Here is a 144179-nt window from a genome sequence, read left to right as displayed (position 1 = left end):
CATTTTAACTGTAAAAGCACGTCTGAAACGAGTCTTCAACAAAGTATTGTGGTATGCACTTTTCAGAGTGGGAAAACACACTTTGTGTCACCGAGTGCATGAAAACAGCTTTCCTAGCGCAGGAGCGCCTTCAGCCTGTTTCTAACGCCTTTTCAGAGCATAAAGCAAAGGCTTGACAAGGAACATTGATTTTCAGTGAAATGAGCGCATTCGAGCATATGTGACATGTCACAACTTTCTAAGCATGCATTTTCATGTTTTCGAGCTTTAACACATTTTCATCCTATTTGTCATTTTAACTGTAAAAGCACGTCTGAAACGAGTTTTCAACAAAGTATTGTGATATGCACTTGTTCAGAGTGGGAAAACACACTTTCTATCAACGAGTGCATGAAAACAGCTTTCCTAGCGCAGGAGCGCCTTCAGCCTGTTTCTAACGCCTTTTCAGAGCATAAAGCAAACGTTTGACAAGGAACATTGATTTTCAGTGAAATGAGCGCATTCGAGCATATGTGACATGGAACAACTTTCTAAGCATGCATTTTCATGTTTTCGAGCATTTAACACATTTTCATCCTGGTTGTCATTTTCCCACACTTGTTCAGAGTGGGAAAACACACTTTGTGTCACCGAGTGCATGAAAACTGCTTTCCTAGCGCAGGAGCGCCTTCAAACTGGTTCTAACGCCTTTTCAGAGCATAAAGGAAACGTTTTACAAGGAACATTGATTTTGAGTGAAATGAGTGCATTCGAGCATATGTGACATGTAACAACTTTCTAAACATGGATTTTCATGTTTTCGAGCTTTTAGCACATTTTCATCCTATTTGACATTTTAACTGTAAAAGCACGTCCGAAACGAGTTTTCAACAAAGTATTGTGATATGCACTTGTTCCGAGTGGGAAAACACACGTTGTTTCGACGCGTGTATGAAAACAGCTTTCCGAGCGCAGGAGCGCCTTCAAACTGTTTCTAACGCCTTTTCAGAGCATAAAGCACACGTTTGACACGGAACATTGATTTTGAGTGAAATGATTGTATTCGATCATATGTGACATGGAACAACTTTCTAAACATGGATTTTCATGTTTTCGAGCATTTAACACATTTTCATCTTGGTTGTCATTTTCCCACACTTGTTCAGAGTGGGCAAACACACTTTGTGTCACCGAGTGCATGAAAACTGCTTTCCTAGCGCAGGAGCGCCTTCAAACTGGTTCTAACGCCTTTTCAGAGCATAAAGGAAACGTTTTACAAGGAACATTGATTTTGAGTGAAATGAGTGCATTCGAGCATATGTGACATGTAACAACTTTCTAAGCATGGGTTTTCATGTTTTCGAGCTTTTAACACATTTTCATCCTATTTGTCATTTTAACTGTAAAAGCACGTCCGAAACGAGTTTTCAACAAAGTATTGTGATATGCACTTGTTCCGAGTGGGAAAACACACTTTGTTTCAACGAGTGTATGAAAACAGCTTTCCGAGCGCAGGAGCGCCTTCAAACTGTTTCTAACGCCTTTTCAGAGCATAAAGCACACGTTTGACACGGAACATTGATTTTGATTGTATTCGATCATATGTGACATGAAACAACTTGCTAAGCATGGATTTTCATGTTTTCGAGCATTTAACACATTTTCATCCTGGTTGTCATTTTAACTGTAAAAGCACTTCTGAAACGAGTTTTCAACAAAGTACACTCTAAAAAATAAAGGTGCTTCAGTGGTTCTTCAAATCTCTGGATGGTTCCATGGAGAGTCAAAACTCTGTGATGAACCATTACATTATGCGAAAGGTTCTTCACATTGGAAATGGTTCTTCAGAGCCTGGCATTCTCTTACCATTTGCTGGTCAATGCACATAGGCTATGTTTACACAAATCTGTCTTCACTGCTCAAACAAATGGTTTAAATGGTTCTTTAAAGAACTGTTGCATGAACAGTTCTTTGAAGCCCTGAAAAAGGTTCTTCTATGGCATCACCCTGAAGAACCAGTACTGGCCCCATTATTTTTTAGAGTGTATTGTGATTTGCACTTGTTCAGAGTGGGAAAACACACTTTGTGACAGCGAGTGCATGAAAACAGCTTTCCTGGCGCAGGCGCGCCTTCAGCCTGGTTCTAACGCCTTTTCAAAGCATAAAGCAAACGTTTGACAAGGAACATTGATTTTAAGTGAAATGAGTGCATTCGACCATATGTGACATGTAACAACTTGCTAAGCATGGATTTTCATGTTTTCGAGCTTTCAACACATTTTCATCCGATTTGTCATTTTAACTGTAAAAGCACGTCTGAAACGAGTCTTCAACAAAGTATTGTGGTATGCACTTTTCAGAGTGGGAAAACACACTTTGTGTCACCGAGTGCATGAAAACAGCTTTCCTAGCGCAGGAGCGCCTTCAGCCTGTTTCTAACGCCTTTTCAGAGCATAAAGCAAAGGCTTGACAAGGAACATTGATTTTCAGTGAAATGAGCGCATTCGAGCATATGTGACATGTCACAACTTTCTAAGCATGCATTTTCATGTTTTCGAGCTTTAACACATTTTCATCCTATTTGTCATTTTAACTGTAAAAGCACGTCTGAAACGAGTTTTCAACAAAGTATTGTGATATGCACTTGTTCAGAGTGGGAAAACACACTTTCTATCAACGAGTGCATGAAAACAGCTTTCCTAGCGCAGGAGCGCCTTCAGTCTGTTTCTAACGCCTTTTCAGAGCATAAAGCAAACGTTTGACAAGGAACATTGATTTTCAGTGAAATGAGCGCATTCGAGCATATGTGACATGGAACAACTTTCTAAGCATGCATTTTCATGTTTTCGAGCATTTAACACATTTTCATCCTGGTTGTCATTTTCCCACACTTGTTCAGAGTGGGAAAACACACTTTGTGTCACCGAGTGCATGAAAACTGCTTTCCTAGCGCAGGAGCGCCTTCAAACTGGTTCTAACGCCTTTTCAGAGCATAAAGGAAACGTTTTACAAGGAACATTGATTTTGAGTGAAATGAGTGCATTCGAGCATATGTGACATGTAACAACTTTCTAAACATGGATTTTCATGTTTTCGAGCTTTTAGCACATTTTCATCCTATTTGACATTTTAACTGTAAAAGCACGTCCGAAACGAGTTTTCAACAAAGTATTGTGATATGCACTTGTTCCGAGTGGGAAAACACACGTTGTTTCGACGCGTGTATGAAAACAGCTTTCCGAGCGCAGGAGCGCCTTCAAACTGTTTCTAACGCCTTTTCAGAGCATAAAGCACACGTTTGACACGGAACATTGATTTTGAGTGAAATGATTGTATTCGATCATATGTGACATGGAACAACTTTCTAAACATGGATTTTCATGTTTTCGAGCATTTAACACATTTTCATCTTGGTTGTCATTTTCCCACACTTGTTCAGAGTGGGCAAACACACTTTGTGTCACCGAGTGCATGAAAACTGCTTTCCTAGCGCAGGAGCGCCTTCAAACTGGTTCTAACGCCTTTTCAGAGCATAAAGGAAACGTTTTACAAGGAACATTGATTTTGAGTGAAATGAGTGCATTCGAGCATATGTGACATGTAACAACTTTCTAAGCATGGGTTTTCATGTTTTCGAGCTTTTAACACATTTTCATCCTATTTGTCATTTTAACTGTAAAAGCACGTCCGAAACGAGTTTTCAACAAAGTATTGTGATATGCACTTGTTCCGAGTGGGAAAACACACTTTGTTTCAACGAGTGTATGAAAACAGCTTTCCGAGCGCAGGAGCGCCTTCAAACTGTTTCTAACGCCTTTTCAGAGCATAAAGCACACGTTTGACACGGAACATTGATTTTGAGTGAAATGATTGTATTCGATCATATGTGACATGGAACAACTTGCTAAGCATGGATTTTCATGTTTTCGAGCATTTAACACATTTTCATCCTGGTTGTCATTTTAACTGTAAAAGCACTTCTGAAACGAGTTTTCAACAAAGTACACTCTAAAAAATAAAGGTGCTTCAGTGGTTCTTCAAATCTCTGGATGGTTCCATGGAGAGTCAAAACTCTGTGATGAACCATTACATTATGCGAAAGGTTCTTCACATTGGAAATGGTTCTTCAGAGCCTGGCATTCTCTTACCATTTGCTGGTCAATGCACATAGGCTATGTTTACACAAATCTGTCTTCACTGCTCAAACAAATGGTTTAAATGGTTCTTTAAAGAACTGTTGCATGAACAGTTCTTTGAAGCCCTGAAAAAGGTTCTTCTATGGCATCACCCTGAAGAACCAGTACTGGCCCCATTATTTTTTAGAGTGTATTGTGATTTGCACTTGTTCAGAGTGGGAAAACACACTTTGTGACAGCGAGTGCATGAAAACAGCTTTCCTGGCGCAGGCGCGCCTTCAGCCTGTTTCTAACGCCTTTTCAGAGCATAGAGCACACGTTTTACAAGGAACATTGATTTTGAGTGAAATGATTGTAGATTCGATCATATGTGACATGGAACAACTTGCTAAGCATGGATTTTCATGTTTTCGAGCATTTAACACATTTGCATCATGATTGTCACTTTACCACACTTGTTCAGAATGGGAAAACACACTTTCTTTCAACGAGTGTATGAAAACAGCTTTCCTAGCGCAGGAGCGCCTTCAGCCTGTTTCTAACGCCTTTTCAAAGCATAAAGCAAACGTTTGACAAGGAACATTGATTTTAAGTGAAATGAGCGCATTCGACCATATGTGACATGGAACAACTTGCTAAGCATGGATTTTCATGTTTTCGAGCATTTAACACATTTTCATCCTGGTTGTCATTTTCCCACACTTGTTCAGAGTGGGCAAACACACTTTGTGTCACCGAGTCCATGAAAACTGCTTTCCTAGCGCAGGAGCGCCTTCAAACTGTTTCTAACGCCTTTTCAGAGCATAAAGGAAACGTTTTACAAGGAACATTGATTATGAGTGCATTCGAGCATATGTGACATGTAACAACTTTCTAAGCATGGGTTTTCATGTTTTCGAGCTTTTAACACATTTTCATCCTATTTGTCATTTTAACTGTAAAAGCACGTCCGAAACGAGTTTTCAACAAAGTATTGTGATATGCACTTGTTCCGAGTGGGAAAACACACTTTGTTTCAACGAGTGTATGAAAACAGCTTTCCGAGCGCAGGAGCGCCTTCAAACTGTTTCTAACGCCTTTTCAGAGCATAAAGCACACGTTTGACACGGAACATTGATTTTGATTGTATTCGATCATATGTGACATGGAACAACTTGCTAAGCATGGATTTTCATGTTTTCGAGCATTTAACACATTTTCATCCTGGTTGTCATTTTAACTGTAAAAGCACTTCTGAAACGAGTTTTCAACAAAGTACACTCTAAAAAATAAAGGTGCTTCAGTGGTTCTTCAAATCTCTGGATGGTTCCATGGAGAGTCAAAACTCTGTGATGAACCATTACATTATGCGAAAGGTTCTTCACATTGGAAATGGTTCTTCAGAGCCTGGCATTCTCTTACCATTTGCTGGTCAATGCACATAGGCTATGTTTACACAAATCTGTCTTCACTGCTCAAACAAATGGTTTAAATGGTTCTTTAAAGAACTGTTGCATGAACAGTTCTTTGAAGCCCTGAAAAAGGTTCTTCTATGGCATCACCCTGAAGAACCAGTACTGGCCCCATTATTTTTTAGAGTGTATTGTGATTTGCACTTGTTCAGAGTGGGAAAACACACTTTGTGACAGCGAGTGCATGAAAACAGCTTTCCTGGCGCAGGCGCGCCTTCAGCCTGTTTCTAACGCTTTTTCAAAGCATAAAGCAAACGTTTGACAAGGAACATTGATTTTAAGTGAAATGAGTGCATTCGACCATATGTGACATGTAACAACTTGCTAAGCATGGATTTTCATGTTTTCGAGCTTTCAACACATTTTCATCCGATTTGTCATTTTAACTGTAAAAGCACGTCTGAAACGAGTCTTCAACAAAGTATTGTGGTATGCACTTTTCAGAGTGGGAAAACACACTTTGTGTCACCGAGTGCATGAAAACAGCTTTCCTAGCGCAGGAGCGCCTTCAGCCTGTTTCTAACGCCTTTTCAGAGCATAAAGCAAAGGCTTGACAAGGAACATTGATTTTCAGTGAAATGAGCGCATTCGAGCATATGTGACATGTCACAACTTTCTAAGCATGCATTTTCATGTTTTCGAGCTTTAACACATTTTCATCCTATTTGTCATTTTAACTGTAAAAGCACGTCTGAAACGAGTTTTCAACAAAGTATTGTGATATGCACTTGTTCAGAGTGGGAAAACACACTTTCTATCAACGAGTGCATGAAAACAGCTTTCCTAGCGCAGGAGCGCCTTCAGCCTGTTTCTAACGCCTTTTCAGAGCATAAAGCAAACGTTTGACAAGGAACATTGATTTTCAGTGAAATGAGCGCATTCGAGCATATGTGACATGGAACAACTTTCTAAGCATGCATTTTCATGTTTTCGAGCATTTAACACATTTTCATCCTGGTTGTCATTTTCCCACACTTGTTCAGAGTGGGAAAACACACTTTGTGTCACCGAGTGCATGAAAACTGCTTTACTAGCGCAGGAGCGCCTTCAAACTGGTTCTAACGCCTTTTCAGAGCATAAAGGAAACGTTTTACAAGGAACATTGATTTTGAGTGAAATGAGTGCATTCGAGCATATGTGACATGTAACAACTTTCTAAACATGGATTTTCATGTTTTCGAGCTTTTAGCACATTTTCATCCTATTTGACATTTTAACTGTAAAAGCACGTCCGAAACGAGTTTTCAACAAAGTATTGTGATATGCACTTGTTCCGAGTGGGAAAACACACGTTGTTTCGACGCGTGTATGAAAACAGCTTTCCGAGCGCAGGAGCGCCTTCAAACTGTTTCTAACGCCTTTTCAGAGCATAAAGCACACGTTTGACACGGAACATTGATTTTGAGTGAAATGATTGTATTCGATCATATGTGACATGGAACAACTTTCTAAACATGGATTTTCATGTTTTCGAGCATTTAACACATTTTCATCTTGGTTGTCATTTTCCCACACTTGTTCAGAGTGGGCAAACACACTTTGTGTCACCGAGTCCATGAAAACTGCTTTCCTAGCGCAGGAGCGCCTTCAAACTGGTTCTAACGCCTTTTCAGAGCATAAAGGAAACGTTTTACAAGGAACATTGATTTTGAGTGAAATGAGTGCATTCGAGCATATGTGACATGTAACAACTTTCTAAGCATGGGTTTTCATGTTTTCGAGCTTTTAACACATTTTCATCCTATTTGTCATTTTAACTGTAAAAGCACGTCCGAAACGAGTTTTCAACAAAGTATTGTGATATGCACTTGTTCCGAGTGGGAAAACACACTTTGTTTCAACGAGTGTATGAAAACAGCTTTCCGAGCGCAGGAGCGCCTTCAAACTGTTTCTAACGCCTTTTCAGAGCATAAAGCACACGTTTGACACGGAACATTGATTTTGAGTGAAATGATTGTATTCGATCATATGTGACATGGAACAACTTGCTAAGCATGGATTTTCATGTTTTCGAGCATTTAACACATTTTCATCCTGGTTGTCATTTTAACTGTAAAAGCACTTCTGAAACGAGTTTTCAACAAAGTACACTCTAAAAAATAAAGGTGCTTCAGTGGTTCTTCAAATCTCTGGATGGTTCCATGGAGAGTCAAAACTCTGTGATGAACCATTACATTATGCGAAAGGTTCTTCACATTGGAAATGGTTCTTCAGAGCCTGGCATTCTCTTACCATTTGCTGGTCAATGCACATAGGCTATGTTTACACAAATCTGTCTTCACTGCTCAAACAAATGGTTTAAATGGTTCTTTAAAGAACTGTTGCATGAACAGTTCTTTGAAGCCCTGAAAAAGGTTCTTCTATGGCATCACCCTGAAGAACCAGTACTGGCCCCATTATTTTTTAGAGTGTATTGTGATTTGCACTTGTTCAGAGTGGGAAAACACACTTTGTGACAGCGAGTGCATGAAAACAGCTTTCCTGGCGCAGGCGCGCCTTCAGCCTGTTTCTAACGCCTTTTCAGAGCATAGAGCACACGTTTTACAAGGAACATTGATTTTGAGTGAAATGATTGTAGATTCGATCATATGTGACATGGAACAACTTGCTAAGCATGGATTTTCATGTTTTCGAGCATTTAACACATTTGCATCATGATTGTCACTTTACCACACTTGTTCAGATTGGGAAAACACACTTTCTTTCAACGAGTGTATGAAAACAGCTTTCCTAGCGCAGGAGCGCCTTCAGCCTGTTTCTAACGCCTTTTCAGAGCATAAAGCAAACGTTTGACAAGGAACATTGATTTTAAGTGAAATGAGCGCATTCGACCATATGTGACATGGAACAACTTGCTAAGCATGGATTTTCATGTTTTCGAGCATTTAACACATTTTCATCCTGGTTGTCATTTTCCCACACTTGTTCAGAGTGGGCAAACACACTTTGTGTCACCGAGTCCATGAAAACTGCTTTCCTAGCGCAGGAGCGCCTTCAAACTGGTTCTAACGCCTTTTCAGAGCATAAAGGAAACGTTTTACAAGGAACATTGATTATGAGTGCATTCGAGCATATGTGACATGTAACAACTTTCTAAGCATGGGTTTTCATGTTTTCGAGCTTTTAACACATTTTCATCCTATTTGTCATTTTAACTGTAAAAGCACGTCCGAAACGAGTTTTCAACAAAGTATTGTGATATGCACTTGTTCCGAGTGGGAAAACACACTTTGTTTCAACGAGTGTATGAAAACAGCTTTCCGAGCGCAGGAGCGCCTTCAAACTGTTTCTAACGCCTTTTCAGAGCATAAAGCACACGTTTGACACGGAACATTGATTTTGATTGTATTCGATCATATGTGACATGGAACAACTTGCTAAGCATGGATTTTCATGTTTTCGAGCATTTAACACATTTTCATCCTGGTTGTCATTTTAACTGTAAAAGCACTTCTGAAACGAGTTTTCAACAAAGTACACTCTAAAAAATAAAGGTGCTTCAGTGGTTCTTCAAATCTCTGGATGGTTCCATGGAGAGTCAAAACTCTGTGATGAACCATTACATTATGCGAAAGGTTCTTCACATTGGAAATGGTTCTTCAGAGCCTGGCATTCTCTTACCATTTGCTGGTCAATGCACATAGGCTATGTTTACACAAATCTGTCTTCACTGCTCAAACAAATGGTTTAAATGGTTCTTTAAAGAACTGTTGCATGAACAGTTCTTTGAAGCCCTGAAAAAGGTTCTTCTATGGCATCACCCTGAAGAACCAGTACTGGCCCCATTATTTTTTAGAGTGTATTGTGATTTGCACTTGTTCAGAGTGGGAAAACACACTTTGTGACAGCGAGTGCATGAAAACAGCTTTCCTGGCGCAGGCGCGCCTTCAGCCTGTTTCTAACGCCTTTTCAAAGCATAAAGCAAACGTTTGACAAGGAACATTGATTTTAAGTGAAATGAGTGCATTCGACCATATGTGACATGTAACAACTTGCTAAGCATGGATTTTCATGTTTTCGAGCTTTCAACACATTTTCATCCGATTTGTCATTTTAACTGTAAAAGCACGTCTGAAACGAGTCTTCAACAAAGTATTGTGGTATGCACTTTTCAGAGTGGGAAAACACACTTTGTGTCACCGAGTGCATGAAAACAGCTTTCCTAGCGCAGGAGCGCCTTCAGCCTGTTTCTAACGCCTTTTCAGAGCATAAAGCAAAGGCTTGACAAGGAACATTGATTTTCAGTGAAATGAGCGCATTCGAGCATATGTGACATGTCACAACTTTCTAAGCATGCATTTTCATGTTTTCGAGCTTTAACACATTTTCATCGTATTTGTCATTTTAACTGTAAAAGCACGTCTGAAACGAGTTTTCAACAAAGTATTGTGATATGCACTTGTTCAGAGTGGGAAAACACACTTTCTATCAACGAGTGCATGAAAACAGCTTTCCTAGCGCAGGAGCGCCTTCAGCCTGTTTCTAACGCCTTTTCAGAGCATAAAGCAAACGTTTGACAAGGAACATTGATTTTCAGTGAAATGAGCGCATTCGAGCATATGTGACATGGAACAACTTTCTAAGCATGCATTTTCATGTTTTCGAGCATTTAACACATTTTCATCCTGGTTGTCATTTTCCCACACTTGTTCAGAGTGGGAAAACACACTTTGTGTCACCGAGTGCATGAAAACTGCTTTCCTAGCGCAGGAGCGCCTTCAAACTGGTTCTAACGCCTTTTCAGAGCATAAAGGAAACGTTTTACAAGGAACATTGATTTTGAGTGAAATGAGTGCATTCGAGCATATGTGACATGTAACAACTTTCTAAACATGGATTTTCATGTTTTCGAGCTTTTAGCACATTTTCATCCTATTTGACATTTTAACTGTAAAAGCACGTCCGAAACGAGTTTTCAACAAAGTATTGTGATATGCACTTGTTCCGAGTGGGAAAACACACGTTGTTTCGACGCGTGTATGAAAACAGCTTTCCGAGCGCAGGAGCGCCTTCAAACTGTTTCTAACGTCTTTTCAGAGCATAAAGCACACGTTTGACACGGAACATTGATTTTGAGTGAAATGATTGCATTCGATCATATGTGACATGGAACAACTTTCTAAACATGGATTTTCATGTTTTCGAGCATTTAACACATTTTCATCTTGGTTGTCATTTTCCCACACTTGTTCAGAGTGGGCAAACACACTTTGTGTCACCGAGTGCATGAAAACTGCTTTCCTAGCGCAGGAGCGCCTTCAAACTGGTTCTAACGCCTTTTCAGAGCATAAAGGAAACGTTTTACAAGGAACATTGATTTTGAGTGAAATGAGTGCATTCGAGCATATGTGACATGTAACAACTTTCTAAGCATGGGTTTTCATGTTTTCGAGCTTTTAACACATTTTCATCCTATTTGTCATTTTAACTGTAAAAGCACGTCCGAAACGAGTTTTCAACAAAGTATTGTGATATTCACTTGTTCCGAGTGGGAAAACACACTTTGTTTCAACGCGTGTATGAAAACAGCTTTCCGAGCGCAGGAGCGCCTTCAAACTGTTTCTAACGCCTTTTCAGAGCATAAAGCACACGTTTGACACGGAACATTGATTTTGAGTGAAATGATTGTATTCGATCATATGTGACATGGAACAACTTGCTAAGCATGGATTTTCATGTTTTCGAGCATTTAACACATTTTCATCCTGGTTGTCATTTTAACTGTAAAAGCACTTCTGAAACGAGTTTTCAACAAAGTACACTCTAAAAAATAAAGGTGCTTCAGTGGTTCTTCAAATCTCTGGATGGTTCCATGGAGAGTCAAAACTCTGTGATGAACCATTACATTATGCGAAAGGTTCTTCACATTGGAAATGGTTCTTCAGAGCCTGGCATTCTCTTACCATTTGCTGGTCAATGCACATAGGCTATGTTTACACAAATCTGTCTTCACTGCTCAAACAAATGGTTTAAATGGTTCTTTAAAGAACTGTTGCATGAACAGTTCTTTGAAGCCCTGAAAAAGGTTCTTCTATGGCATCACCCTGAAGAACCAGTACTGGCCCCATTATTTTTTAGAGTGTATTGTGATTTGCACTTGTTCAGAGTGGGAAAACACACTTTGTGACAGCGAGTGCATGAAAACAGCTTTCCTGGCGCAGGCGCGCCTTCAGCCTGTTTCTAACGCCTTTTCAAAGCATAAAGCAAACGTTTGACAAGGAACATTTATTTTCAGTGAAATGAGCGCATTCGAGCATATGTGACATGGAACAACTTTCTAAGCATGCATTTTCATGTTTTCGAGCATTTAACACATTTTCATCCTGGTTGTCATTTTCCCACACTTGTTCAGAGTGGGAAAACACACTTTGTGTCACCGAGTGCATGAAAACTGCTTTCCTAGCGCAGGAGCGCCTTCAAACTGGTTCTAACGCCTTTTCAGAGCATAAAGGAAACGTTTTACAAGGAACATTGATTTTGAGTGAAATGAGTGCATTCGAGCATATGTGACATGTAACAACTTTCTAAACATGGATTTTCATGTTTTCGAGCTTTTAGCACATTTTCATCCTATTTGACATTTTAACTGTAAAAGCACGTCCGAAACGAGTTTTCAACAAAGTATTGTGATATGCACTTGTTCCGAGTGGGAAAACACACTTTGTTTCAACGAGTGTATGAAATCAGCTTTCCGAGCGCAGGAGCGCCTTCAAACTGTTTCTAACGCCTTTTCAGAGCATAAAGCACACGTTTGACACGGAACATTGATTTTGAGTGAAATGATTGTATTCGATCATATGTGACATGGAACAACTTGCTAAGCATGGATTTTCATGTTTTCGAGCATTTAACACATTTTCATCCTGGTTGTCATTTTAACTGTAAAAGCACTTCTGAAACGAGTTTTCAACAAAGTACACTCTAAAAAATAAAGGTGCTTCAGTGGTTCTTCAAATCTCTGGATGGTTCCATGGAGAGTCAAAACTCTGTGATGAACCATTACATTATGCGAAAGGTTCTTCACATTGGAAATGGTTCTTCAGAGCCTGGCATTCTCTTACCATTTGCTGGTCAATGCACATAGGCTATGTTTACACAAATCTGTCTTCACTGCTCAAACAAATGGTTTAAATGGTTCTTTAAAGAACTGTTGCATGAACAGTTCTTTGAAGCCCTGAAAAAGGTTCTTCTATGGCATCACCCTGAAGAACCAGTACTGGCCCCATTATTTTTTAGAGTGTATTGTGATTTGCACTTGTTCAGAGTGGGAAAACACACTTTGTGACAGCGAGTGCATGAAAACAGCTTTCCTGGCGCAGGCGCGCCTTCAGCCTGTTTCTAACGCCTTTTCAGAGCATAGAGCACACGTTTTACAAGGAACATTGATTTTGAGTGAAATGATTGTAGATTCGATCATATGTGACATGGAACAACTTGCTAAGCATGGATTTTCATGTTTTCGAGCATTTAACACATTTGCATCATGATTGTCACTTTACCACACTTGTTCAGAATGGGAAAACACACTTTCTTTCAACGAGTGTATGAAAACAGCTTTCCTAGCGCAGGAGCGCCTTCAGCCTGTTTCTAACGCCTTTTCAAAGCATAAAGCAAACGTTTGACAAGGAACATTGATTTTAAGTGAAATGAGCGCATTCGACCATATGTGACATGGAACAACTTGCTAAGCATGGATTTTCATGTTTTCGAGCATTTAACACATTTTCATCCTGGTTGTCATTTTCCCACACTTGTTCAGAGTGGGCAAACACACTTTGTGTCACCGAGTCCATGAAAACTGCTTTCCTAGCGCAGGAGCGCCTTCAAACTGGTTCTAACGCCTTTTCAGAGCATAAAGGAAACGTTTTACAAGGAACATTGATTATGAGTGCATTCGAGCATATGTGACATGTAACAACTTTCTAAGCATGGGTTTTCATGTTTTCGAGCTTTTAACACATTTTCATCCTATTTGTCATTTTAACTGTAAAAGCACGTCCGAAACGAGTTTTCAACAAAGTATTGTGATATGCACTTGTTCCGAGTGGGAAAACACACTTTGTTTCAACGAGTGTATGAAAACAGCTTTCCGAGCGCAGGAGCGCCTTCAAACTGTTTCTAACGCCTTTTCAGAGCATAAAGCACACGTTTGACACGGAACATTGATTTTGATTGTATTCGATCATATGTGACATGGAACAACTTGCTAAGCATGGATTTTCATGTTTTCGAGCATTTAACACATTTTCATCCTGGTTGTCATTTTAACTGTAAAAGCACTTCTGAAACGAGTTTTCAACAAAGTACACTCTAAAAAATAAAGGTGCTTCAGTGGTTCTTCAAATCTCTGGATGGTTCCATGGAGAGTCAAAACTCTGTGATGAACCATTACATTATGCGAAAGGTTCTTCACATTGGAAATGGTTCTTCAGAGCCTGGCATTCTCTTACCATTTGCTGGTCAATGCACATAGGCTATGTTTACACAAATCTGTCTTCACTGCTCAAACAAATGGTTTAAATGGTTCTTTAAAGAACTGTTGCATGAACAGTTCTTTGAAGCCCTGAAAAAGGTTCTTCTATGGCATCACCCTGAAGAACCAGTACTGGCCCCATTATTTTTTAGAGTGTATTGTGATTTGCACTTGTTCAGAGTGGGAAAACACACTTTGTGACAGCGAGTGCATGAAAACAGCTTTCCTGGCGCAGGCGCGCCTTCAGCCTGTTTCTAACGCCTTTTCAAAGCATAAAGCAAACGTTTGACAAGGAACATTGATTTTCAGTGAAATGAGCGCATTCGAGCATATGTGACATGGAACAACTTTCTAAGCATGCATTTTCATGTTTTCGAGCATTTAACACATTTTCATCCTGGTTGTCATTTTCCCACACTTGTTCAGAGTGGGAAAACACACTTTGTGTCACCGAGTGCATGAAAACTGCTTTCCTAGCGCAGGAGCGCCTTCAAACTGGTTCTAACGCCTTTTCAGAGCATAAAGGAAACGTTTTACAAGGAACATTGATTTTGAGTGAAATGAGTGCATTCGAGCATATGTGACATGTAACAACTTTCTAAACATGGATTTTCATGTTTTCGAGCTTTTAGCACATTTTCATCCTATTTGACATTTTAACTGTAAAAGCACGTCCGAAACGAGTTTTCAACAAAGTATTGTGATATGCACTTGTTCCGAGTGGGAAAACACACGTTGTTTCGACGCGTGTATGAAAACAGCTTTCCGAGCGCAGGAGCGCCTTCAAACTGTTTCTAACGCCTTTTCAGAGCATAAAGCACACGTTTGACACGGAACATTGATTTTGAGTGAAATGATTGTATTCGATCATATGTGACATGGAACAACTTTCTAAACATGGATTTTCATGTTTTCGAGCATTTAACACATTTTCATCTTGGTTGTCATTTTCCCACACTTGTTCAGAGTGGGCAAACACACTTTGTGTCACCGAGTGCATGAAAACTGCTTTCCTAGCGCAGGAGCGCCTTCAAACTGGTTCTAACGCCTTTTCAGAGCATAAAGGAAACGTTTTACAAGGAACATTGATTTTGAGTGAAATGAGTGCATTCGAGCATATGTGACATGTAACAACTTTCTAAGCATGGGTTTTCATGTTTTCGAGCTTTTAACACATTTTCATCCTATTTGTCATTTTAACTGTAAAAGCACGTCCGAAACGAGTTTTCAACAAAGTATTGTGATATGCACTTGTTCCGAGTGGGAAAACACACTTTGTTTCAACGAGTGTATGAAAACAGCTTTCCGAGCGCAGGAGCGCCTTCAAACTGTTTCTAACGCCTTTTCAGAGCATAAAGCACACGTTTGACACGGAACATTGATTTTGAGTGAAATGATTGTATTCGATCATATGTGACATGGAACAACTTGCTAAGCATGGATTTTCATGTTTTCGAGCATTTAACACATTTTCATCCTGGTTGTCATTTTAACTGTAAAAGCACTTCTGAAACGAGTTTTCAACAAAGTACACTCTAAAAAATAAAGGTGCTTCAGTGGTTCTTCAAATCTCTGGATGGTTCCATGGAGAGTCAAAACTCTGTGATGAACCATTACATTATGCGAAAGGTTCTTCACATTGGAAATGGTTCTTCAGAGCCTGGCATTCTCTTACCATTTGCTGGTCAATGCACATAGGCTATGTTTACACAAATCTGTCTTCACTGCTCAAACAAATGGTTTAAATGGTTCTTTAAAGAACTGTTGCATGAACAGTTCTTTGAAGCCCTGAAAAAGGTTCTTCTATGGCATCACCCTGAAGAACCAGTACTGGCCCCATTATTTTTTAGAGTGTATTGTGATTTGCACTTGTTCAGAGTGGGAAAACACACTTTGTGACAGCGAGTGCATGAAAACAGCTTTCCTGGCGCAGGCGCGCCTTCAGCCTGTTTCTAACGCCTTTTCAGAGCATAGAGCACACGTTTTACAAGGAACATTGATTTTGAGTGAAATGATTGTAGATTCGATCATATGTGACATGGAACAACTTGCTAAGCATGGATTTTCATGTTTTCGAGCATTTAACACATTTGCATCATGATTGTCACTTTACCACACTTGTTCAGAATGGGAAAACACACTTTCTTTCAACGAGTGTATGAAAACAGCTTTCCTAGCGCAGGAGCGCCTTCAGCCTGTTTCTAACGCCTTTTCAAAGCATAAAGCAAACGTTTGACAAGGAACATTGATTTTAAGTGAAATGAGCGCATTCGACCATATGTGACATGGAACAACTTGCTAAGCATGGATTTTCATGTTTTCGAGCATTTAACACATTTTCATCCTGGTTGTCATTTTCCCACACTTGTTCAGAGTGGGCAAACACACTTTGTGTCACCGAGTCCATGAAAACTGCTTTCCTAGCGCAGGAGCGCCTTCAAACTGTTTCTAACGCCTTTTCAGAGCATAAAGGAAACGTTTTACAAGGAACATTGATTATGAGTGCATTCGAGCATATGTGACATGTAACAACTTTCTAAGCATGGGTTTTCATGTTTTCGAGCTTTTAACACATTTTCATCCTATTTGTCATTTTAACTGTAAAAGCACGTCCGAAACGAGTTTTCAACAAAGTATTGTGATATGCACTTGTTCCGAGTGGGAAAACACACTTTGTTTCAACGAGTGTATGAAAACAGCTTTCCGAGCGCAGGAGCGCCTTCAAACTGTTTCTAACGCCTTTTCAGAGCATAAAGCACACGTTTGACACGGAACATTGATTTTGATTGTATTCGATCATATGTGACATGGAACAACTTGCTAAGCATGGATTTTCATGTTTTCGAGCATTTAACACATTTTCATCCTGGTTGTCATTTTAACTGTAAAAGCACTTCTGAAACGAGTTTTCAACAAAGTACACTCTAAAAAATAAAGGTGCTTCAGTGGTTCTTCAAATCTCTGGATGGTTCCATGGAGAGTCAAAACTCTGTGATGAACCATTACATTATGCGAAAGGTTCTTCACATTGGAAATGGTTCTTCAGAGCCTGGCATTCTCTTACCATTTGCTGGTCAATGCACATAGGCTATGTTTACACAAATCTGTCTTCACTGCTCAAACAAATGGTTTAAATGGTTCTTTAAAGAACTGTTGCATGAACAGTTCTTTGAAGCCCTGAAAAAGGTTCTTCTATGGCATCACCCTGAAGAACCAGTACTGGCCCCATTATTTTTTAGAGTGTATTGTGATTTGCACTTGTTCAGAGTGGAAAAACACACTTTGTGACAGCGAGTGCATGAAAACAGCTTTCCTGGCGCAGGCGCGCCTTCAGCCTGTTTCTAACGCCTTTTCAAAGCATAAAGCAAACGTTTGACAAGGAACATTGATTTTCAGTGAAATGAGCGCATTCGAGCATATGTGACATGGAACAACTTTCTAAGCATGCATTTTCATGTTTTCGAGCATTTAACACATTTTCATCCTGGTTGTCATTTTCCCACACTTGTTCAGAGTGGGAAAACACACTTTGTGTCACCGAGTGCATGAAAACTGCTTTCCTAGCGCAGGAGCGCCTTCAAACTGGTTCTAACGCCTTTTCAGAGCATAAAGGAAACGTTTTACAAGGAACATTGATTTTGAGTGAAATGAGTGCATTCGAGCATATGTGACATGTAACAACTTTCTAAACATGGATTTTCATGTTTTCGAGCTTTTAGCACATTTTCATCCTATTTGACATTTTAACTGTAAAAGCACGTCCGAAACGAGTTTTCAACAAAGTATTGTGATATGCACTTGTTCCGAGTGGGAAAACACACGTTGTTTCGACGCGTGTATGAAAACAGCTTTCCGAGCGCAGGAGCGCCTTCAAACTGTTTCTAACGCCTTTTCAGAGCATAAAGCACACGTTTGACACGGAACATTGATTTTGAGTGAAATGATTGTATTCGATCATATGTGACATGGAACAACTTTCTAAACATGGATTTTCATGTTTTCGAGCATTTAACACATTTTCATCTTGGTTGTCATTTTCCCACACTTGTTCAGAGTGGGCAAACACACTTTGTGTCACCGAGTGCATGAAAACTGCTTTCCTAGCGCAGGAGCGCCTTCAAACTGGTTCTAACGCCTTTTCAGAGCATAAAGGAAACGTTTTACAAGGAACATTGATTTTGAGTGAAATGAGTGCATTCGAGCATATGTGACATGTAACAACTTTCTAAGCATGGGTTTTCATGTTTTCGAGCTTTTAACACATTTTCATCCTATTTGTCATTTTAACTGTAAAAGCACGTCCGAAACGAGTTTTCAACAAAGTATTGTGATATGCACTTGTTCCGAGTGGGAAAACACACTTTGTTTCAACGAGTGTATGAAAACAGCTTTCCGAGCGCAGGAGCGCCTTCAAACTGTTTCTAACGCCTTTTCAGAGCATAAAGCACACGTTTGACACGGAACATTGATTTTGAGTGAAATGATTGTATTCGATCATATGTGACATGGAACAACTTGCTAAGCATGGATTTTCATGTTTTCGAGCATTTAACACATTTTCATCCTGGTTGTCATTTTAACTGTAAAAGCACTTCTGAAACGAGTTTTCAACAAAGTACACTCTAAAAAATAAAGGTGCTTCAGTGGTTCTTCAAATCTCTGGATGGTTCCATGGAGAGTCAAAACTCTGTGATGAACCATTACATTATGCGAAAGGTTCTTCACATTGGAAATGGTTCTTCAGAGCCTGGCATTCTCTTACCATTTGCTGGTCAATGCACATAGGCTATGTTTACACAAATCTGTCTTCACTGCTCAAACAAATGGTTTAAATGGTTCTTTAAAGAACTGTTGCATGAACAGTTCTTTGAAGCCCTGAAAAAGGTTCTTCTATGGCATCACCCTGAAGAACCAGTACTGGCCCCATTATTTTTTAGAGTGTATTGTGATTTGCACTTGTTCAGAGTGGGAAAACACACTTTGTGACAGCGAGTGCATGAAAACAGCTTTCCTGGCGCAGGCGCGCCTTCAGCCTGTTTCTAACGCCTTTTCAGAGCATAGAGCACACGTTTTACAAGGAACATTGATTTTGAGTGAAATGATTGTAGATTCGATCATATGTGACATGGAACAACTTGCTAAGCATGGATTTTCATGTTTTCGAGCATTTAACACATTTGCATCATGATTGTCACTTTACCACACTTGTTCAGAATGGGAAAACACACTTTCTTTCAACGAGTGTATGAAAACAGCTTTCCTAGCGCAGGAGCGCCTTCAGCCTGTTTCTAACGCCTTTTCAAAGCATAAAGCAAACGTTTGACAAGGAACATTGATTTTAAGTGAAATGAGCGCATTCGACCATATGTGACATGGAACAACTTGCTAAGCATGGATTTTCATGTTTTCGAGCATTTAACACATTTTCATCCTGGTTGTCATTTTCCCACACTTGTTCAGAGTGGGCAAACACACTTAGTGTCACCGAGTCCATGAAAACTGCTTTCCTAGCGCAGGAGCGCCTTCAAACTGGTTCTAACGCCTTTTCAGAGCATAAAGGAAACGTTTTACAAGGAACATTGATTATGAGTGCATTCGAGCATATGTGACATGTAACAACTTTCTAAGCATGGGTTTTCATGTTTTCGAGCTTTTAACACATTTTCATCCTATTTGTCATTTTAACTGTAAAAGCACGTCCGAAACGAGTTTTCAACAAAGTATTGTGATATGCACTTGTTCCGAGTGGGAAAACACACTTTGTTTCAACGAGTGTATGAAAACAGCTTTCCGAGCGCAGGAGCGCCTTCAAACTGTTTCTAACGCCTTTTCAGAGCATAAAGCACACGTTTGACACGGAACATTGATTTTGATTGTATTCGATCATATGTGACATGGAACAACTTGCTAAGCATGGATTTTCATGTTTTCGAGCATTTAACACATTTTCATCCTGGTTGTCATTTTAACTGTAAAAGCACTTCTGAAACGAGTTTTCAACAAAGTACACTCTAAAAAATAAAGGTGCTTCAGTGGTTCTTCAAATCTCTGGATGGTTCCATGGAGAGTCAAAACTCTGTGATGAACCATTACATTATGCGAAAGGTTCTTCACATTGGAAATGGTTCTTCAGAGCCTGGCATTCTCTTACCATTTGCTGGTCAATGCACATAGGCTATGTTTACACAAATCTGTCTTCACTGCTCAAACAAATGGTTTAAATGGTTCTTTAAAGAACTGTTGCATGAACAGTTCTTTGAAGCCCTGAAAAAGGTTCTTCTATGGCATCACCCTGAAGAACCAGTACTGGCCCCATTATTTTTTAGAGTGTATTGTGATTTGCACTTGTTCAGAGTGGGAAAACACACTTTGTGACAGCGAGTGCATGAAAACAGCTTTCCTGGCGCAGGCGCGCCTTCAGCCTGTTTCTAACGCCTTTTCAAAGCATAAAGCAAACGTTTGACAAGGAACATTGATTTTAAGTGAAATGAGTGCATTCGACCATATGTGACATGTAACAACTTGCTAAGCATGGATTTTCATGTTTTCGAGCTTTCAACACATTTTCATCCGATTTGTCATTTTAACTGTAAAAGCACGTCTGAAACGAGTCTTCAACAAAGTATTGTGGTATGCACTTTTCAGAGTGGGAAAACACACTTTGTGTCACCGAGTGCATGAAAACAGCTTTCCTAGCGCAGGAGCGCCTTCAGCCTGTTTCTAACGCCTTTTCAGAGCATAAAGCAAAGGCTTGACAAGGAACATTGATTTTCAGTGAAATGAGCGCATTCGAGCATATGTGACATGTCACAACTTTCTAAGCATGCATTTTCATGTTTTCGAGCTTTAACACATTTTCATCCTATTTGTCATTTTAACTGTAAAAGCACGTCTGAAACGAGTTTTCAACAAAGTATTGTGATATGCACTTGTTCAGAGTGGGAAAACACACTTTCTATCAACGAGTGCATGAAAACAGCTTTCCTAGCGCAGGAGCGCCTTCAGCCTGTTTCTAACGCCTTTTCAGAGCATAAAGCAAACGTTTGACAAGGAACATTGATTTTCAGTGAAATGAGCGCATTCGAGCATATGTGACATGGAACAACTTTCTAAGCATGCATTTTCATGTTTTCGAGCATTTAACACATTTTCATCCTGGTTGTCATTTTCCCACACTTGTTCAGAGTGGGAAAACACACTTTGTGTCACCGAGTGCATGAAAACTGCTTTCCTAGCGCAGGAGCGCCTTCAAACTGGTTCTAACGCCTTTTCAGAGCATAAAGGAAACGTTTTACAAGGAACATTGATTTTGAGTGAAATGAGTGCATTCGAGCATATGTGACATGTAACAACTTTCTAAACATGGATTTTCATGTTTTCGAGCTTTTAGCACATTTTCATCCTATTTGACATTTTAACTGTAAAAGCACGTCCGAAACGAGTTTTCAACAAAGTATTGTGATATGCACTTGTTCCGAGTGGGAAAACACACGTTGTTTCGACGCGTGTATGAAAACAGCTTTCCGAGCGCAGGAGCGCCTTCAAACTGTTTCTAACGCCTTTTCAGAGCATAAAGCACACGTTTGACACGGAACATTGATTTTGAGTGAAATGATTGTATTCGATCATATGTGACATGGAACAACTTTCTAAACATGGATTTTCATGTTTTCGAGCATTTAACACATTTTCATCTTGGTTGTCATTTTCCCACACTTGTTCAGAGTGGGCAAACACACTTTGTGTCACCGAGTGCATGAAAACTGCTTTCCTAGCGCAGGAGCGCCTTCAAACTGGTTCTAACGCCTTTTCAGAGCATAAAGGAAACGTTTTACAAGGAACATTGATTATGAGTGCATTCGAGCATATGTGACATGTAACAACTTTCTAAGCATGGGTTTTCATGTTTTCGAGCTTTTAACACATTTTCATCCTATTTGTCATTTTAACTGTAAAAGCACGTCCGAAACGAGTTTTCAACAAAGTATTGTGATATGCACTTGTTCCGAGTGGGAAAACACACTTTGTTTCAACGAGTGTATGAAAACAGCTTTCCGAGCGCAGGAGCGCCTTCAAACTGTTTCTAACGCCTTTTCAGAGCATAAAGCACACGTTTGACACGGAACATTGATTTTGATTGTATTCGATCATATGTGACATGGAACAACTTGCTAAGCATGGATTTTCATGTTTTCGAGCATTTAACACATTTTCATCCTGGTTGTCATTTTAACTGTAAAAGCACTTCTGAAACGAGTTTTCAACAAAGTACACTCTAAAAAATAAAGGTGCTTCAGTGGTTCTTCAAATCTCTGGATGGTTCCATGGAGAGTCAAAACTCTGTGATGAACCATTACATTATGCGAAAGGTTCTTCACATTGGAAATGGTTCTTCAGAGCCTGGCATTCTCTTACCATTTGCTGGTCAATGCACATAGGCTATGTTTACACAAATCTGTCTTCACTGCTCAAACAAATGGTTTAAATGGTTCTTTAAAGAACTGTTGCATGAACAGTTCTTTGAAGCCCTGAAAAAGGTTCTTCTATGGCATCACCCTGAAGAACCAGTACTGGCCCCATTATTTTTTAGAGTGTATTGTGATTTGCACTTGTTCAGAGTGGGAAAACACACTTTGTGACAGCGAGTGCATGAAAACAGCTTTCCTGGCGCAGGCGCGCCTTCAGCCTGTTTCTAACGCCTTTTCAAAGCATAAAGCAAACGTTTGACAAGGAACATTGATTTTCAGTGAAATGAGCGCATTCGAGCATATGTGACATGGAACAACTTTCTAAGCATGCATTTTCATGTTTTCGAGCATTTAACACATTTTCATCCTGGTTGTCATTTTCCCACACTTGTTCAGAGTGGGAAAACACACTTTGTGTCACCGAGTGCATGAAAACTGCTTTCCTAGCGCAGGAGCGCCTTCAAACTGGTTCTAACGCCTTTTCAGAGCATAAAGGAAACGTTTTACAAGGAACATTGATTTTGAGTGAAATGAGTGCATTCGAGCATATGTGACATGTAACAACTTTCTAAACATGGATTTTCATGTTTTCGAGCTTTTAGCACATTTTCATCCTATTTGACATTTTAACTGTAAAAGCACGTCCGAAACGAGTTTTCAACAAAGTATTGTGATATGCACTTGTTCCGAGTGGGAAAACACACGTTGTTTCGACGCGTGTATGAAAACAGCTTTCCGAGCGCAGGAGCGCCTTCAAACTGTTTCTAACGCCTTTTCAGAGCATAAAGCACACGTTTGACACGGAACATTGATTTTGAGTGAAATGATTGTATTCGATCATATGTGACATGGAACAACTTTCTAAACATGGATTTTCATGTTTTCGAGCATTTAACACATTTTCATCTTGGTTGTCATTTTCCCACACTTGTTCAGAGTGGGCAAACACACTTTGTGTCACCGAGTGCATGAAAACTGCTTTCCTAGCGCAGGAGCGCCTTCAAACTGGTTCTAACGCCTTTTCAGAGCATAAAGGAAACGTTTTACAAGGAACATTGATTTTGAGTGAAATGAGTGCATTCGAGCATATGTGACATGTAACAACTTTCTAAGCATGGGTTTTCATGTTTTCGAGCTTTTAACACATTTTCATCCTATTTGTCATTTTAACTGTAAAAGCACGTCCGAAACGAGTTTTCAACAAAGTATTGTGATATGCACTTGTTCCGAGTGGGAAAACACACTTTGTTTCAACGAGTGTATGAAAACAGCTTTCCGAGCGCAGGAGCGCCTTCAAACTGTTTCTAACGCCTTTTCAGAGCATAAAGCACACGTTTGACACGGAACATTGATTTTGAGTGAAATGATTGTATTCGATCATATGTGACATGGAACAACTTGCTAAGCATGGATTTTCATGTTTTCGAGCATTTAACACATTTTCATCCTGGTTGTCATTTTAACTGTAAAAGCACTTCTGAAACGAGTTTTCAACAAAGTACACTCTAAAAAATAAAGGTGCTTCAGTGGTTCTTCAAATCTCTGGATGGTTCCATGGAGAGTCAAAACTCTGTGATGAACCATTACATTATGCGAAAGGTTCTTCACATTGGAAATGGTTCTTCAGAGCCTGGCATTCTCTTACCATTTGCTGGTCAATGCACATAGGCTATGTTTACACAAATCTGTCTTCACTGCTCAAACAAATGGTTTAAATGGTTCTTTAAAGAACTGTTGCATGAACAGTTCTTTGAAGCCCTGAAAAAGGTTCTTCTATGGCATCACCCTGAAGAACCAGTACTGGCCCCATTATTTTTTAGAGTGTATTGTGATTTGCACTTGTTCAGAGTGGGAAAACACACTTTGTGACAGCGAGTGCATGAAAACAGCTTTCCTGGCGCAGGCGCGCCTTCAGCCTGTTTCTAACGCCTTTTCAAAGCATAAAGCAAACGTTTGACAAGGAACATTGATTTTCAGTGAAATGAGCGCATTCGAGCATATGTGACATGGAACAACTTTCTAAGCATGCATTTTCATGTTTTCGAGCATTTAACACATTTTCATCCTGGTTGTCATTTTCCCACACTTGTTCAGAGTGGGAAAACACACTTTGTGTCACCGAGTGCATGAAAACTGCTTTCCTAGCGCAGGAGCGCCTTCAAACTGGTTCTAACGCCTTTTCAGAGCATAAAGGAAACGTTTTACAAGGAACATTGATTTTGAGTGAAATGAGTGCATTCGAGCATATGTGACATGTAACAACTTTCTAAACATGGATTTTCATGTTTTCGAGCTTTTAGCACATTTTCATCCTATTTGACATTTTAACTGTAAAAGCACGTCCGAAACGAGTTTTCAACAAAGTATTGTGATATGCACTTGTTCCGAGTGGGAAAACACACGTTGTTTCGACGCGTGTATGAAAACAGCTTTCCGAGCGCAGGAGCGCCTTCAAACTGTTTCTAACGCCTTTTCAGAGCATAAAGCACACGTTTGACACGGAACATTGATTTTGAGTGAAATGATTGTATTCGATCATATGTGACATGGAACAACTTTCTAAACATGGATTTTCATGTTTTCGAGCATTTAACACATTTTCATCTTGGTTGTCATTTTCCCACACTTGTTCAGAGTGGGCAAACACACTTTGTGTCACCGAGTGCATGAAAACTGCTTTCCTAGCGCAGGAGCGCCTTCAAACTGGTTCTAACGCCTTTTCAGAGCATAAAGGAAACGTTTTACAAGGAACATTGATTTTGAGTGAAATGAGTGCATTCGAGCATATGTGACATGTAACAACTTTCTAAGCATGGGTTTTCATGTTTTCGAGCTTTTAACACATTTTCATCCTATTTGTCATTTTAACTGTAAAAGCACGTCCGAAACGAGTTTTCAACAAAGTATTGTGATATGCACTTGTTCCGAGTGGGAAAACACACTTTGTTTCAACGAGTGTATGAAAACAGCTTTCCGAGCGCAGGAGCGCCTTCAAACTGTTTCTAACGCCTTTTCAGAGCATAAAGCACACGTTTGACACGGAACATTGATTTTGAGTGAAATGATTGTATTCGATCATATGTGACATGGAACAACTTGCTAAGCATGGATTTTCATGTTTTCGAGCATTTAACACATTTTCATCCTGGTTGTCATTTTAACTGTAAAAGCACTTCTGAAACGAGTTTTCAACAAAGTACACTCTAAAAAATAAAGGTGCTTCAGTGGTTCTTCAAATCTCTGGATGGTTCCATGGAGAGTCAAAACTCTGTGATGAACCATTACATTATGCGAAAGGTTCTTCACATTGGAAATGGTTCTTCAGAGCCTGGCATTCTCTTACCATTTGCTGGTCAATGCACATAGGCTATGTTTACACAAATCTGTCTTCACTGCTCAAACAAATGGTTTAAATGGTTCTTTAAAGAACTGTTGCATGAACAGTTCTTTGAAGCCCTGAAAAAGGTTCTTCTATGGCATCACCCTGAAGAACCAGTACTGGCCCCATTATTTTTTAGAGTGTATTGTGATTTGCACTTGTTCAGAGTGGGAAAACACACTTTGTGACAGCGAGTGCATGAAAACAGCTTTCCTGGCGCAGGCGCGCCTTCAGCCTGTTTCTAACGCCTTTTCAGAGCATAGAGCACACGTTTTACAAGGAACATTGATTTTGAGTGAAATGATTGTAGATTCGATCATATGTGACATGGAACAACTTGCTAAGCATGGATTTTCATGTTTTCGAGCATTTAACACATTTGCATCATGATTGTCACTTTACCACACTTGTTCAGAATGGGAAAACACACTTTCTTTCAACGAGTGTATGAAAACAGCTTTCCTAGCGCAGGAGCGCCTTCAGCCTGTTTCTAACGCCTTTTCAAAGCATAAAGCAAACGTTTGACAAGGAACATTGATTTTAAGTGAAATGAGCGCATTCGACCATATGTGACATGGAACAACTTGCTAAGCATGGATTTTCATGTTTTCGAGCATTTAACACATTTTCATCCTGGTTGTCATTTTCCCACACTTGTTCAGAGTGGGCAAACACACTTTGTGTCACCGAGTCCATGAAAACTGCTTTCCTAGCGCAGGAGCGCCTTCAAACTGGTTCTAACGCCTTTTCAGAGCATAAAGGAAACGTTTTACAAGGAACATTGATTATGAGTGCATTCGAGCATATGTGACATGTAACAACTTTCTAAGCATGGGTTTTCATGTTTTCGAGCTTTTAACACATTTTCATCCTATTTGTCATTTTAACTGTAAAAGCACGTCCGAAACGAGTTTTCAACAAAGTATTGTGATATGCACTTGTTCCGAGTGGGAAAACACACTTTGTTTCAACGAGTGTATGAAAACAGCTTTCCGAGCGCAGGAGCGCCTTCAAACTGTTTCTAACGCCTTTTCAGAGCATAAAGCACACGTTTGACACGGAACATTGATTTTGATTGTATTCGATCATATGTGACATGGAACAACTTGCTAAGCATGGATTTTCATGTTTTCGAGCTTTCAACACATTTTCATCCGATTTGTCATTTTAACTGTAAAAGCACGTCTGAAACGAGTCTTCAACAAAGTATTGTGGTATGCACTTTTCAGAGTGGGAAAACACACTTTGTGTCACCGAGTGCATGAAAACAGCTTTCCTAGCGCAGGAGCGCCTTCAGCCTGTTTCTAACGCCTTTTCAGAGCATAAAGCAAAGGCTTGACAAGGAACATTGATTTTCAGTGAAATGAGCGCATTCGAGCATATGTGACATGTCAGAACTTTCTAAGCATGCATTTTCATGTTTTCGAGCTTTAACACATTTTCATCCTATTTGTCATTTTAACTGTAAAAGCACGTCTGAAACGAGTTTTCAACAAAGTATTGTGATATGCACTTGTTCAGAGTGGGAAAACACACTTTCTATCAACGAGTGCATGAAAACAGCTTTCCTAGCGCAGGAGCGCCTTCAGCCTGTTTCTAACGCCTTTTCAGAGCATAAAGCAAACGTTTGACAAGGAACATTGATTTTAAGTGAAATGAGCGCATTCGACCATATGTGACATGGAACAACTTGCTAAGCATGGATTTTCATGTTTTCGAGCATTTAACACATTTTCATCCTGGTTGTCATTTTCCCACACTTGTTCAGAGTGGGCAAACACACTTTGTGTCACCGAGTCCATGAAAACTGCTTTCCTAGCGCAGGAGCGCCTTCAAACTGGTTCTAACGCCTTTTCAGAGCATAAAGGAAACGTTTTACAAGGAACATTGATTATGAGTGCATTCGAGCATATGTGACATGTAACAACTTTCTAAGCATGGTTTTTCATGTTTTCGAGCTTTTAACACATTTTCATCCTATTTGTCATTTTAACTGTAAAAGCACGTCCGAAACGAGTTTTCAACAAAGTATTGTGATATGCACTTGTTCCGAGTGGGAAAACACACTTTGTTTCAACGAGTGTATGAAAACAGCTTTCCGAGCGCAGGAGCGCCTTCAAACTGTTTCTAACGCCTTTTCAGAGCATAAAGCACACGTTTGACACGGAACATTGATTTTGATTGTATTCGATCATATGTGACATGGAACAACTTGCTAAGCATGGATTTTCATGTTTTCGAGCATTTAACACATTTTCATCCTGGTTGTCATTTTAACTGTAAAAGCACTTCTGAAACGAGTTTTCAACAAAGTACACTCTAAAAAATAAAGGTGCTTCAGTGGTTCTTCAAATCTCTGGATGGTTCCATGGAGAGTCAAAACTCTGTGATGAACCATTACATTATGCGAAAGGTTCTTCACATTGGAAATGGTTCTTCAGAGCCTGGCATTCTCTTACCATTTGCTGGTCAATGCACATAGGCTATGTTTACACAAATCTGTCTTCACTGCTCAAACAAATGGTTTAAATGGTTCTTTAAAGAACTGTTGCATGAACAGTTCTTTGAAGCCCTGAAAAAGGTTCTTCTATGGCATCACCCTGAAGAACCAGTACTGGCCCCATTATTTTTTAGAGTGTATTGTGATTTGCACTTGTTCAGAGTGGGAAAACACACTTTGTGACAGCGAGTGCATGAAAACAGCTTTCCTGGCGCAGGCGCGCCTTCAGCCTGTTTCTAACGCCTTTTCAAAGCATAAAGCAAACGTTTGACAAGGAACATTGATTTTAAGTGAAATGAGTGCATTCGACCATATGTGACATGTAACAACTTGCTAAGCATGGATTTTCATGTTTTCGAGCTTTCAACACATTTTCATCCGATTTGTCATTTTAACTGTAAAAGCACGTCTGAAACGAGTCTTCAACAAAGTATTGTGGTATGCACTTTTCAGAGTGGGAAAACACACTTTGTGTCACCGAGTGCATGAAAACAGCTTTCCTAGCGCAGGAGCGCCTTCAGCCTGTTTCTAACGCCTTTTCAGAGCATAAAGCAAAGGCTTGACAAGGAACATTGATTTTCAGTGAAATGAGCGCATTCGAGCATATGTGACATGTCACAACTTTCTAAGCATGCATTTTCATGTTTTCGAGCTTTAACACATTTTCATCCTATTTGTCATTTTAACTGTAAAAGCACGTCTGAAACGAGTTTTCAACAAAGTATTGTGATATGCACTTGTTCAGAGTGGGAAAACACACTTTCTATCAACGAGTGCATGAAAACAGCTTTCCTAGCGCAGGAGCGCCTTCAGCCTGTTTCTAACGCCTTTTCAGAGCATAAAGCAAACGTTTGACAAGGAACATTGATTTTCAGTGAAATGAGCGCATTCGAGCATATGTGACATGGAACAACTTTCTAAGCATGCATTTTCATGTTTTCGAGCATTTAACACATTTTCATCCTGGTTGTCATTTTCCCACACTTGTTCAGAGTGGGAAAACACACTTTGTGTCACCGAGTGCATGAAAACTGCTTTCCTAGCGCAGGAGCGCCTTCAAACTGGTTCTAACGCCTTTTCAGAGCATAAAGGAAACGTTTTACAAGGAACATTGATTATGAGTGCATTCGAGCATATGTGACATGTAACAACTTTCTAAGCATGGGTTTTCATGTTTTCGAGCTTTTAACACATTTTCATCCTATTTGTCATTTTAACTGTAAAAGCACGTCCGAAACGAGTTTTCAACAAAGTATTGTGATATGCACTTGTTCCGAGTGGGAAAACACACTTTGTTTCAACGAGTGTATGAAAACAGCTTTCCGAGCGCAGGAGCGCCTTCAAACTGTTTCTAACGCCTTTTCAGAGCATAAAGCACACGTTTGACACGGAACATTGATTTTGATTGTATTCGATCATATGTGACATGGAACAACTTGCTAAGCATGGATTTTCATGTTTTCGAGCATTTAACACATTTTCATCCTGGTTGTCATTTTAACTGTAAAAGCACTTCTGAAACGAGTTTTCAACAAAGTACACTCTAAAAAATAAAGGTGCTTCAGTGGTTCTTCAAATCTCTGGATGGTTCCATGGAGAGTCAAAACTCTGTGATGAACCATTACATTATGCGAAAGGTTCTTCACATTGGAAATGGTTCTTCAGAGCCTGGCATTCTCTTACCATTTGCTGGTCAATGCACATAGGCTATGTTTACACAAATCTGTCTTCACTGCTCAAACAAATGGTTTAAATGGTTCTTTAAAGAACTGTTGCATGAACAGTTCTTTGAAGCCCTGAAAAAGGTTCTTCTATGGCATCACCCTGAAGAACCAGTACTGGCCCCATTATTTTTTAGAGTGTATTGTGATTTGCACTTGTTCAGAGTGGGAAAACACACTTTGTGACAGCGAGTGCATGAAAACAGCTTTCCTGGCGCAGGCGCGCCTTCAGCCTGTTTCTAACGCCTTTTCAAAGCATAAAGCAAACGTTTGACAAGGAACATTGATTTTAAGTGAAATGAGTGCATTCGACCATATGTGACATGGAACAACTTGCTAAGCATGGATTTTCATGTTTTCGAGCATTTAACACATTTTCATCCTGGTTGTCATTTTCCCACACTTGTTCAGAGTGGGAAAACACACTTTGTGTCACCGAGTGCATGAAAACTGCTTTCCTAGCGCAGGAGCGCCTTCAAACTGGTTCTAACGCCTTTTCAGAGCATAAAGGAAACGTTTTACAAGGAACATTGATTTTGAGTGAAATGAGTGCATTCGAGCATATGTGACATGTAACAACTTTCTAAACATGGATTTTCATGTTTTCGAGCTTTTAGCACATTTTCATCCTATTTGACATTTTAACTGTAAAAGCACGTCCGAAACGAGTTTTCAACAAAGTATTGTGATATGCACTTGTTCCGAGTGGGAAAACACACGTTGTTTCGACGCGTGTATGAAAACAGCTTTCCGAGCGCAGGAGCGCCTTCAAACTGTTTCTAACGCCTTTTCAGAGCATAAAGCACACGTTTGACACGGAACATTGATTTTGAGTGAAATGATTGTATTCGATCATATGTGACATGGAACAACTTTCTAAACATGGATTTTCATGTTTTCGAGCATTTAACACATTTTCATCTTGGTTGTCATTTTCCCACACTTGTTCAGAGTGGGCAAACACACTTTGTGTCACCGAGTGCATGAAAACTGCTTTCCTAGCGCAGGAGCGCCTTCAAACTGGTTCTAACGCCTTTTCAGAGCATAAAGGAAACGTTTTACAAGGAACATTGATTTTGAGTGAAATGAGTGCATTCGAGCATATGTGACATGTAACAACTTTCTAAGCATGGGTTTTCATGTTTTCGAGCTTTTAACACATTTTCATCCTATTTGTCATTTTAACTGTAAAAGCACGTCCGAAACGAGTTTTCAACAAAGTATTGTGATATGCACTTGTTCCGAGTGGGAAAACACACTTTGTTTCAACGAGTGTATGAAAACAGCTTTCCGAGCGCAGGAGCGCCTTCAAACTGTTTCTAACGCCTTTTCAGAGCATAAAGCACACGTTTGACACGGAACATTGATTTTGAGTGAAATGATTGTATTCGATCATATGTGACATGGAACAACTTGCTAAGCATGGATTTTCATGTTTTCGAGCATTTAACACATTTTCATCCTATTTGACATTTTAACTGTAAAAGCACGTCCGAAACGAGTTTTCAACAAAGTATTGTGATATGCACTTGTTCCGAGTGGGAAAACACACGTTGTTTCGACGCGTGTATGAAAACAGCTTTCCGAGCGCAGGAGCGCCTTCAAACTGTTTCTAACGCCTTTTCAGAGCATAAAGCACACGTTTGACACGGAACATTGATTTTGAGTGAAATGATTGTATTCGATCATATGTGACATGGAACAACTTTCTAAACATGGATTTTCATGTTTTCGAGCATTTAACACATTTTCATCTTGGTTGTCATTTTCCCACACTTGTTCAGAGTGGGCAAACACACTTTGTGTCACCGAGTGCATGAAAACTGCTTTCCTAGCGCAGGAGCGCCTTCAAACTGGTTCTAACGCCTTTTCAGAGCATAAAGGAAACGTTTTACAAGGAACATTGATTTTGAGTGAAATGAGTGCATTCGAGCATATGTGACATGTAACAACTTTCTAAGCATGGGTTTTCATGTTTTCGAGCTTTTAACACATTTTCATCCTATTTGTCATTTTAACTGTAAAAGCACGTCCGAAACGAGTTTTCAACAAAGTATTGTGATATGCACTTGTTCCGAGTGGGAAAACACACTTTGTTTCAACGAGTGTATGAAAACAGCTTTCCGAGCGCAGGAGCGCCTTCAAACTGTTTCTAACGCCTTTTCAGAGCATAAAGCACACGTTTGACACGGAACATTGATTTTGAGTGAAATGATTGTATTCTGATCGAATACAATCATTTCACTCAAAATCAATGTTCCGTGTCAAACGTGTGCTTTATGAACAACTTGCTAAGCATGGATTTTCATGTTTTCGAGCATTTAACACATTTTCATCCTGGTTGTCATTTTAACTGTAAAAGCACTTCTGAAACGAGTTTTCAACAAAGTACACTCTAAAAAATAAAGGTGCTTCAGTGGTTCTTCAAATCTCTGGATGGTTCCATGGAGAGTCAAAACTCTGTGATGAACCATTACATTATGCGAAAGGTTCTTCACATTGGAAATGGTTCTTCAGAGCCTGGCATTCTCTTACCATTTGCTGGTCAATGCACATAGGCTATGTTTACACAAATCTGTCTTCACTGCTCAAACAAATGGTTTAAATGGTTCTTTAAAGAACTGTTGCATGAACAGTTCTTTGAAGCCCTGAAAAAGGTTCTTCTATGGCATCACCCTGAAGAACCAGTACTGGCCCCATTATTTTTTAGAGTGTATTGTGATTTGCACTTGTTCAGAGTGGGAAAACACACTTTGTGACAGCGAGTGCATGAAAACAGCTTTCCTGGCGCAGGCGCGCCTTCAGCCTGTTTCTAACGCCTTTTCAGAGCATAGAGCACACGTTTTACAAGGAACATTGATTTTGAGTGAAATGATTGTAGATTCGATCATATGTGACATGGAACAACTTGCTAAGCATGGATTTTCATGTTTTCGAGCATTTAACACATTTTCATCCTGGTTGTCATTTTAACTGTAAAAGCACTTCTGAAACGAGTTTTCAACAAAGTACACTCTAAAAAATAAAGGTGCTTCAGTGGTTCTTCAAATCTCTGGATGGTTCCATGGAGAGTCAAAACTCTGTGATGAACCATTACATTATGCGAAAGGTTCTTCACATTGGAAATGGTTCTTCAGAGCCTGGCATTCTCTTACCATTTGCTGGTCAATGCACATAGGCTATGTTTACACAAATCTGTCTTCACTGCTCAAACAAATGGTTTAAATGGTTCTTTAAAGAACTGTTGCATGAACAGTTCTTTGAAGCCCTGAAAAAGGTTCTTCTATGGCATCACCCTGAAGAACCAGTACTGGCCCCATTATTTTTTAGAGTGTATTGTGATTTGCACTTGTTCAGAGTGGGAAAACACACTTTGTGACAGCGAGTGCATGAAAACAGCTTTCCTGGCGCAGGCGCGCCTTCAGCCTGTTTCTAACGCCTTTTCAAAGCATAAAGCAAACGTTTGACAAGGAACATTGATTTTAAGTGAAATGAGTGCATTCGACCATATGTGACATGTAACAACTTGCTAAGCATGGATTTTCATGTTTTCGAGCTTTCAACACATTTTCATCCGATTTGTCATTTTAACTGTAAAAGCACGTCTGAAACGAGTCTTCAACAAAGTATTGTGGTATGCACTTTTCAGAGTGGGAAAACACACTTTGTGTCACCGAGTGCATGAAAACAGCTTTCCTAGCGCAGGAGCGCCTTCAGCCTGTTTCTAACGCCTTTTCAGAGCATAAAGCAAAGGCTTGACAAGGAACATTGATTTTCAGTGAAATGAGCGCATTCGAGCATATGTGACATGTCACAACTTTCTAAGCATGCATTTTCATGTTTTCGAGCTTTAACACATTTTCATCCTATTTGTCATTTTAACTGTAAAAGCACGTCTGAAACGAGTTTTCAACAAAGTATTGTGATATGCACTTGTTCAGAGTGGGAAAACACACTTTCTATCAACGAGTGCATGAAAACAGCTTTCCTAGCGCAGGAGCGCCTTCAGCCTGTTTCTAACGCCTTTTCAGAGCATAAAGCAAACGTTTGACAAGGAACATTGATTTTCAGTGAAATGAGCGCATTCGAGCATATGTGACATGGAACAACTTTCTAAGCATGCATTTTCATGTTTTCGAGCATTTAACACATTTTCATCCTGGTTGTCATTTTCCCACACTTGTTCAGAGTGGGAAAACACACTTTGTGTCACCGAGTGCATGAAAACTGCTTTCCTAGCGCAGGAGCGCCTTCAAACTGGTTCTAACGCCTTTTCAGAGCATAAAGGAAACGTTTTACAAGGAACATTGATTTTGAGTGAAATGAGTGCATTCGAGCATATGTGACATGTAACAACTTTCTAAACATGGATTTTCATGTTTTCGAGCTTTTAGCACATTTTCATCCTATTTGACATTTTAACTGTAAAAGCACGTCCGAAACGAGTTTTCAACAAAGTATTGTGATATGCACTTGTTCCGAGTGGGAAAACACACGTTGTTTCGACGCGTGTATGAAAACAGCTTTCCGAGCGCAGGAGCGCCTTCAAACTGTTTCTAACGCCTTTTCAGAGCATAAAGCACACGTTTGACACGGAACATTGATTTTGAGTGAAATGATTGTATTCGATCATATGTGACATGGAACAACTTTCTAAACATGGATTTTCATGTTTTCGAGCATTTAACACATTTTCATCTTGGTTGTCATTTTCCCACACTTGTTCAGAGTGGGCAAACACACTTTGTGTCACCGAGTGCATGAAAACTGCTTTCCTAGCGCAGGAGCGCCTTCAAACTGGTTCTAACGCCTTTTCAGAGCATAAAGGAAACGTTTTACAAGGAACATTGATTTTGAGTGAAATGAGTGCATTCGAGCATATGTGACATGTAACAACTTTCTAAGCATGGGTTTTCATGTTTTCGAGCTTTTAACACATTTTCATCCTATTTGTCATTTTAACTGTAAAAGCACGTCCGAAACGAGTTTTCAACAAAGTATTGTGATATGCACTTGTTCCGAGTGGGAAAACACACTTTGTTTCAACGAGTGTATGAAAACAGCTTTCCGAGCGCAGGAGCGCCTTCAAACTGTTTCTAACGCCTTTTCAGAGCATAAAGCACACGTTTGACACGGAACATTGATTTTGAGTGAAATGATTGTATTCGATCATATGTGACATGGAACAACTTGCTAAGCATGGATTTTCATGTTTTCGAGCATTTAACACATTTTCATCCTGGTTGTCATTTTAACTGTAAAAGCACTTCTGAAACGAGTTTTCAACAAAGTACACTCTAAAAAATAAAGGTGCTTCAGTGGTTCTTCAAATCTCTGGATGGTTCCATGGAGAGTCAAAACTCTGTGATGAACCATTACATTATGCGAAAGGTTCTTCACATTGGAAATGGTTCTTCAGAGCCTGGCATTCTCTTACCATTTGCTGGTCAATGCACATAGGCTATGTTTACACAAATCTGTCTTCACTGCTCAAACAAATGGTTTAAATGGTTCTTTACAGAACTGTTGCATGAACAGTTCTTTGAAGCCCTGAAAAAGGTTCTTCTATGGCATCACCCTGAAGAACCAGTACTGGCCCCATTATTTTTTAGAGTGTATTGTGATTTGCACTTGTTCAGAGTGGGAAAACACACTTTGTGACAGCGAGTGCATGAAAACAGCTTTCCTGGCGCAGGCGCGCCTTCAGCCTGTTTCTAACGCCTTTTCAGAGCATAGAGCACACGTTTTACAAGGAACATTGATTTTGAGTGAAATGATTGTAGATTCGATCATATGTGACATGGAACAACTTGCTAAGCATGGATTTTCATGTTTTCGAGCATTTAACACATTTGCATCATGATTGTCACTTTACCACACTTGTTCAGAATGGGAAAACACACTTTCTTTCAACGAGTGTATGAAAACAGCTTTCCTAGCGCAGGAGCGCCTTCAGCCTGTTTCTAACGCCTTTTCAAAGCATAAAGCAAACGTTTGACAAGGAACATTGATTTTAAGTGAAATGAGCGCATTCGACCATATGTGACATGGAACAACTTGCTAAGCATGGATTTTCATGTTTTCGAGCATTTAACACATTTTCATCCTGGTTGTCATTTTAACTGTAAAAGCACGTCCGAAACGAGTTTTCAACAAAGTATTGTGATATGCACTTGTTCCGAGTGGGCAAACACACTTTGTGTCACCGAGTCCATGAAAACTGCTTTCCTAGCGCAGGAGCGCCTTCAAACTGGTTCTAACGCCTTTTCAGAGCATAAAGGAAACGTTTTACAAGGAACATTGATTATGAGTGCATTCGAGCATATGTGACATGTAACAACTTTCTAAGCATGGGTTTTCATGTTTTCGAGCTTTTAACACATTTTCATCCTATTTGTCATTTTAACTGTAAAAGCACGTCCGAAACGAGTTTTCAACAAAGTATTGTGATATGCACTTGTTCCGAGTGGGAAAACACACTTTGTTTCAACGAGTGTATGAAAACAGCTTTCCGAGCGCAGGAGCGCCTTCAAACTGTTTCTAACGCCTTTTCAGAGCATAAAGCACACGTTTGACACGGAACATTGATTTTGATTGAAATGATTGTATTCGATCATATGTGACATGGAACAACTTGCTAAGCATGGATTTTCATGTTTTCGAGCATTTAACACATTTTCATCCTGGTTGTCATTTTAACTGTAAAAGCACTTCTGAAACGAGTTTTCAACAAAGTACACTCTAAAAAATAAAGGTGCTTCAGTGGTTCTTCAAATCTCTGGATGGTTCCATGGAGAGTCAAAACTCTGTGATGAACCATTACATTATGCGAAAGGTTCTTCACATTGGAAATGGTTCTTCAGAGCCTGGCATTCTCTTACCATTTGCTGGTCAATGCACATAGGCTATGTTTACACAAATCTGTCTTCACTGCTCAAACAAATGGTTTAAATGGTTCTTTAAAGAACTGTTGCATGAACAGTTCTTTGAAGCCCTGAAAAAGGTTCTTCTATGGCATCTCCCTGAAGAACCAGTACTGGCCCCATTATTTTTTAGAGTGTATTGTGATTTGCACTTGTTCAGAGTGGGAAAACACACTTTGTGACAGCGAGTGCATGAAAACAGCTTTCCTGGCGCAGGCGCGCCTTCAGCCTGTTTCTAACGCCTTTTCAGAGCATAGAGCACACGTTTTACAAGGAACATTGATTTTGAGTGAAATGATTGTAGATTCGATCATATGTGACATGGAACAACTTGCTAAGCATGGATTTTCATGTTTTCGAGCATTTAACACATTTGCATCATGATTGTCACTTTACCACACTTGTTCAGAATGGGAAAACACACTTTCTTTCAACGAGTGTATGAAAACAGCTTTCCTAGCGCAGGAGCGCCTTCAGCCTGTTTCTAACGCCTTTTCAAAGCATAAAGCAAACGTTTGACAAGGAACATTGATTTTAAGTGAAATGAGCGCATTCGACCATATGTGACATGGAACAACTTGCTAAGCATGGATTTTCATGTTTTCGAGCATTTAACACATTTTCATCCTGGTTGTCATTTTCCCACACTTGTTCAGAGTGGGCAAACACACTTTGTGTCACCGAGTCCATGAAAACTGCTTTCCTAGCGCAGGAGCGCCTTCAAACTGGTTCTAACGCCTTTTCAGAGCATAAAGGAAACGTTTTACAAGGAACATTGATTATGAGTGCATTCGAGCATATGTGACATGTAACAACTTTCTAAGCATGGGTTTTCATGTTTTCGAGCTTTTAACACATTTTCATCCTATTTGTCATTTTAACTGTAAAAGCACGTCCGAAACGAGTTTTCAACAAAGTATTGTGATATGCACTTGTTCCGAGTGGGAAAACACACTTTGTTTCAACGAGTGTATGAAAACAGCTTTCCGAGCGCAGGAGCGCCTTCAAACTGTTTCTAACGCCTTTTCAGAGCATAAAGCACACGTTTGACACGGAACATTGATTTTGATTGTATTCGATCATATGTGACATGGAACAACTTGCTAAGCATGGATTTTCATGTTTTCGAGCATTTAACACATTTTCATCCTGGTTGTCATTTTAACTGTAAAAGCACTTCTGAAACGAGTTTTCAACAAAGTACACTCTAAAAAATAAAGGTGCTTCAGTGGTTCTTCAAATCTCTGGATGGTTCCATGGAGAGTCAAAACTCTGTGATGAACCATTACATTATGCGAAAGGTTCTTCACATTGGAAATGGTTCTTCAGAGCCTGGCATTCTCTTACCATTTGCTGGTCAATGCACATAGGCTATGTTTACACAAATCTGTCTTCACTGCTCAAACAAATGGTTTAAATGGTTCTTTAAAGAACTGTTGCATGAACAGTTCTTTGAAGCCCTGAAAAAGGTTCTTCTATGGCATCACCCTGAAGAACCAGTACTGGCCCCATTATTTTTTAGAGTGTATTGTGATTTGCACTTGTTCAGAGTGGGAAAACACACTTTGTGACAGCAAGTGCATGAAAACAGCTTTCCTGGCGCAGGCGCGCCTTCAGCCTGTTTCTAATGCCTTTTCAGAGCATAGAGCACACGTTTTACAAGGAACATTGATTTTGAGTGAAATGATTGTAGATTCGATCATATGTGACATGGAACAACTTGCTAAGCATGGATTTTCATGTTTTCGAGCATTTAACACATTTGCATCATGATTGTCACTTTACCACACTTGTTCAGAATGGGAAAACACACTTTCTTTCAACGAGTGTATGAAAACAGCTTTCCTAGCGCAGGAGCGCCTTCAGCCTGTTTCTAACGCCTTTTCAAAGCATAAAGCAAACGTTTGACAAGGAACATTGATTTTAAGTGAAATGAGCGCATTCGACCATATGTGACATGGAACAACTTGCTAAGCATGGATTTTCATGTTTTCGAGCATTTAACACATTTTCATCCTGGTTGTCATTTTAACTGTAAAAGCACGTCCGAAACGAGTTTTCAACAAAGTATTGTGATATGCACTTGTTCCGAGTGGGCAAACACACTTTGTGTCACCGAGTCCATGAAAACTGCTTTCCTAGCGCAGGAGCGCCTTCAAACTGGTTCTAACGCCTTTTCAGAGCATAAAGGAAACGTTTTACAAGGAACATTGATTATGAGTGCATTCGAGCATATGTGACATGTAACAACTTTCTAAGCATGGGTTTTCATGTTTTCGAGCTTTTAACACATTTTCATCCTATTTGTCATTTTAACTGTAAAAGCACGTCCGAAACGAGTTTTCAACAAAGTATTGTGATATGCACTTGTTCCGAGTGGGAAAACACACTTTGTTTCAACGAGTGTATGAAAACAGCTTTCCGAGCGCAGGAGCGCCTTCAAACTGTTTCTAACGCCTTTTCAGAGCATAAAGCACACGTTTGACACGGAACATTGATTTTGAGTGAAATGATTGTATTCGATCATATGTGACATGGAACAACTTGCTAAGCATGGATTTTCATGTTTTCGAGCATTTAACACATTTTCATCCTGGTTGTCATTTTAACTGTAAAAGCACTTCTGAAACGAGTTTTCAACAAAGTACACTCTAAAAAATAAAGGTGCTTCAGTGGTTCTTCAAATCTCTGGATGGTTCCATGGAGAGTCAAAACTCTGTGATGAACCATTACATTATGCGAAAGGTTCTTCACATTGGAAATGGTTCTTCAGAGCCTGGCATTCTCTTACCATTTGCTGGTCAATGCACATAGGCTATGTTTACACAAATCTGTCTTCACTGCTCAAACAAATGGTTTAAATGGTTCTTTAAAGAACTGTTGCATGAACAGTTCTTTGAAGCCCTGAAAAAGGTTCTTCTATGGCATCACCCTGAAGAACCAGTACTGGCCCCATTATTTTTTAGAGTGTATTGTGATTTGCACTTGTTCAGAGTGGGAAAACACACTTTGTGACAGCGAGTGCATGAAAACAGCTTTCCTGGCGCAGGCGCGCCTTCAGCCTGTTTCTAACGCCTTTTCAGAGCATAGAGCACACGTTTTACAAGGAACATTGATTTTGAGTGAAATGATTGTAGATTCGATCATATGTGACATGGAACAACTTGCTAAGCATGGATTTTCATGTTTTCGAGCATTTAACACATTTGCATCATGATTGTCACTTTACCACACTTGTTCAGAATGGGAAAACACACTTTCTTCCAACGAGTGTATGAAAACAGCTTTCCTAGCGCAGGAGCGCCTTCAGCCTGTTTCTAACGCCTTTTCAAAGCATAAAGCAAACGTTTGACAAGGAACATTGATTTTAAGTGAAATGAGCGCATTCGACCATATGTGACATGGAACAACTTGCTAAGCATGGATTTTCATGTTTTCGAGCATTTAACACATTTTCATCCTGGTTGTCATTTTCCCACACTTGTTCAGAGTGGGCAAACACACTTTGTGTCACCGAGTCCATGAAAACTGCTTTCCTAGCGCAGGAGCGCCTTCAAACTGGTTCTAACGCCTTTTCAGAGCATAAAGGAAACGTTTTACAAGGAACATTGATTATGAGTGCATTCGAGCATATGTGACATGTAACAACTTTCTAAGCATGGGTTTTCATGTTTTCGAGCTTTTAACACATTTTCATCCTATTTGTCATTTTAACTGTAAAAGCACGTCCGAAACGAGTTTTCAACAAAGTATTGTGATATGCACTTGTTCCGAGTGGGAAAACACACTTTGTTTCAACGAGTGTATGAAAACAGCTTTCCGAGCGCAGGAGCGCCTTCAAACTGTTTCTAACGCCTTTTCAGAGCATAAAGCACACGTTTGACACGGAACATTGATTTTGATTGTATTCGATCATATGTGACATGGAACAACTTGCTAAGCATGGATTTTCATGTTTTCGAGCATTTAACACATTTTCATCCTGGTTGTCATTTTAACTGTAAAAGCACTTCTGAAACGAGTTTTCAACAAAGTACACTCTAAAAAATAAAGGTGCTTCAGTGGTTCTTCAAATCTCTGGATGGTTCCATGGAGAGTCAAAACTCTGTGATGAACCATTACATTATGCGAAAGGTTCTTCACATTGGAAATGGTTCTTCAGAGCCTGGCATTCTCTTACCATTTGCTGGTCAATGCACATAGGCTATGTTTACACAAATCTGTCTTCACTGCTCAAACAAATGGTTTAAATGGTTCTTTAAAGAACTGTTGCATGAACAGTTCTTTGAAGCCCTGAAAAAGGTTCTTCTATGGCATCACCCTGAAGAACCAGTACTGGCCCCATTATTTTTTAGAGTGTATTGTGATTTGCACTTGTTCAGAGTGGGAAAACACACTTTGTGACAGCGAGTGCATGAAAACAGCTTTCCTGGCGCAGGCGCGCCTTCAGCCTGTTTCTAACGCCTTTTCAAAGCATAAAGCAAACGTTTGACAAGGAACATTGATTTTAAGTGAAATGAGTGCATTCGACCATATGTGACATGTAACAACTTGCTAAGCATGGATTTTCATGTTTTCGAGCTTTCAACACATTTTCATCCGATTTGTCATTTTAACTGTAAAAGCACGTCTGAAACGAGTCTTCAACAAAGTATTGTGGTATGCACTTTTCAGAGTGGGAAAACACACTTTGTGTCACCGAGTGCATGAAAACAGCTTTCCTAGCGCAGGAGCGCCTTCAGCCTGTTTCTAACGCCTTTTCAGAGCATAAAGCAAAGGCTTGACAAGGAACATTGATTTTCAGTGAAATGAGCGCATTCGAGCATATGTGACATGTCACAACTTTCTAAGCATGCATTTTCATGTTTTCGAGCTTTAACACATTTTCATCCTATTTGTCATTTTAACTGTAAAAGCATGTCTGAAACGAGTTTTCAACAAAGTATTGTGATATGCACTTGTTCAGAGTGGGAAAACACACTTTCTATCAACGAGTGCATGAAAACAGCTTTCCTAGCGCAGGAGCGCCTTCAGCCTGTTTCTAACGCCTTTTCAGAGCATAAAGCAAACGTTTGACAAGGAACATTGATTTTCAGTGAAATGAGCGCATTCGAGCATATGTGACATGGAACAACTTTCTAAGCATGCATTTTCATGTTTTCGAGCATTTAACACATTTTCATCCTGGTTGTCATTTTCCCACACTTGTTCAGAGTGGGAAAACACACTTTGTGTCACCGAGTGCATGAAAACTGCTTTCCTAGCGCAGGAGCGCCTTCAAACTGGTTCTAACGCCTTTTCAGAGCATAAAGGAAACGTTTTACAAGGAACATTGATTTTGAGTGAAATGAGTGCATTCGAGCATATGTGACATGTAACAACTTTCTAAACATGGATTTTCATGTTTTCGAGCTTTTAGCACATTTTCATCCTATTTGACATTTTAACTGTAAAAGCACGTCCGAAACGAGTTTTCAACAAAGTATTGTGATATGCACTTGTTCCGAGTGGGAAAACACACGTTGTTTCGACGCGTGTATGAAAACAGCTTTCCGAGCGCAGGAGCGCCTTCAAACTGTTTCTAACGCCTTTTCAGAGCATAAAGCACACGTTTGACACGGAACATTGATTTTGAGTGAAATGATTGTATTCGATCATATGTGACATGGAACAACTTTCTAAACATGGATTTTCATGTTTTCGAGCATTTAACACATTTTCATCTTGGTTGTCATTTTCCCACACTTGTTCAGAGTGGGCAAACACACTTTGTGTCACCGAGTGCATGAAAACTGCTTTCCTAGCGCAGGAGCGCCTTCAAACTGGTTCTAACGCCTTTTCAGAGCATAAAGGAAACGTTTTACAAGGAACATTGATTTTGAGTGAAATGAGTGCATTCGAGCATATGTGACATGTAACAACTTTCTAAGCATGGGTTTTCATGTTTTCGAGCTTTTAACACATTTTCATCCTATTTGTCATTTTAACTGTAAAAGCACGTCCGAAACGAGTTTTCAACAAAGTATTGTGATATGCACTTGTTCCGAGTGGGAAAACACACTTTGTTTCAACGAGTGTATGAAAACAGCTTTCCGAGCGCAGGAGCGCCTTCAAACTGTTTCTAACGCCTTTTCAGAGCATAAAGCACACGTTTGACACGGAACATTGATTCTGAGTGAAATGATTGTATTCGATCATATGTGACATGGAACAACTTGCTAAGCATGGATTTTCATGTTTTCGAGCATTTAACACATTTTCATCCTGGTTGTCATTTTAACTGTAAAAGCACTTCTGAAACGAGTTTTCAACAAAGTACACTCTAAAAAATAAAGGTGCTTCAGTGGTTCTTCAAATCTCTGGATGGTTCCATGGAGAGTCAAAACTCTGTGATGAACCATTACATTATGCGAAAGGTTCTTCACATTGGAAATGGTTCTTCAGAGCCTGGCATTCTCTTACCATTTGCTGGTCAATGCACATAGGCTATGTTTACACAAATCTGTCTTCACTGCTCAAACAAATGGTTTAAATGGTTCTTTACAGAACTGTTGCATGAACAGTTCTTTGAAGCCCTGAAAAAGGTTCTTCTATGGCATCACCCTGAAGAACCAGTACTGGCCCCATTATTTTTTAGAGTGTATTGTGATTTGCACTTGTTCAGAGTGGGAAAACACACTTTGTGACAGCGAGTGCATGAAAACAGCTTTCCTGGCGCAGGCGCGCCTTCAGCCTGTTTCTAACGCCTTTTCAGAGCATAGAGCACACGTTTTACAAGGAACATTGATTTTGAGTGAAATGATTGTAGATTCGATCATATGTGACATGGAACAACTTGCTAAGCATGGATTTTCATGTTTTCGAGCATTTAACACATTTGCATCATGATTGTCACTTTACCACACTTGTTCAGAATGGGAAAACACACTTTCTTTCAACGAGTGTATGAAAACAGCTTTCCTAGCGCAGGAGCGCCTTCAGCCTGTTTCTAACGCCTTTTCAAAGCATAAAGCAAACGTTTGACAAGGAACATTGATTTTAAGTGAAATGAGCGCATTCGACCATATGTGACATGGAACAACTTGCTAAGCATGGATTTTCATGTTTTCGAGCATTTAACACATTTTCATCCTGGTTGTCATTTTAACTGTAAAAGCACGTCCGAAACGAGTTTTCAACAAAGTATTGTGATATGCACTTGTTCCGAGTGGGCAAACACACTTTGTGTCACCGAGTCCATGAAAACTGCTTTCCTAGCGCAGGAGCGCCTTCAAACTGGTTCTAACGCCTTTTCAGAGCATAAAGGAAACGTTTTACAAGGAACATTGATTATGAGTGCATTCGAGCATATGTGACATGTAACAACTTTCTAAGCATGGGTTTTCATGTTTTCGAGCTTTTAACACATTTTCATCCTATTTGTCATTTTAACTGTAAAAGCACGTCCGAAACGAGTTTTCAACAAAGTATTGTGATATGCACTTGTTCCGAGTGGGAAAACACACTTTGTTTCAACGAGTGTATGAAAACAGCTTTCCGAGCGCAGGAGCGCCTTCAAACTGTTTCTAACGCCTTTTCAGAGCATAAAGCACACGTTTGACACGGAACATTGATTTTGAGTGAAATGATTGTATTCGATCATATGTGACATGGAACAACTTGCTAAGCATGGATTTTCATGTTTTCGAGCATTTAACACATTTTCATCCTGGTTGTCATTTTAACTGTAAAAGCACTTCTGAAACGAGTTTTCAACAAAGTACACTCTAAAAAATAAAGGTGCTTCAGTGGTTCTTCAAATCTCTGGATGGTTCCATGGAGAGTCAAAACTCTGTGATGAACCATTACATTATGCGAAAGGTTCTTCACATTGGAAATGGTTCTTCAGAGCCTGGCATTCTCTTACCATTTGCTGGTCAATGCACATAGGCTATGTTTACACAAATCTGTCTTCACTGCTCAAACAAATGGTTTAAATGGTTCTTTAAAGAACTGTTGCATGAACAGTTCTTTGAAGCCCTGAAAAAGGTTCTTCTATGGCATCACCCTGAAGAACCAGTACTGGCCCCATTATTTTTTAGAGTGTATTGTGATTTGCACTTGTTCAGAGTGGGAAAACACACTTTGTGACAGCGAGTGCATGAAAACAGCTTTCCTGGCGCAGGCGCGCCTTCAGCCTGTTTCTAACGCCTTTTCAGAGCATAGAGCACACGTTTTACAAGGAACATTGATTTTGAGTGAAATGATTGTAGATTCGATCATATGTGACATGGAACAACTTGCTAAGCATGGATTTTCATGTTTTCGAGCATTTAACACATTTGCATCATGATTGTCACTTTACCACACTTGTTCAGAATGGGAAAACACACTTTCTTTCAACGAGTGTATGAAAACAGCTTTCCTAGCGCAGGAGCGCCTTCAGCCTGTTTCTAACGCCTTTTCAAAGCATAAAGCAAACGTTTGACAAGGAACATTGATTTTAAGTGAAATGAGCGCATTCGACCATATGTGACATGGAACAACTTGCTAAGCATGGATTTTCATGTTTTCGAGCATTTAACACATTTTCATCCTGGTTGTCATTTTCCCACACTTGTTCAGAGTGGGCAAACACACTTTGTGTCACCGAGTCCATGAAAACTGCTTTCCTAGCGCAGGAGCGCCTTCAAACTGGTTCTAACGCCTTTTCAGAGCATAAAGGAAACGTTTTACAAGGAACATTGATTATGAGTGCATTCGAGCATATGTGACATGTAACAACTTTCTAAGCATGGGTTTTCATGTTTTCGAGCTTTTAACACATTTTCATCCTATTTGTCATTTTAACTGTAAAAGCACGTCCGAAACGAGTTTTCAACAAAGTATTGTGATATGCACTTGTTCCGAGTGGGAAAACACACTTTGTTTCAACGAGTGTATGAAAACAGCTTTCCGAGCGCAGGAGCGCCTTCAAACTGTTTCTAACGCCTTTTCAGAGCATAAAGCACACGTTTGACACGGAACATTGATTTTGATTGTATTCGATCATATGTGACATGGAACAACTTGCTAAGCATGGATTTTCATGTTTTCGAGCATTTAACACATTTTCATCCTGGTTGTCATTTTAACTGTAAAAGCACTTCTGAAACGAGTTTTCAACAAAGTACACTCTAAAAAATAAAGGTGCTTCAGTGGTTCTTCAAATCTCTGGATGGTTCCATGGAGAGTCAAAACTCTGTGATGAACCATTACATTATGCGAAAGGTTCTTCACATTGGAAATGGTTCTTCAGAGCCTGGCATTCTCTTACCATTTGCTGGTCAATGCACATAGGCTATGTTTACACAAATCTGTCTTCACTGCTCAAACAAATGGTTTAAATGGTTCTTTACAGAACTGTTGCATGAACAGTTCTTTGAAGCCCTGAAAAAGGTTCTTCTATGGCATCACCCTGAAGAACCAGTACTGGCCCCATTATTTTTTAGAGTGTATTGTGATTTGCACTTGTTCAGAGTGGGAAAACACACTTTGTGACAGCGAGTGCATGAAAACAGCTTTCCTGGCGCAGGCGCGCCTTCAGCCTGTTTCTAACGCCTTTTCAGAGCATAGAGCACACGTTTTACAAGGAACATTGATTTTGAGTGAAATGATTGTAGATTCGATCATATGTGACATGGAACAACTTGCTAAGCATGGATTTTCATGTTTTCGAGCATTTAACACATTTGCATCATGATTGTCACTTTACCACACTTGTTCAGAATGGGAAAACACACTTTCTTCCAACGAGTGTATGAAAACAGCTTTCCTAGCGCAGGAGCGCCTTCAGCCTGTTTCTAACGCCTTTTCAAAGCATAAAGCAAACGTTTGACAAGGAACATTGATTTTAAGTGAAATGAGCGCATTCGACCATATGTGACATGGAACAACTTGCTAAGCATGGATTTTCATGTTTTCGAGCATTTAACACATTTTCATCCTGGTTGTCATTTTCCCACACTTGTTCAGAGTGGGCAAACACACTTTGTGTCACCGAGTCCATGAAAACTGCTTTCCTAGCGCAGGAGCGCCTTCAAACTGGTTCTAACGCCTTTTCAGAGCATAAAGGAAACGTTTTACAAGGAACATTGATTATGAGTGCATTCGAGCATATGTGACATGTAACAACTTTCTAAGCATGGGTTTTCATGTTTTCGAGCTTTTAACACATTTTCATCCTATTTGTCATTTTAACTGTAAAAGCACGTCCGAAACGAGTTTTCAACAAAGTATTGTGATATGCACTTGTTCCGAGTGGGAAAACACACTTTGTTTCAACGAGTGTATGAAAACAGCTTTCCGAGCGCAGGAGCGCCTTCAAACTGTTTCTAACGCCTTTTCAGAGCATAAAGCACACGTTTGACACGGAACATTGATTTTGATTGTATTCGATCATATGTGACATGGAACAACTTGCTAAGCATGGATTTTCATGTTTTCGAGCATTTAACACATTTTCATCCTGGTTGTCATTTTAACTGTAAAAGCACTTCTGAAACGAGTTTTCAACAAAGTACACTCTAAAAAATAAAGGTGCTTCAGTGGTTCTTCAAATCTCTGGATGGTTCCATGGAGAGTCAAAACTCTGTGATGAACCATTACATTATGCGAAAGGTTCTTCACATTGGAAATGGTTCTTCAGAGCCTGGCATTCTCTTACCATTTGCTGGTCAATGCACATAGGCTATGTTTACACAAATCTGTCTTCACTGCTCAAACAAATGGTTTAAATGGTTCTTTAAAGAACTGTTGCATGAACAGTTCTTTGAAGCCCTGAAAAAGGTTCTTCTATGGCATCACCCTGAAGAACCAGTACTGGCCCCATTATTTTTTAGAGTGTATTGTGATTTGCACTTGTTCAGAGTGGGAAAACACACTTTGTGACAGCGAGTGCATGAAAACAGCTTTCCTGGCGCAGGCGCGCCTTCAGCCTGTTTCTAACGCCTTTTCAAAGCATAAAGCAAACGTTTGACAAGGAACATTGATTTTAAGTGAAATGAGTGCATTCGACCATATGTGACATGTAACAACTTGCTAAGCATGGATTTTCATGTTTTCGAGCTTTCAACACATTTTCATCCGATTTGTCATTTTAACTGTAAAAGCACGTCTGAAACGAGTCTTCAACAAAGTATTGTGGTATGCACTTTTCAGAGTGGGAAAACACACTTTGTGTCACCGAGTGCATGAAAACAGCTTTCCTAGCGCAGGAGCGCCTTCAGCCTGTTTCTAACGCCTTTTCAGAGCATAAAGCAAAGGCTTGACAAGGAACATTGATTTTCAGTGAAATGAGCGCATTCGAGCATATGTGACATGTCACAACTTTCTAAGCATGCATTTTCATGTTTTCGAGCTTTAACACATTTTCATCCTATTTGTCATTTTAACTGTAAAAGCATGTCTGAAACGAGTTTTCAACAAAGTATTGTGATATGCACTTGTTCAGAGTGGGAAAACACACTTTCTATCAACGAGTGCATGAAAACAGCTTTCCTAGCGCAGGAGCGCCTTCAGCCTGTTTCTAACGCCTTTTCAGAGCATAAAGCAAACGTTTGACAAGGAACATTGATTTTCAGTGAAATGAGCGCATTCGAGCATATGTGACATGGAACAACTTTCTAAGCATGCATTTTCATGTTTTCGAGCATTTAACACATTTTCATCCTGGTTGTCATTTTCCCACACTTGTTCAGAGTGGGAAAACACACTTTGTGTCACCGAGTGCATGAAAACTGCTTTCCTAGCGCAGGAGCGCCTTCAAACTGGTTCTAACGCCTTTTCAGAGCATAAAGGAAACGTTTTACAAGGAACATTGATTTTGAGTGAAATGAGTGCATTCGAGCATATGTGACATGTAACAACTTTCTAAACATGGATTTTCATGTTTTCGAGCTTTTAGCACATTTTCATCCTATTTGACATTTTAACTGTAAAAGCACGTCCGAAACGAGTTTTCAACAAAGTATTGTGATATGCACTTGTTCCGAGTGGGAAAACACACGTTGTTTCGACGCGTGTATGAAAACAGCTTTCCGAGCGCAGGAGCGCCTTCAAACTGTTTCTAACGCCTTTTCAGAGCATAAAGCACACGTTTGACACGGAACATTGATTTTGAGTGAAATGATTGTATTCGATCATATGTGACATGGAACAACTTTCTAAACATGGATTTTCATGTTTTCGAGCATTTAACACATTTTCATCTTGGTTGTCATTTTCCCACACTTGTTCAGAGTGGGCAAACACACTTTGTGTCACCGAGTGCATGAAAACTGCTTTCCTAGCGCAGGAGCGCCTTCAAACTGGTTCTAACGCCTTTTCAGAGCATAAAGGAAACGTTTTACAAGGAACATTGATTTTGAGTGAAATGAGTGCATTCGAGCATATGTGACATGTAACAACTTTCTAAGCATGGGTTTTCATGTTTTCGAGCTTTTAACACATTTTCATCCTATTTGTCATTTTAACTGTAAAAGCACGTCCGAAACGAGTTTTCAACAAAGTATTGTGATATGCACTTGTTCCGAGTGGGAAAACACACTTTGTTTCAACGAGTGTATGAAAACAGCTTTCCGAGCGCAGGAGCGCCTTCAAACTGTTTCTAACGCCTTTTCAGAGCATAAAGCACACGTTTGACACGGAACATTGATTCTGAGTGAAATGATTGTATTCGATCATATGTGACATGGAACAACTTGCTAAGCATGGATTTTCATGTTTTCGAGCATTTAACACATTTTCATCCTGGTTGTCATTTTAACTGTAAAAGCACTTCTGAAACGAGTTTTCAACAAAGTACACTCTAAAAAATAAAGGTGCTTCAGTGGTTCTTCAAATCTCTGGATGGTTCCATGGAGAGTCAAAACTCTGTGATGAACCATTACATTATGCGAAAGGTTCTTCACATTGGAAATGGTTCTTCAGAGCCTGGCATTCTCTTACCATTTGCTGGTCAATGCACATAGGCTATGTTTACACAAATCTGTCTTCACTGCTCAAACAAATGGTTTAAATGGTTCTTTACAGAACTGTTGCATGAACAGTTCTTTGAAGCCCTGAAAAAGGTTCTTCTATGGCATCACCCTGAAGAACCAGTACTGGCCCCATTATTTTTTAGAGTGTATTGTGATTTGCACTTGTTCAGAGTGGGAAAACACACTTTGTGACAGCGAGTGCATGAAAACAGCTTTCCTGGCGCAGGCGCGCCTTCAGCCTGTTTCTAACGCCTTTTCAGAGCATAGAGCACACGTTTTACAAGGAACATTGATTTTGAGTGAAATGATTGTAGATTCGATCATATGTGACATGGAACAACTTGCTAAGCATGGATTTTCATGTTTTCGAGCATTTAACACATTTGCATCATGATTGTCACTTTACCACACTTGTTCAGAATGGGAAAACACACTTTCTTTCAACGAGTGTATGAAAACAGCTTTCCTAGCGCAGGAGCGCCTTCAGCCTGTTTCTAACGCCTTTTCAAAGCATAAAGCAAACGTTTGACAAGGAACATTGATTTTAAGTGAAATGAGCGCATTCGACCATATGTGACATGGAACAACTTGCTAAGCATGGATTTTCATGTTTTCGAGCATTTAACACATTTTCATCCTGGTTGTCATTTTCCCACACTTGTTCAGAGTGGGCAAACACACTTTGTGTCACCGAGTCCATGAAAACTGCTTTCCTAGCGCAGGAGCGCCTTCAAACTGGTTCTAACGCCTTTTCAGAGCATAAAGGAAACGTTTTACAAGGAACATTGATTATGAGTGCATTCGAGCATATGTGACATGTAACAACTTTCTAAGCATGGGTTTTCATGTTTTCAAGCTTTTAACACATTTTCATCCTATTTGTCATTTTAACTGTAAAAGCACGTCCGAAACGAGTTTTCAACAAAGTATTGTGATATGCACTTGTTCCGAGTGGGAAAACACACTTTGTTTCAACGAGTGTATGAAAACAGCTTTCCGAGCGCAGGAGCGCCTTCAAACTGTTTCTAACGCCTTTTCAGAGCATAAAGCACACGTTTGACACGGAACATTGATTTTGATTGTATTCGATCATATGTGACATGGAACAACTTGCTAAGCATGGATTTTCATGTTTTCGAGCATTTAACACATTTTCATCCTGGTTGTCATTTTAACTGTAAAAGCACTTCTGAAACGAGTTTTCAACAAAGTACACTCTAAAAAATAAAGGTGCTTCAGTGGTTCTTCAAATCTCTGGATGGTTCCATGGAGAGTCAAAACTCTGTGATGAACCATTACATTATGCGAAAGGTTCTTCACATTGGAAATGGTTCTTCAGAGCCTGGCATTCTCTTACCATTTGCTGGTCAATGCACATAGGCCATGTTTACACAAATCTGTCTTCACTGCTCAAACAAATGGTTTAAATGGTTCTTTAAAGAACTGTTGCATGAACAGTTCTTTGAAGCCCTGAAAAAGGTTCTTCTATGGCATCACCCTGAAGAACCAGTACTGGCCCCATTATTTTTTAGAGTGTATTGTGATTTGCACTTGTTCAGAGTGGGAAAACACACTTTGTGACAGCGAGTGCATGAAAACAGCTTTCCTGGCGCAGGCGCGCCTTCAGCCTGTTTCTAACGCCTTTTCAAAGCATAAAGCAAACGTTTGACAAGGAACATTGATTTTAAGTGAAATGAGTGCATTCGACCATATGTGACATGTAACAACTTGCTAAGCATGGATTTTCATGTTTTCGAGCTTTCAACACATTTTCATCCGATTTGTCATTTTAACTGTAAAAGCACGTCTGAAACGAGTCTTCAACAAAGTATTGTGGTATGCACTTTTCAGAGTGGGAAAACACACTTCCTGTCACCGAGTGCATGAAAACAGCTTTCCTAGCGCAGGAGCGCCTTCAGCCTGTTTCTAACGCCTTTTCAGAGCATAAAGCAAAGGCTTGACAAGGAACATTGATTTTCAGTGAAATGAGCGCATTCGAGCATATGTGACATGTCACAACTTTCTAAGCATGCATTTTCATGTTTTCGAGCTTTAACACATTTTCATCCTATTTGTCATTTTAACTGTAAAAGCACGTCTGAAACGAGTTTTCAACAAAGTATTGTGATATGCACTTGTTCAGAGTGGGAAAACACACTTTCTATCAACGAGTGCATGAAAACAGCTTTCCTAGCGCAGGAGCGCCTTCAGCCTGTTTCTAACGCCTTTTCAGAGCATAAAGCAAACGTTTGACAAGGAACATTGATTTTCAGTGAAATGATTGTATTCGATCATATGTGACATGGAACAACTTTCTAAACATGGATTTTCATGTTTTCGAGCATTTAACACATTTTCATCTTGGTTGTCATTTTCCCACACTTGTTCAGAGTGGGCAAACACACTTTGTGTCACCGAGTGCATGAAAACTGCTTTCCTAGCGCAGGAGCGCCTTCAAACTGGTTCTAACGCCTTTTCAGAGCATAAAGGAAACGTTTTACAAGGAACATTGATTTTGAGTGAAATGAGTGCATTCGAGCATATGTGACATGTAACAACTTTCTAAGCATGGGTTTTCATGTTTTCGAGCTTTTAACACATTTTCATCCTATTTGTCATTTTAACTGTAAAAGCACGTCCGAAACGAGTTTTCAACAAAGTATTGTGATATGCACTTGTTCCGAGTGGGAAAACACACTTTGTTTCAACGAGTGTATGAAAACAGCTTTCCGAGCGCAGGAGCGCCTTCAAACTGTTTCTAACGCCTTTTCAGAGCATAAAGCACACGTTTGACACGGAACATTGATTTTGAGTGAAATGATTGTATTCGATCATATGTGACATGGAACAACTTGCTAAGCATGGATTTTCATGTTTTCGAGCATTTAACACATTTTCATCCTGGTTGTCATTTTAACTGTAAAAGCACTTCTGAAACGAGTTTTCAACAAAGTACACTCTAAAAAATAAAGGTGCTTCAGTGGTTCTTCAAATCTCTGGATGGTTCCATGGAGAGTCAAAACTCTGTGATGAACCATTACATTATGCGAAAGGTTCTTCACATTGGAAATGGTTCTTCAGAGCCTGGCATTCTCTTACCATTTGCTGGTCAATGCACATAGGCTATGTTTACACAAATCTGTCTTCACTGCTCAAACAAATGGTTTAAATGGTTCTTTAAAGAACTGTTGCATGAACAGTTCTTTGAAGCCCTGAAAAAGGTTCTTCTATGGCATCACCCTGAAGAACCAGTACTGGCCCCATTATTTTTTAGAGTGTATTGTGATTTGCACTTGTTCAGAGTGGGAAAACACACTTTGTGACAGCGAGTGCATGAAAACAGCTTTCCTGGCGCAGGCGCGCCTTCAGCCTGTTTCTAACGCCTTTTCAGAGCATAGAGCACACGTTTTACAAGGAACATTGATTTTGAGTGAAATGATTGTAGATTCGATCATATAGATTCGATCATGGAACAACTTGCTAAGCATGGATTTTCATGTTTTCGAGCATTTAACACATTTGCATCATGATTGTCACTTTACCACACTTGTTCAGAATGGGAAAACACACTTTCTTTCAACGAGTGTATGAAAACAGCTTTCCTAGCGCAGGAGTGCCTTCAGCCTGTTTCTAACGCCTTTTCAAAGCATAAAGCAAACGTTTGACAAGGAACATTGATTTTAAGTGAAATGAGCGCATTCGACCATATGTGACATGGAACAACTTGCTAAGCATGGATTTTCATGTTTTCGAGCATTTAACACATTTTCATCCTGGTTGTCATTTTCCCACACTTGTTCAGAGTGGGCAAACACACTTTGTGTCACCGAGTCCATGAAAACTGCTTTCCTAGCGCAGGAGCGCCTTCAAACTGGTTCTAACGCCTTTTCAGAGCATAAAGGAAACGTTTTACAAGGAACATTGATTATGAGTGCATTCGAGCATATGTGACATGTAACAACTTTCTAAGCATGGGTTTTCATGTTTTCGAGCTTTTAACACATTTTCATCCTATTTGTCATTTTAACTGTAAAAGCACGTCCGAAACGAGTTTTCAACAAAGTATTGTGATATGCACTTGTTCCGAGTGGGAAAACACACTTTGTTTCAACGAGTGTATGAAAACAGCTTTCCGAGCGCAGGAGCGCCTTCAAACTGTTTCTAACGCCTTTTCAGAGCATAAAGCACACGTTTGACACGGAACATTGATTTTGATTGTATTCGATCATATGTGACATGGAACAACTTGCTAAGCATGGATTTTCATGTTTTCGAGCATTTAACACATTTTCATCCTGGTTGTCATTTTAACTGTAAAAGCACTTCTGAAACGAGTTTTCAACAAAGTACACTCTAAAAAATAAAGGTGCTTCAGTGGTTCTTCAAATCTCTGGATGGTTCCATGGAGAGTCAAAACTCTGTGATGAACCATTACATTATGCGAAAGGTTCTTCACATTGGAAATGGTTCTTCAGAGCCTGGCATTCTCTTACCATTTGCTGGTCAATGCACATAGGCTATGTTTACACAAATCTGTCTTCACTGCTCAAACAAATGGTTTAAATGGTTCTTTAAAGAACTGTTGCATGAACAGTTCTTTGAAGCCCTGAAAAAGGTTCTTCTATGGCATCACCCTGAAGAACCAGTACTGGCCCCATTATTTTTTAGAGTGTATTGTGATTTGCACTTGTTCAGAGTGGGAAAACACACTTTGTGACAGCGAGTGCATGAAAACAGCTTTCCTGGCGCAGGCGCGCCTTCAGCCTGTTTCTAACGCCTTTTCAAAGCATAAAGCAAACGTTTGACAAGGAACATTGATTTTAAGTGAAATGAGTGCATTCGACCATATGTGACATGTAACAACTTGCTAAGCATGGATTTTCATGTTTTCGAGCTTTCAACACATTTTCATCCGATTTGTCATTTTAACTGTAAAAGCACGTCTGAAACGAGTCTTCAACAAAGTATTGTGGTATGCACTTTTCAGAGTGGGAAAACACACTTTGTGTCACCGAGTGCATGAAAACAGCTTTCCTAGCGCAGGAGCGCCTTCAGCCTGTTTCTAACGCCTTTTCAGAGCATAAAGCAAAGGCTTGACAAGGAACATTGATTTTCAGTGAAATGAGCGCATTCGAGCATATGTGACATGTCACAACTTTCTAAGCATGCATTTTCATGTTTTCGAGCTTTAACACATTTTCATCCTATTTGTCATTTTAACTGTAAAAGCACGTCTGAAACGAGTTTTCAACAAAGTATTGTGATATGCACTTGTTCAGAGTGGGAAAACACACTTTCTATCAACGAGTGCATGAAAACAGCTTTCCTAGCGCAGGAGCGCCTTCAGCCTGTTTCTAACGCCTTTTCAGAGCATAAAGCAAACGTTTGACAAGGAACATTGATTTTCAGTGAAATGAGCGCATTCGAGCATATGTGACATGGAACAACTTTCTAAGCATGCATTTTCATGTTTTCGAGCATTTAACACATTTTCATCCTGGTTGTCATTTTCCCACACTTGTTCAGAGTGGGAAAACACACTTTGTGTCACCGAGTGCATGAAAACTGCTTTCCTAGCGCAGGAGCGCCTTCAAACTGGTTCTAACGCCTTTTCAGAGCATAAAGGAAACGTTTTACAAGGAACATTGATTTTGAGTGAAATGAGTGCATTCGAGCATATGTGACATGTAACAACTTTCTAAACATGGATTTTCATGTTTTCGAGCTTTTAGCACATTTTCATCCTATTTGACATTTTAACTGTAAAAGCACGTCCGAAACGAGTTTTCAACAAAGTATTGTGATATGCACTTGTTCCGAGTGGGAAAACACACGTTGTTTCGACGCGTGTATGAAAACAGCTTTCCGAGCGCAGGAGCGCCTTCAAACTGTTTCTAACGCCTTTTCAGAGCATAAAGCACACGTTTGACACGGAACATTGATTTTGAGTGAAATGATTGTATTCGATCATATGTGACATGGAACAACTTTCTAAACATGGATTTTCATGTTTTCGAGCATTTAACACATTTTCATCTTGGTTGTCATTTTCCCACACTTGTTCAGAGTGGGCAAACACACTTTGTGTCACCGAGTGCATGAAAACTGCTTTCCTAGCGCAGGAGCGCCTTCAAACTGGTTCTAACGCCTTTTCAGAGCATAAAGGAAACGTTTTACAAGGAACATTGATTTTGAGTGAAATGAGTGCATTCGAGCATATGTGACATGTAACAACTTTCTAAGCATGGGTTTTCATGTTTTCGAGCTTTTAACACATTTTCATCCTATTTGTCATTTTAACTGTAAAAGCACGTCCGAAACGAGTTTTCAACAAAGTATTGTGATATGCACTTGTTCCGAGTGGGAAAACACACTTTGTTTCAACGAGTGTATGAAAACAGCTTTCCGAGCGCAGGAGCGCCTTCAAACTGTTTCTAACGCCTTTTCAGAGCATAAAGCACACGTTTGACACGGAACATTGATTTTGAGTGAAATGATTGTATTCGATCATATGTGACATGGAACAACTTGCTAAGCATGGATTTTCATGTTTTCGAGCATTTAACACATTTTCATCCTGGTTGTCATTTTAACTGTAAAAGCACTTCTGAAACGAGTTTTCAACAAAGTACACTCTAAAAAATAAAGGTGCTTCAGTGGTTCTTCAAATCTCTGGATGGTTCCATGGAGAGTCAAAACTCTGTGATGAACCATTACATTATGCGAAAGGTTCTTCACATTGGAAATGGTTCTTCAGAGCCTGGCATTCTCTTACCATTTGCTGGTCAATGCACATAGGCTATGTTTACACAAATCTGTCTTCACTGCTCAAACAAATGGTTTAAATGGTTCTTTACAGAACTGTTGCATGAACAGTTCTTTGAAGCCCTGAAAAAGGTTCTTCTATGGCATCACCCTGAAGAACCAGTACTGGCCCCATTATTTTTTAGAGTGTATTGTGATTTGCACTTGTTCAGAGTGGGAAAACACACTTTGTGACAGCGAGTGCATGAAAACAGCTTTCCTGGCGCAGGCGCGCCTTCAGCCTGTTTCTAACGCCTTTTCAGAGCATAGAGCACACGTTTTACAAGGAACATTGATTTTGAGTGAAATGATTGTAGATTCGATCATATGTGACATGGAACAACTTGCTAAGCATGGATTTTCATGTTTTCGAGCATTTAACACATTTGCATCATGATTGTCACTTTACCACACTTGTTCAGAATGGGAAAACACACTTTCTTTCAACGAGTGTATGAAAACAGCTTTCCTAGCGCAGGAGCGCCTTCAGCCTGTTTCTAACGCCTTTTCAAAGCATAAAGCAAACGTTTGACAAGGAACATTGATTTTAAGTGAAATGAGCGCATTCGACCATATGTGACATGGAACAACTTGCTAAGCATGGATTTTCATGTTTTCGAGCATTTAACACATTTTCATCCTGGTTGTCATTTTAACTGTAAAAGCACGTCCGAAACGAGTTTTCAACAAAGTATTGTGATATGCACTTGTTCCGAGTGGGCAAACACACTTTGTGTCACCGAGTCCATGAAAACTGCTTTCCTAGCGCAGGAGCGCCTTCAAACTGGTTCTAACGCCTTTTCAGAGCATAAAGGAAACGTTTTACAAGGAACATTGATTATGAGTGCATTCGAGCATATGTGACATGTAACAACTTTCTAAGCATGGGTTTTCATGTTTTCGAGCTTTTAACACATTTTCATCCTATTTGTCATTTTAACTGTAAAAGCACGTCCGAAACGAGTTTTCAACAAAGTATTGTGATATGCACTTGTTCCGAGTGGGAAAACACACTTTGTTTCAACGAGTGTATGAAAACAGCTTTCCGAGCGCAGGAGCGCCTTCAAACTGTTTCTAACGCCTTTTCAGAGCATAAAGCACACGTTTGACACGGAACATTGATTTTGATTGTATTCGATCATATGTGACATGGAACAACTTGCTAAGCATGGATTTTCATGTTTTCGAGCATTTAACACATTTTCATCCTGGTTGTCATTTTAACTGTAAAAGCACTTCTGAAACGAGTTTTCAACAAAGTACACTCTAAAAAATAAAGGTGCTTCAGTGGTTCTTCAAATCTCTGGATGGTTCCATGGAGAGTCAAAACTCTGTGATGAACCATTACATTATGCGAAAGGTTCTTCACATTGGAAATGGTTCTTCAGAGCCTGGCATTCTCTTACCATTTGCTGGTCAATGCACATAGGCTATGTTTACACAAATCTGTCTTCACTGCTCAAACAAATGGTTTAAATGGTTCTTTAAAGAACTGTTGCATGAACAGTTCTTTGAAGCCCTGAAAAAGGTTCTTCTATGGCATCACCCTGAAGAACCAGTACTGGCCCCATTATTTTTTAGAGTGTATTGTGATTTGCACTTGTTCAGAGTGGGAAAACACACTTTGTGACAGCGAGTGCATGAAAACAGCTTTCCTGGCGCAGGCGCGCCTTCAGCCTGTTTCTAACGCCTTTTCAAAGCATAAAGCAAACGTTTGACAAGGAACATTGATTTTAAGTGAAATGAGTGCATTCGACCATATGTGACATGTAACAACTTGCTAAGCATGGATTTTCATGTTTTCGAGCTTTCAACACATTTTCATCCGATTTGTCATTTTAACTGTAAAAGCACGTCTGAAACGAGTCTTCAACAAAGTATTGTGGTATGCACTTTTCAGAGTGGGAAAACACACTTTGTGTCACCGAGTGCATGAAAACAGCTTTCCTAGCGCAGGAGCGCCTTCAGCCTGTTTCTAACGCCTTTTCAGAGCATAAAGCAAAGGCTTGACAAGGAACATTGATTTTCAGTGAAATGAGCGCATTCGAGCATATGTGACATGTCACAACTTTCTAAGCATGCATTTTCATGTTTTCGAGCTTTAACACATTTTCATCCTATTTGTCATTTTAACTGTAAAAGCACGTCTGAAACGAGTTTTCAACAAAGTATTGTGATATGCACTTGTTCAGAGTGGGAAAACACACTTTCTATCAACGAGTGCATGAAAACAGCTTTCCTAGCGCAGGAGCGCCTTCAGCCTGTTTCTAACGCCTTTTCAGAGCATAAAGCAAACGTTTGACAAATAATATTGATTTTCAGTGAAATGAGCGCATTCGAGCATATGTGACATGGAACAACTTTCTAAGCATGCATTTTCATGTTTTCGAGCATTTAACACATTTTCATCCTGGTTGTCATTTTCCCACACTTGTTCAGAGTGGGAAAACACACTTTGTGTCACCGAGTGCATGAAAACTGCTTTCCTAGCGCAGGAGCGCCTTCAAACTGGTTCTAACGCCTTTTCAGAGCATAAAGGAAACGTTTTACAAGGAACATTGATTTTGAGTGAAATGAGTGCATTCGAGCATATGTGACATGTAACAACTTTCTAAACATGGATTTTCATGTTTTCGAGCTTTTAGCACATTTTCATCCTATTTGACATTTTAACTGTAAAAGCACGTCCGAAACGAGTTTTCAACAAAGTATTGTGATATGCACTTGTTCCGAGTGGGAAAACACACGTTGTTTCGACGCGTGTATGAAAACAGCTTTCCGAGCGCAGGAGCGCCTTCAAACTGTTTCTAACGCCTTTTCAGAGCATAAAGCACACGTTTGACACGGAACATTGATTTTGAGTGAAATGATTGTATTCGATCATATGTGACATGGAACAACTTTCTAAACATGGATTTTCATGTTTTCGAGCATTTAACACATTTTCATCTTGGTTGTCATTTTCCCACACTTGTTCAGAGTGGGCAAACACACTTTGTGTCACCGAGTGCATGAAAACTGCTTTCCTAGCGCAGGAGCGCCTTCAAACTGGTTCTAACGCCTTTTCAGAGCATAAAGGAAACGTTTTACAAGGAACATTGATTTTGAGTGAAATGAGTGCATTCGAGCATATGTGACATGTAACAACTTTCTAAGCATGGTGTAACGCTCCCTACGTGTGGGTGGAGCACTAAGGACGGCAGGACAGAGATCAGGTTTGCAAAATGGCTTTATTGCCACACTTTTCAGTGAACAATCTTATGGGCTAGACAGACAGACACACACAGCCAGCGCCTAGTCCGGAGATCAGCCCCTCTGCTCTCACTCTCCCTCCTTAAATAGGGCGCTGTCACTGGGAAGACACACACAAACACAGGTTAATTGTTCTCAGGTGTCGTGATTCTGCCACTTACCTTCCCTGACTCCACCCTCCTGTCACAGACCGGTGCTTGACCACGCCCCCGCTGCCACATACCCCCACCGCCCGACTCAGGCCGGGCGGCCGTCCGGCCTGCAGCCGACTCCCCCCCCCCTTGACGGGAGAGGAAGTCCGCCACGACCATCTGCGCCCCCGGCCTGTGGACCACCTTGAAATTAAAGGGTTGGAGCTCCAGATACCAACGGGTGATCCGCGCGTTGGCATCTTTCATGCGGTGGAGCCACTGGAGGGGCGCGTGGTCCGAACAGAGGGTGAAAGGGCGCCCCAGTAGGTAGTACCGGAGGGCGAGAACCGCCCACTTGATGGCCAGACACTCCTTCTCTATGGTGCTGTAGCGCCCCTCACGCACCGACAGCTTCCTGCTGATATACAGGACAGGGCGGTCCTCCCCCTCCACCTCCTGGGACAAAACCGCCCCCAGCCCCCTGTCCGACGCATCGGTCTGCAACACAAAGGGGAGAGAAAAGTCAGGGGAGTGTAGAAGTGGCCCCCCACACAGTGCAGCCTTTACCTCTGAGAAAGCCCGCTGGCACTGCTCCGTCCACTGGACCGGATCTGGTGCCCCCTTTTTAGTGAGATCAGTCAGCGGGCTGGTGACGTCCGAATAATTAGGTATAAACCTACGATAATAGCCAGCCAGCCCCAGGAACTGTCTCACCCCCTTTTTGGTCTTGGGCCTCGGGCAGGCCGCAATTGCTGCCGTCTTATTAATTTGGGGACGCACCTGCCCGTTGCCCAAGTGGAAGCCCAGGTACCGTACTTCCACCCGCCCAATCGCACACTTCTTTGGGTTGGCTGTGAGCCCCGCTCGCCTCAGCGACCTAAGGACGGCCCTCAGATGTTCAAGGTGCCGCTGCCAGTCATTGCTATAGATGATGATGTCATCTAAATATGCTGCCGCATACGTGGCGTGAGGGCGGAGGACTCTGTCCATCAGCCGCTGAAATGTCGCAGGCGCCCCAAACAGCCCAAACGGAAGGGTGACGAATTGGTGTAAACCAAACGGTGTGGAAAAGGCCGTTTTTTCTCGGGATAGTGGAGTCAAGGGGATCTGCCAATATCCCTTCGTCAAATCCAGTGTCGAATAAAATCGAGCAGTGCCGAGTCGATCGAGCAGCTCATCAATACGAGGCATTGGGTATGCGTCGAATTTAGACACCGCGTTGACTTTTCTATAGTCCACACAGAACCGGACCGACCCGTCGGCCTTGGGTACCAAGACCACCGGGCTGCTCCAGTCACTGTGGGACTCCTCGACGATGCCCATTTCGAGCATGGTCTGAAGTTCTTCCCGAACCACCTTTTTTTTGTGTTCGGGTAGCCTGTAAGGGCGGCTACGCACTACCACCCCCGGGGGTGTCTCTATGTGGTGCTCTATGAGGTTAGTGCGACCGGGCAGGGGCGAGAACACATCCGAAAACTCGGTCTGCAACTGGGCGACCTCCGTGAGTTGGGTCGGGGAGAGGTGGTCTCCACAGGGGACCGGAGAGGTACGTGATGCCAATGTTCCTTTTTGAACCTCCGGCCCCAGCTCCGCCTTCTCCGGAACTACCGACACCAACGCCACGGGGACCTCCTCGTTCCAGAGTTTAAGCAGGTTGAGGTGGTAAATCTGTAGCGCCCCACCCCTGTCCGTTCGCCTCACCTCATAGTCGACATCCCCGACTCGCCGTGTGACCTCAAAGGGTCCTTGCCACTTGGCGATCAATTTGGAGCTCGACGTGGGCAACAGTACGAGTACCTTATCTCCCGGAGTGAACTCTCTAAGGCGCGTACCCTTGTTGTACAGGCGGGCTTGCCGTTCCTGGGCCTGCCGCAAATTCTCCTGAGTTAGGTGGGTGAGCGTGTGGAGTTTTGCGCGCAGGTCCATAACGTACTGAATTTCATTCTTACTTTGTGAAGGTCCCTCCTCCCAATTTTCCCGCAGCACGTCCAGGATGCCGCGCGGCTTACGCCCATATAATAATTCAAACGGGGAGAACCCCGTGGAGGCTTGGGGGACCTCTCGCACTGAGAACAGCAAGGGTTCGAGCCACTTATCCCAATTACGTGCGTCCTCACTTACGAATTTTTTAATAATATTTTTGAGGGTGCGGTTGAATCGTTCTACCAAACCGTCCGTTTGTGGGTGATACACGCTGGTGCGGATCGGCTTAATCCCCAATAACCCATACAGTTCGCGCAGTGTCCGTGACATAAACGTAGTGCCTTGATCAGTCAGAATCTCTTTCGGGATTCCAACTCGGGAGATGACGCGGAAGAGTGCCTCTGCAATACTGCGTGCTGAGATATTGCGCAGAGGCACTGCTTCCGGGTATCGCGTTGCATAGTCCACCAGAACTAATATAAAGCAGTACCCTCGTGCTGACCGATCTAATGGCCCGACGAGATCCATCCCAATTCTCTCAAACGGGGTCTCGATTAACGGTAGAGGGCGCAAAGGCGCTTTTGGAATGGCCGCTGGGTTTACTAACTGGCATTCGCGGCATGCCGTACACCACCTACGAACATCGCCGCGAATCCCCGGCCAATAGAATCGGGCCATTATTCGGGCTAGTGTTTTATCCTGCCCCAAGTGTCCAGCCATGGGATTAAAGTGAGCCGCCTGGAATACCAATTCCCGGCGGCTTTTCGGAATTAAAAGCTGCGTGACTCGCTCTTTAGTTTGAGTGTCCTGCGTCACTCGGTATAATCTATCCTTCATAATAGCGAAGTAGGGGAAGGACGGGGTGGCGTTCGGCGGGAGCGTTTGACCATCGATTACTCTCACTTGGTCAAACGCATGCCGCAGAGTCTCGTCTCGCGACTGCTCTAATGGGAAATCCGCGAGGGATTCCCCAATAGAGAGAGGAGGAGCCGGCGGCTCCTCACTCTGACGCGGAGATGACGTAGACGGCTCTGTGACAGCTGCTCCCGCCAAAGCGACACCGGGACCTCCCCCTGTCAAATGCCAGGACCCACTCTCGACTAGGCGTGTCATTAAACCCCGAAATCCCGGCCAATCAGTCCCCAAAATTAAAGAGTGGGTAAGGCGAGGATTAACCGCCGCCTTCACTATAAATTTTTCCCCTCTGAAAATAATGTGGACCGACACCAAAGGGTAGCTGTGAACATCCCCGTGCACACATAACACCTTCACCCCTTGTGCTCCCCCCAATGCCTCGTTTTGAACCAGGCTTTGGCGAATTGAGGTCTGATTACAACCAGAATCCACCAACGCCTGATATGTAGCCCCTTGGATACTCACCGGTATGCGATACGCTCCGGCCCGATCGAGGGCGGCTTCTGGCGCGTCGGGGATCCGAACCACCGCGCCCACTTCCATTGCTGTGCACTGCTGATGAAGGTGGCCCGGCTCCCCGCAGCGCCAGCAAACCGGCCCGGGCTTTCCCTCTGCACCGGTGATCTGGGGCTCACTCACCTGAGGTGGGGGAGAGACAGACACAGAAGGGAGAAACGGGAGGGCACCGCGGGTGCGGCGGGCCGGCTGGGGTGGAGCCGGCCCCCGCCTCCGCGGTGGGGGAATGGGGCGAGGACGGGACACAGGAGGAGAGGGAGAGAGAGAGAGAGAAGAGGAGAGAAGAGACGATGCCATCTGCTGTCCTGCCGCCGGGACAGCCGCCAGATGATCCTCCGCCAGCTCGACTGCCTGATCCAGCGACGCCGGGCGGTGGCACTGGACCCACTCCGCGGTTCCGGCTGGTAAGCGGGCGACGAACTGTTCCAGTACCACCTGGTCGACGATTCCCTCGGCGTCGCGATTGTTGGCCCTCAGCCACTGCCAGCAGGCGTCCCGGAGCTGCTGGCCAAACGCGAACGGCCGGCCAACTTCCTCCAGTCGCAGCGCGCGGAAGCGCTGGCGCTGTTGCTCTGGGGTGCGCCCCACGCGCTGGAGGACGGCCCGGCGGAGGTCCGCGTAGGCCAGCCGGCGGTCGGCGGGGAGCTGTAGCGCGGCCAGCTGTGCCTCTCCCGTGAGCAGGGGGAGGAGGCGCGCCGCGCGCTGCTCCATCGGCCACCCCGAGGCTTCGGCGACCTGTTCGAACAACGTGATGAACGCCTCGGGGTCGTCCTGCGGGCCCATCTTGGTGACGATGAGGGGAGACGGGCCCGCGGCCGGAGCGCTGGTGGACCCCGCCGACGCGAGGAGATGCCGGAACGCCTCGCGGTCTTCCTGCTGGGCCAGCACCAGGGCTTCGAAGCGCTGCTCCTGCTCCTTTCGGAGCGTGACGAGTGTCTGGTGCTGGCTTTGCTGAGCCGTGGCGAGGGCGTGGACCAGATCGGCGAACGGGGAGGATTCCATGGGGCTGCTGATTTGGTGCTCCACTTCCCGGGTTTCGGCACCACTGTAACGCTCCCTACGTGTGGGTGGAGCACTAAGGACGGCAGGACAGAGATCAGGTTTGCAAAATGGCTTTATTGCCACACTTTTCAGTGAACAATCTTATGGGCTAGACAGACAGACACACACAGCCAGCGCCTAGTCCGGAGATCAGCCCCTCTGCTCTCACTCTCCCTCCTTAAATAGGGCGCTGTCAGTGGGAAGACACACACAAACACAGGTTAATTGTTCTCAGGTGTCGTGATTCTGCCACTTACCTTCCCTGACTCCACCCTCCTGTCACAGACCGGTGCTTGACCACGCCCCCGCTGCCACACATGGGTTTTCATGTTTTCGAGCTTTTAACACATTTTCATCCTATTTGTCATTTTAACTGTAAAAGCACGTCCGAAACGAGTTTTCAACAAAGTATTGTGATATGCACTTGTTCCGAGTGGGAAAACACACTTTGTTTCAACGAGTGTATGAAAACAGCTTTCCGAGCGCAGGAGCGCCTTCAAACTGTTTCTAACGCCTTTTCAGAGCATAAAGCACACGTTTGACACGGAACATTGATTTTGAGTGAAATGATTGTATTCGATCATATGTGACATGGAACAACTTGCTAAGCATGGATTTTCATGTTTTCGAGCATTTAACACATTTTCATCCTGGTTGTCATTTTAACTGTAAAAGCACTTCTGAAACGAGTTTTCAACAAAGTACACTCTAAAAAATAAAGGTGCTTCAGTGGTTCTTCAAATCTCTGGATGGTTCCATGGAGAGTCAAAACTCTGTGATGAACCATTACATTATGCGAAAGGTTCTTCACATTGGAAATGGTTCTTCAGAGCCTGGCATTCTCTTACCATTTGCTGGTCAATGCACATAGGCTATGTTTACACAAATCTGTCTTCACTGCTCAAACAAATGGTTTAAATGGTTCTTTACAGAACTGTTGCATGAACAGTTCTTTGAAGCCCTGAAAAAGGTTCTTCTATGGCATCACCCTGAAGAACCAGTACTGGCCCCATTATTTTTTAGAGTGTATTGTGATTTGCACTTGTTCAGAGTGGGAAAACACACTTTGTGACAGCGAGTGCATGAAAACAGCTTTCCTGGCGCAGGCGCGCCTTCAGCCTGTTTCTAACGCCTTTTCAGAGCATAGAGCACACGTTTTACAAGGAACATTGATTTTGAGTGAAATGATTGTAGATTCGATCATATGTGACATGGAACAACTTGCTAAGCATGGATTTTCATGTTTTCGAGCATTTAACACATTTGCATCATGATTGTCACTTTACCACACTTGTTCAGAATGGGAAAACACACTTTCTTTCAACGAGTGTATGAAAACAGCTTTCCTAGCGCAGGAGCGCCTTCAGCCTGTTTCTAACGCCTTTTCAAAGCATAAAGCAAACGTTTGACAAGGAACATTGATTTTAAGTGAAATGAGCGCATTCGACCATATGTGACATGGAACAACTTGCTAAGCATGGATTTTCATGTTTTCGAGCATTTAACACATTTTCATCCTGGTTGTCATTTTCCCACACTTGTTCAGAGTGGGCAAACACACTTTGTGTCACCGAGTCCATGAAAACTGCTTTCCTAGCGCAGGAGCGCCTTCAAACTGGTTCTAACGCCTTTTCAGAGCATAAAGGAAACGTTTTACAAGGAACATTGATTATGAGTGCATTCGAGCATATGTGACATGTAACAACTTTCTAAGCATGGGTTTTCATGTTTTCGAGCTTTTAACACATTTTCATCCTATTTGTCATTTTAACTGTAAAAGCACGTCCGAAACGAGTTTTCAACAAAGTATTGTGATATGCACTTGTTCCGAGTGGGAAAACACACTTTGTTTCAACGAGTGTATGAAAACAGCTTTCCGAGCGCAGGAGCGCCTTCAAACTGTTTCTAACGCCTTTTCAGAGCATAAAGCACACGTTTGACACGGAACATTGATTTTGATTGTATTCGATCATATGTGACATGGAACAACTTGCTAAGCATGGATTTTCATGTTTTCGAGCATTTAACACATTTTCATCCTGGTTGTCATTTTAACTGTAAAAGCACTTCTGAAACGAGTTTTCAACAAAGTACACTCTAAAAAATAAAGGTGCTTCAGTGGTTCTTCAAATCTCTGGATGGTTCCATGGAGAGTCAAAACTCTGTGATGAACCATTACATTATGCGAAAGGTTCTTCACATTGGAAATGGTTCTTCAGAGCCTGGCATTCTCTTACCATTTGCTGGTCAATGCACATAGGCTATGTTTACACAAATCTGTCTTCACTGCTCAAACAAATGGTTTAAATGGTTCTTTACAGAACTGTTGCATGAACAGTTCTTTGAAGCCCTGAAAAAGGTTCTTCTATGGCATCACCCTGAAGAACCAGTACTGGCCCCATTATTTTTTAGAGTGTATTGTGATTTGCACTTGTTCAGAGTGGGAAAACACACTTTGTGACAGCGAGTGCATGAAAACAGCTTTCCTGGCGCAGGCGCGCCTTCAGCCTGTTTCTAACGCCTTTTCAGAGCATAGAGCACACGTTTTACAAGGAACATTGATTTTGAGTGAAATGATTGTAGATTCGATCATATGTGACATGGAACAACTTGCTAAGCATGGATTTTCATGTTTTCGAGCATTTAACACATTTGCATCATGATTGTCACTTTACCACACTTGTTCAGAATGGGAAAACACACTTTCTTTCAACGAGTGTATGAAAACAGCTTTCCTAGCGCAGGAGCGCCTTCAGCCTGTTTCTAACGCCTTTTCAAAGCATAAAGCAAACGTTTGACAAGGAACATTGATTTTAAGTGAAATGAGCGCATTCGACCATATGTGACATGGAACAACTTGCTAAGCATGGATTTTCATGTTTTCGAGCATTTAACACATTTTCATCCTGGTTGTCATTTTCCCACACTTGTTCAGAGTGGGCAAACACACTTTGTGTCACCGAGTCCATGAAAACTGCTTTCCTAGCGCAGGAGCGCCTTCAAACTGGTTCTAACGCCTTTTCAGAGCATAAAGGAAACGTTTTACAAGGAACATTGATTATGAGTGCATTCGAGCATATGTGACATGTAACAACTTTCTAAGCATGGGTTTTCATGTTTTCGAGCTTTTAACACATTTTCATCCTATTTGTCATTTTAACTGTAAAAGCACGTCCGAAACGAGTTTTCAACAAAGTATTGTGATATGCACTTGTTCCGAGTGGGAAAACACACTTTGTTTCAACGAGTGTATGAAAACAGCTTTCCGAGCGCAGGAGCGCCTTCAAACTGTTTCTAACGCCTTTTCAGAGCATAAAGCACACGTTTGACACGGAACATTGATTTTGATTGTATTCGATCATATGTGACATGGAACAACTTGCTAAGCATGGATTTTCATGTTTTCGAGCATTTAACACATTTTCATCCTGGTTGTCATTTTAACTGTAAAAGCACTTCTGAAACGAGTTTTCAACAAAGTACACTCTAAAAAATAAAGGTGCTTCAGTGGTTCTTCAAATCTCTGGATGGTTCCATGGAGAGTCAAAACTCTGTGATGAACCATTACATTATGCGAAAGGTTCTTCACATTGGAAATGGTTCTTCAGAGCCTGGCATTCTCTTACCATTTGCTGGTCAATGCACATAGGCTATGTTTACACAAATCTGTCTTCACTGCTCAAACAAATGGTTTAAATGGTTCTTTACAGAACTGTTGCATGAACAGTTCTTTGAAGCCCTGAAAAAGGTTCTTCTATGGCATCACCCTGAAGAACCAGTACTGGCCCCATTATTTTTTAGAGTGTATTGTGATTTGCACTTGTTCAGAGTGGGAAAACACACTTTGTGACAGCGAGTGCATGAAAACAGCTTTCCTGGCGCAGGCGCGCCTTCAGCCTGTTTCTAACGCCTTTTCAGAGCATAGAGCACACGTTTTACAAGGAACATTGAGTTTGAGTGAAATGATTGTAGATTCGATCATATGTGACATGGAACAACTTGCTAAGCATGGATTTTCATGTTTTCGAGCATTTAACACATTTGCATCATGATTGTCACTTTACCACACTTGTTCAGAATGGGAAAACACACTTTCTTTCAACGAGTGTATGAAAACAGCTTTCCTAGCGCAGGAGCGCCTTCAGCCTGTTTCTAACGCCTTTTCAAAGCATAAAGCAAACGTTTGACAAGGAACATTGATTTTAAGTGAAATGAGCGCATTCGACCATATGTGACATGGAACAACTTGCTAAGCATGGATTTTCATGTTTTCGAGCATTTAACACATTTTCATCCTGGTTGTCATTTTAACTGTAAAAGCACGTCCGAAACGAGTTTTCAACAAAGTATTGTGATATGCACTTGTTCCGAGTGGGCAAACACACTTTGTGTCACCGAGTCCATGAAAACTGCTTTCCTAGCGCAGGAGCGCCTTCAAACTGGTTCTAACGCCTTTTCAGAGCATAAAGGAAACGTTTTACAAGGAACATTGATTATGAGTGCATTCGAGCATATGTGACATGTAACAACTTTCTAAGCATGGGTTTTCATGTTTTCGAGCTTTTAACACATTTTCATCCTATTTGTCATTTTAACTGTAAAAGCACGTCCGAAACGAGTTTTCAACAAAGTATTGTGATATGCACTTGTTCCGAGTGGGAAAACACACTTTGTTTCAACGAGTGTATGAAAACAGCTTTCCGAGCGCAGGAGCGCCTTCAAACTGTTTCTAACGCCTTTTCAGAGCATAAAGCACACGTTTGACACGGAACATTGATTTTGAGTGAAATGATTGTATTCGATCATATGTGACATGGAACAACTTGCTAAGCATGGATTTTCATGTTTTCGAGCATTTAACACATTTTCATCCTGGTTGTCATTTTAACTGTAAAAGCACTTCTGAAACGAGTTTTCAACAAAGTACACTCTAAAAAATAAAGGTGCTTCAGTGGTTCTTCAAATCTCTGGATGGTTCCATGGAGAGTCAAAACTCTGTGATGAACCATTACATTATGCGAAAGGTTCTTCACATTGGAAATGGTTCTTCAGAGCCTGGCATTCTCTTACCATTTGCTGGTCAATGCACATAGGCTATGTTTACACAAATCTGTCTTCACTGCTCAAACAAATGGTTTAAATGGTTCTTTAAAGAACTGTTGCATGAACAGTTCTTTGAAGCCCTGAAAAAGGTTCTTCTATGGCATCACCCTGAAGAACCAGTACTGGCCCCATTATTTTTTAGAGTGTATTGTGATTTGCACTTGTTCAGAGTGGGAAAACACACTTTGTGACAGCGAGTGCATGAAAACAGCTTTCCTGGCGCAGGCGCGCCTTCAGCCTGTTTCTAACGCCTTTTCAGAGCATAGAGCACACGTTTTACAAGGAACATTGATTTTGAGTGAAATGATTGTAGATTCGATCATATGTGACATGGAACAACTTGCTAAGCATGGATTTTCATGTTTTCGAGCATTTAACACATTTGCATCATGATTGTCACTTTACCACACTTGTTCAGAATGGGAAAACACACTTTCTTTCAACGAGTGTATGAAAACAGCTTTCCTAGCGCAGAAGCGCCTTCAGCCTGTTTCTAACGCCTTTTCAAAGCATAAAGCAAACGTTTGACAAGGAACATTGATTTTAAGTGAAATGAGCGCATTCGACCATATGTGACATGGAACAACTTGCTAAGCATGGATTTTCATGTTTTCGAGCATTTAACACATTTTCATCCTGGTTGTCATTTTAACTGTAAAAGCACGTCCGAAACGAGTTTTCAACAAAGTATTGTGATATGCACTTGTTCCGAGTGGGCAAACACACTTTGTGTCACCGAGTCCATGAAAACTGCTTTCCTAGCGCAGGAGCGCCTTCAAACTGGTTCTAATGCCTTTTCAGAGCATAAAGGAAACGTTTTACAAGGAACATTGATTATGAGTGCATTCGAGCATATGTGACATGTAACAACTTTCTAAGCATGGGTTTTCATGTTTTCGAGCTTTTAACACATTTTCATCCTATTTGTCATTTTAACTGTAAAAGCACGTCCGAAACGAGTTTTCAACAAAGTATTGTGATATGCACTTGTTCCGAGTGGGAAAACACACTTTGTTTCAACGAGTGTATGAAAACAGCTTTCCGAGCGCAGGAGCGCCTTCAAACTGTTTCTAACGCCTTTTCAGAGCATAAAGCACACGTTTGACACGGAACATTGATTTTGATTGTATTCGATCATATGTGACATGGAACAACTTGCTAAGCATGGATTTTCATGTTTTCGAGCATTTAACACATTTTCATCCTGGTTGTCATTTTAACTGTAAAAGCACTTCTGAAACGAGTTTTCAACAAAGTACACTCTAAAAAATAAAGGTGCTTCAGTGGTTCTTCAAATCTCTGGATGGTTCCATGGAGAGTCAAAACTCTGTGATGAACCATTACATTATGCGAAAGGTTCTTCACATTGGAAATGGTTCTTCAGAGCCTGGCATTCTCTTACCATTTGCTGGTCAATGCACATAGGCTATGTTTACACAAATCTGTCTTCACTGCTCAAACAAATGGTTTAAATGGTTCTTTAAAGAACTGTTGCATGAACAGTTCTTTGAAGCCCTGAAAAAGGTTCTTCTATGGCATCACCCTGAAGAACCAGTACTGGCCCCATTATTTTTTAGAGTGTATTGTGATTTGCACTTGTTCAGAGTGGGAAAACACACTTTGTGACAGCGAGTGCATGAAAACAGCTTTCCTGGCGCAGGCGCGCCTTCAGCCTGTTTCTAACGCCTTTTCAGAGCATAGAGCACACGTTTTACAAGGAACATTGATTTTGAGTGAAATGATTGTAGATTCGATCATATGTGACATGGAACAACTTGCTAAGCATGGATTTTCATGTTTTCGAGCATTTAACACATTTGCATCATGATTGTCACTTTACCACACTTGTTCAGAATGGGAAAACACACTTTCTTTCAACGAGTGTATGAAAACAGCTTTCCTAGCGCAGGAGCGCCTTCAGCCTGTTTCTAACGCCTTTTCAAAGCATAAAGCAAACGTTTGACAAGGAACATTGATTTTAAGTGAAATGAGCGCATTCGACCATATGTGACATGGAACAACTTGCTAAGCATGGATTTTCATGTTTTCGAGCATTTAACACATTTTCATCCTGGTTGTCATTTTAACTGTAAAAGCACGTCCGAAACGAGTTTTCAACAAAGTATTGTGATATGCACTTGTTCCGAGTGGGCAAACACACTTTGTGTCACCGAGTCCATGAAAACTGCTTTCCTAGCGCAGGAGCGCCTTCAAACTGGTTCTAACGCCTTTTCAGAGCATAAAGGAAACGTTTTACAAGGAACATTGATTATGAGTGCATTCGAGCATATGTGACATGTAACAACTTTCTAAGCATGGGTTTTCATGTTTTCGAGCTTTTAACACATTTTCATCCTATTTGTCATTTTAACTGTAAAAGCACGTCCGAAATGAGTTTTCAACAAAGTATTGTGATATGCACTTGTTCCGAGTGGGAAAACACACTTTGTTTCAACGAGTGTATGAAAACAGCTTTCCGAGCGCAGGAGCGCCTTCAAACTGTTTCTAACGCCTTTTCAGAGCATAAAGCACACGTTTGACACGGAACATTGATTTTGAGTGAAATGATTGTATTCGATCATATGTGACATGGAACAACTTGCTAAGCATGGATTTTCATGTTTTCGAGCATTTAACACATTTTCATCCTGGTTGTCATTTTAACTGTAAAAGCACTTCTGAAACGAGTTTTCAACAAAGTACACTCTAAAAAATAAAGGTGCTTCAGTGGTTCTTCAAATCTCTGGATGGTTCCATGGAGAGTCAAAACTCTGTGATGAACCATTACATTATGCGAAAGGTTCTTCACATTGGAAATGGTTCTTCAGAGCCTGGCATTCTCTTACCATTTGCTGGTCAATGCACATAGGCTATGTTTACACAAATCTGTCTTCACTGCTCAAACAAATGGTTTAAATGGTTCTTTAAAGAACTGTTGCATGAACAGTTCTTTGAAGCCCTGAAAAAGGTTCTTCTATGGCATCACCCTGAAGAACCAGTACTGGCCCCATTATTTTTTAGAGTGTATTGTGATTTGCACTTGTTCAGAGTGGGAAAACACACTTTGTGACAGCGAGTGCATGAAAACAGCTTTCCTGGCGCAGGCGCGCCTTCAGCCTGTTTCTAACGCCTTTTCAGAGCATAGAGCACACGTTTTACAAGGAACATTGATTTTGAGTGAAATGATTGTAGATTCGATCATATGTGACATGGAACAACTTGCTAAGCATGGATTTTCATGTTTTCGAGCATTTAACACATTTGCATCATGATTGTCACTTTACCACACTTGTTCAGAATGGGAAAACACACTTTCTTTCAACGAGTGTATGAAAACAGCTTTCCTAGCGCAGGAGCGCCTTCAGCCTGTTTCTAACGCCTTTTCAAAGCATAAAGCAAACGTTTGACAAGGAACATTGATTTTAAGTGAAATGAGCGCATTCGACCATATGTGACATGGAACAACTTGCTAAGCATGGATTTTCATGTTTTCGAGCATTTAACACATTTTCATCCTGGTTGTCATTTTCCCACACTTGTTCAGAGTGGGCAAACACACTTTGTGTCACCGAGTCCATGAAAACTGCTTTCCTAGCGCAGGAGCGCCTTCAAACTGGTTCTAACGCCTTTTCAGAGCATAAAGGAAACGTTTTACAAGGAACATTGATTATGAGTGCATTCGAGCATATGTGACATGTAACAACTTTCTAAGCATGGGTTTTCATGTTTTCGAGCTTTTAACACATTTTCATCCTATTTGTCATTTTAACTGTAAAAGCACGTCCGAAACGAGTTTTCAACAAAGTATTGTGATATGCACTTGTTCCGAGTGGGAAAACACACTTTGTTTCAACGAGTGTATGAAAACAGCTTTCCGAGCGCAGGAGCGCCTTCAAACTGTTTCTAACGCCTTTTCAGAGCATAAAGCACACGTTTGACACGGAACATTGATTTTGATTGTATTCGATCATATGTGACATGGAACAACTTGCTAAGCATGGATTTTCATGTTTTCGAGCATTTAACACATTTTCATCCTGGTTGTCATTTTAACTGTAAAAGCACTTCTGAAACGAGTTTTCAACAAAGTACACTCTAAAAAATAAAGGTGCTTCAGTGGTTCTTCAAATCTCTGGATGGTTCCATGGAGAGTCAAAACTCTGTGATGAACCATTACATTATGCGAAAGGTTCTTCACATTGGAAATGGTTCTTCAGAGCCTGGCATTCTCTTACCATTTGCTGGTCAATGCACATAGGCTATGTTTACACAAATCTGTCTTCACTGCTCAAACAAATGGTTTAAATGGTTCTTTAAAGAACTGTTGCATGAACAGTTCTTTGAAGCCCTGAAAAAGGTTCTTCTATGGCATCACCCTGAAGAACCAGTACTGGCCCCATTATTTTTTAGAGTGTATTGTGATTTGCACTTGTTCAGAGTGGGAAAACACACTTTGTGACAGCGAGTGCATGAAAACAGCTTTCCTGGCGCAGGCGCGCCTTCAGCCTGTTTCTAACGCCTTTTCAAAGCATAAAGCAAACGTTTGACAAGGAACATTGATTTTAAGTGAAATGAGTGCATTCGACCATATGTGACATGGAACAACTTGCATGGATTTTCATGTTTTCGAGCTTTCAACACATTTTCATCCGATTTGTCATTTTAACTGTAAAAGCACGTCTGAAACGAGTCTTCAACAAAGTATTGTGGTATGCACTTTTCAGAGTGGGAAAACACACTTTGTGTCACCGAATGCATGAAAACAGCTTTCCTAGCGCAGGAGCGCCTTCAGCCTGTTTCTAACGCCTTTTCAGAGCATAAAGCAAAGGCTTGACAAGGAACATTGATTTTCAGTGAAATGAGCGCATTCGAGCATATGTGACATGTCACAACTTTCTAAGCATGCATTTTCATGTTTTCGAGCTTTAACACATTTTCATCCTATTTGTCATTTTAACTGTAAAAGCACGTCCGAAACGAGTTTTCAACAAAGTATTGTGATATGCACTTGTTCAGAGTGGGAAAACACACTTTCTATCAACGAGTGCATGAAAACAGCTTTCCTAGCGCAGGAGCGCCTTCAGCCTGTTTCTAACGCCTTTTCAGAGCATAAAGCAAACGTTTGACAAGGAACATTGATTTTCAGTGAAATGAGCGCATTCGAGCATATGTGACATGGAACAACTTTCTAAGCATGCATTTTCATGTTTTCGAGCATTTCACACATTTTCATCCTGGTTGTCATTTTCCCACACTTGTTCAGAGTGGGCAAACACACTTTGTGTCACCGAGTCCATGAAAACTGCTTTCCTAGCGCAGGAGCGCCTTCAAACTGGTTCTAACGCCTTTTCAGAGCATAAAGGAAACGTTTTACAAGGAACATTGATTTTGAGTGAAATGAGTGCATTCGAGCATATGTGACATGTAACAACTTTCTAAACATGGATTTTCATGTTTTCGAGCTTTTAGCACATTTTCATCCTATTTGACATTTTAACTGTAAAAGCACGTCCGAAACGAGTTTTCAACAAAGTATTGTGATATGCACTTGTTCCGAGTGGGAAAACACACGTTGTTTCGACGCGTGTATGAAAACAGCTTTCCGAGCGCAGGAGCGCCTTCAAACTGTTTCTAACGCCTTTTCAGAGCATAAAGCACACGTTTGACACGGAACATTGATTTTGAGTGAAATGATTGTATTCGATCATATGTGACATGGAACAACTTTCTAAACATGGATTTTCATGTTTTCGAGCATTTAACACATTTTCATCTTGGTTGTCATTTTCCCACACTTGTTCAGAGTGGGCAAACACACTTTGTGTCACCGAGTGCATGAAAACTGCTTTCCTAGCGCAGGAGCGCCTTCAAACTGGTTCTAACGCCTTTTCAGAGCATAAAGGAAACGTTTTACAAGGAACATTGATTTTGAGTGAAATGAGTGCATTCGAGCATATGTGACATGTAACAACTTTCTAAGCATGGGTTTTCATGTTTTCGAGCTTTTAACACATTTTCATCCTATTTGTCATTTTAACTGTAAAAGCACGTCCGAAACGAGTTTTCAACAAAGTATTGTGATATGCACTTGTTCCGAGTGGGAAAACACACTTTGTTTCAACGAGTGTATGAAAACAGCTTTCCGAGCGCAGGAGCGCCTTCAAACTGTTTCTAACGCCTTTTCAGAGCATAAAGCACACGTTTGACACGGAACATTGATTTTGAGTGAAATGATTGTATTCGATCATATGTGACATGGAACAACTTGCTAAGCATGGATTTTCATGTTTTCGAGCATTTAACACATTTTCATCCTGGTTGTCATTTTAACTGTAAAAGCACTTCTGAAACGAGTTTTCAACAAAGTACACTCTAAAAAATAAAGGTGCTTCAGTGGTTCTTCAAATCTCTGGATGGTTCCATGGAGAGTCAAAACTCTGTGATGAACCATTACATTATGCGAAAGGTTCTTCACATTGGAAATGGTTCTTCAGAGCCTGGCATTCTCTTACCATTTGCTGGTCAATGCACATAGGCTATGTTTACACAAATCTGTCTTCACTGCTCAAACAAATGGTTTAAATGGTTCTTTACAGAACTGTTGCATGAACAGTTCTTTGAAGCCCTGAAAAAGGTTCTTCTATGGCATCACCCTGAAGAACCAGTACTGGCCCCATTATTTTTTAGAGTGTATTGTGATTTGCACTTGTTCAGAGTGGGAAAACACACTTTGTGACAGCGAGTGCATGAAAACAGCTTTCCTGGCGCAGGCGCGCCTTCAGCCTGTTTCTAACGCCTTTTCAGAGCATAGAGCACACGTTTTACAAGGAACATTGATTTTGAGTGAAATGATTGTAGATTCGATCATATGTGACATGGAACAACTTGCTAAGCATGGATTTTCATGTTTTCGAGCATTTAACACATTTGCATCATGATTGTCACTTTACCACACTTGTTCAGAATGGGAAAACACACTTTCTTTCAACGAGTGTATGAAAACAGCTTTCCTAGCGCAGGAGCGCCTTCAGCCTGTTTCTAACGCCTTTTCAAAGCATAAAGCAAACGTTTGACAAGGAACATTGATTTTAAGTGAAATGAGCGCATTCGACCATATGTGACATGGAACAACTTGCTAAGCATGGATTTTCATGTTTTCGAGCATTTAACACATTTTCATCCTGGTTGTCATTTTAACTGTAAAAGCACGTCCGAAACGAGTTTTCAACAAAGTATTGTGATATGCACTTGTTCCGAGTGGGCAAACACACTTTGTGTCACCGAGTCCATGAAAACTGCTTTCCTAGCGCAGGAGCGCCTTCAAACTGGTTCTAACGCCTTTTCAGAGCATAAAGGAAACGTTTTACAAGGAACATTGATTATGAGTGCATTCGAGCATATGTGACATGTAACAACTTTCTAAGCATGGGTTTTCATGTTTTCGAGCTTTTAACACATTTTCATCCTATTTGTCATTTTAACTGTAAAAGCACGTCCGAAACGAGTTTTCAACAAAGTATTGTGATATGCACTTGTTCCGAGTGGGAAAACACACTTTGTTTCAACGAGTGTATGAAAACAGCTTTCCGAGCGCAGGAGCGCCTTCAAACTGTTTCTAACGCCTTTTCAGAGCATAAAGCACACGTTTGACACGGAACATTGATTTTGAGTGAAATGATTGTATTCGATCATATGTGACATGGAACAACTTGCTAAGCATGGATTTTCATGTTTTCGAGCATTTAACACATTTTCATCCTGGTTGTCATTTTAACTGTAAAAGCACTTCTGAAACGAGTTTTCAACAAAGTACACTCGAAAAAATAAAGGTGCTTCAGTGGTTCTTCAAATCTCTGGATGGTTCCATGGAGAGTCAAAACTCTGTGATGAACCATTACATTATGCGAAAGGTTCTTCACATTGGAAATGGTTCTTCAGAGCCTGGCATTCTCTTACCATTTGCTGGTCAATGCACATAGGCCATGTTTACACAAATCTGTCTTCACTGCTCAAACAAATGGTTTAAATGGTTCTTTAAAGAACTGTTGCATGAACAGTTCTTTGAAGCCCTGAAAAAGGTTCTTCTATGGCATCACCCTGAAGAACCAGTACTGGCCCCATTATTTTTTAGAGTGTATTGTGATTTGCACTTGTTCAGAGTGGGAAAACACACTTTGTGACAGCGAGTGCATGAAAACAGCTTTCCTGGCGCAGGCGCGCCTTCAGCCTGTTTCTAACGCCTTTTCAGAGCATAGAGCACACGTTTTACAAGGAACATTGATTTGGAGTGAAATGATTGTAGATTCGATCATATGTGACATGGAACAACTTGCTAAGCATGGATTTTCATGTTTTCGAGCATTTAACACATTTGCATCATGATTGTCACTTTACCACACTTGTTCAGAATGGGAAAACACACTTTCTTTCAACGAGTGTATGAAAACAGCTTTCCTAGCGCAGGAGCGCCTTCAGCCTGTTTCTAACGCCTTTTCAAAGCATAAAGCAAACGTTTGACAAGGAACATTGATTTTAAGTGAAATGAGCGCATTCGACCATATGTGACATGGAACAACTTGCTAAGCATGGATTTTCATGTTTTCGAGCATTTAACACATTTTCATCCTGGTTGTCATTTTCCCACACTTGTTCAGAGTGGGCAAACACACTTTGTGTCACCGAGTCCATGAAAACTGCTTTCCTAGCGCAGGAGCGCCTTCAAACTGGTTCTAACGCCTTTTCAGAGCATAAAGGAAACGTTTTACAAGGAACATTGATTATGAGTGCATTCGAGCATATGTGACATGTAACAACTTTCTAAGCATGGGTTTTCATGTTTTCGAGCTTTTAACACATTTTCATCCTATTTGTCATTTTAACTGTAAAAGCACGTCCGAAACGAGTTTTCAACAAAGTATTGTGATATGCACTTGTTCCGAGTGGGAAAACACACTTTGTTTCAACGAGTGTATGAAAACAGCTTTCCGAGCGCAGGAGCGCCTTCAAACTGTTTCTAACGCCTTTTCAGAGCATAAAGCACACGTTTGACACGGAACATTGATTTTGATTGTATTCGATCATATGTGACATGGAACAACTTGCTAAGCATGGATTTTCATGTTTTCGAGCATTTAACACATTTTCATCCTGGTTGTCATTTTAACTGTAAAAGCACTTCTGAAACGAGTTTTCAACAAAGTACACTCTAAAAAATAAAGGTGCTTCAGTGGTTCTTCAAATCTCTGGATGGTTCCATGGAGAGTCAAAACTCTGTGATGAACCATTACATTATGCGAAAGGTTCTTCACATTGGAAATGGTTCTTCAGAGCCTGGCATTCTCTTACCATTTGCTGGTCAATGCACATAGGCTATGTTTACACAAATCTGTCTTCACTGCTCAAACAAATGGTTTAAATGGTTCTTTACAGAACTGTTGCATGAACAGTTCTTTGAAGCCCTGAAAAAGGTTCTTCTATGGCATCACCCTGAAGAACCAGTACTGGCCCCATTATTTTTTAGAGTGTATTGTGATTTGCACTTGTTCAGAGTGGGAAAACACACTTTGTGACAGCGAGTGCATGAAAACAGCTTTCCTGGCGCAGGCGCGCCTTCAGCCTGTTTCTAACGCCTTTTCAGAGCATAGAGCACACGTTTTACAAGGAACATTGATTTTGAGTGAAATGATTGTAGATTCGATCATATGTGACATGGAACAACTTGCTAAGCATGGATTTTCATGTTTTCGAGCATTTAACACATTTGCATCATGATTGTCACTTTACCACACTTGTTCAGAATGGGAAAACACACTTTCTTTCAACGAGTGTATGAAAACAGCTTTCCTAGCGCAGGAGCGCCTTCAGCCTGTTTCTAACGCCTTTTCAAAGCATAAAGCAAACGTTTGACAAGGAACATTGATTTTAAGTGAAATGAGCGCATTCGACCATATGTGACATGGAACAACTTGCTAAGCATGGATTTTCATGTTTTCGAGCATTTAACACATTTTCATCCTGGTTGTCATTTTAACTGTAAAAGCACGTCCGAAACGAGTTTTCAACAAAGTATTGTGATATGCACTTGTTCCGAGTGGGCAAACACACTTTGTGTCACCGAGTCCATGAAAACTGCTTTCCTAGCGCAGGAGCGCCTTCAAACTGGTTCTAACGCCTTTTCAGAGCATAAAGGAAACGTTTTACAAGGAACATTGATTATGAGTGCATTCGAGCATATGTGACATGTAACAACTTTCTAAGCATGGGTTTTCATGTTTTCGAGCTTTTAACACATTTTCATCCTATTTGTCATTTTAACTGTAAAAGCACGTCCGAAACGAGTTTTCTACAAAGTATTGTGATATGCACTTGTTCCGAGTGGGAAAACACACTTTGTTTCAACGAGTGTATGAAAACAGCTTTCCGAGCGCAGGAGCGCCTTCAAACTGTTTCTAACGCCTTTTCAGAGCATAAAGCACACGTTTGACACGGAACATTGATTTTGAGTGAAATGATTGTATTCGATCATATGTGACATGGAACAACTTGCTAAGCATGGATTTTCATGTTTTCGAGCATTTAACACATTTTCATCCTGGTTGTCATTTTAACTGTAAAAGCACTTCTGAAACGAGTTTTCAACAAAGTACACTCTAAAAAATAAAGGTGCTTCAGTGGTTCTTCAAATCTCTGGATGGTTCCATGGAGAGTCAAAACTCTGTGATGAACCATTACATTATGCGAAAGGTTCTTCACATTGGAAATGGTTCTTCAGAGCCTGGCATTCTCTTACCATTTGCTGGTCAATGCACATAGGCTATGTTTACACAAATCTGTCTTCACTGCTCAAACAAATGGTTTAAATGGTTCTTTAAAGAACTGTTGCATGAACAGTTCTTTGAAGCCCTGAAAAAGGTTCTTCTATGGCATCACCCTGAAGAACCAGTACTGGCCCCATTATTTTTTAGAGTGTATTGTGATTTGCACTTGTTCAGAGTGGGAAAACACACTTTGTGACAGCGAGTGCATGAAAACAGCTTTCCTGGCGCAGGCGCGCCTTCAGCCTGTTTCTAACGCCTTTTCAGAGCATAGAGCACACGTTTTACAAGGAACATTGATTTTGAGTGAAATGATTGTAGATTCGATCATATGTGACATGGAACAACTTGCTAAGCATGGATTTTCATGTTTTCGAGCATTTAACACATTTGCATCATGATTGTCACTTTACCACACTTGTTCAGAATGGGAAAACACACTTTCTTTCAACGAGTGTATGAAAACAGCTTTCCTAGCGCAGGAGCGCCTTCAGCCTGTTTCTAACGCCTTTTCAGAGCATAAAGCAAACGTTTGACAAGGAACATTGATTTTAAGTGAAATGAGCGCATTCGACCATATGTGACATGGAACAACTTGCTAAGCATGGATTTTCATGTTTTCGAGCATTTAACACATTTTCATCCTGGTTGTCATTTTAACTGTAAAAGCACGTCCGAAACGAGTTTTCAACAAAGTATTGTGATATGCACTTGTTCCGAGTGGGCAAACACACTTTGTGTCACCGAGTCCATGAAAACTGCTTTCCTAGCGCAGGAGCGCCTTCAAACTGGTTCTAACGCCTTTTCAGAGCATAAAGGAAACGTTTTACAAGGAACATTGATTATGAGTGCATTCGAGCATATGTGACATGTAACAACTTTCTAAGCATGGGTTTTCATGTTTTCGAGCTTTTAACACATTTTCATCCTATTTGTCATTTTAACTGTAAAAGCACGTCCGAAACGAGTTTTCAACAAAGTATTGTGATATGCACTTGTTCCGAGTGGGAAAACACACTTTGTTTCAACGAGTGTATGAAAACAGCTTTCCGAGCGCAGGAGCGCCTTCAAACTGTTTCTAACGCCTTTTCAGAGCATAAAGCACACGTTTGACACGGAACATTGATTTTGAGTGAAATGATTGTATTCGATCATATGTGACATGGAACAACTTGCTAAGCATGGATTTTCATGTTTTCGAGCATTTAACACATTTTCATCCTGGTTGTCATTTTAACTGTAAAAGCACTTCTGAAACGAGTTTTCAACAAAGTACACTCTAAAAAATAAAGGTGCTTCAGTGGTTCTTCAAATCTCTGGATGGTTCCATGGAGAGTCAAAACTCTGTGATGAACCATTACATTATGCGAAAGGTTCTTCACATTGGAAATGGTTCTTCAGAGCCTGGCATTCTCTTACCATTTGCTGGTCAATGCACATAGGCTATGTTTACACAAATCTGTCTTCACTGCTCAAACAAATGGTTTAAATGGTTCTTTAAAGAACTGTTGCATGAACAGTTCTTTGAAGCCCTGAAAAAGGTTCTTCTATGGCATCACCCTGAAGAACCAGTACTGGCCCCATTATTTTTTAGAGTGTATTGTGATTTGCACTTGTTCAGAGTGGGAAAACACACTTTGTGACAGCGAGTGCATGAAAACAGCTTTCCTGGCGCAGGAGCGCCTTCAGCCTGTTTCTAACGCCTTTTCAGAGCATAGAGCACACGTTTTACAAGGAACATTGATTTTGAGTGAAATGATTGTAGATTCGATCATATGTGACATGGAACAACTTTCTAAGCATGGATTTTCATGTTTTCGAGCATTTAACACATTTGCACCATGATTGTCACTTTACCACACTTGTTCAGAATGGGAAAACACACTTTCTTTCAACGAGTGTATGAAAACAGCTTTCCTAGCGCAGGAGCGCCTTCAGCCTGTTTCTAACGCCTTTTCAAAGCATAAAGCAAACGTTTGACAAGGAACATTGATTTTAAGTGAAATGAGCGCATTCGACCATATGTGACATGGAACAACTTGCTAAGCATGGATTTTCATGTTTTCGAGCATTTAACACATTTTCATCCTGGTTGTCATTTTAACTGTAAAAGCACGTCCGAAACGAGTTTTCAACAAAGTATTGTGATATGCACTTGTTCCGAGTGGGCAAACACACTTTGTGTCACCGAGTCCATGAAAACTGCTTTCCTAGCGCAGGAGCGCCTTCAAACTGGTTCTAACGCCTTTTCAGAGCATAAAGGAAACGTTTTACAAGGAACATTGATTATGAGTGCATTCGAGCATATGTGACATGTAACAACTTTCTAAGCATGGGTTTTCATGTTTTCGAGCTTTTAACACATTTTCATCCTATTTGTCATTTTAACTGTAAAAGCACGTCCGAAACGAGTTTTCAACAAAGTATTGTGATATGCACTTGTTCCGAGTGGGAAAACACACTTTGTTTCAACGAGTGTATGAAAACAGCTTTCCGAGCGCAGGAGCGCCTTCAAACTGTTTCTAACGCCTTTTCAGAGCATAAAGCACACGTTTGACACGGAACATTGATTTTGATTGTATTCGATCATATGTGACATGGAACAACTTGCTAAGCATGGATTTTCATGTTTTCGAGCATTTAACACATTTTCATCCTGGTTGTCATTTTAACTGTAAAAGCACTTCTGAAACGAGTTTTCAACAAAGTACACTCTAAAAAATAAAGGTGCTTCAGTGGTTCTTCAAATCTCTGGATGGTTCCATGGAGAGTCAAAACTCTGTGATGAACCATTACATTATGCGAAAGGTTCTTCACATTGGAAATGGTTCTTCAGAGCCTGGCATTCTCTTACCATTTGCTGGTCAATGCACATAGGCTATGTTTACACAAATCTGTCTTCACTGCTCAAACAAATGGTTTAAATGGTTCTTGAAAGAACTGTTGCATGAACAGTTCTTTGAAGCCCTGAAAAAGGTTCTTCTGTGGCATCACCCTGAAGAACCAGTACTGGCCCCATTATTTTTTAGAGTGTATTGTGATTTGCACTTGTTCAGAGTGGGAAAACACACTTTGTGACAGCGAGTGCATGAAAACAGCTTTCCTGGCGCAGGCGCGCCTTCAGCCTGTTTCTAACGCCTTTTCAGAGCATAGAGCACACGTTTTACAAGGAACATTGATTTTGAGTGAAATGATTGTAGATTCGATCATATGTGACATGGAACAACTTGCTAAGCATGGATTTTCATGTTTTCGAGCATTTAACACATTTGCATCATGATTGTCACTTTACCACACTTGTTCAGAATGGGAAAACACACTTTCTTTCAACGAGTGTATGAAAACAGCTTTCCTAGCGCAGGAGCGCCTTCAGCCTGTTTCTAACGCCTTTTCAAAGCATAAAGCAAACGTTTGACAAGGAACATTGATTTTAAGTGAAATGAGCGCATTCGACCATATGTGACATGGAACAACTTGCTAAGCATGGATTTTCATGTTTTCGAGCATTTAACACATTTTCATCCTGGTTGTCATTTTCCCACACTTGTTCAGAGTGGGCAAACACACTTTGTGTCACCGAGTCCATGAAAACTGCTTTCCTAGCGCAGGAGCGCCTTCAAACTGGTTCTAACGCCTTTTCAGAGCATAAAGGAAACGTTTTACAAGGAACATTGATTATGAGTGCATTCGAGCATATGTGACATGTAACAACTTTCTAAGCATGGGTTTTCATGTTTTCGAGCTTTTAACACATTTTCATCCTATTTGTCATTTTAACTGTAAAAGCACGTCCGAAACGAGTTTTCAACAAAGTATTGTGATATGCACTTGTTCCGAGTGGGAAAACACACTTTGTTTCAACGAGTGTATGAAAACAGCTTTCCGAGCGCAGGAGCGCCTTCAAACTGTTTCTAACGCCTTTTCAGAGCATAAAGCACACGTTTGACACGGAACATTGATTTTGATTGTATTCGATCATATGTGACATGGAACAACTTGCTAAGCATGGATTTTCATGTTTTCGAGCATTTAACACATTTTCATCCTGGTTGTCATTTTAACTGTAAAAGCACTTCTGAAACGAGTTTTCAACAAAGTACACTCTAAAAAATAAAGGTGCTTCAGTGGTTCTTCAAATCTCTGGATGGTTCCATGGAGAGTCAAAACTCTGTGATGAACCATTACATTATGCGAAAGGTTCTTCACATTGGAAATGGTTCTTCAGAGCCTGGCATTCTCTTACCATTTGCTGGTCAATGCACATAGGCTATGTTTACACAAATCTGTCTTCACTGCTCAAACAAATGGTTTAAATGGTTCTTTAAAGAACTGTTGCATGAACAGTTCTTTGAAGCCCTGAAAAAGGTTCTTCTATGGCATCACCCTGAAGAACCAGTACTGGCCCCATTATTTTTTAGAGTGTATTGTGATTTGCACTTGTTCAGAGTGGGAAAACACACTTTGTGACAGCGAGTGCATGAAAACAGCTTTCCTGGCGCAGGCGCGCCTTCAGCCTGTTTCTAACGCCTTTTCAAAGCATAAAGCAAACGTTTGACAAGGAACATTGATTTTAAGTGAAATGAGTGCATTCGACCATATGTGACATGGAACAACTTGCTAAGCATGGATTTTCATGTTTTCGAGCTTTCAACACATTTTCATCCGATTTGTCATTTTAACTGTAAAAGCACGTCTGAAACGAGTCTTCAACAAAGTATTGTGGTATGCACTTTTCAGAGTGGGAAAACACACTTTCTGTCACCGAGTGCATGAAAACAGCTTTCCTAGCGCAGGAGCGCCTTCAGCCTGTTTCTAACGCCTTTTCAGAGCATAAAGCAAAGGCTTGACAAGGAACATTGATTTTCAGTGAAATGAGCGCATTCGAGCATATGTGACATGTCACAACTTTCTAAGCATGCATTTTCATGTTTTCGAGCTTTAACACATTTTCATCCTATTTGTCATTTTAACTGTAAAAGCACGTCTGAAACGAGTTTTCAACAAAGTATTGTGATATGCACTTGTTCAGAGTGGGAAAACACACTTTCTATCAACGAGTGCATGAAAACAGCTTTCCTAGCGCAGGAGCGCCTTCAGCCTGTTTCTAACGCCTTTTCAGAGCATAAAGCAAACGTTTGACAAGGAACATTGATTTTCAGTGAAATGAGCGCATTCGAGCATATGTGACATGGAACAACTTTCTAAGCATGCATTTTCATGTTTTCGAGCATTTAACACATTTTCATCCTGGTTGTCATTTTCCCACACTTGTTCAGAGTGGGAAAACACACTTTGTGTCACCGAGTGCATGAAAACTGCTTTCCTAGCGCAGGAGCGCCTTCAAACTGGTTCTAACGCCTTTTCAGAGCATAAAGGAAACGTTTTACAAGGAACATTGATTTTGAGTGAAATGAGTGCATTCGAGCATATGTGACATGTAACAACTTTCTAAACATGGATTTTCATGTTTTCGAGCTTTTAGCACATTTTCATCCTATTTGACATTTTAACTGTAAAAGCACGTCCGAAACGAGTTTTCAACAAAGTATTGTGATATGCACTTGTTCCGAGTGGGAAAACACACGTTGTTTCGACGCGTGTATGAAAACAGCTTTCCGAGCGCAGGAGCGCCTTCAAACTGTTTCTAACGCCTTTTCAGAGCATAAAGCACACGTTTGACACGGAACATTGATTTTGAGTGAAATGATTGTATTCGATCATATGTGACATGGAACAACTTTCTAAACATGGATTTTCATGTTTTCGAGCATTTAACACATTTTCATCTTGGTTGTCATTTTCCCACACTTGTTCAGAGTGGGCAAACACACTTTGTGTCACCGAGTGCATGAAAACTGCTTTCCTAGCGCAGGAGCGCCTTCAAACTGGTTCTAACGCCTTTTCAGAGCATAAAGGAAACGTTTTACAAGGAACATTGATTTTGAGTGAAATGAGTGCATTCGAGCATATGTGACATGTAACAACTTTCTAAGCATGGGTTTTCATGTTTTCGAGCTTTTAACACATTTTCATCCTATTTGTCATTTTAACTGTAAAAGCACGTCCGAAACGAGTTTTCAACAAAGTATTGTGATATGCACTTGTTCCGAGTGGGAAAACACACTTTGTTTCAACGAGTGTATGAAAACAGCTTTCCGAGCGCAGGAGCGCCTTCAAACTGTTTCTAACGCCTTTTCAGAGCATAAAGCACACGTTTGACACGGAACATTGATTTTGAGTGAAATGATTGTATTCGATCATATGTGACATGGAACAACTTGCTAAGCATGGATTTTCATGTTTTCGAGCATTTAACACATTTTCATCCTGGTTGTCATTTTAACTGTAAAAGCACTTCTGAAACGAGTTTTCAACAAAGTACACTCTAAAAAATAAAGGTGCTTCAGTGGTTCTTCAAATCTCTGGATGGTTCCATGGAGAGTCAAAACTCTGTGATGAACCATTACATTATGCGAAAGGTTCTTCACATTGGAAATGGTTCTTCAGAGCCTGGCATTCTCTTACCATTTGCTGGTCAATGCACATAGGCTATGTTTACACAAATCTGTCTTCACTGCTCAAACAAATGGTTTAAATGGTTCTTTAAAGAACTGTTGCATGAACAGTTCTTTGAAGCCCTGAAAAAGGTTCTTCTATGGCATCACCCTGAAGAACCAGTACTGGCCCCATTATTTTTTAGAGTGTATTGTGATTTGCACTTGTTCAGAGTGGGAAAACACACTTTGTGACAGCGAGTGCATGAAAACAGCTTTCCTGGCGCAGGAGCGCCTTCAGCCTGTTTCTAACGCCTTTTCAGAGCATAGAGCACACGTTTTACAAGGAACATTGATTTTGAGTGAAATGATTGTAGATTCGATCATATGTGACATGGAACAACTTGCTAAGCATGGATTTTCATGTTTTCGAGCATTTAACACATTTGCACCATGATTGTCACTTTACCACACTTGTTCAGAATGGGAAAACACACTTTCTTTCAACGAGTGTATGAAAACAGCTTTCCTAGCGCAGGAGCGCCTTCAGCCTGTTTCTAACGCCTTTTCAAAGCATAAAGCAAACGTTTGACAAGGAACATTGATTTTAAGTGAAATGAGCGCATTCGACCATATGTGACATGGAACAACTTGCTAAGCATGGATTTTCATGTTTTCGAGCATTTAACACATTTTCATCCTGGTTGTCATTTTCCCACACTTGTTCAGAGTGGGCAAACACACTTTGTGTCACCGAGTCCATGAAAACTGCTTTCCTAGCGCAGGAGCGCCTTCAAACTGGTTCTAACGCCTTTTCAGAGCATAAAGGAAACGTTTTACAAGGAACATTGATTATGAGTGCATTCGAGCATATGTGACATGTAACAACTTTCTAAGCATGGGTTTTCATGTTTTCGAGCTTTTAACACATTTTCATCCTATTTGTCATTTTAACTGTAAAAGCACGTCCGAAACGAGTTTTCAACAAAGTATTGTGATATGCACTTGTTCCGAGTGGGAAAACACACTTTGTTTCAACGAGTGTATGAAAACAGCTTTCCGAGCGCAGGAGCGCCTTCAAACTGTTTCTAACGCCTTTTCAGAGCATAAAGCACACGTTTGACACGGAACATTGATTTTGAGTGAAATGATTGTATTCGATCATATGTGACATGGAACAACTTGCTAAGCATGGATTTTCATGTTTTCGAGCATTTAACACATTTTCATCCTGGTTGTCATTTTAACTGTAAAAGCACTTCTGAAACGAGTTTTCAACAAAGTACACTCTAAAAAATAAAGGTGCTTCAGTGGTTCTTCAAATCTCTGGATGGTTCCATGGAGAGTCAAAACTCTGTGATGAACCATTACATTATGCGAAAGGTTCTTCACATTGGAAATGGTTCTTCAGAGCCTGGCATTCTCTTACCATTTGCTGGTCAATGCACATAGGCTATGTTTACACAAATCTGTCTTCACTGCTCAAACAAATGGTTTAAATGGTTCTTTAAAGAACTGTTGCATGAACAGTTCTTTGAAGCCCTGAAAAAGGTTCTTCTATGGCATCACCCTGAAGAACCAGTACTGGCCCCATTATTTTTTAGAGTGTATTGTGATTTGCACTTGTTCAGAGTGGGAAAACACACTTTGTGACAGCGAGTGCATGAAAACAGCTTTCCTGGCGCAGGCGCGCCTTCAGCCTGTTTCTAACGCCTTTTCAGAGCATAGAGCACACGTTTTACAAGGAACATTGATTTTGAGTGAAATGATTGTAGATTCGATCATATGTGACATGGAACAACTTGCTAAGCATGGATTTTCATGTTTTCGAGCATTTAACACATTTGCATCATGATTGTCACTTTACCACACTTGTTCAGAATGGGAAAACACACTTTCTTTCAACGAGTGTATGAAAACAGCTTTCCTAGCGCAGGAGCGCCTTCAGCCTGTTTCTAACGCCTTTTCAAAGCATAAAGCAAACGTTTGACAAGGAACATTGATTTTAAGTGAAATGAGCGCATTCGACCATATGTGACATGGAACAACTTGCTAAGCATGGATTTTCATGTTTTCGAGCATTTAACACATTTTCATCCTGGTTGTCATTTTCCCACACTTGTTCAGAGTGGGCAAACACACTTTGTGTCACCGAGTCCATGAAAACTGCTTTCCTAGCGCAGGAGCGCCTTCAAACTGGTTCTAACGCCTTTTCAGAGCATAAAGGAAACGTTTTACAAGGAACATTGATTATGAGTGCATTCGAGCATATGTGACATGTAACAACTTTCTAAGCATGGGTTTTCATGTTTTCGAGCTTTTAACACATTTTCATCCTATTTGTCATTTTAACTGTAAAAGCACGTCCGAAACGAGTTTTCAACAAAGTATTGTGATATGCACTTGTTCCGAGTGGGAAAACACACTTTGTTTCAACGAGTGTATGAAAACAGCTTTCCGAGCGCAGGAGCGCCTTCAAACTGTTTCTAACGCCTTTTCAGAGCATAAAGCACACGTTTGACACGGAACATTGATTTTGATTGTATTCGATCATATGTGACATGGAACAACTTGCTAAGCATGGATTTTCATGTTTTCGAGCATTTAACACATTTTCATCCTGGTTGTCATTTTAACTGTAAAAGCACTTCTGAAACGAGTTTTCAACAAAGTACACTCTAAAAAATAAAGGTGCTTCAGTGGTTCTTCAAATCTCTGGATGGTTCCATGGAGAGTCAAAACTCTGTGATGAACCATTACATTATGCGAAAGGTTCTTCACATTGGAAATGGTTCTTCAGAGCCTGGCATTCTCTTACCATTTGCTGGTCAATGCACATAGGCTATGTTTACACAAATCTGTCTTCACTGCTCAAACAAATGGTTTAAATGGTTCTTTAAAGAACTGTTGCATGAACAGTTCTTTGAAGCCCTGAAAAAGGTTCTTCTATGGCATCACCCTGAAGAACCAGTACTGGCCCCATTATTTTTTAGAGTGTATTGTGATTTGCACTTGTTCAGAGTGGGAAAACACACTTTGTGACAGCGAGTGCATGAAAACAGCTTTCCTGGCGCAGGCGCGCCTTCAGCCTGTTTCTAACGCCTTTTCAAAGCATAAAGCAAACGTTTGACAAGGAACATTGATTTTAAGTGAAATGAGTGCATTCGACCATATGTGACATGTAACAACTTGCTAAGCATGGATTTTCATGTTTTCGAGCTTTCAACACATTTTCATCCGATTTGTCATTTTAACTGTAAAAGCACGTCTGAAACGAGTCTTCAACAAAGTATTGTGGTATGCACTTTTCAGAGTGGGAAAACACACTTTGTGTCACCGAGTGCATGAAAACAGCTTTCCTAGCGCAGGAGCGCCTTCAGCCTGTTTCTAACGCCTTTTCAGAGCATAAAGCAAAGGCTTGACAAGGAACATTGATTTTCAGTGAAATGAGCGCATTCGAGCATATGTGACATGTCACAACTTTCTAAGCATGCATTTTCATGTTTTCGAGCTTTAACACATTTTCATCCTATTTGTCATTTTAACTGTAAAAGCACGTCTGAAACGAGTTTTCAACAAAGTATTGTGATATGCACTTGTTCAGAGTGGGAAAACACACTTTCTATCAACGAGTGCATGAAAACAGCTTTCCTAGCGCAGGAGCGCCTTCAGCCTGTTTCTAACGCCTTTTCAGAGCATAAAGCAAACGTTTGACAAGGAACATTGATTTTCAGTGAAATGAGCGCATTCGAGCATATGTGACATGGGACAACTTTCTAAGCATGCATTTTCATGTTTTCGAGCATTTAACACATTTTCATCCTGGTTGTCATTTTCCCACACTTGTTCAGAGTGGGAAAACACACTTTGTGTCACCGAGTGCATGAAAACTGCTTTCCTAGCGCAGGAGCGCCTTCAAACTGGTTCTAACGCCTTTTCAGAGCATAAAGGAAACGTTTTACAAGGAACATTGATTTTGAGTGAAATGAGTGCATTCGAGCATATGTGACATGTAACAACTTTCTAAACATGGATTTTCATGTTTTCGAGCTTTTAGCACATTTTCATCCTATTTGACATTTTAACTGTAAAAGCACGTCCGAAACGAGTTTTCAACAAAGTATTGTGATATGCACTTGTTCCGAGTGGGAAAACACACGTTGTTTCGACGCGTGTATGAAAACAGCTTTCCGAGCGCAGGAGCGCCTTCAAACTGTTTCTAACGCCTTTTCAGAGCATAAAGCACACGTTTGACACGGAACATTGATTTTGAGTGAAATGATTGTATTCGATCATATGTGACATGGAACAACTTTCTAAACATGGATTTTCATGTTTTCGAGCATTTAACACATTTTCATCTTGGTTGTCATTTTCCCACACTTGTTCAGAGTGGGCAAACACACTTTGTGTCACCGAGTGCATGAAAACTGCTTTCCTAGCGCAGGAGCGCCTTCAAACTGGTTCTAACGCCTTTTCAGAGCATAAAGGAAACGTTTTACAAGGAACATTGATTTTGAGTGAAATGAGTGCATTCGAGCATATGTGACATGTAACAACTTTCTAAGCATGGGTTTTCATGTTTTCGAGCTTTTAACACATTTTCATCCTATTTGTCATTTTAACTGTAAAAGCACGTCCGAAACGAGTTTTCAACAAAGTATTGTGATATGCACTTGTTCCGAGTGGGAAAACACACTTTGTTTCAACGAGTGTATGAAAACAGCTTTCCGAGCGCAGGAGCGCCTTCAAACTGTTTCTAACGCCTTTTCAGAGCATAAAGCACACGTTTGACACGGAACATTGATTTTGAGTGAAATGATTGTATTCGATCATATGTGACATGGAACAACTTGCTAAGCATGGATTTTCATGTTTTCGAGCATTTAACACATTTTCATCCTGGTTGTCATTTTAACTGTAAAAGCACTTCTGAAACGAGTTTTCAACAAAGTACACTCTAAAAAATAAAGGTGCTTCAGTGGTTCTTCAAATCTCTGGATGGTTCCATGGAGAGTCAAAACTCTGTGATGAACCATTACATTATGCGAAAGGTTCTTCACATTGGAAATGGTTCTTCAGAGCCTGGCATTCTCTTACCATTTGCTGGTCAATGCACATAGGCTATGTTTACACAAATCTGTCTTCACTGCTCAAACAAATGGTTTAAATGGTTCTTTAAAGAACTGTTGCATGAACAGTTCTTTGAAGCCCTGAAAAAGGTTCTTCTATGGCATCACCCTGAAGAACCAGTACTGGCCCCATTATTTTTTAGAGTGTATTGTGATTTGCACTTGTTCAGAGTGGGAAAACACACTTTGTGACAGCGAGTGCATGAAAACAGCTTTCCTGGCGCAGGCGCGCCTTCAGCCTGTTTCTAACGCCTTTTCAGAGCATAGAGCACACGTTTTACAAGGAACATTGATTTTGAGTGAAATGATTGTAGATTCGATCATATGTGACATGGAACAACTTGCTAAGCATGGATTTTCATGTTTTCGAGCATTTAACACATTTGCATCATGATTGTCACTTTACCACACTTGTTCAGAATGGGAAAACACACTTTCTTTCAACGAGTGTATGAAAACAGCTTTCCTAGCGCAGGAGCGCCTTCAGCCTGTTTCTAACGCCTTTTCAAAGCATAAAGCAAACGTTTGACAAGGAACATTGATTTTAAGTGAAATGAGCGCATTCGACCATATGTGACATGGAACAACTTGCTAAGCCTGGATTTTCATGTTTTCGAGCATTTAACACATTTTCATCCTGGTTGTCATTTTAACTGTAAAAGCACGTCCGAAACGAGTTTTCAACAAAGTATTGTGATATGCACTTGTTCCGAGTGGGCAAACACACTTTGTGTCACCGAGTCCATGAAAACTGCTTTCCTAGCGCAGGAGCGCCTTCAAACTGGTTCTAACGCCTTTTCAGAGCATAAAGGAAACGTTTTACAAGGAACATTGATTATGAGTGCATTCGAGCATATGTGACATGTAACAACTTTCTAAGCATGGGTTTTCATGTTTTCGAGCTTTTAACACATTTTCATCCTATTTGTCATTTTAACTGTAAAAGCACGTCCGAAACGAGTTTTCAACAAAGTATTGTGATATGCACTTGTTCCGAGTGGGAAAACACACTTTGTTTCAACGAGTGTATGAAAACAGCTTTCCGAGCGCAGGAGCGCCTTCAAACTGTTTCTAACGCCTTTTCAGAGCATAAAGCACACGTTTGACACGGAACATTGATTTTGAGTGAAATGATTGTATTCGATCATATGTGACATGGAACAACTTGCTAAGCATGGATTTTCATGTTTTCGAGCATTTAACACATTTTCATCCTGGTTGTCATTTTAACTGTAAAAGCACTTCTGAAACGAGTTTTCAACAAAGTACACTCTAAAAAATAAAGGTGCTTCAGTGGTTCTTCAAATCTCTGGATGGTTCCATGGAGAGTCAAAACTCTGTGATGAACCATTACATTATGCGAAAGGTTCTTCACATTGGAAATGGTTCTTCAGAGCCTGGCATTCTCTTACCATTTGCTGGTCAATGCACATAGGCTATGTTTACACAAATCTGTCTTCACTGCTCAAACAAATGGTTTAAATGGTTCTTTAAAGAACTGTTGCATGAACAGTTCTTTGAAGCCCTGAAAAAGGTTCTTCTATGGCATCACCCTGAAGAACCAGTACTGGCCCCATTATTTTTTAGAGTGTATTGTGATTTGCACTTGTTCAGAGTGGGAAAACACACTTTGTGACAGCGAGTGCATGAAAACAGCTTTCCTGGCGCAGGCGCGCCTTCAGCCTGTTTCTAACGCCTTTTCAGAGCATAGAGCACACGTTTTACAAGGAACATTGATTTTGAGTGAAATGATTGTAGATTCGATCATATGTGACATGGAACAACTTGCTAAGCATGGATTTTCATGTTTTCGAGCATTTAACACATTTGCATCATGATTGTCACTTTACCACACTTGTTCAGAATGGGAAAACACACTTTCTTTCAACGAGTGTATGAAAACAGCTTTCCTAGCGCAGGAGCGCCTTCAGCCTGTTTCTAACGCCTTTTCAAAGCATAAAGCAAACGTTTGACAAGGAACATTGATTTTAAGTGAAATGAGCGCATTCGACCATATGTGACATGGAACAACTTGCTAAGCATGGATTTTCATGTTTTCGAGCATTTAACACATTTTCATCCTGGTTGTCATTTTAACTGTAAAAGCACGTCCGAAACGAGTTTTCAACAAAGTATTGTGATATGCACTTGTTCCGAGTGGGCAAACACACTTTGTGTCACCGAGTCCATGAAAACTGCTTTCCTAGCGCAGGAGCGCCTTCAAACTGGTTCTAACGCCTTTTCAGAGCATAAAGGAAACGTTTTACAAGGAACATTGATTATGAGTGCATTCGAGCATATGTGACATGTAACAACTTTCTAAGCATGGGTTTTCATGTTTTCGAGCTTTTAACACATTTTCATCCTATTTGTCATTTTAACTGTAAAAGCACGTCCGAAACGAGTTTTCAACAAAGTATTGTGATATGCACTTGTTCCGAGTGGGAAAACACACTTTGTTTCAACGAGTGTATGAAAACAGCTTTCCGAGCGCAGGAGCGCCTTCAAACTGTTTCTAACGCCTTTTCAGAGCATAAAGCACACGTTTGACACGGAACATTGATTTTGAGTGAAATGATTGTATTCGATCATATGTGACATGGAACAACTTGCTAAGCATGGATTTTCATGTTTTCGAGCATTTAACACATTTTCATCCTGGTTGTCATTTTAACTGTAAAAGCACTTCTGAAACGAGTTTTCAACAAAGTACACTCTAAAAAATAAAGGTGCTTCAGTGGTTCTTCAAATCTCTGGATGGTTCCATGGAGAGTCAAAACTCTGTGATGAACCATTACATTATGCGAAAGGTTCTTCACATTGGAAATGGTTCTTCAGAGCCTGGCATTCTCTTACCATTTGCTGGTCAATGCACATAGGCTATGTTTACACAAATCTGTCTTCACTGCTCAAACAAATGGTTTAAATGGTTCTTTAAAGAACTGTTGCATGAACAGTTCTTTGAAGCCCTGAAAAAGGTTCTTCTATGGCATCACCCTGAAGAACCAGTACTGGCCCCATTATTTTTTAGAGTGTATTGTGATTTGCACTTGTTCAGAGTGGGAAAACACACTTTGTGACAGCGAGTGCATGAAAACAGCTTTCCTGGCGCAGGCGCGCCTTCAGCCTGTTTCTAACGCCTTTTCAGAGCATAGAGCACACGTTTTACAAGGAACATTGATTTTGAGTGAAATGATTGTAGATTCGATCATATGTGACATGGAACAACTTGCTAAGCATGGATTTTCATGTTTTCGAGCATTTAACACATTTGCATCATGATTGTCACTTTACCACACTTGTTCAGAATGGGAAAACACACTTTCTTTCAACGAGTGTATGAAAACAGCTTTCCTAGCGCAGGAGCGCCTTCAGCCTGTTTCTAACGCCTTTTCAAAGCATAAAGCAAACGTTTGACAAGGAACATTGATTTTAAGTGAAATGAGCGCATTCGACCATATGTGACATGGAACAACTTGCTAAGCATGGATTTTCATGTTTTCGAGCATTTAACACATTTTCATCCTGGTTGTCATTTTAACTGTAAAAGCACGTCCGAAACGAGTTTTCAACAAAGTATTGTGATATGCACTTGTTCCGAGTGGGCAAACACACTTTGTGTCATCGAGTCCATGAAAACTGCTTTCCTAGCGCAGGAGCGCCTTCAAACTGGTTCTAACGCCTTTTCAGAGCATAAAGGAAACGTTTTACAAGGAACATTGATTATGAGTGCATTCGAGCATATGTGACATGTAACAACTTTCTAAGCATGGGTTTTCATGTTTTCGAGCTTTTAACACATTTTCATCCTATTTGTCATTTTAACTGTAAAAGCACGTCCGAAACGAGTTTTCAACAAAGTATTGTGATATGCACTTGTTCCGAGTGGGAAAACACACTTTGTTTCAACGAGTGTATGAAAACAGCTTTCCGAGCGCAGGAGCGCCTTCAAACTGTTTCTAACGCCTTTTCAGAGCATAAAGCACACGTTTGACACGGAACATTGATTTTGAGTGAAATGATTGTATTCGATCATATGTGACATGGAACAACTTGCTAAGCATGGATTTTCATGTTTTCGAGCATTTAACACATTTTCATCCTGGTTGTCATTTTAACTGTAAAAGCACTTCTGAAACGAGTTTTCAACAAAGTACACTCTAAAAAATAAAGGTGCTTCAGTGGTTCTTCAAATCTCTGGATGGTTCCATGGAGAGTCAAAACTCTGTGATGAACCATTACATTATGCGAAAGGTTCTTCACATTGGAAATGGTTCTTCAGAGCCTGGCATTCTCTTACCATTTGCTGGTCAATGCACATAGGCTATGTTTACACAAATCTGTCTTCACTGCTCAAACAAATGGTTTAAATGGTTCTTTAAAGAACTGTTGCATGAACAGTTCTTTGAAGCCCTGAAAAAGGTTCTTCTATGGCATCACCCTGAAGAACCAGTACTGGCCCCATTATTTTTTAGAGTGTATTGTGATTTGCACTTGTTCAGAGTGGGAAAACACACTTTGTGACAGCGAGTGCATGAAAACAGCTTTCCTGGCGCAGGCGCGCCTTCAGCCTGTTTCTAACGCCTTTTCAGAGCATAGAGCACACGTTTTACAAGGAACATTGATTTTGAGTGAAATGATTGTAGATTCGATCATATGTGACATGGAACAACTTGCTAAGCATGGATTTTCATGTTTTCGAGCATTTAACACATTTGCATCATGATTGTCACTTTACCACACTTGTTCAGAATGGGAAAACACACTTTCTTTCAACGAGTGTATGAAAACAGCTTTCCTAGCGCAGGAGCGCCTTCAGCCTGTTTCTAACGCCTTTTCAAAGCATAAAGCAAACGTTTGACAAGGAACATTGATTTTAAGTGAAATGAGCGCATTCGACCATATGTGACATGGAACAACTTGCTAAGCATGGATTTTCATGTTTTCGAGCATTTAACACATTTTCATCCTGGTTGTCATTTTCCCACACTTGTTCAGAGTGGGCAAACACACTTTGTGTCACCGAGTCCATGAAAACTGCTTTCCTAGCGCAGGAGCGCCTTCAAACTGGTTCTAACGCCTTTTCAGAGCATAAAGGAAAAGTTTTACAAGGAACATTGATTATGAGTGCATTCGAGCATATGTGACATGTAACAACTTTCTAAGCATGGGTTTTCATGTTTTCGAGCTTTTAACACATTTTCATCCTATTTGTCATTTTAACTGTAAAAGCACGTCCGAAACGAGTTTTCAACAAAGTATTGTGATATGCACTTGTTCCGAGTGGGAAAACACACTTTGTTTCAACGAGTGTATGAAAACAGCTTTCCGAGCGCAGGAGCGCCTTCAAACTGTTTCTAACGCCTTTTCAGAGCATAAAGCACACGTTTGACACGGAACATTGATTTTGATTGTATTCGATCATATGTGACATGGAACAACTTGCTAAGCATGGATTTTCATGTTTTCGAGCATTTAACACATTTTCATCCTGGTTGTCATTTTAACTGTAAAAGCACTTCTGAAACGAGTTTTCAACAAAGTACACTCTAAAAAATAAAGGTGCTTCAGTGGTTCTTCAAATCTCTGGATGGTTCCATGGAGAGTCAAAACTCTGTGATGAACCATTACATTATGCGAAAGGTTCTTCACATTGGAAATGGTTCTTCAGAGCCTGGCATTCTCTTACCATTTGCTGGTCAATGCACATAGGCTATGTTTACACAAATCTGTCTTCACTGCTCAAACAAATGGTTTAAATGGTTCTTTAAAGAACTGTTGCATGAACAGTTCTTTGAAGCCCTGAAAAAGGTTCTTCTATGGCATCACCCTGAAGAACCAGTACTGGCCCCATTATTTTTTAGAGTGTATTGTGATTTGCACTTGTTCAGAGTGGGAAAACACACTTTGTGACAGCGAGTGCATGAAAACAGCTTTCCTGGCGCAGGCGCGCCTTCAGCCTGTTTCTAACGCCTTTTCAAAGCATAAAGCAAACGTTTGACAAGGAACATTGATTTTAAGTGAAATGAGTGCATTCGACCATATGTGACATGTAACAACTTGCTAAGCATGGATTTTCATGTTTTCGAGCTTTCAACACATTTTCATCCGATTTGTCATTTTAGCTGTAAAAGCACGTCTGAAACGAGTCTTCAACAAAGTATTGTGGTATGCACTTTTCAGAGTGGGAAAACACACTTTGTGTCACCGAGTGCATGAAAACAGCTTTCCTAGCGCAGGAGCGCCTTCAGCCTGTTTCTAACGCCTTTTCAGAGCATAAAGCAAAGGCTTGACAAGGAACATTGATTTTCAGTGAAATGAGCGCATTCGAGCATATGTGACATGTCACAACTTTCTAAGCATGCATTTTCATGTTTTCGAGCTTTAACACATTTTCATCCTATTTGTCATTTTAACTGTAAAAGCACGTCTGAAACGAGTTTTCAACAAAGTATTGTGATATGCACTTGTTCAGAGTGGGAAAACACACTTTCTATCAACGAGTGCATGAAAACAGCTTTCCTAGCGCAGGAGCGCCTTCAGCCTGTTTCTAACGCCTTTTGAGAGCATAAAGCAAACGTTTGACAAGGAACATTGATTTTCAGTGAAATGAGCGCATTCGAGCATATGTGACATGGAACAACTTTCTAAGCATGCATTTTCATGTTTTCGAGCATTTAACACATTTTCATCCTGGTTGTCATTTTCCCACACTTGTTCAGAGTGGGAAAACACACTTTGTGTCACCGAGTGCATGAAAACTGCTTTCCTAGCGCAGGAGCGCCTTCAAACTGGTTCTAACGCCTTTCCAGAGCATAAAGGAAACGTTTTACAAGGAACATTGATTTTGAGTGAAATGAGTGCATTCGAGCATATGTGACATGTAACAACTTTCTAAACATGGATTTTCATGTTTTCGAGCTTTTAGCACATTTTCATCCTATTTGACATTTTAACTGTAAAAGCACGTCCGAAACGAGTTTTCAACAAAGTATTGTGATATGCACTTGTTCCGAGTGGGAAAACACACGTTGTTTCGACGCGTGTATGAAAACAGCTTTCCGAGCGCAGGAGCGCCTTCAAACTGTTTCTAACGCCTTTTCAGAGCATAAAGCACACGTTTGACACGGAACATTGATTTTGAGTGAAATGATTGTATTCGATCATATGTGACATGGAACAACTTTCTAAACATGGATTTTCATGTTTTCGAGCATTTAACACATTTTCATCTTGGTTGTCATTTTCCCACACTTGTTCAGAGTGGGCAAACACACTTTGTGTCACCGAGTGCATGAAAACTGCTTTCCTAGCGCAGGAGCGCCTTCAAACTGGTTCTAACGCCTTTTCAGAGCATAAAGGAAACGTTTTACAAGGAACATTGATTTTGAGTGAAATGAGTGCATTCGAGCATATGTGACATGTAACAACTTTCTAAGCATGGGTTTTCATGTTTTCGAGCTTTTAACACATTTTCATCCTATTTGTCATTTTAACTGTAAAAGCACGTCCGAAACGAGTTTTCAACAAAGTATTGTGATATGCACTTGTTCCGAGTGGGAAAACACACTTTGTTTCAACGAGTGTATGAAAACAGCTTTCCGAGCGCAGGAGCGCCTTCAAACTCTTTCTAACGCCTTTTCAGAGCATAAAGCACACGTTTGACACGGAACATTGATTTTGAGTGAAATGATTGTATTCGATCATATGTGACATGGAACAACTTGCTAAGCATGGATTTTCATGTTTTCGAGCATTTAACACATTTTCATCCTGGTTGTCATTTTAACTGTAAAAGCACTTCTGAAACGAGTTTTCAACAAAGTACACTCTAAAAAATAAAGGTGCTTCAGTGGTTCTTCAAATCTCTGGATGGTTCCATGGAGAGTCAAAACTCTGTGATGAACCATTACATTATGCGAAAGGTTCTTCACATTGGAAATGGTTCTTCAGAGCCTGGCATTCTCTTACCATTTGCTGGTCAATGCACATAGGCTATGTTTACACAAATCTGTCTTCACTGCTCAAACAAATGGTTTAAATGGTTCTTTAAAGAACTGTTGCATGAACAGTTCTTTGTAGCCCTGAAAAAGGTTCTTCTATGGCATCACCCTGAAGAACCAGTACTGGCCCCATTATTTTTTAGAGTGTATTGTGATTTGCACTTGTTCAGAGTGGGAAAACACACTTTGTGACAGCGAGTGCATGAAAACAGCTTTCCTGGCGCAGGCGCGCCTTCAGCCTGTTTCTAACGCCTTTTCAGAGCATAGAGCACACGTTTTACAAGGAACATTGATTTTGAGTGAAATGATTGTAGATTCGATCATATGTGACATGGAACAACTTGCTAAGCATGGATTTTCATGTTTTCGAGCATTTAACACATTTGCATCATGATTGTCACTTTACCACACTTGTTCAGAATGGGAAAACACACTTTCTTTCAACGAGTGTATGAAAACAGCTTTCCTAGCGCAGGAGCGCCTTCAGCCTGTTTCTAACGCCTTTTCAAAGCATAAAGCAAACGTTTGACAAGGAACATTGATTTTAAGTGAAATGAGCGCATTCGACCATATGTGACATGGAACAACTTGCTAAGCATGGATTTTCATGTTTTCGAGCATTTAACACATTTTCATCCTGGTTGTCATTTTCCCACACTTGTTCAGAGTGGGCAAACACACTTTGTGTCACCGAGTCCATGAAAACTGCTTTCCTAGCGCAGGAGCGCCTTCAAACTGGTTCTAACGCCTTTTCAGAGCATAAAGGAAACGTTTTACAAGGAACATTGATTATGAGTGCATTCGAGCATATGTGACATGTAACAACTTTCTAAGCATGGGTTTTCATGTTTTCGAGCTTTTAACACATTTTCATCCTATTTGTCATTTTAACTGTAAAAGCACGTCCGAAACGAGTTTTCAACAAAGTATTGTGATATGCACTTGTTCCGAGTGGGAAAACACACTTTGTTTCAACGAGTGTATGAAAACAGCTTTCCGAGCGCAGGAGCGCCTTCAAACTGTTTCTAACGCCTTTTCAGAGCATAAAGCACACGTTTGACACGGAACATTGATTTTGATTGTATTCGATCATATGTGACATGGAACAACTTGCTAAGCATGGATTTTCATGTTTTCGAGCATTTAACACATTTTCATCCTGGTTGTCATTTTAACTGTAAAAGCACTTCTGAAACGAGTTTTCAACAAAGTACACTCTAAAAAATAAAGGTGCTTCAGTGGTTCTTCAAATCTCTGGATGGTTCCATGGAGAGTCAAAACTCTGTGATGAACCATTACATTATGCGAAAGGTTCTTCACATTGGAAATGGTTCTTCAGAGCCTGGCATTCTCTTACCATTTGCTGGTCAATGCACATAGGCTATGTTTACACAAATCTGTCTTCACTGCTCAAACAAATGGTTTAAATGGTTCTTTAAAGAACTGTTGCATGAACAGTTCTTTGAAGCCCTGAAAAAGGTTCTTCTATGGCATCACCCTGAAGAACCAGTACTGGCCCCATTATTTTTTAGAGTGTATTGTGATTTGCACTTGTTCAGAGTGGGAAAACACACTTTGTGACAGCGAGTGCATGAAAACAGCTTTCCTGGCGCAGGCGCGCCTTCAGCCTGTTTCTAACGCCTTTTCAAAGCATAAAGCAAACGTTTGACAAGGAACATTGATTTTAAGTGAAATGAGTGCATTCGACCATATGTGACATGTAACAACTTGCTAAGCATGGATTTTCATGTTTTCGAGCTTTCAACACATTTTCATCCGATTTGTCATTTTAACTGTAAAAGCACGTCTGAAACAAGTCTTCAACAAAGTATTGTGGTATGCACTTTTCAGAGTGGGAAAACACACTTTGTGTCACCGAGTGCATGAAAACAGCTTTCCTAGCGCAGGAGCGCCTTCAGCCTGTTTCTAACGCCTTTTCAGAGCATAAAGCAAAGGCTTGACAAGGAACATTGATTTTCAGTGAAATGAGCGCATTCGAGCATATGTGACATGTCACAACTTTCTAAGCATGCATTTTCATGTTTTCGAGCTTTAACACATTTTCATCCTATTTGTCATTTTAACTGTAAAAGCACGTCTGAAACGAGTTTTCAACAAAGTATTGTGATATGCACTTGTTCAGAGTGGGAAAACACACTTTCTATCAACGAGTGCATGAAAACAGCTTTCCTAGCGCAGGAGCGCCTTCAGCCTGTTTCTAACGCCTTTTCAGAGCATAAAGCAAACGTTTGACAAGGAACATTGATTTTCAGTGAAATGAGCGCATTCGAGCATATGTGACATGGAACAACTTTCTAAGCATGCATTTTCATGTTTTCGAGCATTTAACACATTTTCATCCTGGTTGTCATTTTCCCACACTTGTTCAGAGTGGGAAAACACACTTTGTGTCACCGAGTGCATGAAAACTGCTTTCCTAGCGCAGGAGCGCCTTCAAACTGGTTCTAACGCCTTTTCAGAGCATAAAGGAAACGTTTTACAAGGAACATTGATTTTGAGTGAAATGAGTGCATTCGAGCATATGTGACATGTAACAACTTTCTAAACATGGATTTTCATGTTTTCGAGCTTTTAGCACATTTTCATCCTATTTGACATTTTAACTGTAAAAGCACGTCCGAAACGAGTTTTCAACAAAGTATTGTGATATGCACTTGTTCCGAGTGGGAAAACACACGTTGTTTCGACGCGTGTATGAAAACAGCTTTCCGAGCGCAGGAGCGCCTTCAAACTGTTTCTAACGCCTTTTCAGAGCATAAAGGAAACGTTTTACAAGGAACATTGATTTTGAGTGAAATGAGTGCATTCGAGCATATGTGACATGTAACAACTTTCTAAGCATGGGTTTTCATGTTTTCGAGCTTTTAACACATTTTCATCCTATTTGTCATTTTAACTGTAAAAGCACGTCCGAAACGAGTTTTCAACAAAGTATTGTGATATGCACTTGTTCCGAGTGGGAAAACACACTTTGTTTCAACGAGTGTATGAAAACAGCTTTCCGAGCGCAGGAGCGCCTTCAAACTGTTTCTAACGCCTTTTCAGAGCATAAAGCACACGTTTGACACGGAACATTGATTTTGAGTGAAATGATTGTATTCGATCATATGTGACATGGAACAACTTGCTAAGCATGGATTTTCATGTTTTCGAGCATTTAACACATTTTCATCCTGGTTGTCATTTTAACTGTAAAAGCACTTCTGAAACGAGTTTTCAACAAAGTACACTCTAAAAAATAAAGGTGCTTCAGTGGTTCTTCAAATCTCTGGATGGTTCCATGGAGAGTCAAAACTCTGTGATGAACCATTACATTATGCGAAAGGTTCTTCACATTGGAAATGGTTCTTCAGAGCCTGGCATTCTCTTACCATTTGCTGGTCAATGCACATAGGCTATGTTTACACAAATCTGTCTTCACTGCTCAAACAAATGGTTTAAATGGTTCTTTAAAGAACTGTTGCATGAACAGTTCTTTGAAGCCCTGAAAAAGGTTCTTCTATGGCATCACCCTGAAGAACCAGTACTGGCCCCATTATTTTTTAGAGTGTATTGTGATTTGCACTTGTTCAGAGTGGGAAAACACACTTTGTGACAGCGAGTGCATGAAAACAGCTTTCCTGGCGCAGGCGCGCCTTCAGCCTGTTTCTAACGCCTTTTCAAAGCATAAAGCAAACGTTTGACAAGGAACATTGATTTTCAGTGAAATGAGCGCATTCGAGCATATGTGACATGGAACAACTTTCTAAGCATGCATTTTCATGTTTTCGAGCATTTAACACATTTTCATCCTGGTTGTCATTTTCCCACACTTGTTCAGAGTGGGAAAACACACTTTGTGTCACCGAGTGCATGAAAACTGCTTTCCTAGCGCAGGAGCGCCTTCAAACTGGTTCTAACGCCTTTTCAGAGCATAAAGGAAACGTTTTACAAGGAACATTGATTTTGAGTGAAATGAGTGCATTCGAGCATATGTGACATGTAACAACTTTCTAAACATGGATTTTCATGTTTTCGAGCTTTTAGCACATTTTCATCCTATTTGACATTTTAACTGTAAAAGCACGTCCGAAACGAGTTTTCAACAAAGTATTGTGATATGCACTTGTTCCGAGTGGGAAAACACACGTTGTTTCGACGCGTGTATGAAAACAGCTTTCCGAGCGCAGGAGCGCCTTCAAACTGTTTCTAACGCCTTTTCAGAGCATAAAGCACACGTTTGACACGGAACATTGATTTTGAGTGAAATGATTGTATTCGATCATATGTGACATGGAACAACTTTCTAAACATGGATTTTCATGTTTTCGAGCATTTAACACATTTTCATCTTGGTTGTCATTTTCCCACACTTGTTCAGAGTGGGCAAACACACTTTGTGTCACCGAGTGCATGAAAACTGCTTTCCTAGCGCAGGAGCGCCTTCAAACTGGTTCTAACGCCTTTTCAGAGCATAAAGGAAACGTTTTACAAGGAACATTGATTTTGAGTGAAATGAGTGCATTCGAGCATATGTGACATGTAACAACTTTCTAAGCATGGGTTTTCATGTTTTCGAGCTTTTAACACATTTTCATCCTATTTGTCATTTTAACTGTAAAAGCACGTCCGAAACGAGTTTTCAACAAAGTATTGTGATATGCACTTGTTCCGAGTGGGAAAACACACTTTGTTTCAACGAGTGTATGAAAACAGCTTTCCGAGCGCAGGAGCGCCTTCAAACTGTTTCTAACGCCTTTTCAGAGCATAAAGCACACGTTTGACACGGAACATTGATTTTGAGTGAAATGATTGTATTCGATCATATGTGACATGGAACAACTTGCTAAGCATGGATTTTCATGTTTTCGAGCATTTAACACATTTTCATCCTGGTTGTCATTTTAACTGTAAAAGCACTTCTGAAACGAGTTTTCAACAAAGTACACTCTAAAAAATAAAGGTGCTTCAGTGGTTCTTCAAATCTCTGGATGGTTCCATGGAGAGTCAAAACTCTGTGATGAACCATTACATTATGCGAAAGGTTCTTCACATTGGAAATGGTTCTTCAGAGCCTGGCATTCTCTTACCATTTGCTGGTCAATGCACATAGGCTATGTTTACACAAATCTGTCTTCACTGCTCAAACAAATGGTTTAAATGGTTCTTTAAAGAACTGTTGCATGAACAGTTCTTTGAAGCCCTGAAAAAGGTTCTTCTATGGCATCACCCTGAAGAACCAGTACTGGCCCCATTATTTTTTAGAGTGTATTGTGATTTGCACTTGTTCAGAGTGGGAAAACACACTTTGTGACAGCGAGTGCATGAAAACAGCTTTCCTGGCGCAGGCGCGCCTTCAGCCTGTTTCTAACGCCTTTTCAGAGCATAGAGCACACGTTTTACAAGGAACATTGATTTTGAGTGAAATGATTGTAGATTCGATCATATGTGACATGGAACAACTTGCTAAGCATGGATTTTCATGTTTTCGAGCATTTAACACATTTGCATCATGATTGTCACTTTACCACACTTGTTCAGAATGGGAAAACACACTTTCTTTCAACGAGTGTATGAAAACAGCTTTCCTAGCGCAGGAGCGCCTTCAGCCTGTTTCTAACGCCTTTTCAAAGCATAAAGCAAACGTTTGACAAGGAACATTGATTTTAAGTGAAATGAGCGCATTCGACCATATGTGACATGGAACAACTTGCTAAGCATGGATTTTCATGTTTTCGAGCATTTAACACATTTTCATCCTGGTTGTCATTTTCCCACACTTGTTCAGAGTGGGCAAACACACTTTGTGTCACCGAGTCCATGAAAACTGCTTTCCTAGCGCAGGAGCGCCTTCAAACTGGTTCTAACGCCTTTTCAGAGCATAAAGGAAACGTTTTACAAGGAACATTGATTATGAGTGCATTCGAGCATATGTGACATGTAACAACTTTCTAAGCATGGGTTTTCATGTTTTCGAGCTTTTAACACATTTTCATCCTATTTGTCATTTTAACTGTAAAAGCACGTCCGAAACGAGTTTTCAACAAAGTATTGTGATATGCACTTGTTCCGAGTGGGAAAACACACTTTGTTTCAACGAGTGTATGAAAACAGCTTTCCGAGCGCAGGAGCGCCTTCAAACTGTTTCTAACGCCTTTTCAGAGCATAAAGCACACGTTTGACACGGAACATTGATTTTGATTGTATTCGATCATATGTGACATGGAACAACTTGCTAAGCATGGATTTTCATGTTTTCGAGCATTTAACACATTTTCATCCTGGTTGTCATTTTAACTGTAAAAGCACTTCTGAAACGAGTTTTCAACAAAGTACACTCTAAAAAATAAAGGTGCTTCAGTGGTTCTTCAAATCTCTGGATGGTTCCATGGAGAGTCAAAACTCTGTGATGAACCATTACATTATGCGAAAGGTTCTTCACATTGGAAATGGTTCTTCAGAGCCTGGCATTCTCTTACCATTTGCTGGTCAATGCACATAGGCTATGTTTACACAAATCTGTCTTCACTGCTCAAACAAATGGTTTAAATGGTTCTTTAAAGAACTGTTGCATGAACAGTTCTTTGAAGCCCTGAAAAAGGTTCTTCTATGGCATCACCCTGAAGAACCAGTACTGGCCCCATTATTTTTTAGAGTGTATTGTGATTTGCACTTGTTCAGAGTGGGAAAACACACTTTGTGACAGCGAGTGCATGAAAACAGCTTTCCTGGCGCAGGCGCGCCTTCAGCCTGTTTCTAACGCCTTTTCAAAGCATAAAGCAAACGTTTGACAAGGAACATTGATTTTCAGTGAAATGAGCGCATTCGAGCATATGTGACATGGAACAACTTTCTAAGCATGCATTTTCATGTTTTCGAGCATTTAACACATTTTCATCCTGGTTGTCATTTTCCCACACTTGTTCAGAGTGGGAAAACACACTTTGTGTCACCGAGTGCATGAAAACTGCTTTCCTAGCGCAGGAGCGCCTTCAAACTGGTTCTAACGCCTTTTCAGAGCATAAAGGAAACGTTTTACAAGGAACATTGATTTTGAGTGAAATGAGTGCATTCGAGCATATGTGACATGTAACAACTTTCTAAACATGGATTTTCATGTTTTCGAGCTTTTAGCACATTTTCATCCTATTTGACATTTTAACTGTAAAAGCACGTCCGAAACGAGTTTTCAACAAAGTATTGTGATATGCACTTGTTCCGAGTGGGAAAACACACGTTGTTTCGACGCGTGTATGAAAACAGCTTTCCGAGCGCAGGAGCGCCTTCAAACTGTTTCTAACGCCTTTTCAGAGCATAAAGCACACGTTTGACACGGAACATTGATTTTGAGTGAAATGATTGTATTCAATCATATGTGACATGGAACAACTTTCTAAACATGGATTTTCATGTTTTCGAGCATTTAACACATTTTCATCTTGGTTGTCATTTTCCCACACTTGTTCAGAGTGGGCAAACACACTTTGTGTCACCGAGTGCATGAAAACTGCTTTCCTAGCGCAGGAGCGCCTTCAAACTGGTTCTAACGCCTTTTCAGAGCATAAAGGAAACGTTTTACAAGGAACATTGATTTTGAGTGAAATGAGTGCATTCGAGCATATGTGACATGTAACAACTTTCTAAGCATGGGTTTTCATGTTTTCGAGCTTTTAACACATTTTCATCCTATTTGTCATTTTAACTGTAAAAGCACGTCCGAAACGAGTTTTCAACAAAGTATTGTGATATGCACTTGTTCCGAGTGGGAAAACACACTTTGTTTCAACGAGTGTATGAAAACAGCTTTCCGAGCGCAGGAGCGCCTTCAAACTGTTTCTAACGCCTTTTCAGAGCATAAAGCACACGTTTGACACGGAACATTGATTTTGAGTGAAATGATTGTATTCAATCATATGTGACATGGAACAACTTGCTAAGCATGGATTTTCATGTTTTCGAGCATTTAACACATTTTCATCCTGGTTGTCATTTTAACTGTAAAAGCACTTCTGAAACGAGTTTTCAACAAAGTACACTCTAAAAAATAAAGGTGCTTCAGTGGTTCTTCAAATCTCTGGATGGTTCCATGGAGAGTCAAAACTCTGTGATGAACCATTACATTATGCGAAAGGTTCTTCACATTGGAAATGGTTCTTCAGAGCCTGGCATTCTCTTACCATTTGCTGGTCAATGCACATAGGCTATGTTTACACAAATCTGTCTTCACTGCTCAAACAAATGGTTTAAATGGTTCTTTAAAGAACTGTTGCATGAACAGTTCTTTGAAGCCCTGAAAAAGGTTCTTCTATGGCATCACCCTGAAGAACCAGTACTGGCCCCATTATTTTTTAGAGTGTATTGTGATTTGCACTTGTTCAGAGTGGGAAAACACACTTTGTGACAGCGAGTGCATGAAAACAGCTTTCCTGGCGCAGGCGCGCCTTCAGCCTGTTTCTAACGCCTTTTCAAAGCATAAAGCAAACGTTTGACAAGGAACATTGATTTTCAGTGAAATGAGCGCATTCGAGCATATGTGACATGGAACAACTTTCTAAGCATGCATTTTCATGTTTTCGAGCATTTAACACATTTTCATCCTGGTTGTCATTTTCCCACACTTGTTCAGAGTGGGAAAACACACTTTGTGTCACCGAGTGCATGAAAACTGCTTTCCTAGCGCAGGAGCGCCTTCAAACTGGTTCTAACGCCTTTTCAGAGCATAAAGGAAACGTTTTACAAGGAACATTGATTATGAGTGCATTCGAGCATATGTGACATGTAACAACTTTCTAAGCATGGGTTTTCATGTTTTCGAGCTTTTAACACATTTTCATCCTATTTGTCATTTTAACTGTAAAAGCACGTCCGAAACGAGTTTTCAACAAAGTATTGTGATATGCACTTGTTCCGAGTGGGAAAACACACTTTGTTTCAACGAGTGTATGAAAACAGCTTTCCGAGCGCAGGAGCGCCTTCAAACTCTTTCTAACGCCTTTTCAGAGCATAAAGCACACGTTTGACACGGAACATTGATTTTGATTGTATTCGATCATATGTGACATGGAACAACTTGCTAAGCATGGATTTTCATGTTTTCGAGCATTTAACACATTTTCATCCTGGTTGTCATTTTAACTGTAAAAGCACTTCTGAAACGAGTTTTCAACAAAGTACACTCTAAAAAATAAAGGTGCTTCAGTGGTTCTTCAAATCTCTGGATGGTTCCATGGAGAGTCAAAACTCTGTGATGAACCATTACATTATGCGAAAGGTTCTTCACATTGGAAATGGTTCTTCAGAGCCTGGCATTCTCTTACCATTTGCTGGTCAATGCACATAGGCTATGTTTACACAAATCTGTCTTCACTGCTCAAACAAATGGTTTAAATGGTTCTTTAAAGGACTGTTGCATGAACAGTTCTTTGAAGCCCTGAAAAAGGTTCTTCTATGGCATCACCCTGAAGAACCAGTACTGGCCCCATTATTTTTTAGAGTGTATTGTGATTTGCACTTGTTCAGAGTGGGAAAACACACTTTGTGACAGCGAGTGCATGAAAACAGCTTTCCTGGCGCAGGCGCGCCTTCAGCCTGTTTCTAACGCCTTTTCAGAGCATAGAGCACACGTTTGACAAGGAACATTGATTTTAAGTGAAATGAGTGCATTCGACCATATGTGACATGTAACAACTTGCTAAGCATGGATTTTCATGTTTTCGAGCTTTCAACACATTTTCATCCGATTTGTCATTTTAACTGTAAAAGCACGTCTGAAACGAGTCTTCAACAAAGTATTGTGGTATGCACTTTTCAGAGTGGGAAAACACACTTTGTGTCACCGAGTGCATGAAAACAGCTTTCCTAGCGCAGGAGCGCCTTCAGCCTGTTTCTAACGCCTTTTCAGAGCATAAAGCAAAGGCTTGACAAGGAACATTGATTTTCAGTGAAATGAGCGCATTCGAGCATATGTGACATGTCACAACTTTCTAAGCATGCATTTTCATGTTTACGAGCTTTAACACATTTTCATCCTATTTGTCATTTTAACTGTAAAAGCACGTCTGAAACGAGTTTTCAACAAAGTATTGTGATATGCACTTGTTCAGAGTGGGAAAACACACTTTCTATCAACGAGTGCATGAAAACAACTTTCCTAGCGCAGGAGCGCCTTCAGCCTGTTTCTAACGCCTTTTCAGAGCATAAAGCAAACGTTTGACAAGGAACATTGATTTTCAGTGAAATGAGCGCATTCGAGCATATGTGACATGGAACAACTTTCTAAGCATGCATTTTCATGTTTTCGAGCATTTAACACATTTTCATCCTGGTTGTCATTTTCCCACACTTGTTCAGAGTGGGAAAACACACTTTGTGTCACCGAGTGCATGAAAACTGCTTTCCTAGCGCAGGAGCGCCTTCAAACTGGTTCTAACGCCTTTTCAGAGCATAAAGGAAACATTTTACAAGGAACATTGATTTTGAGTGAAATGAGTGCATTCGAGCATATGTGACATGTAACAACTTTCTAAACATGGATTTTCATGTTTTCGAGCTTTTAGCACATTTTCATCCTATTTGACATTTTAACTGTAAAAGCACGTCCGAAACGAGTTTTCAACAAAGTATTGTGATATGCACTTGTTCCGAGTGGGAAAACACACGTTGTTTCGACGCGTGTATGAAAACAGCTTTCCGAGCGCAGGAGCGCCTTCAAACTGTTTCTAACGCCTTTTCAGAGCATAAAGCACACGTTTGACACGGAACATTGATTTTGAGTGAAATGATTGTATTCGATCATATGTGACATGGAACAACTTTCTAAACATGGATTTTCATGTTTTCGAGCATTTAACACATTTTCATCTTGGTTGTCATTTTCCCACACTTGTTCAGAGTGGGCAAACACACTTTGTGTCACCGAGTGCATGAAAACTGCTTTCCTAGCGCAGGAGCGCCTTCAAACTGGTTCTAACGCCTTTTCAGAGCATAAAGGAAACGTTTTACAAGGAACATTGATTATGAGTGCATTCGAGCATATGTGACATGTAACAACTTTCTAAGCATGGGTTTTCATGTTTTCGAGCTTTTAACACATTTTCATCCTATTTGTCATTTTAACTGTAAAAGCACGTCCGAAACGAGTTTTCAACAAAGTATTGTGATATGCACTTGTTCCGAGTGGGAAAACACACTTTGTTTCAACGAGTGTATGAAAACAGCTTTCCGAGCGCAGGAGCGCCTTCAAACTGTTTCTAACGCCTTTTCAGAGCATAAAGCACACGTTTGACACGGAACATTGATTTTGATTGTATTCGATCATATGTGACATGGAACAACTTGCTAAGCATGGATTTTCATGTTTTCGAGCATTTAACACATTTTCATCCTGGTTGTCATTTTAACTGTAAAAGCACTTCTGAAACGAGTTTTCAACAAAGTACACTCTAAAAAATAAAGGTGCTTCAGTGGTTCTTCAAATCTCTGGATGGTTCCATGGAGAGTCAAAACTCTGTGATGAACCATTACATTATGCGAAAGGTTCTTCACATTGGAAATGGTTCTTCAGAGCCTGGCATTCTCTTACCATTTGCTGGTCAATGCACATAGGCTATGTTTACACAAATCTGTCTTCACTGCTCAAACAAATGGTTTAAATGGTTCTTTAAAGAACTGTTGCATGAACAGTTCTTTGAAGCCCTGAAAAAGGTTCTTCTATGGCATCACCCTGAAGAACCAGTACTGGCCCCATTATTTTTTAGAGTGTATTGTGATTTGCACTTGTTCAGAGTGGGAAAACACACTTTGTGACAGCGAGTGCATGAAAACAGCTTTCCTGGCGCAGGCGCGCCTTCAGCCTGTTTCTAACGCCTTTTCAGAGCATAGAGCACACGTTTTACAAGGAACATTGATTTTGAGTGAAATGATTGTAGATTCGATCATATGTGACATGGAACAACTTGCTAAGCATGGATTTTCATGTTTTCGAGCATTTAACACATTTGCATCATGATTGTCACTTTACCACACTTGTTCAGAATGGGAAAACACACTTTCTTTCAACGAGTGTATGAAAACAGCTTTCCTAGCGCAGGAGCGCCTTCAGCCTGTTTCTAACGCCTTTTCAAAGCATAAAGCAAACGTTTGACAAGGAACATTGATTTTAAGTGAAATGAGCGCATTCGACCATATGTGACATGGAACAACTTGCTAAGCATGGATTTTCATGTTTTCGAGCATTTAACACATTTTCATCCTGGTTGTCATTTTCCCACACTTGTTCAGAGTGGGCAAACACACTTTGTGTCACCGAGTCCATGAAAACTGCTTTCCTAGCGCAGGAGCGCCTTCAAACTGGTTCTAACGCCTTTTCAGAGCATAAAGGAAACGTTTTACAAGGAACATTGATTATGAATGCATTCGAGCATATGTGACATGTAACAACTTTCTAAGCATGGGTTTTCATGTTTTCGAGCTTTTAACACATTTTCATCCTATTTGTCATTTTAACTGTAAAAGCACGTCCGAAACGAGTTTTCAACAAAGTATTGTGATATGCACTTGTTCCGAGTGGGAAAACACACTTTGTTTCAACGAGTGTATGAAAACAGCTTTCCGAGCGCAGGAGCGCCTTCAAACTGTTTCTAACGCCTTTTCAGAGCATAAAGCACACGTTTGACACGGAACATTGATTTTGATTGTATTCGATCATATGTGACATGGAACAACTTGCTAAGCATGGATTTTCATGTTTTCGAGCATTTAACACATTTTCATCCTGGTTGTCATTTTAACTGTAAAAGCACTTCTGAAACGAGTTTTCAACAAAGTACACTCTAAAAAATAAAGGTGCTTCAGTGGTTCTTCAAATCTCTGGATGGTTCCATGGAGAGTCAAAACTCTGTGATGAACCATTACATTATGCGAAAGGTTCTTCACATTGGAAATGGTTCTTCAGAGCCTGGCATTCTCTTACCATTTGCTGGTCAATGCACATAGGCTATGTTTACACAAATCTGTCTTCACTGCTCAAACAAATGGTTTAAATGGTTCTTTAAAGAACTGTTGCATGAACAGTTCTTTGAAGCCCTGAAAAAGGTTCTTCTATGGCATCACCCTGAAGAACCAGTACTGGCCCCATTATTTTTTAGAGTGTATTGTGATTTGCACTTGTTCAGAGTGGGAAAACACACTTTGTGACAGCGAGTGCATGAAAACAGCTTTCCTGGCGCAGGCGCGCCTTCAGCCTGTTTCTAACGCCTTTTCAAAGCATAAAGCAAACGTTTGACAAGGAACATTGATTTTAAGTGAAATGAGTGCATTCGACCATATGTGACATGTAACAACTTGCTAAGCATGGATTTTCATGTTTTCGAGCTTTCAACACATTTTCATCCGATTTGTCATTTTAACTGTAAAAGCACGTCTGAAACGAGTCTTCAACAAAGTATTGTGGTATGCACTTTTCAGAGTGGGAAAACACACTTTGTGTCACCGAGTGCATGAAAACAGCTTTCCTAGCGCAGGAGCGCCTTCAGCCTGTTTCTAACGCCTTTTCAGAGCATAAAGCAAAGGCTTGACAAGGAACATTGATTTTCAGTGAAATGAGCGCATTCGAGCATATGTGACATGTCACAACTTTCTAAGCATGCATTTTCATGTTTTCGAGCTTTAACACATTTTCATCCTATTTGTCATTTTAACTGTAAAAGCACGTCTGAAACGAGTTTTCAACAAAGTATTGTGATATGCACTTGTTCAGAGTGGGAAAACACACTTTCTATCAACGAGTGCATGAAAACAGCTTTCCTAGCGCAGGAGCGCCTTCAGCCTGTTTCTAACGCCTTTTCAGAGCATAAAGCAAACGTTTGACAAGGAACATTGATTTTCAGTGAAATGAGCGCATTCGAGCATATGTGACATGGAACAACTTTCTAAGCATGCATTTTCATGTTTTCGAGCATTTAACACATTTTCATCCTGGTTGTCATTTTCCCACACTTGTTCAGAGTGGGAAAACACACTTTGTGTCACCGAGTGCATGAAAACTGCTTTCCTAGCGCAGGAGCGCCTTCAAACTGGTTCTAACGCCTTTTCAGAGCATAAAGGAAACGTTTTACAAGGAACATTGATTATGAGTGCATTCGAGCATATGTGACATGTAACAACTTTCTAAGCATGGGTTTTCATGTTTTCGAGCTTTTAACACATTTTCATCCTATTTGTCATTTTAACTGTAAAAGCACGTCCGAAACGAGTTTTCAACAAAGTATTGTGATATGCACTTGTTCCGAGTGGGAAAACACACTTTGTTTCAACGAGTGTATGAAAACAGCTTTCCGAGCGCAGGAGCGCCTTCAAACTGTTTCTAACGCCTTTTCAGAGCATAAAGCACACGTTTGACACGGAACATTGATTTTGAGTGAAATGATTGTATTCGATCATATGTGACATGGAACAACTTGCTAAGCATGGATTTTCATGTTTTCGAGCATTTAACACATTTTCATCCTGGTTGTCATTTTAACTGTAAAAGCACTTCTGAAACGAGTTTTCAACAAAGTACACTCTAAAAAATAAAGGTGCTTCAGTGGTTCTTCAAATCTCTGGATGGTTCCATGGAGAGTCAAAACTCTGTGATGAACCATTACATTATGCGAAAGGTTCTTCACATTGGAAATGGTTCTTCAGAGCCTGGCATTCTCTTACCATTTGCTGGTCAATGCACATAGGCTATGTTTACACAAATCTGTCTTCACTGCTCAAACAAATGGTTTAAATGGTTCTTTAAAGAACTGTTGCATGAACAGTTCTTTGAAGCCCTGAAAAAGGTTCTTCTATGGCATCACCCTGAAGAACCAGTACTGGCCCCATTATTTTTTAGAGTGTATTGTGATTTGCACTTGTTCAGAGTGGGAAAACACACTTTGTGACAGCGAGTGCATGAAAACAGCTTTCCTGGCGCAGGCGCGCCTTCAGCCTGTTTCTAACGCCTTTTCAGAGCATAGAGCACACGTTTTACAAGGAACATTGATTTTGAGTGAAATGATTGTAGATTCGATCATATGTGACATGGAACAACTTGCTAAGCATGGATTTTCATGTTTTCGAGCATTTAACACATTTGCATCATGATTGTCACTTTACCACACTTGTTCAGAATGGGAAAACACACTTTCTTTCAACGAGTGTATGAAAACAGCTTTCCTAGCGCAGGAGCGCCTTCAGCCTGTTTCTAACGCCTTTTCAAAGCATAAAGCAAACGTTTGACAAGGAACATTGATTTTAAGTGAAATGAGCGCATTCGACCATATGTGACATGGAACAACTTGCTAAGCATGGATTTTCATGTTTTCGAGCATTTAACACATTTTCATCCTGGTTGTCATTTTAACTGTAAAAGCACGTCCGAAACGAGTTTTCAACAAAGTATTGTGATATGCACTTGCTCCGAGTGGGCAAACACACTTTGTGTCACCGAGTCCATGAAAACTGCTTTCCTAGCGCAGGAGCGCCTTCAAACTGTTTCTAACGCCTTTTCAGAGCATAAAGCACACGTTTGACACGGAACATTGATTTTGATTGTATTCGATCATATGTGACATGGAACAACTTGCTAAGCATGGATTTTCATGTTTTCGAGCATTTAACACATTTTCATCCTGGTTGTCATTTTAACTGTAAAAGCACTTCTGAAACGAGTTTTCAACAAAGTACACTCTAAAAAATAAAGGTGCTTCAGTGGTTCTTCAAATCTCTGGATGGTTCCATGGAGAGTCAAAACTCTGTGATGAACCATTACATTATGCGAAAGGTTCTTCACATTGGAAATGGTTCTTCAGAGCCTGGCATTCTCTTACCATTTGCTGGTCGATGCACATAGGCCATGTTTACACAAATCTGTCTTCACTGCTCAAACAAATGGTTTAAATGGTTCTTTAAAGAACTGTTGCATGAACAGTTCTTTGAAGCCCTGAAAAAGGTTCTTCTATGGCATCACCCTGACGAACCAGTACTGGCCCCATTATTTTTTAGAGTGTATTGTGATTTGCACTTGTTCAGAGTGGGAAAACACACTTTGTGACAGCGAGTGCATGAAAACAGCTTTCCTGGCGCAGGCGCGCCTTCAGCCTGTTTCTAACGCCTTTTCAGAGCATAGAGCACACGTTTTACAAGGAACATTGATTTTGAGTGAAATGATTGTAGATTCGATCATATGTGACATGGAACAACTTGCTAAGCATGGATTTTCATGTTTTCGAGCATTTAACACATTTGCATCATGATTGTCACTTTACCACACTTGTTCAGAATGGGAAAACACACTTTCTTTCAACGAGTGTATGAAAACAGCTTTCCTAGCGCAGGAGCGCCTTCAGCCTGTTTCTAACGCCTTTTCAAAGCATAAAGCAAACGTTTGACAAGGAACATTGATTTTAAGTGAAATGAGCGCATTCGACCATATGTGACATGGAACAACTTGCTAAGCATGGATTTTCATGTTTTCGAGCTTTCAACACATTTTCATCCGATTTGTCATTTTAACTGTAAAAGCACGTCTGAAACGAGTCTTCAACAAAGTATTGTGGTATGCACTTTTCAGAGTGGGAAAACACACTTTGTGTCACCGAGTGCATGAAAACAGCTTTCCTAGCGCAGGAGCGCCTTCAGCCTGTTTCTAACGCCTTTTCAGAGCATAAAGCAAAGGCTTGACAAGGAACATTGATTTTCAGTGAAATGAGCGCATTCGAGCATATGTGACATGTCACAACTTTCTAAGCATGCATTTTCATGTTTTCGAGCTTTAACACATTTTCATCCTATTTGTCATTTTAACTGTAAAAGCACGTCTGAAACGAGTTTTCAACAAAGTATTGTGATATGCACTTGTTCAGAGTGGGAAAACACACTTTCTATCAACGAGTGCATGAAAACAGCTTTCCTAGCGCAGGAGCGCCTTCAGCCTGTTTCTAACGCCTTTTCAAAGCATAAAGCAAACGTTTGACAAGGAACATTGATTTTAAGTGAAATGAGTGCATTCGACCATATGTGACATGTAACAACTTGCTAAGCATGGATTTTCATGTTTTCGAGCTTTCAACACATTTTCATCCGATTTGTCATTTTAACTGTAAAAGCACGTCTGAAACGAGTCTTCAACAAAGTATTGTGGTATGCACTTTTCAGAGTGGGAAAACACACTTTGTGTCACCGAGTGCATGAAAACAGCTTTCCTAGCGCAGGAGCGCCTTCAGCCTGTTTCTAACGCCTTTTCAGAGCATAAAGCAAAGGCTCGACAAGGAACATTGATTTTCAGTGAAATGAGCGCATTCGAGCATATGTGACATGTCACAACTTTCTAAGCATGCATTTTCATGTTTTCGAGCTTTAACACATTTTCATCCTATTTGTCATTTTAACTGTAAAAGCACGTCTGAAACGAGTTTTCAACAAAGTATTGTGATATGCACTTGTTCCGAGTGGGCAAACACACTTTGTGTCACCGAGTCCATGAAAACTGCTTTCCTAGCGCAGGAGCGCCTTCAAACTGGTTCTAACGCCTTTTCAGAGCATAAAGGAAACGTTTTACAAGGAACATTGATTATGAGTGCATTCGAGCATATGTGACATGTAACAACTTTCTAAGCATGGGTTTTCATGTTTTCGAGCTTTTAACACATTTTCATCCTATTTGTCATTTTAACTGTAAAAGCACGTCCGAAACGAGTTTTCAACAAAGTATTGTGATATGCACTTGTTCCGAGTGGGAAAACACACTTTGTTTCAACGAGTGTATGAAAACAGCTTTCCGAGCGCAGGAGCGCCTTCAAACTGTTTCTAACGCCTTTTCAGAGCATAAAGCACACGTTTGACACGGAACATTGATTTTGATTGTATTCGATCATATGTGACATGGAACAACTTGCTAAGCATGGATTTTCATGTTTTCGAGCATTTAACACATTTTCATCCTGGTTGTCATTTTAACTGTAAAAGCACTTCTGAAACGAGTTTTCAACAAAGTACACTCTAAAAAATAAAGGTGCTTCAGTGGTTCTTCAAATCTCTGGATGGTTCCATGGAGAGTCAAAACTCTGTGATGAACCATTACATTATGCGAAAGGTTCTTCACATTGGAAATGGTTCTTCAGAGCCTGGCATTCTCTTACCATTTGCTGGTCAATGCACATAGGCTATGTTTACACAAATCTGTCTTCACTGCTCAAACAAATGGTTTAAATGGTTCTTTAAAGAACTGTTGCATGAACAGTTCTTTGAAGCCCTGAAAAAGGTTCTTCTATGGCATCACCCTGAAGAACCAGTACTGGCCCCATTATTTTTTAGAGTGTATTGTGATTTGCACTTGTTCAGAGTGGGAAAACACACTTTGTGACAGCGAGTGCATGAAAACAGCTTTCCTGGCGCAGGCGCGCCTTCAGCCTGTTTCTAACGCCTTTTCAAAGCATAAAGCAAACGTTTGACAAGGAACATTGATTTTAAGTGAAATGAGTGCATTCGACCATATGTGACATGTCACAACTTGCTAAGCATGGATTTTCATGTTTTCGAGCTTTCAACACATTTTCATCCGATTTGTCATTTTAACTGTAAAAGCACGTCTGAAACGAGTCTTCAACAAAGTATTGTGGTATGCACTTTTCAGAGTGGGAAAACACACTTTGTGTCACCGAGTGCATGAAAACAGCTTTCCTAGCGCAGGAGCGCCTTCAGCCTGTTTCTAACGCCTTTTCAGAGCATAAAGCAAAGGCTCGACAAGGAACATTGATTTTCAGTGAAATGAGCGCATTCGAGCATATGTGACATGTCACAACTTTCTAAGCATGCATTTTCATGTTTTCGAGCTTTAACACATTTTCATCCTATTTGTCATTTTAACTGTAAAAGCACGTCTGAAACGAGTTTTCAACAAAGTATTGTGATATGCACTTGTTCAGAGTGGGAAAACACACTTTCTATCAACGAGTGCATGAAAACAGCTTTCCTAGCGCAGGAGCGCCTTCAGCCTGTTTCTAACGCCTTTTCAAAGCATAAAGCAAACGTTTGACAAGGAACATTGATTTTAAGTGAAATGAGTGCATTCGACCATATGTGACATGTAACAACTTGCTAAGCATGGATTTTCATGTTTTCGAGCTTTCAACACATTTTCATCCGATTTGTCATTTTAACTGTAAAAGCACGTCTGAAACGAGTCTTCAACAAAGTATTGTGGTATGCACTTTTCAGAGTGGGAAAACACACTTTGTGTCACCGAGTGCATGAAAACAGCTTTCCTAGCGCAGGAGCGCCTTCAGCCTGTTTCTAACGCCTTTTCAGAGCATAAAGCAAAGGCTCGACAAGGAACATTGATTTTCAGTGAAATGAGCGCATTCGAGCATATGTGACATGTCACAACTTTCTAAGCATGCATTTTCATGTTTTCGAGCTTTAACACATTTTCATCCTATTTGTCATTTTAACTGTAAAAGCACGTCTGAAACGAGTTTTCAACAAAGTATTGTGATATGCACTTGTTCAGAGTGGGAAAACACACTTTCTATCAACGAGTGCATGAAAACAGCTTTCCTAGCGCAGGAGCGCCTTCAGCCTGTTTCTAACGCCTTTTCAAAGCATAAAGCAAACGTTTGACAAGGAACATTGATTTTAAGTGAAATGAGCGCATTCGACCATATGTGACATGGAACAACTTGCTAAGCATGGATTTTCATGTTTTCGAGCATTTAACACATTTTCATCCTGGTTGTCATTTTAACTGTAAAAGCACGTCCGAAACGAGTTTTCAACAAAGTATTGTGATATGCACTTGTTCCGAGTGGGCAAACACACTTTGTGTCACCGAGTCCATGAAAACTGCTTTCCTAGCGCAGGAGCGCCTTCAAACTGGTTCTAACGCCTTTTCAGAGCATAAAGGAAACGTTTTACAAGGAACATTGATTATGAGTGCATTCGAGCATATGTGACATGTAACAACTTTCTAAGCATGGGTTTTCATGTTTTCGAGCTTTTAACACATTTTCATCCTATTTGTCATTTTAACTGTAAAAGCACGTCCGAAACGAGTTTTCAACAAAGTATTGTGATATGCACTTGTTCCGAGTGGGAAAACACACTTTGTTTCAACGAGTGTATGAAAACAGCTTTCCGAGCGCAGGAGCGCCTTCAAACTGTTTCTAACGCCTTTTCAGAGCATAAAGCACACGTTTGACACGGAACATTGATTTTGATTGTATTCGATCATATGTGACATGGAACAACTTTCTAAACATGGATTTTCATGTTTTCGAGCATTTAACACATTTTCATCCTGGTTGTCATTTTCCCACACTTGTTCAGAGTGGGCAAACACACTTTGTGTCACCGAGTGCATGAAAACTGCTTTCCTAGCGCAGGAGCGCCTTCAAACTGGTTCTAACGCCTTTTCAGAGCATAAAGGAAACGTTTTACAAGGAACATTGATTTTGAGTGAAATGAGTGCATTCGAGCATATGTGACATGTAACAACTTTCTAAGCATGGGTTTTCATGTTTTCGAGCTTTTAACACATTTTCATCCTATTTGTCATTTTAACTGTAAAAGCACGTCCGAAACGAGTTTTCAACAAAGTATTGTGATATGCACTTGTTCCGAGTGGGAAAACACACTTTGTTTCAACGAGTGTATGAAAACAGCTTTCCGAGCGCAGGAGCGCCTTCAAACTGTTTCTAACGCCTTTTCAGAGCATAAAGCACACGTTTGACACGGAACATTGATTTTGAGTGAAATGATTGTATTCGATCATATGTGACATGGAACAACTTGCTAAGCATGGATTTTCATGTTTTCGAGCATTTAACACATTTTCATCCTGGTTGTCATTTTAACTGTAAAAGCACTTCTGAAACGAGTTTTCAACAAAGTACACTCTAAAAAATAAAGGTGCTTCAGTGGTTCTTCAAATCTCTGGATGGTTCCATGGAGAGTCAAAACTCTGTGATGAACCATTACATTATGCGAAAGGTTCTTCACATTGGAAATGGTTCTTCAGAGCCTGGCATTCTCTTACCATTTGCTGGTCAATGCACATAGGCCATGTTTACACAAATCTGTCTTCACTGCTCAAACAAATGGTTTAAATGGTTCTTTAAAGAACTGTTGCATGAACAGTTCTTTGAAGCCCTGAAAAAGGTTCTTCTATGGCATCACCCTGACGAACCAGTACTGGCCCCATTATTTTTTAGAGTGTATTGTGATTTGCACTTGTTCAGAGTGGGAAAACACACTTTGTGACAGCGAGTGCATGAAAACAGCTTTCCTGGCGCAGGCGCGCCTTCAGCCTGTTTCTAACGCCTTTTCAGAGCATAGAGCACACGTTTTACAAGGAACATTGATTTTGAGTGAAATGATTGTAGATTCGATCATATGTGACATGGAACAACTTGCTAAGCATGGATTTTCATGTTTTCGAGCATTTAACACATTTGCATCATGATTGTCACTTTACCACACTTGTTCAGAATGGGAAAACACACTTTCTTTCAACGAGTGTATGAAAACAGCTTTCCTAGCGCAGGAGCGCCTTCAGCCTGTTTCTAACGCCTTTTCAAAGCATAAAGCAAACGTTTGACAAGGAACATTGATTTTAAGTGAAATGAGCGCATTCGACCATATGTGACATGGAACAACTTGCTAAGCATGGATTTTCATGTTTTCGAGCATTTAACACATTTTCATCCTGGTTGTCATTTTAACTGTAAAAGCACGTCCGAAACGAGTTTTCAACAAAGTATTGTGATATGCACTTGTTCCGAGTGGGCAAACACACTTTGTGTCACCGAGTCCATGAAAACTGCTTTCCTAGCGCAGGAGCGCCTTCAAACTGGTTCTAACGCCTTTTCAGAGCATAAAGGAAACGTTTTACAAGGAACATTGATTATGAGTGCATTCGAGCATATGTGACATGTAACAACTTTCTAAGCATGGGTTTTCATGTTTTCGAGCTTTTAACACATTTTCATCCTATTTGTCATTTTAACTGTAAAAGCACGTCCGAAACGAGTTTTCAACAAAGTATTGTGATATGCACTTGTTCCGAGTGGGAAAACACACTTTGTTTCAACGAGTGTATGAAAACAGCTTTCCGAGCGCAGGAGCGCCTTCAAACTGTTTCTAACGCCTTTTCAGAGCATAAAGCACACGTTTGACACGGAACATTGATTTTGATTGTATTCGATCATATGTGACATGGAACAACTTGCTAAGCATGGATTTTCATGTTTTCGAGCATTTAACACATTTTCATCCTGGTTGTCATTTTAACTGTAAAAGCACTTCTGAAACGAGTTTTCAACAAAGTACACTCTAAAAAATAAAGGTGCTTCAGTGGTTCTTCAAATCTCTGGATGGTTCCATGGAGAGTCAAAACTCTGTGATGAACCATTACATTATGCGAAAGGTTCTTCACATTGGAAATGGTTCTTCAGAGCCTGGCATTCTCTTACCATTTGCTGGTCGATGCACATAGGCCATGTTTACACAAATCTGTCTTCACTGCTCAAACAAATGGTTTAAATGGTTCTTTAAAGAACTGTTGCATGAACAGTTCTTTGAAGCCCTGAAAAAGGTTCTTCTATGGCATCACCCTGACGAACCAGTACTGGCCCCATTATTTTTTAGCATTATTTTTTATTGTGATTTGCACTTGTTCAGAGTGGGAAAACACACTTTGTGACAGCGAGTGCATGAAAACAGCTTTCCTGGCGCAGGCGCGCCTTCAGCCTGTTTCTAACGCCTTTTCAGAGCATAGAGCACACGTTTTACAAGGAACATTGATTTTGAGTGAAATGATTGTAGATTCGATCATATGTGACATGGAACAACTTGCTAAGCATGGATTTTCATGTTTTCGAGCATTTAACACATTTGCATCATGATTGTCACTTTACCACACTTGTTCAGAATGGGAAAACACACTTTCTTTCAACGAGTGTATGAAAACAGCTTTCCTAGCGCAGGAGCGCCTTCAGCCTGTTTCTAACGCCTTTTCAAAGCATAAAGCAAACGTTTGACAAGGAACATTGATTTTAAGTGAAATGAGCGCATTCGACCATATGTGACATGGAACAACTTGCTAAGCATGGATTTTCATGTTTTCGAGCTTTCAACACATTTTCATCCGATTTGTCATTTTAACTGTAAAAGCACGTCTGAAACGAGTCTTCAACAAAGTATTGTGGTATGCACTTTTCAGAGTGGGAAAACACACTTTGTGTCACCGAGTGCATGAAAACAGCTTTCCTAGCGCAGGAGCGCCTTCAGCCTGTTTCTAACGCCTTTTCAGAGCATAAAGCAAAGGCTTGACAAGGAACATTGATTTTCAGTGAAATGAGCGCATTCGAGCATATGTGACATGTCACAACTTTCTAAGCATGCATTTTCATGTTTTCGAGCTTTAACACATTTTCATCCTATTTGTCATTTTAACTGTAAAAGCACGTCTGAAACGAGTTTTCAACAAAGTATTGTGATATGCACTTGTTCAGAGTGGGAAAACACACTTTCTATCAACGAGTGCATGAAAACAGCTTTCCTAGCGCAGGAGCGCCTTCAGCCTGTTTCTAACGCCTTTTCAAAGCATAAAGCAAACGTTTGACAAGGAACATTGATTTTAAGTGAAATGAGTGCATTCGACCATATGTGACATGGAACAACTTGCTAAGCATGGATTTTCATGTTTTCGAGCTTTCAACACATTTTCATCCGATTTGTCATTTTAACTGTAAAAGCACGTCTGAAACGAGTCTTCAACAAAGTATTGTGGTATGCACTTTTCAGAGTGGGAAAACACACTTTGTGTCACCGAGTGCATGAAAACAGCTTTCCTAGCGCAGGAGCGCCTTCAGCCTGTTTCTAACGCCTTTTCAGAGCATAAAGCAAAGGCTCGACAAGGAACATTGATTTTCAGTGAAATGAGCGCATTCGAGCATATGTGACATGTCACAACTTTCTAAGCATGCATTTTCATGTTTTCGAGCTTTAACACATTTTCATCCTATTTGTCATTTTAACTGTAAAAGCACGTCTGAAACGAGTTTTCAACAAAGTATTGTGATATGCACTTGTTCCGAGTGGGCAAACACACTTTGTGTCACCGAGTCCATGAAAACTGCTTTCCTAGCGCAGGAGCGCCTTCAAACTGGTTCTAACGCCTTTTCAGAGCATAAAGGAAACGTTTTACAAGGAACATTGATTATGAGTGCATTCGAGCATATGTGACATGTAACAACTTTCTAAGCATGGGTTTTCATGTTTTCGAGCTTTTAACACATTTTCATCCTATTTGTCATTTTAACTGTAAAAGCACGTCCGAAACGAGTTTTCAACAAAGTATTGTGATATGCACTTGTTCCGAGTGGGAAAACACACTTTGTTTCAACGAGTGTATGAAAACAGCTTTCCGAGCGCAGGAGCGCCTTCAAACTGTTTCTAACGCCTTTTCAGAGCATAAAGCACACGTTTGACACGGAACATTGATTTTGATTGTATTCGATCATATGTGACATGGAACAACTTGCTAAGCATGGATTTTCATGTTTTCGAGCATTTAACACATTTTCATCCTGGTTGTCATTTTAACTGTAAAAGCACTTCTGAAACGAGTTTTCAACAAAGTACACTCTAAAAAATAAAGGTGCTTCAGTGGTTCTTCAAATCTCTGGATGGTTCCATGGAGAGTCAAAACTCTGTGATGAACCATTACATTATGCGAAAGGTTCTTCACATTGGAAATGGTTCTTCAGAGCCTGGCATTCTCTTACCATTTGCTGGTCAATGCACATAGGCTATGTTTACACAAATCTGTCTTCACTGCTCAAACAAATGGTTTAAATGGTTCTTTAAAGAACTGTTGCATGAACAGTTCTTTGAAGCCCTGAAAAAGGTTCTTCTATGGCATCACCCTGAAGAACCAGTACTGGCCCCATTATTTTTTAGAGTGTATTGTGATTTGCACTTGTTCAGAGTGGGAAAACACACTTTGTGACAGCGAGTGCATGAAAACAGCTTTCCTGGCGCAGGCGCGCCTTCAGCCTGTTTCTAACGCCTTTTCAAAGCATAAAGCAAACGTTTGACAAGGAACATTGATTTTAAGTGAAATGAGTGCATTCGACCATATGTGACATGTCACAACTTGCTAAGCATGGATTTTCATGTTTTCGAGCTTTCAACACATTTTCATCCGATTTGTCATTTTAACTGTAAAAGCACGTCTGAAACGAGTCTTCAACAAAGTATTGTGGTATGCACTTTTCAGAGTGGGAAAACACACTTTGTGTCACCGAGTGCATGAAAACAGCTTTCCTAGCGCAGGAGCGCCTTCAGCCTGTTTCTAACGCCTTTTCAGAGCATAAAGCAAAGGCTCGACAAGGAACATTGATTTTCAGTGAAATGAGCGCATTCGAGCATATGTGACATGTCACAACTTTCTAAGCATGCATTTTCATGTTTTCGAGCTTTAACACATTTTCATCCTATTTGTCATTTTAACTGTAAAAGCACGTCTGAAACGAGTTTTCAACAAAGTATTGTGATATGCACTTGTTCCGAGTGGGCAAACACACTTTCTATCAACGAGTGCATGAAAACAGCTTTCCTAGCGCAGGAGCGCCTTCAGCCTGTTTCTAACGCCTTTTCAAAGCATAAAGCAAACGTTTGACAAGGAACATTGATTTTAAGTGAAATGAGTGCATTCGACCATATGTGACATGTAACAACTTGCTAAGCATGGATTTTCATGTTTTCGAGCTTTCAACACATTTTCATCCGATTTGTCATTTTAACTGTAAAAGCACGTCTGAAACGAGTCTTCAACAAAGTATTGTGGTATGCACTTTTCAGAGTGGGAAAACACACTTTGTGTCACCGAGTGCATGAAAACAGCTTTCCTAGCGCAGGAGCGCCTTCAGCCTGTTTCTAACGCCTTTTCAGAGCATAAAGCAAAGGCTCGACAAGGAACATTGATTTTCAGTGAAATGAGCGCATTCGAGCATATGTGACATGTCACAACTTTCTAAGCATGCATTTTCATGTTTTCGAGCTTTAACACATTTTCATCCTATTTGTCATTTTAACTGTAAAAGCACGTCTGAAACGAGTTTTCAACAAAGTATTGTGATATGCACTTGTTCAGAGTGGGAAAACACACTTTCTATCAACGAGTGCATGAAAACAGCTTTCCTAGCGCAGGAGCGCCTTCAGCCTGTTTCTCACGCCTTTTCAAAGCATAAAGCAAACGTTTGACAAGGAACATTGATTTTAAGTGAAATGAGCGCATTCGACCATATGTGACATGGAACAACTTGCTAAGCATGGATTTTCATGTTTTCGAGCATTTAACACATTTTCATCCTGGTTGTCATTTTAACTGTAAAAGCACGTCCGAAACGAGTTTTCAACAAAGTATTGTGATATGCACTTGTTCCGAGTGGGCAAACACACTTTGTGTCACCGAGTCCATGAAAACTGCTTTCCTAGCGCAGGAGCGCCTTCAAACTGGTTCTAACGCCTTTTCAGAGCATAAAGGAAACGTTTTACAAGGAACATTGATTATGAGTGCATTCGAGCATATGTGACATGTAACAACTTTCTAAGCATGGGTTTTCATGTTTTCGAGCTTTTAACACATTTTCATCCTATTTGTCATTTTAACTGTAAAAGCACGTCCGAAACGAGTTTTCAACAAAGTATTGTGATATGCACTTGTTCCGAGTGGGAAAACACACTTTGTTTCAACGAGTGTATGAAAACAGCTTTCCGAGCGCAGGAGCGCCTTCAAACTGTTTCTAACGCCTTTTCAGAGCATAAAGCACACGTTTGACACGGAACATTGATTTTGATTGTATTCGATCATATGTGACATGGAACAACTTTCTAAACATGGATTTTCATGTTTTCGAGCATTTAACACATTTTCATCCTGGTTGTCATTTTCCCACACTTGTTCAGAGTGGGCAAACACACTTTGTGTCACCGAGTGCATGAAAACTGCTTTCCTAGCGCAGGAGCGCCTTCAAACTGGTTCTAACGCCTTTTCAGAGCATAAAGGAAACGTTTTACAAGGAACATTGATTTTGAGTGAAATGAGTGCATTCGAGCATATGTGACATGTAACAACTTTCTAAGCATGGGTTTTCATGTTTTCGAGCTTTTAACACATTTTCATCCTATTTGTCATTTTAACTGTAAAAGCACGTCCGAAACGAGTTTTCAACAAAGTATTGTGATATGCACTTGTTCCGAGTGGGAAAACACACTTTGTTTCAACGAGTGTATGAAAACAGCTTTCCGAGCGCAGGAGCGCCTTCAAACTGTTTCTAACGCCTTTTCAGAGCATAAAGCACACGTTTGACACGGAACATTGATTTTGAGTGAAATGATTGTATTCGATCATATGTGACATGGAACAACTTGCTAAGCATGGATTTTCATGTTTTCGAGCATTTAACACATTTTCATCCTGGTTGTCATTTTAACTGTAAAAGCACTTCTGAAACGAGTTTTCAACAAAGTACACTCTAAAAAATAAAGGTGCTTCAGTGGTTCTTCAAATCTCTGGATGGTTCCATGGAGAGTCAAAACTCTGTGATGAACCATTACATTATGCGAAAGGTTCTTCACATTGGAAATGGTTCTTCAGAGCCTGGCATTCTCTTACCATTTGCTGGTCAATGCACATAGGCCATGTTTACACAAATCTGTCTTCACTGCTCAAACAAATGGTTTAAATGGTTCTTTAAAGAACTGTTGCATGAACAGTTCTTTGAAGCCCTGAAAAAGGTTCTTCTATGGCATCACCCTGACGAACCAGTACTGGCCCCATTATTTTTTAGAGTGTATTGTGATTTGCACTTGTTCAGAGTGGGAAAACACACTTTGTGACAGCGAGTGCATGAAAACAGCTTTCCTGGCGCAGGCGCGCCTTCAGCCTGTTTCTAACGCCTTTTCAGAGCATAGAGCACACGTTTTACAAGGAACATTGATTTTGAGTGAAATGATTGTAGATTCGATCATATGTGACATGGAACAACTTGCTAAGCATGGATTTTCATGTTTTCGAGCATTTAACACATTTGCATCATGATTGTCACTTTACCACACTTGTTCAGAGTGGGAAAACACACTTTCTATCAACGAGTGCATGAAAACAGCTTTCCTAGCGCAGGAGCGCCTTCAGCCTGTTTCTCACGCCTTTTCAAAGCATAAAGCAAACGTTTGACAAGGAACATTGATTTTAAGTGAAATGAGCGCATTCGACCATATGTGACATGGAACAACTTGCTAAGCATGGATTTTCATGTTTTCGAGCTTTCAACACATTTTCATCCGATTTGTCATTTTAACTGTAAAAGCACGTCTGAAACGAGTCTTCAACAAAGTATTGTGGTATGCACTTTTCAGAGTGGGAAAACACACTTTGTGTCACCGAGTGCATGAAAACAGCTTTCCTAGCGCAGGAGCGCCTTCAGCCTGTTTCTAACGCCTTTTCAGAGCATAAAGCAAAGGCTTGACAAGGAACATTGATTTTCAGTGAAATGAGCGCATTCGAGCATATGTGACATGTCACAACTTTCTAAGCATGCATTTTCATGTTTTCGAGCTTTAACACATTTTCATCCTATTTGTCATTTTAACTGTAAAAGCACGTCTGAAACGAGTTTTCAACAAAGTATTGTGATATGCACTTGTTCAGAGTGGGAAAACACACTTTCTATCAACGAGTGCATGAAAACAGCTTTCCTAGCGCAGGAGCGCCTTCAGCCTGTTTCTAACGCCTTTTCAAAGCATAAAGCAAACGTTTGACAAGGAACATTGATTTTAAGTGAAATGAGTGCATTCGACCATATGTGACATGTAACAACTTGCTAAGCATGGATTTTCATGTTTTCGAGCTTTCAACACATTTTCATCCGATTTGTCATTTTAACTGTAAAAGCACGTCTGAAACGAGTCTTCAACAAAGTATTGTGGTATGCACTTTTCAGAGTGGGAAAACACACTTTGTGTCACCGAGTGCATGAAAACAGCTTTCCTAGCGCAGGAGCGCCTTCAGCCTGTTTCTAACGCCTTTTCAGAGCATAAAGCAAAGGCTCGACAAGGAACATTGATTTTCAGTGAAATGAGCGCATTCGAGCATATGTGACATGTCACAACTTTCTAAGCATGCATTTTCATGTTTTCGAGCTTTAACACATTTTCATCCTATTTGTCATTTTAACTGTAAAAGCACGTCTGAAACGAGTTTTCAACAAAGTATTGTGATATGCACTTGTTCCGAGTGGGCAAACACACTTTGTGTCACCGAGTCCATGAAAACTGCTTTCCTAGCGCAGGAGCGCCTTCAAACTGGTTCTAACGCCTTTTCAGAGCATAAAGGAAACGTTTTACAAGGAACATTGATTATGAGTGCATTCGAGCATATGTGACATGTAACAACTTTCTAAGCATGGGTTTTCATGTTTTCGAGCTTTTAACACATTTTCATCCTATTTGTCATTTTAACTGTAAAAGCACGTCCGAAACGAGTTTTCAACAAAGTATTGTGATATGCACTTGTTCCGAGTGGGAAAACACACTTTGTTTCAACGAGTGTATGAAAACAGCTTTCCGAGCGCAGGAGCGCCTTCAAACTGTTTCTAACGCCTTTTCAGAGCATAAAGCACACGTTTGACACGGAACATTGATTTTGATTGTATTCGATCATATGTGACATGGAACAACTTGCTAAGCATGGATTTTCATGTTTTCGAGCATTTAACACATTTTCATCCTGGTTGTCATTTTAACTGTAAAAGCACTTCTGAAACGAGTTTTCAACAAAGTACACTCTAAAAAATAAAGGTGCTTCAGTGGTTCTTCAAATCTCTGGATGGTTCCATGGAGAGTCAAAACTCTGTGATGAACCATTACATTATGCGAAAGGTTCTTCACATTGGAAATGGTTCTTCAGAGCCTGGCATTCTCTTACCATTTGCTGGTCAATGCACATAGGCTATGTTTACACAAATCTGTCTTCACTGCTCAAACAAATGGTTTAAATGGTTCTTTAAAGAACTGTTGCATGAACAGTTCTTTGAAGCCCTGAAAAAGGTTCTTCTATGGCATCACCCTGAAGAACCAGTACTGGCCCCATTATTTTTTAGAGTGTATTGTGATTTGCACTTGTTCAGAGTGGGAAAACACACTTTGTGACAGCGAGTGCATGAAAACAGCTTTCCTGGCGCAGGCGCGCCTTCAGCCTGTTTCTAACGCCTTTTCAAAGCATAAAGCAAACGTTTGACAAGGAACATTGATTTTAAGTGAAATGAGTGCATTCGACCATATGTGACATGTAACAACTTGCTAAGCATGGATTTTCATGTTTTCGAGCTTTCAACACATTTTCATCCGATTTGTCATTTTAACTGTAAAAGCACGTCTGAAACGAGTCTTCAACAAAGTATTGTGGTATGCACTTTTCAGAGTGGGAAAACACACTTTGTGTCACCGAGTGCATGAAAACAGCTTTCCTAGCGCAGGAGCGCCTTCAGCCTGTTTCTAACGCCTTTTCAGAGCATAAAGCAAAGGCTCGACAAGGAACATTGATTTTCAGTGAAATGAGCGCATTCGAGCATATGTGACATGTCACAACTTTCTAAGCATGCATTTTCATGTTTTCGAGCTTTAACACATTTTCATCCTATTTGTCATTTTAACTGTAAAAGCACGTCTGAAACGAGTTTTCAACAAAGTATTGTGATATGCACTTGTTCAGAGTGGGAAAACACACTTTCTATCAACGAGTGCATGAAAACAGCTTTCCTAGCGCAGGAGCGCCTTCAGCCTGTTTCTAACGCCTTTTCAAAGCATAAAGCAAACGTTTGACAAGGAACATTGATTTTAAGTGAAATGAGCGCATTCGACCATATGTGACATGGAACAACTTGCTAAGCATGGATTTTCATGTTTTCGAGCATTTAACACATTTTCATCCTGGTTGTCATTTTAACTGTAAAAGCACGTCCGAAACGAGTTTTCAACAAAGTATTGTGATATGCACTTGTTCCGAGTGGGCAAACACACTTTGTGTCACCGAGTCCATGAAAACTGCTTTCCTAGCGCAGGAGCGCCTTCAAACTGGTTCTAACGCCTTTTCAGAGCATAAAGGAAACGTTTTACAAGGAACATTGATTATGAGTGCATTCGAGCATATGTGACATGTAACAACTTTCTAAGCATGGGTTTTCATGTTTTCGAGCTTTTAACACATTTTCATCCTATTTGTCATTTTAACTGTAAAAGCACGTCCGAAACGAGTTTTCAACAAAGTATTGTGATATGCACTTGTTCCGAGTGGGAAAACACACTTTGTTTCAACGAGTGTATGAAAACAGCTTTCCGAGCGCAGGAGCGCCTTCAAACTGTTTCTAACGCCTTTTCAGAGCATAAAGCACACGTTTGACACGGAACATTGATTTTGATTGTATTCGATCATATGTGACATGGAACAACTTTCTAAACATGGATTTTCATGTTTTCGAGCATTTAACACATTTTCATCCTGGTTGTCATTTTCCCACACTTGTTCAGAGTGGGCAAACACACTTTGTGTCACCGAGTGCATGAAAACTGCTTTCCTAGCGCAGGAGCGCCTTCAAACTGGTTCTAACGCCTTTTCAGAGCATAAAGGAAACGTTTTACAAGGAACATTGATTTTGAGTGAAATGAGTGCATTCGAGCATATGTGACATGTAACAACTTTCTAAGCATGGGTTTTCATGTTTTCGAGCTTTTAACACATTTTCATCCTATTTGTCATTTTAACTGTAAAAGCACGTCCGAAACGAGTTTTCAACAAAGTATTGTGATATGCACTTGTTCCGAGTGGGAAAACACACTTTGTTTCAACGAGTGTATGAAAACAGCTTTCCGAGCGCAGGAGCGCCTTCAAACTGTTTCTAACGCCTTTTCAGAGCATAAAGCACACGTTTGACACGGAACATTGATTTTGAGTGAAATGATTGTATTCGATCATATGTGACATGGAACAACTTGCTAAGCATGGATTTTCATGTTTTCGAGCATTTAACACATTTTCATCCTGGTTGTCATTTTAACTGTAAAAGCACTTCTGAAACGAGTTTTCAACAAAGTACACTCTAAAAAATAAAGGTGCTTCAGTGGTTCTTCAAATCTCTGGATGGTTCCATGGAGAGTCAAAACTCTGTGATGAACCATTACATTATGCGAAAGGTTCTTCACATTGGAAATGGTTCTTCAGAGCCTGGCATTCTCTTACCATTTGCTGGTCAATGCACATAGGCCATGTTTACACAAATCTGTCTTCACTGCTCAAACAAATGGTTTAAATGGTTCTTTAAAGAACTGTTGCATGAACAGTTCTTTGAAGCCCTGAAAAAGGTTCTTCTATGGCATCACCCTGACGAACCAGTACTGGCCCCATTATTTTTTAGAGTGTATTGTGATTTGCACTTGTTCAGAGTGGGAAAACACACTTTGTGACAGCGAGTGCATGAAAACAGCTTTCCTGGCGCAGGCGCGCCTTCAGCCTGTTTCTAACGCCTTTTCAGAGCATAGAGCACACGTTTTACAAGGAACATTGATTTTGAGTGAAATGATTGTAGATTCGATCATATGTGACATGGAACAACTTGCTAAGCATGGATTTTCATGTTTTCGAGCATTTAACACATTTGCATCATGATTGTCACTTTACCACACTTGTTCAGAATGGGAAAACACACTTTCTTTCAACGAGTGTATGAAAACAGCTTTCCTAGCGCAGGAGCGCCTTCAGCCTGTTTCTAACGCCTTTTCAAAGCATAAAGCAAACGTTTGACAAGGAACATTGATTTTAAGTGAAATGAGCGCATTCGACCATATGTGACATGGAACAACTTGCTAAGCATGGATTTTCATGTTTTCGAGCTTTCAACACATTTTCATCCGATTTGTCATTTTAACTGTAAAAGCACGTCTGAAACGAGTCTTCAACAAAGTATTGTGGTATGCACTTTTCAGAGTGGGAAAACACACTTTGTGTCACCGAGTGCATGAAAACAGCTTTCCTAGCGCAGGAGCGCCTTCAGCCTGTTTCTAACGCCTTTTCAGAGCATAAAGCAAAGGCTCGACAAGGAACATTGATTTTCAGTGAAATGAGCGCATTCGAGCATATGTGACATGTCACAACTTTCTAAGCATGCATTTTCATGTTTTCGAGCTTTAACACATTTTCATCCTATTTGTCATTTTAACTGTAAAAGCACGTCTGAAACGAGTTTTCAACAAAGTATTGTGATATGCACTTGTTCAGAGTGGGAAAACACACTTTCTATCAACGAGTGCATGAAAACAGCTTTCCTAGCGCAGGAGCGCCTTCAGCCTGTTTCTAACGCCTTTTCAAAGCATAAAGCAAACGTTTGACAAGGAACATTGATTTTAAGTGAAATGAGTGCATTCGACCATATGTGACATGTAACAACTTGCTAAGCATGGATTTTCATGTTTTCGAGCTTTCAACACATTTTCATCCGATTTGTCATTTTAACTGTAAAAGCACGTCTGAAACGAGTCTTCAACAAAGTATTGTGGTATGCACTTTTCAGAGTGGGAAAACACACTTTGTGTCACCGAGTGCATGAAAACAGCTTTCCTAGCGCAGGAGCGCCTTCAGCCTGTTTCTAACGCCTTTTCAGAGCATAAAGCAAAGGCTCGACAAGGAACATTGATTTTCAGTGAAATGAGCGCATTCGAGCATATGTGACATGTCACAACTTTCTAAGCATGCATTTTCATGTTTTCGAGCTTTAACACATTTTCATCCTATTTGTCATTTTAACTGTAAAAGCACGTCTGAAACGAGTTTTCAACAAAGTATTGTGATATGCACTTGTTCCGAGTGGGCAAACACACTTTGTGTCACCGAGTCCATGAAAACTGCTTTCCTAGCGCAGGAGCGCCTTCAAACTGGTTCTAACGCCTTTTCAGAGCATAAAGGAAACGTTTTACAAGGAACATTGATTATGAGTGCATTCGAGCATATGTGACATGTAACAACTTTCTAAGCATGGGTTTTCATGTTTTCGAGCTTTTAACACATTTTCATCCTATTTGTCATTTTAACTGTAAAAGCACGTCCGAAACGAGTTTTCAACAAAGTATTGTGATATGCACTTGTTCCGAGTGGGAAAACACACTTTGTTTCAACGAGTGTATGAAAACAGCTTTCCGAGCGCAGGAGCGCCTTCAAACTGTTTCTAACGCCTTTTCAGAGCATAAAGCACACGTTTGACACGGAACATTGATTTTGATTGTATTCGATCATATGTGACATGGAACAACTTGCTAAGCATGGATTTTCATGTTTTCGAGCATTTAACACATTTTCATCCTGGTTGTCATTTTAACTGTAAAAGCACTTCTGAAACGAGTTTTCAACAAAGTACACTCTAAAAAATAAAGGTGCTTCAGTGGTTCTTCAAATCTCTGGATGGTTCCATGGAGAGTCAAAACTCTGTGATGAACCATTACATTATGCGAAAGGTTCTTCACATTGGAAATGGTTCTTCAGAGCCTGGCATTCTCTTACCATTTGCTGGTCAATGCACATAGGCCATGTTTACACAAATCTGTCTTCACTGCTCAAACAAATGGTTTAAATGGTTCTTTAAAGAACTGTTGCATGAACAGTTCTTTGAAGCCCTGAAAAAGGTTCTTCTATGGCATCACCCTGACGAACCAGTACTGGCCCCATTATTTTTTAGAGTGTATTGTGATTTGCACTTGTTCAGAGTGGGAAAACACACTTTGTGACAGCGAGTGCATGAAAACAGCTTTCCTGGCGCAGGCGCGCCTTCAGCCTGTTTCTAACGCCTTTTCAGAGCATAGAGCACACGTTTGACAAGGAACATTGATTTTAAGTGAAATGAGTGCATTCGACCATATGTGACATGTAACAACTTGCTAAGCATGGATTTTCATGTTTTCGAGCTTTCAACACATTTTCATCCGATTTGTCATTTTAACTGTAAAAGCACGTCTGAAACGAGTCTTCAACAAAGTATTGTGGTATGCACTTTTCAGAGTGGGAAAACACACTTTGTGTCACCGAGTGCATGAAAACAGCTTTCCTAGCGCAGGAGCGCCTTCAGCCTGTTTCTAACGCCTTTTCAGAGCATAAAGCAAAGGCTCGACAAGGAACATTGATTTTCAGTGAAATGAGCGCATTCGAGCATATGTGACATGTCACAACTTTCTAAGCATGCATTTTCATGTTTTCGAGCTTTAACACATTTTCATCCTATTTGTCATTTTAACTGTAAAAGCACGTCTGAAACGAGTTTTCAAGAAAGTATTGTGATATGCACTTGTTCCGAGTGGGCAAACACACTTTGTGTCACCGAGTCCATGAAAACTGCTTTCCTAGCGCAGGAGCGCCTTCAAACTGGTTCTAACGCCTTTTCAGAGCATAAAGGAAACGTTTTACAAGGAACATTGATTATGAGTGCATTCGAGCATATGTGACATGTAACAACTTTCTAAGCATGGGTTTTCATGTTTTCGAGCTTTTAACACATTTTCATCCTATTTGTCATTTTAACTGTAAAAGCACGTCCGAAACGAGTTTTCAACAAAGTATTGTGATATGCACTTGTTCCGAGTGGGAAAACACACTTTGTTTCAACGAGTGTATGAAAACAGCTTTCCGAGCGCAGGAGCGCCTTCAAACTGTTTCTTACGCCTTTTCAGAGCATAAAGCACACGTTTGACACGGAACATTGATTTTGATTGTATTCGATCATATGTGACATGGAACAACTTTCTAAACATGGATTTTCATGTTTTCGAGCATTTAACACATTTTCATCCTGGTTGTCATTTTCCCACACTTGTTCAGAGTGGGCAAACACACTTTGTGTCACCGAGTGCATGAAAACTGCTTTCCTAGCGCAGGAGCGCCTTCAAACTGGTTCTAACGCCTTTTCAGAGCATAAAGGAAACGTTTTACAAGGAACATTGATTTTGAGTGAAATGAGTGCATTCGAGCATATGTGACATGTAACAACTTTCTAAGCATGGGTTTTCATGTTTTCGAGCTTTTAACACATTTTCATCCTATTTGTCATTTTAACTGTAAAAGCACGTCCGAAACGAGTTTTCAACAAAGTATTGTGATATGCACTTGTTCCGAGTGGGAAAACACACTTTGTTTCAACGAGTGTATGAAAACAGCTTTCCGAGCGCAGGAGCGCCTTCAAACTGTTTCTAACGCCTTTTCAGAGCATAAAGCACACGTTTGACACGGAACATTGATTTTGAGTGAAATGATTGTATTCGATCATATGTGACATGGAACAACTTGCTAAGCATGGATTTTCATGTTTTCGAGCATTTAACACTTTTTCATCCTGGTTGTCATTTTAACTGTAAAAGCACTTCTGAAACGAGTTTTCAACAAAGTACACTCTAAAAAATAAAGGTGCTTCAGTGGTTCTTCAAATCTCTGGATGGTTCCATGGAGAGTCAAAACTCTGTGATGAACCATTACATTATGTGAAAGGTTCTTCACATTGGAAATGGTTCTTCAGAGCCTGGCATTCTCTTACCATTTGCTGGTCAATGCACATAGGCCATGTTTACACAAATCTGTCTTCACTGCTCAAACAAATGGTTTAAATGGTTCTTTAAAGAACTGTTGCATGAACAGTTCTTTGAAGCCCTGAAAAAGGTTCTTCTATGGCATCACCCTGACGAACCAGTACTGGCCCCATTATTTTTTAGATTGTATTGTGATTTGCACTTGTTCAGAGTGGGAAAACACACTTTGTGACAGCGAGTGCATGAAAACAGCTTTCCTGGCGCAGGCGCGCCTTCAGCCTGTTTCTAACGCCTTTTCAGAGCATAGAGCACACGTTTGACAAGGAACATTGATTTTAAGTGAAATGAGTGCATTCGACCATATGTGACATGTAACAACTTGCTAAGCATGGATTTTCATGTTTTCGAGCTTTCAACACATTTTCATCCGATTTGTCATTTTAACTGTAAAAGCACGTCTGAAACGAGTCTTCAACAAAGTATTGTGGTATGCACTTTTCAGAGTGGGAAAACACACTTTGTGTCACCGAGTGCATGAAAACAGCTTTCCTAGCGCAGGAGCGCCTTCAGCCTGTTTCTAACGCCTTTTCAGAGCATAAAGCAAAGGCTCGACAAGGAACATTGATTTTCAGTGAAATGAGCGCATTCGAGCATATGTGACATGTCACAACTTTCTAAGCATGCATTTTCATGTTTTCGAGCTTTAACACATTTTCATCCTATTTGTCATTTTAACTGTAAAAGCACGTCTGAAACGAGTTTTCAACAAAGTATTGTGATATGCACTTGTTCCGAGTGGGCAAACACACTTTGTGTCACCGAGTCCATGAAAACTGCTTTCCTAGCGCAGGAGCGCCTTCAAACTGGTTCTAACGCCTTTTCAGAGCATAAAGGAAACGTTTTACAAGGAACATTGATTATGAGTGCATTCGAGCATATGTGACATGTAACAACTTTCTAAGCATGGGTTTTCATGTTTTCGAGCTTTTAACACATTTTCATCCTATTTGTCATTTTAACTGTAAAAGCACGTCCGAAACGAGTTTTCAACAAAGTATTGTGATATGCACTTGTTCCGAGTGGGAAAACACACTTTGTTTCAACGAGTGTATGAAAACAGCTTTCCGAGCGCAGGAGCGCCTTCAAACTGTTTCTAACGCCTTTTCAGAGCATAAAGCACACGTTTGACACGGAACATTGATTTTGATTGTATTCGATCATATGTGACATGGAACAACTTTCTAAACATGGATTTTCATGTTTTCGAGCATTTAACACATTTTCATCCTGGTTGTCATTTTCCCACACTTGTTCAGAGTGGGCAAACACACTTTGTGTCACCGAGTGCATGAAAACTGCTTTCCTAGCGCAGGAGCGCCTTCAAACTGGTTCTAACGCCTTTTCAGAGCATAAAGGAAACGTTTTACAAGGAACATTGATTTTGAGTGAAATGAGTGCATTCGAGCATATGTGACATGTAACAACTTTCTAAGCATGGGTTTTCATGTTTTCGAGCTTTTAACACATTTTCATCCTATTTGTCATTTTAACTGTAAAAGCACGTCCGAAACGAGTTTTCAACAAAGTATTGTGATATGCACTTGTTCCGAGTGGGAAAACACACTTTGTTTCAACGAGTGTATGAAAACAGCTTTCCGAGCGCAGGAGCGCCTTCAAACTGTTTCTAACGCCTTTTCAGAGCATAAAGCACACGTTTGACACGGAACATTGATTTTGAGTGAAATGATTGTATTCGATCATATGTGACATGGAACAACTTGCTAAGCATGGATTTTCATGTTTTCGAGCATTTAACACATTTTCATCCTGGTTGTCATTTTAACTGTAAAAGCACTTCTGAAACGAGTTTTCAACAAAGTACACTCTAAAAAATAAAGGTGCTTCAGTGGTTCTTCAAATCTCTGGATGGTTCCATGGAGAGTCAAAACTCTGTGATGAACCATTACATTATGCGAAAGGTTCTTCACATTGGAAATGGTTCTTCAGAGCCTGGCATTCTCTTACCATTTGCTGGTCAATGCACATAGGCCATGTTTACACAAATCTGTCTTCACTGCTCAAACAAATGGTTTAAATGGTTCTTTAAAGAACTGTTGCATGAACAGTTCTTTGAAGCCCTGAAAAAGGTTCTTCTATGGCATCACCCTGACGAACCAGTACTGGCCCCATTATTTTTTAGAGTGTATTGTGATTTGCACTTGTTCAGAGTGGGAAAACACACTTTGTGACAGCGAGTGCATGAAAACAGCTTTCCTGGCGCAGGCGCGCCTTCAGCCTGTTTCTAACGCCTTTTCAGAGCATAGAGCACACGTTTGACAAGGAACATTGATTTTAAGTGAAATGAGTGCATTCGACCATATGTGACATGTAACAACTTGCTAAGCATGGATTTTCATGTTTTCGAGCTTTCAACACATTTTCATCCGATTTGTCATTTTAACTGTAAAAGCACGTCTGAAACGAGTCTTCAACAAAGTATTGTGGTATGCACTTTTCAGAGTGGGAAAACACACTTTGTGTCACCGAGTGCATGAAAACAGCTTTCCTAGCGCAGGAGCGCCTTCAGCCTGTTTCTAACGCCTTTTCAGAGCATAAAGCAAAGGCTCGACAAGGAACATTGATTTTCAGTGAAATGAGCGCATTCGAGCATATGTGACATGTCACAACTTTCTAAGCATGCATTTTCATGTTTTCGAGCATTTAACACATTTTCATCTTGGTTGTCATTTTCCCACACTTGTTCAGAGTGGGCAAACACACTTTGTGTCACCGAGTGCATGGAAACTGCTTTCCTAGCGCAGGAGCGCCTTCAAACTGGTTCTAACGCCTTTTCAGAGCATAAAGGAAACGTTTTACAAGGAACATTGATTTTGAGTGAAATGAGTGCATTCGAGCATATGTGACATGTAACAACTTTCTAAGCATGGGTTTTCATGTTTTCGAGCTTTTAACACATTTTCATCCTATTTGTCATTTTAACTGTAAAAGCACGTCCGAAACGAGTTTTCAACAAAGTATTGTGATATGCACTTGTTCCGAGTGGGAAAACACACTTTGTTTCAACGAGTGTATGAAAACAGCTTTCCGAGCGCAGGAGCGCCTTCAAACTGTTTCTAACGCCTTTTCAGAGCATAAAGCACACGTTTGACACGGAACATTGATTTTGATTGTATTCGATCATATGTGACATGGAACAACTTGCTAAGCATGGATTTTCATGTTTTCGAGCATTTAACACATTTTCATCCTGGTTGTCATTTTAACTGTAAAAGCACTTCTGAAACGAGTTTTCAACAAAGTACACTCTAAAAAATAAAGGTGCTTCAGTGGTTCTTCAAATCTCTGGATGGTTCCATGGAGAGTCAAAACTCTGTGATGAACCATTACATTATGCGAAAGGTTCTTCACATTGGAAATGGTTCTTCAGAGCCTGGCATTCTCTTACCATTTGCTGGTCAATGCACATAGGCTATGTTTACACAAATCTGTCTTCACTGCTCAAACAAATGGTTTAAATGGTTCTTTAAAGAACTGTTGCATGAACAGTTCTTTGAAGCCCTGAAAAAGGTTCTTCTATGGCATCACCCTGAAGAACCAGTACTGGCCCCATTATTTTTTAGAGTGTATTGTGATTTGCACTTGTTCAGAGTGGGAAAACACACTTTGTGACAGCGAGTGCATGAAAACAGCTTTCCTGGCGCAGGCGCGCCTTCAGCCTGTTTCTAACGCCTTTTCAGAGCATAGAGCACACGTTTTACAAGGAACATTGATTTTGAGTGAAATGATTGTAGATTCGATCATATGTGACATGGAACAACTTGCTAAGCATGGATTTTCATGTTTTCGAGCATTTAACACATTTGCATCATGATTGTCACTTTACCACACTTGTTCAGAATGGGAAAACACACTTTCTTTCAACGAGTGTATGAAAACAGCTTTCCTAGCGCAGGAGCGCCTTCAGCCTGTTTCTAACGCCTTTTCAAAGCATAAAGCAAACGTTTGACAAGGAACATTGATTTTAAGTGAAATGAGCGCATTCGACCATATGTGACATGGAACAACTTGCTAAGCATGGATTTTCATGTTTTCGAGCATTTAACACATTTTCATCCTGGTTGTCATTTTAACTGTAAAAGCACGTCCGAAACGAGTTTTCAACAAAGTATTGTGATATGCACTTGTTCCGAGTGGGCAAACACACTTTGTGTCACCGAGTCCATGAAAACTGCTTTCCTAGCGCAGGAGCGCCTTCAAACTGGTTCTAACGCCTTTTCAGAGCATAAAGGAAACGTTTTACAAGGAACATTGATTATGAGTGCATTCGAGCATATGTGACATGTAACAACTTTCTAAGCATGGGTTTTCATGTTTTCGAGCTTTTAACACATTTTCATCCTATTTGTCATTTTAACTGTAAAAGCACGTCCGAAACGAGTTTTCAACAAAGTATTGTGATATGCACTTGTTCCGAGTGGGAAAACACACTTTGTTTCAACGAGTGTATGAAAACAGCTTTCCGAGCGCAGGAGCGCCTTCAAACTGTTTCTAACGCCTTTTCAGAGCATAAAGCACACGTTTGACACGGAACATTGATTTTGAGTGAAATGAGCGCATTCGATCATATGTGACATGGAACAACTTGCTAAGCATGGATTTTCATGTTTTCGAGCATTTAACACATTTTCATCCTGGTTGTCATTTCAACTGTAAAAGCACTTCTGAAACGAGTTTTCAACAAAGTACACTCTAAAAAATAAAGGTGCTTCAGTGGTTCTTCAAATCTCTGGATGGTTCCATGGAGAGTCAAAACTCTGTGATGAACCATTACATTATGCGAAAGGTTCTTCACATTGGAAATGGTTCTTCAGAGCCTGGCATTCTCTTACCATTTGCTGGTCAATGCACATAGGCTATGTTTACACAAATCTGTCTTCACTGCTCAAACAAATGGTTTAAATGGTTCTTTAAAGAACTGTTGCATGAACAGTTCTTTGAAGCCCTGAAAAAGGTTCTTCTATGGCATCACCCTGAAGAACCAGTACTGGCCCCATTATTTTTTAGAGTGTATTGTGATTTGCACTTGTTCAGAGTGGGAAAACACACTTTGTGACAGCGAGTGCATGAAAACAGCTTTCCTGGCGCAGGCGCGCCTTCAGCCTGTTTCTAACGCCTTTTCAGAGCATAAAGCAAAGGCTTGACAAGGAACATTGATTTTCAGTGAAATGAGCGCATTCGAGCATATGTGACATGTCACAACTTTCTAAGCATGCATTTTCATGTTTTCGAGCTTTAACACATTTTCATCCTATTTGTCATTTTAACTGTAAAAGCACGTCTGAAACGAGTTTTCAACAAAGTATTGTGATATGCACTTGTTCGGAGTGGGCAAACACACTTTGTGTCACCGAGTCCATGAAAACTGCTTTCCTAGCGCAGGAGCGCCTTCAGCCTGTTTCTAACGCCTTTTCAGAGCATAAAGCAAAGGCTCGACAAGGAACATTGATTTTCAGTGAAATGAGCGCATTCGAGCATATGTGACATGTCACAACTTTCTAAGCATGCATTTTCATGTTTTCGAGCTTTAACACATTTTCATCCTATTTGTCATTTTAACTGTAAAAGCACGTCTGAAACGAGTTTTCAACAAAGTATTGTGATATGCACTTGTTCAGAGTGGGAAAACACACTTTCTATCAACGAGTGCATGAAAACAGCTTTCCTAGCGCAGGAGCGCCTTCAGCCTGTTTCTAACGCCTTTTCAAAGCATAAAGCAAACGTTTGACAAGGAACATTGATTTTAAGTGAAATGAGTGCATTCGACCATATGTGACATGTAACAACTTGCTAAGCATGGATTTTCATGTTTTCGAGCTTTCAACACATTTTCATCCGATTTGTCATTTTAACTGTAAAAGCACGTCTGAAACGAGTCTTCAACAAAGTATTGTGGTATGCACTTTTCAGAGTGGGAAAACACACTTTGTGTCACCGAGTGCATGAAAACAGCTTTCCTAGCGCAGGAGCGCCTTCAGCCTGTTTCTAACGCCTTTTCAGAGCATAAAGCAAAGGCTCGACAAGGAACATTGATTTTCAGTGAAATGAGCGCATTCGAGCATATGTGACATGTCACAACTTTCTAAGCATGCATTTTCATGTTTTCGAGCTTTAACACATTTTCATCCTATTTGTCATTTTAACTGTAAAAGCACGTCTGAAACGAGTTTTCAACAAAGTATTGTGATATGCACTTGTTCCGAGTGGGCAAACACACTTTGTGTCACCGAGTCCATGAAAACTGCTTTCCTAGCGCAGGAGCGCCTTCAAACTGGTTCTAACGCCTTTTCAGAGCATAAAGGAAACGTTTTACAAGGAACATTGATTATGAGTGCATTCGAGCATATGTGACATGTAACAACTTTCTAAGCATGGGTTTTCATGTTTTCGAGCTTTTAACACATTTTCATCCTATTTGTCATTTTAACTGTAAAAGCACGTCCGAAACGAGTTTTCAACAAAGTATTGTGATATGCACTTGTTCCGAGTGGGAAAACACACTTTGTTTCAACGAGTGTATGAAAACAGCTTTCCGAGCGCAGGAGCGCCTTCAAACTGTTTCTAACGCCTTTTCAGAGCATAAAGCACACGTTTGACACGGAACATTGATTTTGAGTGAAATGATTGTATTCGATCATATGTGACATGGAACAACTTGCTAAGCATGGATTTTCATGTTTTCGAGCATTTAACACATTTTCATCCTGGTTGTCATTTTAACTGTAAAAGCACTTCTGAAACGAGTTTTCAACAAAGTACACTCTAAAAAATAAAGGTGCTTCAGTGGTTCTTCAAATCTCTGGATGGTTCCATGGAGAGTCAAAACTCTGTGATGAACCATTACATTATGCGAAAGGTTCTTCACATTGGAAATGGTTCTTCAGAGCCTGGCATTCTCTTACCATTTGCTGGTCAATGCACATAGGCCATGTTTACACAAATCTGTCTTCACTGCTCAAACAAATGGTTTAAATGGTTCTTTAAAGAACTGTTGCATGAACAGTTCTTTGAAGCCCTGAAAAAGGTTCTTCTATGGCATCACCCTGACGAACCAGTACTGGCCCCATTATTTTTTAGAGTGTATTGTGATTTGCACTTGTTCAGAGTGGGAAAACACACTTTGTGACAGCGAGTGCATGAAAACAGCTTTCCTGGCGCAGGCGCGCCTTCAGCCTGTTTCTAACGCCTTTTCAGAGCATAGAGCACACGTTTGACAAGGAACATTGATTTTAAGTGAAATGAGTGCATTCGACCATATGTGACATGTAACAACTTGCTAAGCATGGATTTTCATGTTTTCGAG

This window comes from Neoarius graeffei, chromosome 5, assembly GCF_027579695.1.
Source record: "Neoarius graeffei isolate fNeoGra1 chromosome 5, fNeoGra1.pri, whole genome shotgun sequence".
In the NCBI taxonomy this organism is placed as follows: Eukaryota; Metazoa; Chordata; class Actinopteri; order Siluriformes; family Ariidae; genus Neoarius; species Neoarius graeffei.
The sequence above is the reverse complement of the archived record's forward strand: the minus strand, read 5'-3'. Positions refer to the sequence as shown.